Source organism: Hippoglossus stenolepis, chromosome 4 (genome assembly GCF_022539355.2).
Source record: "Hippoglossus stenolepis isolate QCI-W04-F060 chromosome 4, HSTE1.2, whole genome shotgun sequence".
NCBI classification, from domain to species: Eukaryota; Metazoa; Chordata; class Actinopteri; order Pleuronectiformes; family Pleuronectidae; genus Hippoglossus; species Hippoglossus stenolepis.
This window is the reverse complement of record NC_061486.1, coordinates 10,725,745-10,845,125: the sequence shown is the minus strand read 5'-3', so window position 1 is coordinate 10,845,125 and position 119,381 is coordinate 10,725,745. Positions and strand designations below refer to the sequence as shown.

General features: G+C 42.7%; 7 protein-coding genes across 10 annotated transcripts in view; 6 read left to right on the top strand and 1 right to left on the bottom strand.

The window, feature by feature from the left end:
• znf296 (zinc finger protein 296) overlaps positions 1–7,115 on the top strand; it is a 10,103-nt gene extending 2,988 nt beyond the window's left edge. The window contains exons 2-3 of the mRNA XM_035153890.2: positions 1–128; positions 3,609–7,115. The exon at positions 1–128 is cut by the window's left edge and continues 238 nt beyond it. Of these exons, the coding sequence (XP_035009781.1) occupies positions 1–128; positions 3,609–5,347 (1,867 nt within the window). The 3' untranslated portion in view covers positions 5,348–7,115. The remainder of the gene's footprint in view (positions 129–3,608) is intronic.
• The window catches only part of LOC118105889 (CLK4-associating serine/arginine rich protein), a 26,726-nt gene extending 15,891 nt beyond the window's left edge, over positions 1–10,835 (top strand). The window contains exon 23 of the transcript XR_007032611.1: positions 10,791–10,835. The gene's annotated coding sequence lies outside the window, so the exon portion shown is untranslated. The remainder of the gene's footprint in view (positions 1–10,790) is intronic.
• Positions 10,836–14,800: 3,965 nt separating this feature from the next.
• Positions 14,801–27,584, top strand: capn12 (calpain 12). The gene is made up of 22 exons (XM_035154676.1): positions 14,801–15,103; positions 16,149–16,218; positions 17,123–17,241; positions 20,320–20,453; positions 20,666–20,837; positions 20,923–21,006; positions 22,136–22,221; positions 22,333–22,410; positions 22,503–22,693; positions 22,790–23,037; positions 23,126–23,137; positions 24,183–24,262; positions 24,517–24,639; positions 24,905–24,941; positions 25,037–25,108; positions 25,216–25,261; positions 25,515–25,576; positions 25,861–25,929; positions 26,298–26,376; positions 26,539–26,655; positions 26,767–26,819; positions 26,929–27,584. Exons 1-22 carry the CDS (start codon positions 14,900–14,902, stop codon positions 26,953–26,955), a joined length of 2,163 nt encoding a protein of 720 aa, XP_035010567.1. The 5' UTR covers positions 14,801–14,899; the 3' UTR covers positions 26,956–27,584.
• An 11,840-nt stretch (positions 27,585–39,424) lies between these two features.
• fosb (FBJ murine osteosarcoma viral oncogene homolog B) lies at positions 39,425–47,850 on the top strand. 2 transcript variants are annotated; one of them, XM_035155416.2, is made up of 6 exons: positions 39,425–39,673; positions 40,000–40,157; positions 41,591–41,974; positions 42,387–42,494; positions 42,853–43,221; positions 43,376–47,850. In XM_035155416.2, the coding sequence occupies exons 1-6, from the start codon at positions 39,613–39,615 to the stop codon at positions 43,439–43,441; spliced, it is 1,146 nt and encodes a 381-aa protein (XP_035011307.1). In that variant the 5' UTR covers positions 39,425–39,612; the 3' UTR covers positions 43,442–47,850. The 2 variants fall into 2 exon arrangements, with proteins under 2 accessions (XP_035011307.1, XP_035011305.1); XM_035155414.2 differs by having other exon boundaries at positions 42,853–47,850.
• A 631-nt stretch (positions 47,851–48,481) lies between these two features.
• c4h19orf47 (chromosome 4 C19orf47 homolog) lies at positions 48,482–55,764 on the top strand. 2 transcript variants are annotated; one of them, XM_035155069.2, is made up of 8 exons: positions 48,482–48,544; positions 50,000–50,087; positions 50,615–50,729; positions 51,083–51,164; positions 51,800–51,925; positions 52,040–52,114; positions 53,726–53,799; positions 53,882–55,764. In XM_035155069.2, exons 1-8 carry the CDS (start codon positions 48,526–48,528, stop codon positions 54,425–54,427), a joined length of 1,125 nt encoding a protein of 374 aa, XP_035010960.2. In that variant the 5' UTR covers positions 48,482–48,525; the 3' UTR covers positions 54,428–55,764. The 2 variants fall into 2 exon arrangements, with proteins under 2 accessions (XP_035010960.2, XP_035010959.2); XM_035155068.2 differs by having other exon boundaries at positions 52,040–52,189.
• A 2,096-nt stretch (positions 55,765–57,860) lies between these two features.
• On the top strand, positions 57,861–82,536 carry ttc9b (tetratricopeptide repeat domain 9B). Its single transcript, XM_035153531.2, has 3 exons — positions 57,861–58,684; positions 76,829–77,011; positions 77,780–82,536. The coding sequence occupies exons 1-3, from the start codon at positions 58,210–58,212 to the stop codon at positions 77,872–77,874; spliced, it is 753 nt and encodes a 250-aa protein (XP_035009422.1). The 5' UTR covers positions 57,861–58,209; the 3' UTR covers positions 77,875–82,536.
• A 2,664-nt stretch (positions 82,537–85,200) lies between these two features.
• map3k10 (mitogen-activated protein kinase kinase kinase 10) lies at positions 85,201–118,491 on the bottom strand. 2 transcript variants are annotated; one of them, XM_035155265.2, is made up of 12 exons: positions 117,661–118,491; positions 115,651–117,039; positions 95,540–95,720; positions 95,250–95,398; positions 93,489–93,664; positions 93,017–93,263; positions 91,993–92,115; positions 91,711–91,849; positions 90,835–90,947; positions 90,432–90,736; positions 87,841–88,375; positions 85,201–87,374 (listed from the first exon to the last, which is right to left on the bottom strand). In XM_035155265.2, exons 2-12 carry the CDS (start codon positions 116,651–116,653, stop codon positions 86,980–86,982), a joined length of 3,366 nt encoding a protein of 1,121 aa, XP_035011156.2. In that variant the 5' UTR covers positions 116,654–117,039; positions 117,661–118,491; the 3' UTR covers positions 85,201–86,979. The 2 variants fall into 2 exon arrangements, with proteins under 2 accessions (XP_035011156.2, XP_035011155.2); XM_035155264.2 differs by having other exon boundaries at positions 115,651–118,491.
• Positions 118,492–119,381: the final 890 nt, after the last annotated feature.

Below are 119,381 nucleotides of genomic sequence, written 5' to 3'. Positions count from 1 at the left end.
CAACCGAACACAGCAGCGCGTCGCCAACGCCAAGCTGGGGCCGGGCTTCATAGAGCTGAGGAGAGGGGCGGCCGGGGACCAAGTCTGGGGGGAGGAGCCTGGTGTGAAGGCGGAACCCAGCAAAGCAGGTGAGCACTCGGAGAGAGAACCAGTAAAAGAGGGCAGGTTGCTAATTGGTGACTCTGTATTTCTGTTTTGTTTTGTTGTTTTTTTTCCTTTCAACCGTCCCCCTCTTCATTTAACAACTGCTACCTCCCCGAGTCCAGCTCATTAGCTAGCCGTTGCCATTAGCAGACCTACGTGAGTTAGTGACGCACAGGCTAATTGTGTGGAGAGGATCGGAGTCAGGAGCGTTCGGAGTGCACTGGGGTCCCCTGAGGGCCCCACACTGAGCACCTGAGCTCCAGAGCTGCTTCCCATCTCCCTGACTGTCAGTCTCTGAGGTGAAGGGGCCACGTAAACATGTTTCTCTGTCGCCCTGCCGCGCGCTGGACAACAGAGGCCTGACGCCACGTTTCTCTCAGAACCAGCACAGCAGCATGTTCCAGTCTTTATGAAACCATCTGCGGTCTTTTGAAGTCGTGGCTGCTGTGTGAAACGGTCATGTGTTCGTGCAGCGCTGCTCGCCATCATGACACTGTAATGGAGGACATTGCATCATGTGCGGCTCCTCTGCCAGCTCCCACTGCCCCGGGCCGAGCCACCTGAGCTCCTGGGAATCTTCTCTTTCCTCCTGCGTTTTCTTCATCGCATGCATCATCTTCTCTTGTCTTCCCCCCGTCTTGTTTTCATAATTTCTGTCTCTTCAGGCATCCCTCTCGTCTTGTTTTGCATAAAATATTATTATACGTTAGCACTGGTTTCCCCAAAGGTCTTGTTTCACTTCTTGTCTATTGATTTTTAAGAAAAGAAAAGTGAAAAAAAATGCCTGTGAGGGTTTTGTAGAATATAGCTTCTCACTCTGGGGGTCAAGTCCATCAAATCCCAAGCAATTCATGAATCGTCAGAGAAATTATTTTTGAAATGTTCCCGTTCATTGTATGTTAGCTGTGTTGTGTTTTCCCTGCAAAGGTCAGTATGTGGAGGTGACTGTGCATCTGTGAGTATGAGAGGATGTTGCAAATGGTCAGAGCATCTTGAGAAACACAAGGTGCCAATGGCCCTTTGCACATTTTGAAACACTCTCTGTCATGAACACACACGTTTGCAGTTCCTTCCTTTGTGTAACGCTCGGGGGACGAGTGCACGCACAGTTTCCATTTGTCCACAACCTCTCATGTTTTTCTGTTCCGGCCTGTTTCTCATCTCTTGCTCTGCCTCTCACTCGCAGTCCGAGAGACTTCTGTAATTTGGCAGTTTATACAACGAACCCCACACGTGCACGAGGCCGCAGGGAAAGAGCACGGCGGTGCTGTGAATAATGCAGAAGTGGATAAGTTTTTGATTAAAGTTTTATTCGAAAAATTTCGTGTTTTTTATTCTTAAACGTAAATTTAACCCAGATTCATCTCCTCCGTTGCCGGGTGGTTAATATGGCACAGAGCAGGTTTCGAACCTTCGGCCTCGCGAGTGGTCGGAAGTCTTGTTTTGCTCGAGCTGTTTTTTTGTGATGGAGGGCAACTGAACGTCAGTGAAGGAGCAGTTATCCCACGATGCATCGCTCCCCCATCCATTTTTTTTGTATTCAAGCGGAGAGGTAGGGGGATGGATTACTGAAGAGCCGCGTGCATCTGTCTCGTTCCTTTTTATTTATTCTCCTTGTTTGTTTTCACTCCCCCTCACCCCCCACCCATCCTCATTTCTTCTCCCATCTTCAACACACTTTCACTTTGCCCTCTTTCAATCCCCCACCACCACCACCACCACCACCACCACCTCTCTCTCTCTCTCTCTCTCTCTCTCTTTTCTCCTCCCCCTGCCTCCCAAGGGAGAAGAGATTCTGCCTGCTGCTCGTTAGTGCTCCCAGCCAATCTGCATTTTTAATTAGTAGTTATTGCTTCTGCTTAATATTCAAGTGCTACCCCGGGCCAAATGGGAATCCTTGCGAAAGGAAAAAAAAAAAGACAAGGAGTGAGAGAGGGAGCGGGTAGGAGAGAGAAACTGGCTGGGTATTGTGTTTCACTCCAGGACCCCGAGACAAAAGCCCCCCCCCCATCACCCCTTCAGGGAAAGATTTGGAGGGTTTTGGGAGGAGGGTGAGGAGAGCCGAGGTTGGAGGATGGGTCTCAAGTACAATCCAAAGGGGTGACATATTTTCATGGTGTCTCTCGGCCCCCCGTACCACATTATAATCTTTTTTATCTAATTTTCTTTTCATCTCCCGAGCCCTGACCTACCTATCTGTCTATCGGTTTTTTTCCCTCCTTCCTCCTCCTCCGCTCTCACTCTTCACCCTATTTTTAAAAGAAGTATCTGAACTTCTCCTGGGTTCCTCCTCGGGCTAGGTTAAAGGACATGAACAACCGCGGCTCCTCTCGTCTCCAGACAGAGGGAGGGCGGGCGAGGGGAAAGAGGGAGAAAGAGAAACAGTTGCTGTCTTTTTCATCTTCACTCTCCTCCCCCCCTCCAGTAAAATACAGAAGGATTTGACTTGAGGAAACATGAAAGAGGCTTATACCAGAGTCGGCTTTGAACCTCTCCAAAAAGAACTGTTTTCCTCCTCAATTTGGGGATCTTCTCTCCAATTTTGATTTATGCAGAACGGCCTCATTTGTCAAGCAGGCTGAGTCAGAGCCTGATTTGCATAAAGCCTTCGTTTGCTACGTTCTGCTAATTAGCAATTTGCAGCTTAATTGGAGAGTGGCTCTCGGTGAGGAGACAAAGCTATCCACATATAAAAATATCTCCAGATGTACTTTGCGACATAGCGTGCCTCTTTGTCGGCCTTTCAGCTCCCGCTCTGCTGTGGCTCCGACTATCCGGCTCTCTCTAACTCTTGCTTTTTAACCTTGTGCCTCACCTGGCTCTGACCTGATCCCAGAGACTCCTTGTCATGTTTTCAACTTTCAAGCTGTAATAATCGGTATAAAAAAGGTGAAACCACAGATAGTTATCACGAAATCCTTCAGTTCCCCTCATTTCCAAAAAAACCTCTGAAAACACAGTGTATTTGCTGTATTAGTGATGAACTGGTAGTGCACAAAGTTGGTTTCACGAGACTACATTGAATGGAGAGTGAACGTCGACCTTTCAGCTTCTACCCCGCTGTGGGTCCAACCATCGTATCTCTTTCTCCTCTCACTTTTACTTTTTCTCTTGTGCCTCACCTGGCTCAGACCTGATCCCTGATTCTCATTGTCATGTTCAGATTTTATAACTTAAACCGAGCTTACTGGAGAGTTAATGTTGGACTCATTCATCAGGTGGACACAAACAGCCTTGGATCTGCTGGATGTGTAACAAGGAAACTGTTTTGCCAACAAAGCTTCTTGCTCGCTTCTGGCAAAAAATGTCAATTTTGTGTTCACAGTTCCTCATTCACCAAAGTGGCCAAACAAATCAGTTTCATTCCAAGATATTTCAAAAGAATGATATGTTCTCTCTCTATATCTATTTTTTCCACCAGCCATGAATCAAAATTGCTAAATCTATCCATCTTTGTTTTCCAGTGCCTGAGGAGCCGTCCTACTTCACCTGCCAGCAGTGTGATGGTGTGTTTCCGTCTGCATGGGTGCTCCTACAGCACGCTCAGCACACACACTTCTTCAGCATCTACCAGGAGGACATGGACGGTGCCATGGATATGAGAGGTGGAGAAGGTCTCAAAGAGCACAAACCTGCTGCAGCCACTCTGGACCCACGCCACCTGAGCCAAGCTCTTGCGTCAGCCTTTCAACCTACCGCCCTGCGCCACGGTCGCTCCCGTCAGACACACACCTCCTCCTCCTCCAGTAACCTGCAGGCTCTGAACTTTTCAGTGCGGCTCAGGGAGCTCGCCGAAGGGAATAACAGCACCACTGGCAGCTCACCCGAAGGGCTGATGCTGTCTCCATCCTCCTCTCCACCAGCAGCGTCTCCCTTTCCTCGGACTGGCACCCTCCAGACAGACTTCCAATGTGAGCTGTGTAACCAGAACTTCCAGTCGCTGCGCGCCCTGTCCACCCACCGCCGGACCCACGCCTGCGAAAGGCCCTATCACTGTGGAGTGTGCGGACAGGCCTTCGCCCAGAGTGGCCAGCTGGCCCGTCATATAAGGAGCAATCACAGAGATGCTGGAGGAAGTGGATATGAGTCGGTGGACACGATCATATTAGAGGAGGAGATAGGAAGACAGGGGATGAGAGGGAGGTTTCAAATGCAACCAGCTGGAAACATGGGAAAGGATGTGAGGGCCCAGGGCCCCTCTGAGCTGGACCTGACCCTGCCCAAACACCCCTCCATAGCTTCAGGCGTGATGCTGCTGACCTCGCAGGTTAGACCGCCAGACAGGGAGTTGCTGCGGCTGTACCAGCGCCAGAGAGAGGCAGGAGAGGGAGGGGAGGAGGAGGCAGAAGGGCAGGGGGAGCCCCAGCACACCTCGCCATGCGCCAGCCCCTCCGAAGGCTCACTGGAGAGCGGAGAGACTGGGGGCAGTGGTGAGAGCGGCATCGCCAGTGGCAACTGCACGCCCAAACGTCCAGAGATGGGCGACAGAGTGCGAGGAGTTGGAGAGTGGGAGAATGAAAGAGGAGAGATCATTGAGCAGGAGACGGAATGGAGCTCAGCCAAAGTCAGCGAGGCGGTGCAGGAGTGGCAAAGGGAGAATGACCGCAGGACTGTAGTGGGAGGTGTTGGCGTCGCTGTAAACAGTAGCAACACAACGGCTGGTTCAGCCGGTAAGAAAAAGAAAGATGAGGCCTGCGAGTACTGCGGAAAACATTTCAGGAACAGCAGCAACCTGACCGTGCACCGCCGCAGCCACACAGGTGAGCGGCCGTACCGCTGCGGCCTCTGCAACTATGCCTGCGCCCAGAGCTCAAAGTTAACGCGCCACATGAAGACCCACGGTGCCCAGGGGGCTAAAGCTTCCTTTCTGTGCCAGCTGTGCAGCGTGCCCTTCACCGTCTACGCCACTCTGGAGAAACACTTGAAGAAAGTGCACGGCCTGAGTCACGGCAGTGTCGGAGCGTACGCGCAGGCCAGCGCTGCCGAAACTTTGGCTGCGATAAAAGCAGAAGAAGAAGCAGTGGGGGTGAAAATGGAGGAGGATGAAGCCAGTTTGGATCAGATAGAAATGGAGAGCAAAACGGAGGTTAACATGGAGCTGGAGGAGGGCCAGATCCAAGCAGAATATACGGAGAGCGGGAGTCCGGCCATAGTGAGCACACTCCCACCTGAGTGCAGTGCGGAAGTGAGCTCGGCTGTGTGAGCTGTTCACACTGGTGACATTAACATAACACTGCACTGGATTGAACTCAGCATGCAAATAGAAAGAAATCATCCCATCCCCTGACAGCAATATCACAGCAGGCGGCAGTCTGGTCCTCTCCGTCTGCACCAACGCACACAGCGGCCATGTTTTCCCCCATCGTATGCTGAAACTAGGTGCCTTCAGCTCTGTCAGACCACAGAGAAAAAACAAGGCTGTGACATTCAACAGGGAGATTACCAGAGCTGCTGAACAGGAAGTGAACCGCCACAGTCCACACCGACACAGGAAACTGATCACCATGTTGCAGCGCAGGATGCAAAAGACGAGTGATTTATCTCTCTGGTGACCCACTGGACAGGTGGTGTCGGATATTAACTGTCAGATAACACAGAGAACGAATAATATGGAATATTAACAAATACAAAAACCTTAGCAATAGAGCGATGTTAATATATTTTCAGTATCAACAGATTGGGGAGGGGGGATATTATGCTACCTGTAGCTGTTTTCCTTTGAGAAGACCTTTTAAAGACTAAAGACGTCCTGAACAGACACAGGGGTAATTCGAATCCAAACACTGTCCGCCTGCAGTTTCTCACACTCCTCTTTTTAAAAGCGCTGGCTTGTCACAACACTTGTCACTTAACATAATGTTTACAGGGCTCACGGGGCCACGCGAGGCTGTGCTCTGACTTTGTGACAGTATGTATGGACCATCTTCTGTTTTGTTTTTCTATTTTTATAAATGTGAACGAGGGGACTTTAAAGTCTCACCTACTGATGCTTTCCCATAATTAGTTTCTATGCATAAGAAAACACCTTGCCATTTTATCTCCATGTGAAACGGGTGTGTATCATTATTTTCCTCTCTGTGTACCTAGTATCGTGACGGTAATTCCTCTCTTTCATTGTTTACATTTGTAAAGTGCCGGACTGCTTGAAGCTTGTGCATGTTTTGCAGCCATTTAAAACTGTCCTTTTGTTTGTTTCTTTCTTTTGTTGTTGCCTGTGTTTGCGTTATTATTCCTAATTTATGAATGCTGCATGTTGGTGATTGTTTAGCTGATAAAGTCTGTTTCACTGCTGAACTACAGGGTTGAGAGGTGCGGTCATAGAGAGCACTTGAGTGAGTGAGTAAGTTGTTCGAATGTTGTATGTCTACAGAAGACAAAAAAAAAAACTCCTCTACTTGAATCCTCTGTCCTGTGACCTTGCGTCCTGAGCGCAGCGGGTCAGAATCCCCGTGTCGTGCTTCAGATGTATCCTCATGTGTCAGCGATGAGGATTCAAACACACGTCCAGAGTGAGACTTCAAGTAGAGCCCCACCACCATTTTCATAACTACTGTGAGGACTTTAATACCACGATTTCTATACTTTGTGTCAGGGAAAACCAGTTCATATGTGATGAATGATTGCGAATGCATGCAGTGTAACTGTTCAGGGACAATATTTTTGTACATAGATTCACATACTTGCTGTTGCTATACTTATTATTATTATTGTTATTAATAATATTATCTGCCTGTCACTGTTACATCCCCTCCACTTTTTCCCCAGCACTGAACGCTGGCTGTTGTGAAGCTGTACCACTCTACTGTCTTTGTAAACTCCACAGCATTTTGTACCATGTCATGAGGATCCTCAATAAAAGAATTGAGGTGAAATGTGTTGTATCGTGGAATTTTTTTCTGCTTTTGGTTGTTTTTTTCCATGCATGTTTAATTAATAATAAAAAAAATTCTCATTCTGGGACCCACTACAAAGCTTTTGAAACTATTTTTAAGTGTCTGTTCTCACCAGGATGTTGTCTCCGTCAGTGTGGGTCCTTCCTCTGAGGACCACAGTCAGCGCTGAGTTATTAATTTTTAATTTGAGGGTTTGGTTTGGGGACCCTCACTCCTTATTTACATTTTTGGGATGTTGGCGGCTTTGTCTGGAAACACTGTAATGTAATTCCAGTGAATGTGTGGGTATACGAGTGTGTGCATCCTTACTGGTATGTGTGGTTGTATAGATTTATTCGAGACGGTGTCAGTCATCCAGCAGGTTGTGGGATGGGTGCAGCGAGCTGTGATGGGACACAAGCGACGGGGAATTCTCAGGATACAAAATTGATGAGGCGTGGGGGCAGCAGTTTGGTTATTGTTTGTGGGCACGTTAGGAAGCAGAGCAAGGTGGGTGGGGAGTGTCAAGGGGTTGGGATAATTGCTGACTCCATTTTAAGGGCATAAAAACCTCTGCACCAGCATCTCTGGCCTTAACTCCACCCCCAAAAAAATGAAGATGAAGTTCTATGATCCCTCTAGCTCATTAACAGCAGGTCTTTTAATGAGCTTTCAACAGGGTGGGGGCTGTGTAGATGAAGAGGAGGAGTGGGGTTGGATTGGGGGGGGTTATTGCACCAGATGCACACACACCCACTCCTACCAATTACCATTGTGTTATAGAGAATAAGGAGGAAGTGAAGACAGAAGCCCCTCAGACCCAGATGAGTCAGTTTGTCCGTTCATCTCCACAGAGACAGAAAAAACAGTGTTGGCGACAGGTAACATCCTACGTCTCTCCCTCTGGTAAACTCTGCCCGGCTCGTCTGTTTGGGCGCCACAGCCAGCGCCATTTGGTGCTCATATGGACCCAATTATGTTAGGTAAGGTGATACACTGCAGAACACAGTGCAGAAGCCCCTACAGCAAGTGGATATCTTTCTCTTGTCCCCTAGTGCCCTTTGTCTTCCTGCAGTCCACACCTCTCTGAGCGGCTCACAAACCCTGCACAGGCCAGTGTCAGCACCCAGACAAGCCAATCACAACATGAGGACATAATCGTGTCCACCAATGGAAGGGTGAGGCCAACATTGTGTGCGTGTGTTTTCTGACCAGCGCGTGCCCCAGGGCAGTAGTAATGTGGACTTTGAGATTTAATAGCTGTGTCTCAGCTTTTGTTGGTGTGAAAGTTGGGAGAAGTCGCTGCAGGACAGAAACACACAATCAGGACATGTCACGGTGGATTCAATATGCCGCACACACTTTAACACAACTTTTGTTAAATACTGTTCACCTCTATAATGAAAAAATATGTTGATGTAAAGAGAAAGCATCTGTCATTTTGGTTATTTGTTATCTAATGATAGTATTAACTTTCAGGCGATGCCATTCCTGTTTCTTATTGGACCGTTTGTGAGTTGATAGATAGATAAATGCATCTATCACTTTATCCACATTATCCATAATATCGGAAATACAAACAAGATAAATAGATAAATACCAATTTAATTTATCAAAACATTTGTGTAAGTGGTTCTAAAATACCTTCAATGTTTATTTATACAAAGGCAGCCCTTTATAGTCTTATTGGAAAAAAGCCAAAAACTAATTATCATTAAACAACTAAACAATAATTAAACTTACAAGGCTGCATATGAAAAATGGTGAAACCAAAAGCATCAAAAGAACAACAGAGGAAATATTGCATATAGGTATAATACATTAGTGGTTGATGTAATTAATTCTTTGAATTCAACAACAACAAAAAACACCTATTCCAACTCCAACTTCAATTCAAAAGACGTATAAATGAGTATCATCCACATTAGAGTGTAAGCAGATACCATCACAATGACTTTTTATGTGCCAAAGGGAAAGTATATGCAAGGCCAACTGAATAGGACCCACAACATGACCTTGGGGAACCCCACAGTAGTTAGTTTGCATTGAGGATGCATAATTACCAACAGCAATTGAGAATCTCTTATTTTAGTGTCAAAAAAGGAAACCACTCCAGGGCTGACATAGATCCCCACCCACTGCATAAGCCATAATAGAGTATCAAAAACTGCTGGCTGAGCCATCGGACAGCTAGGCCTCATGGGTAGTCATGGATTTTATAGACAAGAGGTATAGTTTTCTGGCAGTAGCATCGCAATCACAAATCCAGATTAAATTTATGATGATTAGCTCTGAAAATGCTCACAATAAATGGAGTTTATCAGCTGTATGTTTGCTTTCCTATAGGGAAGGCCTGTGGCAATGAGAGGCCCTCACTAATACATGAAAAGATTTTGTTTTGTCATGTAGAAAGCCAATTAACTGGGAGTATTTAATTACATTTTTATGTTTTGCTGTGTGAAGACTCCAATCATCTCTGCAGTCCCTGTCCTGTTGTCCTCATCCGAATAGTTGAGGTGGAGGATTAAATCATCAGTGGGGCCGACTGAGACAGGGATAACAAGAAAAGGAAAGATGCATTCGGGAGCAATCAGACAAACCGCAGGGCTCCCTCCCTGCTCTTTATCCTCGCACAGTTCCCACAATCCCCACCTTCTCTCCCTCGTCCCTCCTCCCGCAACGACCGCAGAGTGAAACCTGAACTGTGGAATTACACCCATTGCACCTCACTCCCACCTCCTCCTCCTCCCTCCACTCGCCCTCCCAACCTCGAACAGTGAGAGTGTGGGAGGACGGGGTGAGAGGCTACACCATCCAAGGCATCCACCCGTCAATCAAGTGCCCCTCTTTTTGCCATTCAACACCTTCAGATAATGCGATGACAGAAAGACAAGGATGGTTCATTCTTATATGGAGGGTTACATAATGTCACTGATCACTGAGGACAAGCTCTGAGTGAGGAGAGTCAGTTCGGTTTGGTCTCAGAATGAGGTAGTGCTGGTGAGAATGGAGGCAGGTTGATGTAAAAACAAAGGAGGAGGAAGTTCACTGATTTCTCTTTTTTCACAGCAGGAGACAGAGTGTTCCATCAAACAGGCAGAAATTGTTACCGGATAATGATGCTGAAAATACATTTCAAAACTAACCTAAATAAGGATCTTCCCGGAATCAAGGTCCTGGGCTCAGTTTCATCCCAGAGATCAGCTGAGGTCGTCCATTGAAAGATTGCAAAGACGAGGTGTGGCTGACACAGAAAACCATCCATTCTGTATATACCCAAAGAATACAACCTTTCTTTTGTGCAGCAGTTTTACAACACCTCTTCTGTTACTGTTTACAGTATGGCTGTCATATTACTGTCGGAAATCTACAACGTCTTCATGATTTTAACCAAATGTAGAACTTGTTTGTGAAATTTAAATCCCACACCTGAAAACAAGGGATAAAGAACATATCTAGAGAAAACTCAGTTAGGGGAAAGTGGCAAAAGATGCATCCAACTGATCTCTTCAGCTTAAATGATGTCAAATAGACATGGAAAAGTGTGTCAATCCGATATCAACTGTATTATTGTATTTATATGATATATATAGCTTCACTGTCTAAAAGGCTGCATTTCTGTTATCTAATCTAATACATGTCTTCACACTGACACTGTACTGTTCACGTATAGAGCTTCAAGCTGAAAATATGATGGAAGACATGAGGCAATCAAACACCTGCCTAAACACAAACTGTTCCTCAAACGTCTGTTTCTCTCTTTGTCTTTCATAAACACACACACACACACACACACACACACACACACACACACACACACACACACACACACACACACATCACTGTTCCTGCACCTGGTGACCCTCCTTGAGAACCTGACACAAACACACCCACAGTTATTCAGTTGCTCAGCTAATTACGTGCACACACACACACACACACGGTGCTGAGGTCAGAGGGGCTGCCTGCATAGTATGCATAGTAAGGTCAGAAGGTGGAGTTCGGTCCTGTGACAGGTGAAAATGCTTTCATGTGTTGGTTCCTTGCAGGCCTGAGGGAAGGTGACCTGTGGTCTCCAACTACCTCAACCGGAGCCTCCACAATGAACATATATCCACTGTCGACCTGGTTCTATAACTCTTAATTTGTCGACTTCATCTGTCTCTTGATTTGTTTATCTGCTACAGTGCAATCATTAATTTGTCCTAGAATATTTACCTATAGATGGAATGTTGTCTCAGTGGACTTTAACGTACATACTTACTGGCTTGACAAGGGCAGAAGTATCATCAGCATGTGCTTCAAGAGGAAAAGTTAAGAGGGCCTCCGTCAGTACATACTACTGTTTACTACATGATTTGAGTACTGATGCAATTACAAGTATAAGCAGCATTTTAATGTTGTATAGAAGTTGGTTGGCGAGGAGCTGATCCTGCTTACTTTATATACAGTTGAGGGGTTTTATCTATTACAACTTTTCATATTTGTTAGCTGATAAATTAGTTTGAGTGAAAAATCCTAATCTGCTAAGTAGCTGGAGTAAAAAGTACAATACTTGCCTCTGACTTATAAGTATAAAGTATCATACAATCAAAAAAATGCACATGTCAAGTATACGTGGGAATGGTTCTAACCAAGGACCGGAGCAATGTTATTGGGGACTGGTTAATTTGACTGTCTCCAGCCTTTCACTTTGCTGATGTGTGTGAGCGGTGCAGCAGAAAACGGGCCGGGACAAAGCCGGTTAACCAGCAGGGAGAGTGAGAGGGGCCGGGGGGGGGGGGGGCTGCTAGTGCCAGGGTCGTGGGATCAGAGCAGGTCATGGAGGTGTGGGAGTGTCTGCTCGGCCCTCTGACCTTTGTCACTGAGGCTTCCTATAATCCCATCCTCAAAGACCATACGGACATAATGGAGAGCCCATGAATGGAGTTAAATGGTGACCATTAGGTGGATCTGTGTCGCTATTCTTCTTGTTTGTTTAGTCCCGGTCAGTCTCACGTTTTCAGTGTAATCAGGCGTGTGATGGAGGGACGCCTGAAGAGGCCTCCAGAGGCCTGGAGTGAGCACGGCAGGACAACAGTTTATAGGCGATGGATATCCACCTAAACTTAATGAAGGACACAACACAAGAAGGCAGGGAGGCATGGGGGTCTGACAGTAATTGGACGTCCACTTCAGACTATCAGAGTCCAGGCCAGAGTTCACAAGTGGTTTACACAGGAGGAGGCCTGAGCACCGCTTCTGAAAACTGTTGAGACCGCTCAGTGTCGGTAAAACCACACGTCCTTATGGAAATGAAACATCCACTTTGAGACATATTGAATTAAATTTCTGGAAACAACATTCTGTCAATTAGGTGAGAATATTTTGTTGTGATGAAACTTTAGTACTAAGTGTTGTAAAATGAAAACTTTATGAAGTTTAATTTGTCTTGTCTCAAGAAAATAATAGATTCTTCCTCCACTTTCTTATTTAGGTGATGAAAAACTCAGAGGAGGCCTTTAAGGGTTAATGAGCTATGATCCATTATATGATAAGTTCATAATTTTAGAAATTATTTATACATTTTCAGTTTCAGCAATGCCTTATAGAAATATACAAAATGAAATAAGGACATAAGAACATTTAAGGGGGTTGCCAGGTGGTAACATTTCTGTGGCTGGTGAGTATAGACAAACAAAACACTTTCAATTCTGCAGTTATAAATGTTAATGAGTAATTATTAAAGGCTGTTTCAGATCAATTAATACCAACCCATTCATTCCGAAAACTGTTAACAAGATATTGGTATTGGCGATTCTACAACAACAAAAAAAGGCATTTTTGTTGCCAGGTTGTAAAACAGAAAAAACTAAAATGCCTATTTAATCTGTAATCAATTCTCCAGATGTAAATATTAACACATCATTGATCTCAATAATTTATTAAAATCTTTGTTGTAGGTCAGTGCTGCGGTTTGATGAACTAAAGTGGTACAAAACAAAGTCAGTGTATCCTGCTGGAGGAAGTGAAGTGCTAACCAGATAGAGTTTTCATCTTAAAACCAAAATCTCCTTTTGTTAATGTTGTATAGCTGGTTTATATAACATTAGTAAATGATTGATTAACATTAATTGTAAAAGGTGCCTTATTCAAAAGAGGTACTAAAACAAGAATAGTAATTAATAAAACATATTGCCTGATTTGAGAAAATGAATTCTCCTTGGAACTTAAGACACAGACCAGGACCAGCGCCGATGTGCTGTATTTATATTCATACCAGATAAACATCAAACTGGACGGTTGGAGCTGACAGAAAGGCTAAGGTTACTCAGATAACCACTCTTTACAACTGTGATGAGCAGCTGTAACACGCTGAACCTTGACGTGAGACCACTTCAGGTTCCGCTGATGAAGACTGAAAATCAAAGTCTGGTCTGAAGGATCTGGATTTCTACCGAGGCTGCAGATGTTACGGTCAGAATTTGGTGTCCACAGCATGAATCCATGGATCCAACATGCAACAGTCCAGACTGGTGATGTTGATGGTGTAATGCTGTGGTCAATGGTCTGTCTGAGTGTTGCTGCTGACAGTGTTCATCCCTTCATGGCCACAATTGATCATTTTCTTATATTTCCAGCCCGATAATGAATCTTGACACAAAGGAAAAGTTGTCTCAAGGTGGATTCATGAACATGACAATGAGTTCCGTTTACTTCAGAGGCCTCCACAGTCACCAGACCCGACTGCAACACAACACCAGATGTGGAAGAACAGGAGATGGCAGCATAAATGTGCAGATGGCAAATGTGCAGAAATGATCCAATGCAACATGGACGTCCTGCATCAATTCTGAAATAATTGAGCCAGTTTGAAAGCAGAAGGAAGCCCTGCTCATTATTAAGAGTATGTTCCTAATGAAGGGCTCAGCGACAGTCTTCTTTCAATAACTGAGAAATGAGCACATGAATGATTTTTCAGGTCCTCTTTTCTCTCTGTCTGTTTCGAGAGATTCTCATAGTAGGGTAAATCAAAACTGAAGCTGTCATAGTTGCATACATCTGTCCTTTCACATTTTCTATAACGAAGACAACTAATAAAAACAGACTATATATACTTTATTGCAGAAAACTTTGATATTTCCTTTTGTAACATTTAATCTTAAAGTACTTTTTAGCCTCTGCAACAGCTGACAAAGTGAGAACCACAATGAAGCTTTTGGACAAAGTTAATAAAGAATTTTCTTATGCAGATGTTAGAGTGCCATTTATTTCACTTTAAGTTAATGCCACCACAATTTACAGTAAATACCGCTGCATGGAAAATATGTGGTGATTAGTGGGGCAGTGCACTTAGCTGGAGAAGACTGCCACCTAGCGCCAGGTCCAGGGAACATCTGGTGTAGTTTCAGTGAAAAATATTAAATAACTGTTTTTTTATTGCTCAATACTCTGCTAATCTAAGTTTCTTCATTTAATGAAAGTGTTGTTTATTAGTGATTTTCTGTGACACACAAACACATCCACAGATTTCCCACATGTTAAAACAGGCTACATATTTTATTTTTGATTGAACTCTCTGCAGAGTTGTCCAGTTAAATAACCATTATTATGTTGTTTTTCTTTTCTACCAGCGGCTTCTCTCTGTTTCTCTCCCGCGGCCTGATGATGGATGTTTGCTGGATCACAGAGGCCGCTGGCACCGTGTCATTACCCCGACTCTGGCTCTCCTCGGCCCCCGGCGATCTGCATACCTTTCGGGTTTGGGCATAGCCGGGGAGGCGCTGCGAGTCACGGGCGCAGCATGGATGTGGTGGGTGTGTGCGCCTTTCTACTGTATTTAAGGCCCGGACCGCTCCGCAAAGCCTACTCTGCGTCTGTGTTTGACCGAACCTCCACCCAGCATGGCGACTGATAACGTACCTGCACCTCTGGGCTCCATCGAGAACCCGATCAAGTTTAAGGATCAGGACTTCAGGCGCCTCCTGGAGGAGTGTCTGAAGTCCGGGGAGCTGTTCTCTGATCCAGTCTTCCCTGCCGAGCAGGAGTCCATCGGTTTACCCGAAGACCCGGATCCAGTGAAGGCGATCAAGTGGCAGAGACCCAAGGTTTGTCCTCTTAGACCACTGACATGTTGTCACCTATAGTGCCAGATGTTTAACAGATGTTGTAGACTGACCTGTTATACCCGTTATCAATGGTGTGGGTCTTTATTCAGATCGTTGCCATAATAATTAAGTTGTAAAATAATTTTTAAAACGCGAACACATATTTGAGTGTCCCCAACACAAAGTCTTATTTAAAGTAAGGTATCTGCAGGTAAACGTTTTGCCTGTTCTAGCCACTTCCAAGATTTCAAAAATAGAGATTCCTTTACATTGAAGGAATGTAGCTCCCATTATTTTCTTGGCAGGGCTGTAGAGATTGCCTCCAGGTGTGGCTCAGATCTGAGGAGCTCAGTTTGTTCAAAACAGGAACAAAAACACTAAAGAAATATAGAAAATATCCCTCTTGACCACAGGGTTGACATAGTTGTGAGAAAAAGTCACATAAATCACACACCAGGGCAATAAATCTATTTTCATAATTCATTATATGTACATAGTAAAAGTTATGATACTAATAATTGACATACCAATGATGAATCATATGGTCTGTACACTGAAAAAAAGAGTTAACCAGCTTAAAAAAAGAAAAAAAGAGGCTGATATCAATTGTGTTAATATAACCTTTTCATTTTAATTTGAACAAATTAATTTATTTGTGTTACCAATCATTGTATTTTCTTAAGTTGGTGCAACAATTTTCTTTTTTCAGTGTCAAACAGTCCATGGTTACATCTTCAAATGTCTCGTTTTGTCTGATCAATTCAATTTACACCTACGAAGCAGAAAATCAACAAAGTTTTGCTTTCGTGAAGCTGGAATCAGTGGATTTGTCATATTTTTGCTCATAAAACCTCTTTTTATTGCAGAATAACCATTTGTTTCAGTTCTGAGGCACAACTTGCAGATCTCCATGTATTCTCCCATAGAAAACCACAGTACTAAGAGTCACCCACCCTGACCCTTCTCCAAAGCTTTCTTAGCTCATAAAGCCAGTCTGTGTTGTTGCAGAATCTTGTGTTCACGTTGTCTCGCTCCCTTTCTGTAGGAAATCAGTGGGAGCGCTGTGTTTGTGGAGGGCACGATTGGGACCACAGATATCTGCCAGGGCCAACTGGGTGAGGACATCATCAGACAAAACTTCCATCCACAGTACAAAAATCTGCTTCTCCTGTGCCCCGCCCATCTTTTCTCCCCAAAAGCAGGAGAATTGTCTTAAACTTGTATTTCACAACACCCTGGACGAGTTAAGCCCAGAAAGTTGAAACATTCCACACTTACTTAGCTCAGATGTTCCTATTATTTGATCCTAAGAATTTGCAGAACTTCATGTCTGCAAAACACAGCCTCAGGGACCCAATTTCAAATGCACAGCGAGGGGGAGAGAGGAGTGACGCTGTTGTTCCCAAACTTAAAAAATCTACTGGGGGTCTTTATATCCCATCCAGCCCTGTATTTAACAGCCCACTTATAATGTTCGAATCTCTGTTGTGAGTCTGTTTCCTATTTGTGGTGAACTAAAATACTGTTTTCTGCCCAACATGAAACTCCTTCACTCTCTGCATAGATTCCTGGATTATGTCATTAGTCGTATGTTAACATGATGGTGGTGCTGATCTATGGTGATGACCAACACCAACACAGCCACCGCCTCCTCCTCCTCCTCCTCCTTCTCCTCCTCTTCTCGCTTACATCTTCCTCTTATTCTTGTTTTTCTTCTACTTCGTCTCTCAAGGGTGAATTTTATGACTCTTCCAAACTGCAGAACGTGTTTTTCATGATTTACGCAGTTACAGCAGACAGTTACAGCAACAAAATAAACACCACGAACAGATGTTCTCTGCCAGAGAGGACCGTGCCTCATTACGTGTGTGTGAACATGCACGTGTGTGCGTGTGGAGCTTAACCCACGAGAACATCAATCACGTCACATGAAGACAAACTCTTTGATGATTTTTTTTTTTTTACACGAAACACGGAACATTTCTTCTGTGCCAGTTAATGTTTTCTTTTGTTTGCCAGGCAACTGTTGGCTGCTGGCGGCGCTGTCCTGCCTCACCATGCACCCCAAGCTCTTTGTGAAGGTGGTGCCACCAAACCAAAGCCTGTCTAAACCGTATGCAGGGATCTTCCACTTTACGGTAAGTGCAGGGCCGTTACAACAGGTTGTTGTAAAAGTCACATATCTCACACACCAGGGCAATAAATCTATTTTCATAATTCATTATATGCACATAATAAAAGTTATGATACTAATAATTGACATACCAATGATGAATCATATGGTCTGTACACTGAAAAAAAGAGTTAACCAGCTTTAAAAAAGGTTGTTGTAACGGGGGCAAGGACTTATTAATGTTATCAGGCCTTCCCGGGGGAATTAATAACATTGATCTACAGCAATGAAAATGTTGTGAGAACCGGCTTATAAAAAAAAGTTATAAAAAGAAACAAAGAATCAACTTTACCTTTAAATTCCATGACTGGCTGTGTGGAAGAGACTGCAACAACACCATGGAGGGGAACCCCCTAACGAGACCCCATCATGCCACAAACCTTCTGACAAAAGTGTCACAATTTTAGCGGTTTGGTTGAAGACTAGAATTTCAAAATGCTTGTGTATGCACTTTGTTTATTATGTTGATAATGAGAGAATCAAGGGAGCACAGGGTTTTAGGGTTTAGTTCGATGCAGGTCCCTTTGTGCCTGGGGCCCCCAAAGCGCCTTGAAATGCTCCCGAGGAAGTGTAGATGAAGATTAGATATACGACACAGAACATCTGCTCATCAAACCGTTCTCCGCTGAGACTGACAGCTTTATGGCTGCTGACCAATAAAACCACGACATGCAAGAACTTCCTCATGTTTAGTTTCACTCTCATCTCTTATCCAAACTTTGTCTGGACACAATACTCCTTATAAAAGAAAACACTGCTGACATTGAGGTTTTTAATCATTTCCTGCAGCAGTCATTTGGATTTGCTGTGTTGTAGGACTGTTGGGCCTCGGTGCAGGTGTGCACTCTATTCAAGTGTCAGCTGTCATTGAAGTTACATGTTCAGCGTTCATGCATTAATTCATATTTAATCAAGCAACCACACACATTCCACATAGGATTCTTTAGTTTATTTGATATTTATTTGCAGAGATGTATTTTCTGGGGTACAAAACATTTTTATGAGCATGTACATCTGCCAAGGACAAACAATTCTACATATCTGTTTAAGTCTTATAAAAGAAAAAGGGGAAGTAGGGCAAAGGAAGAATTCTACTGCTGCTAATAGAATCAGCTGCAGATGTTTATGCGGATGTTTGAAATACGTTGCGGTCACATTTGAGTGGGCCTTTTTTAGAACATGATATAATAGATCACTTCTGTTCCTGCCTGAACTACACTGAGACATTAACAATTTGATTTATACACCTAATTCATACTTACTCCTTTAATGTAAAGGATTTATTAAACAATACAATTCATATCTGATTTGGCTTCATTCTTTTAGCTGTCATGCCACTGCTCTGGCATTAAATGAAGGCAGTCGGATCAAACAGGCATAAACTCACCCTGGAGTCATCGCTGTCTGGTGGTCTCGCACGTAACTGAGACAGACCTCATCTTTATCACCTCATTACAGTTACTGATTATGATCTACTGAGATTTCATCATCCACCGACTCTGAGCTGCTCAGGTCAATAAAATATCATATTATTGGATTTATCAATCCTGTGAAAACGAGCCGACTCGTCAGACGCCTCTCACGGTTTCTCCTCGGTGGTTATTCAGCCTCAGAGGTGTCGACCTCCAGAGGCTGTTAGAGAGAATGTGACATGACCTAACAAGCTGGTCGGAAGGACTGGAAAACTCATTTTGCTCTGTCAGGGTGATGGGAGATCAGTCCAGACATGCAGGTACTGACTCCCCCTGGGACACACACACACACACACACACACACACACACACACACACACACACACACACACACACACACACACACACACACACACACAGCTATGACAGGCCAGTGCAGGCCTGCTCTTGGTCCTTGTTTTTTACGCATGATTACACCCATAGTCATGACCAGTAAAGAGCCGTGGGGGTGGTTTCATACATTTACCAAGGCTAGACAGCTGACAACATCCTTTATTTCCATTCTATGAACATTTAAATTGGTTTTTAATGTTTTTATTTTATTCTTATTTATGTGCCATGTTACAATATCATACAAATACATACTACAAGGCAAGTTTGCTGGATCTGTGTAACACTTTTCAACAAGAATGGCACTCAGTATAGAGCTCATACCACTGGTAAGGCCCAACAGTCGCCTTAAATCAAGCTGCACCAAAATTCACACACTCATACAAATCAGTTCCCTTAATAAAGTAGACCCCCCCCCCCATCAAGATCAATTAATTATTTGCTGGAAAAAAGGTGAAATGTTGAAAACCCCAATCTTAAAAAAAATTCTATGGTAAATTTACAGTCTCAAATTAAGCTAAACCCCAATCGATATGTCTTTGGGCTGTGGGAGGAAGCTGGAGTAAACAGAGAAAACCCCACGCAGACACAGGGAGAACATTCAAATTCCACACAGAAAGAGTCCTGACCAATCCCAGGGTTCAAATCCTCTTGCTGTGTGGCAACAGTGCTAACCACTGTACCACAGTGCCGCTCGTTAATGGCATTAAGACAAGATACACAAGGAACTACATTAAGATGTGTAAATGAACCACAAACCTCATAAACCACAACATTCCCATCACTGTGTTACACTAAATAAGTCAATGCAACATGCTGTGTTTTGAGAATTTAATCTTGCATTCAGATAATCCTGTGGTGTTCAAAACAACTCACATCCCTGCACCTCCACTGCTGAGACACATTTGTATGACTCTGCTCAGAACAGATGAACAGAGCCTCAAGGTGAAGCCCTGGCATTACACAATCTGCCTTTTCTTTGAGAGACAATCCCCCTGATACTATGTTCACATGTTGTGTTGTCTTGAATCTCTGTCTTGATGGATGGCTGGATGGATGGATGGCTGGATGGATGGATGGCTGGATGGATGGATGGATGGATGGATGGATGGATGGATGGATGGATGGATGGATGGATGGATGGATGGATGGATGGATGGATAGATAGATGGATAGATAGATAGAAGTAGTGGATTCAATTGTAGGTGGATTCATTCCCCTCTCTCTCTCTCTCTCTGTAGTTCTGGCAGTATGGTGAGTGGGTGGAGGTGGTTGTGGATGACAGGCTGCCAGTGCGTGAAGGCCGTCTGCTCTTCAGCTACTCTCACACCCGCAACGAGTTCTGGAGCGCCCTGGTGGAGAAGGCCTACGCCAAGTCAGTTGCCACTACCAGCATATGTTCCTGGGCTGTAATGTCTGAGACCACCCACTGTGTTTCTCTCTGTGTGTGTGTGTGTGTGTGTGTGTGTGTGTGTGTGTGTGTGTGTGTGTGTGTGTGTGTGTGTGTGTGTGTGTGTGTTGTGTGTGTGTGTTGCTACAGTGACAAACGCAACCACCCGAGATAACGTTCTCACCTCTCCTATGTAGGTTAATGGGATCCTATGGGAGCCTGAAGGGAGGCAACATCTCTGAGGGGATGGAGGATTTCACAGGAGGCATCGCGTACACGGTGGACATCTCGTCTCGTACCCCCCCTGTCCTCTGGAGGTCTCTGACAGCGGCCCTGTCCAGACGCAGCCTGCTCAGCTGTTTCATTCAGGTACAAACACATCACAAAGTGTTCACACTGAGCGGGTGGACCGTCTTTAGATGATCTACTGGAGCTTCTGTCTCTGTCTTCACAGGCCCACAGCTACCAGGACATAGGTAAGGTGACAGACGACGGGCTGATAAAGGGCCACGCTTACGCCATCACTGACACTGACAAGGTCAGTATCACTCAACTCTTTGTCCATATAAAACAAACAATACAACACAGAACAAATATGTTCTGCATGACATACAGAACATATTTGTGCCTTATTCTGTCATTAGTTTTTATCCGCTAGCTTAATATCTGATACCAAACCAGTACGAGATCATATCAGTCCAATCATTATCTTTACCCCTCCAATAACTGTATTATTAAGCAAAGAAAAACATGTTTTATTTAACCTTTAAATTGGAAAACGAGGTCGACAGCACAGTAGTGAGAACAAAATCATAACCAACAGTGGGACTAGATATCTGTGTTGTCAGTGTTTATAGTGAGACAGACTCAGGTCTTCAACAAAGTGAATATTCTCTCAATATTTGTCTCAAAAATGTAAGTTTAGGGTCAGAATGATCAGTGGATATGAGGCAAATTTTCTTTACTTATTATAATCCAATCCCATTTTATGTCATTTCATCTCATTCGATTTTAATCTAATCCAATCTAACAGAAATCAATTTGAACTCAGTCACTTCATGTTTTTTCTCGTCTCATTTCACTCCTTCCATGTTTAATCTAATTTAATTTAATCACGTTTTGTGTCATTTAATGTCATTTAATATGATCTAATATAACGTTACAGAAATGTATTTGAACTTCATCTCACTTTATGTTGGCTCATCTCATCCCTGTCTAATGTAATTTAATATGTAATTTAAATAATGTTTTATATCATCTAATGTGATTTATTTTAATTCCATTGCATCTTCACATTCTCACCTAATTCCATCCAATAAAATCTGACTGACAACAAATCCTTTTTCCTTACAGCATTTTATCTCATATCTTTGAAATTCATGAGAATAAAAAAACCTACATACTGAAGAAGTTATGTAATTTAAACTAATTTCACCTCAATGTCATCTAATTTAATCCAATTTAATGTAATGGAAATGTGATCTGTTCTCGCTTCATCTGATTTCCTCTGATAGAATCTCATCTCATCTAATCTTGTTTTGTCTCGTCTTGTCTAATCTCATCTTGTTTAATCTCGTTTTGTCTCATTTCATCTCGTCTAATCTTGTGTCACTCACTCAGATTCTTACTCACACGTTACTTTACTTGAATGCCTCCTGGCCTTTCAGGTGAAAAATGCCTCGAATGAGATTTTGTTGCTGAGGCTGAGGAACCCCTGGGGATTTGTGGAGTATCGTGGACCCTGGAGCGACAAGTGAGGAAGCTTCCTGTTTGTGCACGTTGTAAAGCAGAGCACACTCACTCACTCACACACTCACAGATAACGGAGGCTCCACAGATGCTGAGTTTCTCTCTGTGACCTCAGGGCTAAAGAGTGGGACGCTGTGGACAAAGCAGAGAAGGAGCGTATCGACCTGAAAAAGAGAGAAGATGGAGAGTTCTGGTAAGTGGCAGAAAGTAAAACACCCCAGTTTACAGCACCATACAAACTCTCACAAACAGAAACCCTCATTATTACTGTCACACCGTCATCAGGATCAGTGCTGAGGACTTCTGCCGCCTCTTCAACATCGTGGAGCTCTGCAGCTTGAATCCTGACTCTCTTGACATGGCAAACGCACCTGCCTCTCCATCCACGCCTGCATCCCAGGCTGCCTGGACCATCAGTGAACATGAAGGACTCTGGGTACCGGGGAGCTCTGCTGGTGGCAGCCGCAGATACCACAGTATGTTTAAAGCTTCACATATGAACAAATATGCATTCAAGCTGCACCTGGATCATCCCTGTGATCACACTCCTGCTGTGTTTTTTTCCCTCTCAGAGACATTTTGGAAGAATCCTCAGTTCCAGTTGATTCTCAGAGAGCAGGACCAGACCGAGGAGGAAGAAGATGAAGAGGACGAGGATGATGAAGACGACGAGGTGGAGGTGACCCCGGAGGAGAAGAAAAGAGTGGAGAAGCAGAAGCAGAAAGCCAAACAGTGCACGGTGCTGGTGGAGCTGCTGCAGAAGAATCGCAGGCAGAAGGATAAACTCAACTTCCTCTACGTAGCTTTCCACATCTACAAGGTCAGATACTATCCATTCATTCAGCATGATGGAGCTCAGCCATTTTATTCTAGTGATACTTATATGTTTCTCTGTATTTCTTTTGCAGGTTCCTGATGAGGTGAGTAAACATGTTCAAAGCATCCAAATACAGATTATGAGTCTGAGACATATCCCCACCACACATTGCGAGTGCTGCCAGCCGCACCACAGAGCTTCCTGTTGCTACCCCCAAAGCAGGGACCTTCTGGTGGGGGGGGAATGATTTTCTGCAAAGGTTCCTAGTTCCTTGGGAAAGTTCCTGAGGTGAAAATGCAGATTGTTGTTGTATCCCAAAAATACATGATGCCTTTATATTCTTAAAAACTTTATAGAGGAGGAACATCATATGAGACTTTATAATACAAACCCTGACTTGCAGTGTAATTCTGTTGTGTTAATAAAGTAATATTGAAATACAGACTGGTTATGGTACACGGGAAGAAAACATTGAACAAATAGAATAAAAATATTTTTTTTTGTGAAAAAATGTTCGTCTACAAGATACAGATCAGAAACAAGACCAAACTAACATCTGGTAAATATTGTGTTAACATTCTTACTTTATATTTAATTACACTGTAACTCTGACTCGTTAATGTATAAAGAAAGAGAGAACAGACACGGTATATCACAGCCCACGTACATTATCATTACTGTGTTATTTAAATTTCATGTTGCAGTTTCACTCATTGAAAAACATTATTACTTTGTGTAGGAGAAAATACAATATATATAAAAGAGAGGCAGTTAATCACAGCCATACGAGAAGGACTAATTATCACTGTGTGTGTCATAATAAAGAAATGGGTCTATAGTATTGAATATTTGTTCGTACCTGACACATTCATAAAACAACAAAAACCTATTTGTGTTGATTTCACAGTGAGCGTAAGGTGTGTGTGCTGTCACATGATGTGGGACTTTTTCCTCTCTACTTACAAAATAAATACATTGCTGATAAAATACTTTTTTGGGAGATGCCCAGTGGTTTTTCCTTTGTTCCTCAAAGTCCTTTCTTCCGCTGCACCTACATTTAGGTACCAGTTGAAACCAGTGAGTATTTCATTTGTATCTGATTCATACAATCAAACTTGTGTTACTGAACTTTCCATTGATCCGTACAGCTCCAGGATGTGTGTCTGGGCCACGACTTCTTCGTGAACAATCGCCCTGTGGGTCGTTCTGGGAAATATCAGTCTCAGAGGTAAAGATTACTGATTATTAGTTTATATTTCGAACTTTGTCATATTTTTATGATTATTTTTTTATGTAAACGTGCTGTAGAATTTAAATACAATCAAATAAAACTGTATTATCTAAAACCCCACAAAAATATGACAATATGCAAACAGATATCACAACAGAGACAGATCATAACCACACTGAACAGTAGACATTATTGCACATGGTTCTGATGTTGGCAGCTGTTCAATATATCTGATTAACTTTGTCCCACAGGGGTGTGTGGAGGAAGCTGCATCTGGACCCGGGTAACTACATCATCGTGGGATCCACCTATCGACCCAACAAGCCCGGAGATTTCTTTGTCCGCATTTTCTCCAAGACTGGAAACACTCTGGGGTGAGTTCCAGGAAATTTATCATTGAGATCCTAAAACACTCGAACTTGTGGCAAGTTATAATATGCATGAACTCAAGTATGGGACTTAGGTGTAGTATTTCCAATTTACGGGAATTGTAATTAACTTCACCAATTAATCCTAATGTATCAATATCAAATGTTATTTATAGATTTTTATTTATTTGTCATTCAAACTGTTCAAACTGTACAAAGGTTAAATTTAAAAGATCCTCGCTAGCGATTTGATGTGGTGTTTTTACTGCAGGACTCAGGAATTCACCTGCTCCTCTGGCTTCCTCCCGGTGAGTTCAGCTTTGGTCTGTACATAAAAAAAACCTGAAAACAATAGACGACCAAAACACATGTAGTTTGTTTATGCTTTGTTTGTGCTGATCAGGTTATGGCGACTCCAGTCACCCCGGAGGATCACAGCAGAGTTAAGAAGACTTTTGATGAGGAGGCCGGACCTGTAAGAAATCCTCATCCTCCGCGTCATCTCCTTATCAAATAAAAGTTGGAGTTTGATGCGTTTGCTTAAACAATCAAATGTGATTTGTTTTCTATCTTTCCCTGCAGGATGACAGACTGAACGCGAAGATGTTCATGAAAATGTTGAACTCAGGTGAGATTAACTTTTTTTTTGCTGCGATACTTGTAGTGGCCACTAGATGGGATCAAAGTACTGATGTGTTAGTGTGGAAGTGGTCTAGCATCTCAGAGGTCAGCAGTCTAGACAGAGGCTCACAGCTGCAGCCTGAAGTGAGCGGAGTTTGGTTAAGTAATGAAAGTGACTACACTTGTCCTCACCTTCAACTTTCTTCAGATGAATCTAATTTAGCCCAATGTTCTCTCTCTCCTCATCAATCTCCTCACAGCTCTCGACAGAGATTACCATCTGCCCCTGGAGACGTGCAGACAGCTCATCTTTGGAGAGGACGTATCCTTCTGTCTCACACTCCAGCCTCCCTGTACTTCCTTACAACCCAGGCTCAACTTTGACTGCACAATATATATATATTGAGTTTGGAGATTTAACGAGTTTTTGATACGTTAACGTTACAGCTGTTGCTGGTAAAAATGTGATTGACCTTGATCAGCCAGATTCACACCTTTGACCTAGTTCGGTCCCAGGGTTGAGTCATCATTTCGCCCAACTGTTTACTGTTAAAATTATTCTGTCTGTCCTCTGTCCTGTTGAGACGTCCCTAACTCTGTGTGCAGACTAAAGGAAGCTCCCGTCTCAGCCGGGAACAAGCCGAGACCCTGCTGTCCAGTGTGCACAAACTGCAGGTACAGCACAGTGTGTGTTATGTGTGGTGTGTGTGTGTGTGTGTGTGTGTGTGTGTGTGTGTGTGTGTGTGTGCGTGCGTGCATGTGCATGTGCACATGTCTATCTTTAGTTATAAGGGCCAATTTTGGTTCAATACCTTCACTGTGAGGACATCGTGACGTTGTGAGGACATTTTGGCTGGTCCTCACAAATTCAAAGGGCTGTTTGAGGGTTAGGGTTAGAATTAGGTTTGGGGTTAGGGTTAGTTAGGCATTTAGTTGTGATGGTTAAGGTTAGGGTAAGGGGCTAGGAAATGCATTATGTCAATGAGTCTCCCTGGGTGTGTGTGTGTCATTACTACTTATTCTAATCCTGCTCTCTCTTTCAGTCCATCTTTTTCCAGTTTGATATTGACTCTTCTGGGACAATGAGCCCCTTTGAGCTCACCTCAGCACTGGAAGCTGTCGGTATGGACACATGCGCACACACACACACACACACACACACACACACACACACACTCACACACTCACACACACACACACACACACACACACACACACACACACACACTCACACTCACAAACACTCACACACTTCACACCTTTGTTCACTTCTGTTTTTTCCAGGAATGCAGTGTGATGGAAAGGTAATTCAGCTGCTGTCTGAGCGCTTTGCGTCCGGAGAGCTTCACATGCCCTTCCACAGTTTTGTGTCATGTTTCACCAGACTGCGCAAGCTCTTTGGTAACACACACACACACACACAAATCTTTTTATATATCTCATGATACAATTATGATTACTGAGTCTTTGTGAATACACTGGATGCAGTCATTTCCTTCCTCTTCCCCTCAGCTCTGTATGATTCACAGACCAGTGAGGAGGTGAAAAGCAAAGGGATCAATGCTGTGAGTATCTGGTGACATATGATCTATCATGTTCACAGTGACTTTGACCTGAACCAGTTTTTGACTTCACGCTCTCTTTGCTCCCCGTCCATCTGCCGTCCCTCTATAGTGGCTCCTGCAGTTTGTGATGCTGTGAAGATGCTTCATGAAGACGTCTCCACACAGTCACTGAAGGCTGTTGATTCCAAAACAGAAACAAATTTCACAAGACTGCAAAACTGTTCTTTGATATGTTCCTTATTACAACTATGGCTATGACAGTTTATGCTTTGCTTTGCCTTTTAAATTTTTTTTTTTATCTAGCTTCATCTTTCAACCATTCTCATACATTTCGCTATAGTCTTGATTTAAAATGTAGAGTTCTTGCTGGATGACGGCCAACAGGAGCCAGGCTCAGGGGCCCATGGGCCAGAGCTTCTGTTTGAAGTGTAGACCGTATATAAAGATGGACGACATGACGGCTACACCACTTAACAGTCCAGCAACCCACTGTCTCATAATCCATCTATGCAGAGTTTGTAGCCCCATCATTTAAATGTATGTATTCTATTGTAATACTATTATATAAGTACTCATTACATATACTATCATATTTTAATAAACTGTCAAAATATTAAGTAAAATAATAGCGTTACATTATTACATATAAGTTTAAAGCTGTCTTAACTCTCTTTGCCATCTTTCAAAAGCATTGATGATCAAATAAAAGAAAGTGCTTTGACATTGCTTTGAACACCTGAATATAATCCACATTATTAAACCATCTCCTAAAGCAATCATCATATTCTCAAGTTGCTCTTTTTTGTAAAAGAAATTGTTTATTGCTTCAGCTGAGAATAGAAAATGTGTTTCTAAAACTTCTAATAAAATGACACATAACTGCAATTATACAACTGAAGAAAAATAACTGTTGCCCCAACAGTTTACTCATCGGTACACGCATGATCATACCCTGGGTAATAACTGAGCGAATGCTTGCACTCATTGAAACACACACACTCAGTGAGTAGCTACTGCCTGCCCCACTGAGGGTGTGAGGGTGATGTCTCAGCAGCGTTACACGCACCATCTCTATTCTTATCGCACTGACGCCACGTACAGCGTCAACACACAATCGCCCCCTCCTCCACTACGTTCCCTCACTCCCTCCATCCATCCCTCATTCTTTCTCCCCCCTCCTGTTCTCTCTAGTAACTGTCTGAGTCTCACAATCCTCAGCCTCATTCTCCTGTTACACACCGGCTGACATACACACACACACACACACACACACACACACACACACACACGCACACAACACAACACAAATGTCCTTTCTACACGTTTCTATTAATAGCACCTTTGCTCACACACTAATTCCTGTTCATCGTTAGGTGAGTACACACAGGTTGCCCTCGGCAACCGTCCATCTACATTGTGATGGAGAGAGGAGAGCGAGACAGGAAGGACCCACAGAGAGTGATTCTCATGGCTACTCAGTGTGGGGCCCTGTTGACTACCACTATACAGGGAGGTTTCATTCTTTTCACCAGTATCCCCAAAACCAACCAGTATTCTAAAGATACCTCTTTCAACTATAGCAAAGATTCCCAGGTGCAAACCTCTAAAAGGTGAATATTTTCTGTCTTTTTCACTTGAGTCCAGAATCCAATACAACTGAAGTCAATTGTGACCGAATCTTCAGACATAATAAAACAGCTGAAAAAACATAACATGCCTCCATAGTGCTTGTGTGGTGTCATCCAAGTGTCCGCAAGCCCCGACATTCACATTTGCCTCAAAACGGCGTCATTTACACCTAAAAGTCCACTGATAGCCTCCTCTGAGACGCGTTCACGTACGGACGGGGACCTCGGAACACCACACATACTCTCGCCCAAGGGCACACGCCACCTCTGGTTGTGGACTTTTAGGCTTAAAACACAGTGTAAATGACGCCGTTTCGAGTTGAATATGAATATCTGGGCTTGCCGTCTTGTTTTCATTTGTGGTTCCTGATGGTGGAGGGAAATGGTTTCAGAGTAGCAGCATTACTCTAGATACAAGAACCTCTTGAAGACTCATCTCTCCTGAGGGCCCCTCCTCTCCCGCACCTGTGAGAGCCTTACAGGCCTCTTACTGTGTACTTATTCACTTGATCTCCTACACTTTGTTTTATTAAACACATTTACCACCTAGTTCTTACCTGAAGGTCTCATACTATAGTGAAGCTTTGGTTTAGTCCCTCAGTTGTTAAGTGCTTATTGTTGGTAAGCGTTGCAGTTCTACAATGATAGAGAAGTGGGGAAGGGGTTAGCCTTTATTGTATGGTGACAGAGAAACAGGAAACATGGGGCTAGAGGAGAGGAATGACATGCAGTAAATGGTCCACCAGCCTGGATTTGAACCAGGAACCTGCTTCTTGAGAGCACATATAAATGAAAATGCCACAAAGAGAATAATAAGCTCAGTATTAACAGCCCTATCTTTAGCAGGATTTACTGTAACTGGGTCCTCTTCCTCATTCGGACTCTTTATTTCCTCTTTTCTCTCTCTCACTGTTGATTATTTTCTTCAACAGCAGCTGTGCTCATCCTTCCACCTGCTCCTCTCCCTCCCCTCCCGCCCCTCCAGTCGTCCTGTGGGATGCGAGGATGCTCTGACAGGCTTGGCGTCTGTTCTTGGAGATGCTGGTATTTTTGTGCCACAGCGGTGGGGGCTGGTCCAGGAATAGTGCCGAGTTGTAGTGTATACTGTGGAGGTGGGATCTGGGGAGGGCTGCGATGATTTGAAGAACTGCGAGATTTTGAGCCATTGTATAGACAGGAGGGAAACATGGGAGGATTGCGTAAGTTGGCTCCCTGGCTGTAAATTTAGCCCCCTCACGCATTCATTTCATGAGCAGCACTATCTCTGTCGTCAGAGCTGGGATATTTAAAGAGTGTGTTGGCATGGGATGCAGGGTGTATTTATCGTGCGTGTTTATTTACAAGTCGTGAGGAAGGATGGCTGATCATTTGAGATGCCATGGGCGGCGTTCATTCGCAGACCAGCACCTCTTCCCTCTGCTCTCTGCTCCTCATAATGTTGCTGCTATTTACTTTCTGGGTGGCAGATTGTTACAGACGCCGGTGATCAGGTGTTTCAACGTCACTGACTGTGCCACAGAAATAATGCGGTGATGCAACGTCTCACTGAAACTTCAACTTTCACTTCTTGTCCAACTTTATGGCACGAATACACTTGAGGTGATTAAACAGCAACTAAAGACATTTCAGGTTTCTGTTTTACCCTTTGTGAAAAAACTATACACCGTCTTGTTCAGGTCAGGAGCTTCAGTTAAAGTTCACAGTGTGAAAACAATGGAACAGTATGTGGGGGGGGACGGTTTTCTTCATAACCCTATAAAGAAACATCCCCTGAATTTGCTTTACAAAGCTTTATATTTAGTTCCAAATCCGAACCTCAATGTTTTGATTGTCTCTCTCCTCGCTGGACATCGTGGAGCATTCAGTTACAAAAGGGACAAATATTTCCCTCAGTTGGCAGAGACCAAAAACTAAAATAGACCACTCATAGATATTAGTTCTTTTTTCAGCAATGTTAAAGAAGGTGAAATCATGTTGTTGATGCCAAACTTTTAAATCTGTTCTTTTCTCTCACTATCAGCGGCCATTTCAGTGATTTGCTACAACCCTCCTCCTTCCCAGTCACCTCCGGTCTCCATATTCAGAGTCCACTCATCTCATTCAGATCCTCAAGATTCTCAAGATCCCATCAACGACCACCAGTGTCTAGACCCAAGGGGCTTTCCTATACTACACACAGCCCAACACCATTAAAACCATTAAAAGGGGTCTAGGCGTTTTCTTGTGCATGGCAATACATTTGGTTCATTTTTCAATTGAAGTCACCCCTGATTGAAGTAAATGTACATTACACTTGTAGTAAACTGTCTGTGAGAGTTTGAAGTTGAAGTTTTACAAGTGAAACATATCTCAGCAGCAGTGGGAACCGTTTTTAAATCATTTATTCCTGTCAGAGTTATAATATTAGATGAGATGCATAACTGCAATTAAAGAAAAAGGGATGTAAAGCCTTGATCTTGAGGTGGTGGATAGACACCGAAGGAGGGACAGAAATCAGCGTGAGAGAGAAGGGGAGAGACATGTGGGAGTCAAACCAGGGACCAGTTGCTGAAAGTGTATGCGCCCATGATTTCTCTCTGGCATGTATGAATGACATGTAGCACGCGCGGTAGAGGAGGATGGAGGCAGCGGGGGTTAATCAATCTGTCGGAGGGAAGGTGATTTCAGAGCTTGCCAACAACTGATTCAGATGATGAGAAGCGGATGCACACAAGTGTCAGAGAGAGGGAGGATGCAGAGAGAGGGAATGAGGTGAGTGGCACAAAAGCTAAAAGAAAAGGGTGAGGAGTGAAGGAGTGAAGGAGCAGCGTGTGGGCAGAGATGACCAGAGAGGTGACGGGGAGTCTTGGACACATGCAGGCTTGTGTCCTCCTGATATGTGCAACAAACACACACAAACACGCACACACACACAGTCCTCTCTTCTAACCCCCATACTTTTTCTCTCTCTCTCTCTTCATTGGATCTCACCCTCTCCCCGTCCCTCGTCCTCACCCACTCACTCCCTTTATTCCTATCCCTCTTACTGGTCCCTGAAAAACTAGAGCATTCCTTATGTAAGGACGAGAGAAGAAGTGGGGAGGGGGGGCGTGAGCAGAGGAAAAAAGGTTGAAACAAAGCCTTCTGGGTAGAGAAGAGCAAACAGAGAGAGTGAGTAGGGGGAATAATGAAATTGGCACCCGCACTTCTTATCTTCTTCATCCTCATCCAGGTGGAAGGAGCATTTTTAAATCTACTTAGATGACGGTTGAAATACAACACAAGCCAGCCTTGAAGTGCAGCTTATTTGTACAGTACAGGCTGTTTGTATTAGTATCATATTTCATACCTGTTGTGGTCCAGAGAGTAAGGATGCAAGTGAAACAGCCACTGTGATGTTTAAATATAGACTTTTCAGCTCTGATGGTTCTTTCAGGTTTTTACCGGTTGAACATGGCCTGTAGCTGTCTCACTCATGAGACTATGCAAAAACATAAAGTGGAAAGTCACTTTAATCTTTAAGTTACTGTTTCAGGAGTTAAGCCTTGAAACAAAACTGTCCCATGTACACAGACTCTAGTGTTTGACAGTTTCTCTAGTAGACTGTACATTTGTGGTTTTCTCTCATTACTTGAGTATTTTCATGCTAAGAAACTTTATACTTCGGTTTATACACCACATTTCCAGGGGAAATATTGCATTTTTTACTTGGCTACATTAGGGAGACAAAGTTACTTTACTGATTCAAATTGAGCATATTCGTATATATCATGCATCATTGTTGATTATACAAAAATAGTTTAAACAAATTCGTTGTTTTATTTCGGTATTGAAACATTTGCTTAAGGCAACGTTGAAATACTCACAATTCCACTTGTGTTAGGCGAATAATGTAGGAGCTGGTGTTATATGTAACAGGACCACTATTTCTCAATGCGTCATCGAATAAAGCTGTCCGATTAAAATTTGCATGTAAGACCACAATCTGCTTCTGTCCATAATAAGTGTGTGTGTGTGTGTGTGTGTGTGTGTGTGTGTGTGTGTGTGTGTGTGTGTGTGTGTGTGTGTGTGTGTGTGTGTGTGTGTGAATTGGTGTATGAGACATACATTGTTAAGAGCTTTGAGAGGCCCACAGAGCAGAAAAGTGCTACAGTATATAAAAAGCAGTCCATTTACCGTGTGACATTTCACATAGTACAATTCAGAAAAGCTCAAGTGCGGGTGATAAAAATGAACAATGGATATATTCCATTTGGCTGCTTCAGTTTCAGGGTCTTAGAGTTGGCTCACTGTCATGATACTTGAATGTACTGTTGTAGCAGTAATAGGTTTAGACCTATAAAGTGTTCTAACGCAGTCTAATAGAACCACTCTGTAATAAATCCCCCCCTCATGAAGGTTATGATTGATGGATTTAATTCAATTGCCTTCTGTCATTGATATAAATGTGGTGGACAAAATAATAGAAACACCATAAGAGTCAATGAAGAACTCATATGTCAAAGCCTCAACACTGCGTTTAGCTGCGGTGTCATACTAAATATACGGAGTTACTTTCAACCTCTGATCTCATCCTCATTCTCTCTGCCTCTCACTCATGTCCTCTTTCTGGCACTTTCCCTCCCTGACTGGCAGCGAGCCTATTGAAAGTAGGCTAGGATTGACGCGCCGCTTGTGTCTGAGTCACAGAGAGCTGTGCAACACTAAAGCCCACTGACTGCATTTAACTTTAGGCATCCGACTCCCATGCAGTGCAAGATACAGCGGGGCCATCTACTCGGCTTTTTGCAGCACAGTGCTGACGTTCATAGTTGCACTTACGGCACGGAAAAGAGTGCCAATTGTTCTGACGCTGTGGATAATTGGAAAGATGATATAGTGATGATCTCACAAATGCTAAAATGAGAATATCCTACTTTTGGTTGCACACATGTGGGTTTAGGATGAGACCAAACAAACAGAATAATGCCTAAACTAGAATTACCATCCTGCGGTTGTATGCCTCTGCCAACCAGTGCAGTGTCCGTCTACATACTTTTTTTCCAGTCATATGAGGTAACTCTTACCATTTGCCTAAATTTGAAGAAATTCCCTACAGGCAATCTTGAGATGTTACGTTCAAGATGACAGAGACATTCTTTGGGTTTCCACCATGACCTTGACCTTTGACCACCTAAATCTAAAATCCTCGCGTCTAACCGAACGTTTGAGCCAAATTTTAGGAAATTCTCTCAGGGAGTTTTTTAAGTATTTTCACAAGAATGGGACGACCAGATGGACATACTAACAACATAATGCCTCCGGCCACAAGCTGTTGCCGGCGTGGAGGGTAGAAAGCATAAGAGGCCTGATTCCACTCTGCCAGAGACAATGTGAGAACGCTTTGTCTCAGAAGAGCCAACAATCGAGGCTTTGACGCATGCACAACTGAATGCTTTCTACACAGATCACAGTAAATGATTGCTGTGCGTGTGTGCCTGGTAGGTTCCTGTAAACACACAAGCTCGTTATTTGACGAGAGAGCCAGAAGGATTACGCCACATAAATACGAGTACATTAACATCAACAGGGCAGAAGCAGAGGTGCAGTGAAGCTGTGTACTGAGGCAGGGAACGAGAAAAACTGGAAAGTCACAAGAGTAAACAGTGTAACCGGCTCCTAGTCACAGTCACTAAAAGGGTCATGGAGTTTTGTTTGACTATTCTACTGAGGGATCCTGTGGAGTCTGGGGAAGATCTGTCCACCTGGACCATCATGGTTGAAGAAGAATCAGAAGTTAAGAGTGAAATCTCAATTTATTTATTAATTTATCCAAGTTACAAACCAAACGTCCGATTACAAGGTCTGGAGAGTGACTAAAAGGATAAGCTAACATATAAAGCTCTTGTTGAACCTTCCACTGTCTTATTTGTTTCTTTAAAAAACATATCCAATTACTGCTTTGCCTGAGCTATTACAACTTCAGGCATTATTCACTGTTCATATGTTATATGGATTTTAAAATGTGTTAAAGGTAAGGTTACTAAGTTATAGCCTAAGAAATCCTCTTCACATCTGGACAGCCATCAATAAATAAAGATGAAATTGGATAAGAAATCAGTGGCCCACCAGGACTTTTAATAAACACGACCAATCATTTCATTGGGTACGAATTAAATGATTGGTCGGCTTCTTTTATTTCCCTCAGAAACATCCCTCAGTTTTATGCTCTGATGTCTTTTATGGCTCTCGCAACTGTTAGTAACTTGTAGCTTGATTGATGCTGATTGTGTGGTTGTCTCACTATGACTCTTGGTACTTCATGATTAAATCAACTTGAATATGATTCGCTGAGGTTGTCTGGGCTCATCCTTTAGGACGAGATGACGCTCTGTATATTCGCAACAGAAGGAGGCAGCTAATATGTGGGTATCTGGTCTGGATGTCCCTCAAGAACCTGAGGTATTCAGGTTTGCATAACTTGCTTAGTGAACTGCTCTGTGGTTAAATGTGGGCACATAGGCACCAGAAGATGAACGGATGGATCAAGCACAACACAACAATCTTGTGTTAAACATAATGTCAAATTTAGCTGAAAACCAAACTAATTCAACCTTCTAAAGTAAGAAACACAAATCAGATACTCAGATTGTGTGTCTAAATTAGACGAGGAGCACTACAGGGAATCAGGGGGAGTTGAAGGTTGAAGCTCTTTTATTTTATTTTATTTCTTAACTCGTCTCCTGGACTGTGGTTCAACTACAAAACACAGAGTCGACTGAAAGACAAAAAGCTGAAGAAAGTGCTCTCTGACCTGAATAAAGAAAACTGAACGCTTGTTTAACAACTCTGCACTCCTATTTTTCAACTGCATGAACTGAGGCAAAAACAGGGGAGGTACAGAATAATGTGAAAAAAGGACATTATTACTGTGGTTGACACAGTTCCTACAAACTGAACATTATCAACCTGAAGGGCTACTGTAAAAAAAAGCAGGGGATGTCCTAAGTTCAAAAGTTTATGGCTCAATCTCGTCTGAAACATTAATAAAAGTAGAACTCCTCCTGTTTTAATTTCAACTGAACTACTTCAGTTAATACTCGGTACACAAGCCATGTTTACATAGGGTTGCAGGAAGGCCTTCAACTTTGCAAAGAAAGATTTAGGGGATTTAGAAAAGAATAGATGTGTTATTAAATGTTTACAGGGGGAGACCTAAACCCCCCCCCACATGACAGATCATGGAGCAATAAATCCTCAGGGATTTCTAGCCAAAGGCTGGCCTGAAAGTCAAGTCAAGCATAGCGTTGTTATAAACAATCTTAGACTCAGTTTCAGTTTTGGCTGTTGGAATAAGAGCAGCTCAGACCGAAAACTGCAGACAAAGGCAAAAGGAAACTGTTGAGTGGCTGAGGGAAAAACTATGGTATGAGGGTAACAGACATTTTGGTTGGCTGGGGAGAGCAGACCGATCAAATTTCTCTCAGCGAGGTGGGGAAAGCCTGGGAGTTATGCAATGTTGTTGGGCTAGGGAGCCAGAAGGGGTGTAAACAAAACGACTGTGAGGTGGGACCGACTGAACCGTTGCTTGGTAACAAATATTTTGGGCAGGCCAACCAGGCAAACACACCCCGCCTTCCAAAAGGAAACAGGGGCTGGCCTTATGAGCACAGTGCAAGTTAGTGGCTTCCCGAAAATATGCTAAGAGACAGGGGGAAGCAAAACAAAGCACATCAGCGGCATTAGAAAACACTGCATCTGTTGTTTTTTTACGGGGCTGGAGTCTAGACCACCACGAGTTGTAAACAAATAAACTCTCGAGGAACGTTACGGTTTAGAGACAGGATTGCAGTCTAATGTAAAGTTTCATACTGCAGTTCATCCACTTTCTAAATGTAGCCGTGGCTGTATGAAAGATTTAGATACAGATATATTACTTACAACAAGCTTTAACAAGCAGCATTACGCACAACTTTAAATTCAGGCCTATTTTACAACTTTCAAATTAAAACTACAATGATAAGTTGAGTCACAGAAAGTTTACCAGCATCAACTTTGATTATTGAATAGTCGTGTTAGTAATTTTTAGGCAACAATCACCAACATTTTCTGATTTCAGCGTTAAAATTAAGGATTTTCTGCCTTTTCTTTTGAACACCAAATAATTGGGGATATTGCATTAGACATGTTATAGAAGTTACTTAGAACTGTGGGAATTGTGTGACAGCTACTTTTCACTATTTGCTATTATTGTGTGATATATTTACAAAAAAGAATCAGCACATTAAGTGATAATGCAAATAACCGATAGTTATTAGCCCTATCTCAAATATAAAAAGAAACCAGGATACAACTACACTTAATAAAAAGTGTTGTTTCTCTTTGATACTCTTTAAGTGCATTATTGTTTTATGTATTTGCCTGACAAGGATTCCCTGAAAAATATATTATCCTTATGAAGTAAAGAACATTTAAATTAAATAAATCCAATGCAAGACAACCTGCAGAATTAAAACTGATTACCTTTCTATAAAGTATCAGCTGCTGTTGCCACTTGTCCGTGGAAAGAAAGGCTCATTTAATCGTGTTGTCTGACGATGAATCTGTTTATTACATTAATAAAAAAAGGTTTTCCGTGGTTCCATTAGATTCCTACACGTTTACAACGCAACGACAAACAACAAAACGTAATCATTTATGTACCGTGCGTCGCGAAGCGTGTGCATATTTGCATTTTACAGGCAATGACCAGGAAGGAACAAAACGCAAGTTTAGCGAAAGTCAACAACGTCAAATTAACTTTCCCACAAACTGCCTGACGTTACAACCCGCGGGACAATGGCCGCTGACGGTCTGAACTGCGCTGGAAACGACAACAATCGCCGCTGTCACACAATCGGAGTTTCTCCTGTTCTCTGCACAGAAAGAATCCGGAAGCCATATTGTGTGGCCGCTGCTGTCTCACACTCAGAGCCGGTTACCACAGAAACCGGTTGCTAGGCGCCATAACAAAAAAGAACCAAATTTATACGTGCTTGCGTCAGAGGCAACGGCGTATCCATGGCGACGAAACGCTACACACACGCATCAGACCCGTGGTTATAGCACATGGTCCCAGCCGCTTGTTTGAACCGAAATAACTCGTCTAACCTGGCGATACTTGCACTTTTTTATATTGTATACCTTTAGACTGTTAAAACGTGAAACATATATTATGTTGTCAACAACTTTCATTACATTTATAGCTTTAAAAGGTCATTATTAGTTTGTAGTTACTATACTATTTGCACTATTTTTAACAGAAAATAACTTTTTGCACATTTGTGTTTATGTAGAAACATTTCATTTCATACGAACCACTCCAGTGAAAAGGTGAATATAATGTACATACTCAGCATTTTTTTTATATTAATTTTTTTTTTAATTCTATTGCATTTTTATATCTGTTTATTCTCTTGTCTACCTCATTCTGACTTACCTGCTGCTGTAACAACTGAATGTCCCTGGTGTGTGGATCAATAAAGTTGTATCTTATCTTATCTTATCTTGTCTTATCTTATCTTATCTTATCTTATCTTATCTTATCTTATCTTATCTTATCTTATCTTATCTTATCTTATCGTATCTTATCTTAGTTATCTTCGGGTTTACTTGCCCACACACCGTCAAGTCATGCTATTATCGATGAGTCGTCCGCCGTTCACCTCAACAATCCCCCCCCCATCCTGGGCAACTTGCATCGGCCGGAGCTATTCGTCATCCCGGTGGTTCAGCGCGGCACCGCGCCGGTAACGGGAGCCCGGATGGGACACCGCGTCCTCCGTGGATCCTCGACTGTGACGTCGCCGCAGCGCTGACTAATACCCTGTTATCTGCAGCCCTTTCCCTTTTCGCCCGGGCCATTTCACACGTGTAGCTGTAAAGTCCTTACACAGCAGCATGCCCGCCCCGTGACACATTGTTTGACATCACAACCCCGCAAAAGAGAAGAAAGCGTAGGCTCCGTAATATCGCTTTTCTCCCCAAAAAGCGAACCTCCCACCTGCCACATTCCCACTGGTGTCCGCATGTAGGCATGCATAATAGTGAATCACTTTCTGCTCGGTGATGTTTGCGGTGACAGGCGCTGATTGCCGTCACTGCTGCCCACTGTGTCCATGTCACAATCACACTTCTGTTGACCAATCTATGTTTTTATTTATTTATAATGTTTCTGCTGAATTGGGCTGTTGTTGTTGTTGTTGCTGAGTCCTGCCTACACGCACATCCATATGTGTGCAGTCAACCTGCTGTAGATCTCGCCACTGAGCCTGACGTCAGGTTCAGTTCACACATGGATGATACGGATTCTTTCCTCCCAGTAGAGGATTCCCCAGGGCGTGTCCTGAGAAGCTTCTCAGAAGGATTTCCCTCGCATGCCTGAAGGGATTCCTAAACAGTCCATTGAGGCCACAGACGTATAGACCTGTCGGTGTTGTATTTATTCTGACGTTTTCCACACGATATAGGCTGGATGGTATTTACCCACGAGAGCCCAAAGGATATTATCTTTTCTGTTTATTTAGCCTAAAACATAGAAAACGACACAACGCAACAACATTCCCCAAATATTTGCTTACATAAACTGTGGACATTATAGGAATATCACAATGTAATGACGTGGCAATCACCCCCAACAATGTTCCTAACTATAGACGCATAAAGACAGTCATAAGTAGACACTTTCCATATTTATCAGTCTGTAGCTTCATAAAATTTCCTCTCAGAAATTGTCAGACAGTGAGAAACATCTCGTGCCTGTGATAGTATAAAAAAAACTTCTATTATTATCCGTCGGCGAGGTGAGCTGCTGCTCCGTTTCACTGTGAGAGGGAATCCCTCAACGTCACCAAGGATACCAAACACAACAGCAACGTACAAATATGGGCTTATGTACGTCATCAGCGGAACTCCGAGGCGGGGCGAAGACTCTAGAAATGCCTTGTTTGTACTCAGGAGGATGGTTCATTCATAAGACAAGGTCTGCTACCGTGCGCCGTAATACTACTTCACGTCCTCCGGACTTTATGGATTTATAATCGGATGTCTGAGGAGCGGATCAAGGGGAGCGCAGCGAGGATTTTAACGCTGAACGAGCGGACTTCTTATCGGGCTTGACCGGGACACTTTCCCCACGAAACGCGGGGAAAACTGGATTAAGCTTCTTCATGCAACTTTTTTGGAGAGAAACCAAGAGCACCTCAGCGGGAAATAACAAGACCAGTAACGGTGAGTCTGTGATGACTTTATGTTGATAAGCTAAGAAAAGTACCGCTCTGTTAAAGTAGGTCAGACACATGTGTCCACCGCTGCCCGGCAGTCTGGTAATATGAGGTGCTTACAGACATCTCATCCTATACATGTTACATCGACGCGCTTTTACGCATGAAACATGTGTTATTGCAGAGTTTTCTCCGTGATCTACATTTCTATGCAGTCGCTGATGGAAGCATTGTCCAACTTTTAAAATAACTTAGTTAACAGCGCGGCCGATGATATCAGCCACTGGCACCTTTAGTATGTGTCTGACATGGAGGTCTCCTCTGTGACTGCAGGTCCCGCATTCTCTCTGAGTCCCTGCGGGGCGATGTACCAAGGGTTCCCCGGCGACCCCGACAGCGGATCCCGCGGAAGCTCGTCTCCGTCTATAGAGTCCCAGTGCCTTTCCTCCGTGGACTCCTTCGGGAGCCCGCCGACCTCCAGTGCTCCGCAGGTAAGTTAAGAGACTTTTAAGGAAACATAATGCATGGAGCCTATGCCAGAAACACCCTGTCTACGCATAAAGTAGGCTAATACCATCAAATAGGCTAAATAGGGCACGTGCTTTCTCCAACATGTTTCCAGATAACCTAAAAAAATTATCTGCATGCCATTGTCATATATGCTATGTGTGTTATTTTTAAAACGTGAAGTTTGTTTTGCTATTATTAGGCACGGTTTTATATGTAGTAGTTTAATTTTGTAATGTCATATAGAGATCTGAGATTCGCAGGATGAAAATAAGCTGTCATGTACAAAACGCTGACATCGAACAATATATGACTCAGACCCGAATAGGACTCGATCTTTATTCCTGGTGGAGGCTGGTGGTGTTAGGAAGCCATTAAACTTGTATAACCGTGTTGCTGTAGTCAGATATAAAGTTTCATGGGTCCACCACTGGCTCGGTGTGTGTTCTCCTGTGTGTGCTGCCTGCGGTAGCCCCCGGTAGCCCCCGGTAGCCCCCGGTGTCCGCGTTGACAACGTGCTCGGTCCGCAGAACGGATGACAGCGCTCTGGAACCCTCCTACGTAAGCGCCGGAGCCCCGCCCCCTCCTTCCACGCGCTCCACTCTCCTCGAGCAGGCCTCGCCGTGACGTAAATGCTCGTTCTATTTTGGACTGCTACGTTGCGTTGCCAAGGGGAACACCGGGGGTGTGACGGCGGAGGAGGAAGGAGGAGGGGAAAGTCTCCGGCCGAGAGAACCGATTGGTCGTGGCGTCCCCTTTCAGAGCTGCCTGTCATGTTCTCTCCACTCTTTTGTATGAATATTAATGACAGTGTTCTCCTCAGGTCTAAAATTAAACGAAAAGGATAAAAAAAGCCGATTTGGCCTTTAATTAATCCTAGAGTGACGTATCAAAAACTTACACAGTTATAAAACTACTGCCACTTCCCCCTCGTCATTGCCCTTGTAATTATAAAGTCTCCTATAGGCCTTTTCCTCTTATCACATAGTTGAAAACCTTTTCTACATTTTCTGAAACCACATTTTGTATTATTTCAGTTATATAAAGTTGCATCACACTTACATTGAGTTAAAGGCAACATTTTATTTTAAGTCCCCATATTTAGCTGTATCTATAAATAGCCTGCTAAGGTTACTAAAACTACGATGTAGTGATATGCAAATATAAGTTAATATTTCATAACGACTGTCACTAGTAATAATTACTACTACTTTTTTGAAATATATAAATGTTTTATGTTATGCCACGTATCTTTCCTAAAAATTAAACTAGCCCTTTTCCCAAAGTAAATCAGATCTTGATTGTAATTAAATGTCAACAAGGCCTCCATTTATTCCTGCATCTGTTTCCTTAAGCAGTAGTTTAAAGTTTTATGTGCTGTATTGAACTTACAGATTTTCTATATTTTTTTCATCAGGAGTGTGTGTCAGTGGGAGCTGGCTTGAGCATTGCGGGCAGCGGGCTAGGAACCAGTGTCGGAGGGGAGATGCCTGGCTCATTTGTGCCAACCGTCACCGCCATCACCACCAGTCAGGACCTGCAGTGGATGGTGCAGCCAACCCTCGTCTCTTCCCAGGCCTCTGGACAAAGTGGGTCCACTGGCACCACAACCATGACCCAGCCAGTGTCACTAGTTGACCCATATGATATGCCAGGCCCCAGTTACTCCTTGAGGTCTGGATTCACTCCTCCGAGTTCAGAAACTGCGGGCCCAGCCCCGGGCCCTATGCGCCAGTCTCGAGCCCGCAGCCGCCGCACTCGTGACGAGTCTGTGAGTGACGATGGAGATGTTGGTGTGTTTGTAAGTGTATGTGTTGCATGTTTGTTTGTTGACCCTCACATGTTACACATGCAGCATATAGGTTTAGCCTTTACATGAGCACTTAAGAAATATGAGCTGACTACTATTGACTGTGCTGTTGAGCAGTGGTGTGCACAAAACTTTCAGGGGCATGGATAATACACAAAAAATGCACCTCCTACATAATTATATGTAATGTACGAAATTTTTTACTTAGGCTGATAAAATATATTGCTAATATGCAAGGGGAAAAGTTTACATTTTTTCTTTATATGGCCACAGCTGTTATGGTCACACTGACCTGCCCCCCATCAAGAGTCTCCACCATTGCTGCTTGGACAATTTTAAAATATTTCCGAGAACAAAGGTAAAACTTTAAATCTAATCAAGTGTATTTTTCTCTTCATCCTAGCTAACACCTGAGGAGGAGGAGAAGAGGCGTGTTCGTCGAGAGAGAAACAAGTTGGCTGCTGCCAAATGCAGAAACCGCCGACGAGAACTCACAGACAGACTGCAGTCGGTGAGCTTGTTTTAGCTGCCAGCATTAGTAATGATCATAATTACATAATTGACGTTACCTCATATAGCATTGTGTGCTAATATGTATGTATAAGAGAGTGAATTGTGCTAATGCGGTGTTTAGCTAAAGTCAGACTATTGTACCTACAATATTTATGGCCTGATTAATAAGCTCTTATATAAGCCACCCTACATAATTGCAGGTGAGGAAGTTAAACATAGAAGTTGTGTAGCTAACAATGCTATCTTCTCTCGTTGTCCTGCACCTCCTCTTCCCCCCTCTACCCATTTCACCCATCTGTGTCTTGCTCCCTTGACACCTTGCCCTTGTTTCTATCATTCTCTGTACCTGCCCACAGGAGACGGACATTCTGGAGGAGGAGAAGGCTGAGCTGGAGGCCGAGATTTCTGAGTTGCAGAAGGAGAAGGAGCGCTTAGAGTTTGTCCTGGTGGCCCACCAGCCGACCTGTAAGATCCAATACCAGGACCAGCCTCCACAGGGCCCAGCGCAACTCCATCCGGTCCAGGCCCAGCTCCCTCCCCAGACCTTGCAACCTTCTGTCTCCATTGTGGGCTTGGCTGTGAAGGAAGACTCTTTCTTCCTGCCTCCTGCCTACACACCCCATCCGGCCTCCACACAGTCCCAGCCTCCGGTTCAGCAGCATCAACTTCAGCAGCAACTTCAGCAGCAACTTCAGCAGCAACCTCAGCAAGGGATAATGCAGGAGGTAGAGTTTTCTAGTTCTTTCTATGGCTCAAGTGAGCCAGTACCTGGTGGGCCGTGCCTTATGGCCAGCGACGGTGGTGGTGGTAACCATGACGATGCCGCCATTGGCCGCTACAACACCTCATACACATCTTCATTTGTGTTCACCTACCCAGAGGGAGCCTGCGGGGTCAGTGCCAACCAGAGGAACAGCAGTAGCGAGCAGTCATCTGATTCCCTGAACTCGCCTTCGCTGTTGGCGCTCTGACTGACCGACAGACACATGCGCACACATATCAACACGTAGATACATTGTACTCCCTGGAAGTAGAGGCTGAGGCTAGTATATGCACAGTGCCAATCAGTCTCACAGATTAAGAAAAAAGAAACAGTCATTTGTATCTGATTGGGTTAAAGTTTACCAATCTGAAATACATTCCAAAAAAGAGCCATACAAACCCTTAATATTGAGTTTGAACATTGAATAAATTCTGGTTTTGTATTATCAGAATTCCTGCAACTGGACGAGAGAAGTGAATAAAAAACCACGTCCAAGTTGCCACTTTTAAGTGCTCTGAATTAACATAATAACACACAACCAATACTCTGAATCTTCACCATATACAGTAAAATACCATAATTTCACTTTACAGTGCAACAAACACCAGAGCCTCCACCTTGTTCCCTCTGTCGGTTGCCCCCTTTCCAGTGCTCTTGCTCTCATCCTTTTCCATAACTTTCTCCCTTCTGCTCTTGCTGAATGTATTTGTGCAAATCTGAGAGCGGGACGAAGGACACTTGGTTACGGGTCTTTTTTGTGGGAGACTGCTGAACGCTGGCTTACCTCTAACCCTTCATCTGCTCGACCTCCCTCAGCTTCTTCATATGCTGCTTGGACTTGGCACGTTGGGGATCTGAGTATCACAGGCTCTGCTAAATCTTGTGTTTTCTTCCTTTGTTTTGAAAAAATACTTCTGCCGTCTGCCTACCTGCCATGCGAACCATCTCGACCCATCTCTGTTTTTCCTATTCTTTCTCTGTGTTTCTCCCTCTCCCTGAAGTCTTCATCCCCCGAGAGCCCGAAGACCCCTTCCAGCCCCTGGGACCTTGAGTGAATGCCGGCCTAACTAACACGCCCCTTTGCACCCTCTCATACAAGGACAAGGACACATACACAGACAGAAGAACCATTATCTTCTATCTCTGATCCTCACAGCGCAGCAGCTAAATTTTTAACACACGCACACAGACAAATAATTGATGAACCCAAAATGCGAGATGGATGCCGCTGTCCTCTGCTGAGCCATTTTTACAAGATGAAGATAAGACTCATCTAATGTTCTGAGGCAGGTTAAAAGTGGGTGGAGAGAGATTTTAACAGGAGTGGAGGAAGGAAGTCCAAGCAACCTGGACAGACTCAAATGGATAGGTGATGGATTACTATCGATTTTTGGAACCAAATGTTGAAAACAAAGAATGAGCCAAATTCTTTAAAAAAAAAAGCTAAAATAGGAAAGAAAACATATCGTGCTCTTGCCAACCGTGTGGGAGGGTGACCTCAGTAAAACACACCTCCATACCACAGGGCTTCATCACCCTGGGCCTACGTGTGCATATTCACACCATCGTTTTCAAGTCTCTGAACTGAAGATACAGACATTTTGTTGCATCGCACCAGCTCAGAGTTTTGCTGAGAATCAATCAGATGTGAACCGATGCTTTTTATCCAAAGGAGGGACCGTTTTTTTTGGAGTGATTCAGACAACCTCTAAGCATTGGGCTCGGTGGTCTCTGTACCGCCCCTGTTCTCTCAGTGGAGACGAGCTGGGGGTGCGTTTATTGTGAGTGCAACCACTCGGAGGCACCTGGCCCGTTTATTTCTTTCTTTATTGAGGTTGATGTGGTGAGAGAGCACAAAGCAAGACCCAGGAACAAAAGAGGATTTAAAAAAAAAACATGGGCCGATTGTTGTGGAGTGAGCGTCCTTTCTTTGCCTGTGAATTTGTAAAATTTGTTTTTCCTGTATGTTCAAGTGAGAACTGTTATATATTTTAATGTTAACGTATGTTTGTGTGTTTAATTGTTTTCCAATGACCTCTGCTTTCTCTCGTACTGTTGCCGTTCCATGTTTTTTTTTTACTTTTATATTTTTTTAACCAAGAGGTTTCCTTGTTACTGTTACTATTATTATTACATTATAACTATTGTTTCATTATTTTATTGTATTTTCATTTGGCAACTTCAGAGGCATGTTGTGCACTACAAAAAAAATTATAAGTCTATATGCATATACATATATACAGGTAACATGTATATATAAGTGTATGTACCATGATTGTAAAGTATGAATGTCTGCAGAGCTAAATGGGATATTTTTGTCATTAAAGAAGAGAAAGAAAAAATATTGCGGAGGTTTAGTTTTAAAAAGAATATTTTTCTAAAGGAACAAACAAAACTATATTAGATTTAAAGAACCGCCCTGTCCTTTAACATGAAGCACGATGTCACTGCCTCTATCAGTGTGTATTTATGTTTTATAAACAATATAAAGCACTATCCAGTTAGATTAAATGTACGTTTATGATTCTGATGTTAGAAGGTTGTGGTAACATCTGTTGTTTGTTTGTTTTTCTCTGTGAGGTCTGTCCTAAACCTACTGACACCTTGATGCCACTTGATCCTTAGCAGATACAAAACGAGGGGAAAAAAATCTGTGTGATTGTCAATACACATTAAAAGTGTTCAGACTACAGCGTTGTGACTAACCTGTTTCATTTACAGACAAAGTATTTCATACCCAGTATGCATTTCTGTCCAGTATAAACATATCACTCAATAACACTGTTGTTTCATGTCTGAAAAGTGTGTTTTGAAGGATTACTGCAGCTTTAGCCTTGATATGAACATTATCATGTTAAAGTTTTTCCATTCTTGTACTCAAGCAAATGTGTTGCCTAATCAAGTAAAAAAAAAACAACGAATTGTGATTGTATTTGCTGGATAACAAACCTTATTTTTAATAAATAAACAGTTTATTTAAGGCAATGATCAGATCAATCGTATGAATTTTGGCTCTTGGTGCAGAAAACGGGCAGACCTCATTATTTCAAATGTTGAATAACGACTGTGTCTATACAGATGTTGGAAATGCCTTTTGATTTTTCTCAAAATGCAAATGTGATGAGAATATGTCCTGGTGTGAGGATAACCATTAGACATATTTAATAGTTCTCATGTATATAGGTTTTTGTGGTGCTAACTATAGTATACTATAATGACAAGGCAGTTTCAAGTTGTACGATCGAAGGTCACACATTGCTGTTGCAGAGGCTTTAATGCTGCTCGTCTCATTGGGACGTTTTATTCTGAAAGGAAGCCAGTGGCACAGTGGATTCCTTGCAGCTGAAGCTCTGAGAGCCCAGAAATGATTGTTATAGTTTCATATCAATTGACTGCTACGTCTTTAAGTGTGATAAGGCAGATCTCGGAGGGCATTTATGCTGTACCTGCTCTCCACACTTAACTCCCCCTGATAACCAGACAACATGTGAGACTCTTTCATTTAATTCCTTTGCCTTAGATTTAATTGAAGTTGTCTGAAATTGCTATATATTTTTTTTTTATAATGTTTCAATTACTTCTGAATTGGCTTAGGAATTAGACAGGATGACAAAGAAGAAAAGGAGAAATATTTATGTACCAGATATAAGACATAGAAACTGCCTGCACTTACCTGTACTGTACAATGTCTACGTGTCAACTGAACCAGAGCTTTCTTATTTTTCTATGATGAGGTGAATGTTGCTTTATATTTCAAAGTCCCATATATGGTCTAATTTCATACTCTCCTTGGTATGACATGCAATACTTATTGTCCTCTTGGATAAACATAATGTAGCAAATCATGCAGTGCTCAAACTGACTGCTACTATATGTCAAGTGTGATGATGTATTGCTTTAATTAACAGTTTATGTTACAATATTAATACTGATTGTAATATTTAATTTTGAGACAATATCCTTTAAGAAATTGTGTTACAATTGATCCCTTATTGATGACCAGCAAGGTTTTCTCCAATTCAAAAAGTTATTGTTTTTGTATTATGAACCATAACTTTAATTAGTGTTTTATATTTTTTTTGCAAACATTTACATTATCTTTATTTTTCTGGGATCAAAGGTTGCAATTGTGTCACATTTGGAAACAACTGATATGATATATTTTGAGATTAGAGGAGTGACAAGTATGAGGAAACTTGTCTTTGATTGCAGATGTCATTTATAATTAATAATTATGATGAAGGTGCTCTGATATACAAACCCCCTATTTTTTCAGTGCATAAGATTTCACCCTAAAGTACTGTTCACTTATTTTTATAATTTCATTGTCAGTTGTTTACACTCCTGAAGAGGACCAAAGTCTATATGATATCTTTGCCATGTCACTCTTGTCATCTCTGCCCTCTGATCTGTCCATATTCCAGCTTTTGGGCGTATTTGAAGTCCTGTAAAAGTTTACATAAAAAGTTTTCTCTCACAGTTTCTAGAATGGAAATGCTGGGTGAGCTGTGCCCTTTAATGATGTTTGACCAAATGCTATTCCTTTTCCAATTTGTGAACAAATTACATAAATAAAGTATTACAAGGTAAATGTCTCGCTTTTTAAATGCTTGACCTTCACTGAGCTCTTTGACCTATGCATTGTTTTTTGCATGTGTATTTAAAATATATAGTTACCACATAACTGGAGCTTTGCATGGGCCAGAAAAGTGATCATGTGTGTGTGTGAACATTTGTTGTTGTTGTTGTTTTTTGTATCATTTAATCTGCTGATTATTTTCACGAGATGTGGTTACGTCCATAAAATGTTAGAAAATAATCACAAAATGCTTCTCACAGAAATCCAGGTGATGTCTCAAATACCTTGTTTTGTCAAAGTAACAATTTGATTTACAAATGTACAAAACAGAAAAAAACAAATGTGTCGTCGAATTGATGACGCTGTTTTGTTAGTTTGCAGTTGAGCTCCCCTGGGTTAGTGGCTAATAGTGATACATATACACAACACAAACTTAAATACTGACAAACTTAATGCAACCAAGCAATAATGAATAAACCCCTCACGTTTGAGGGATGGAGGTCAGTACTGGGTAATGTTACTGGTTTTGAGTTCCAGTAAAACCAGTGGAAATGAAGTGATTCACCCACTTCCACTCAGTGGTCGGTCTGTGTCGCTCTCTAGCGTCGCCACATAAAAACACCACCGCTGCTGATGGCTCCGCTGGAAGTTGCGTCACTGAGGGAGCGGATACAGTTTGTCTGCAACATGGCGTCCGTGACAACAGGTGAGAGCATAAAGGTCCCAGATAACCGAGCTGTCCTCAAGACAACAATGTCACCAGGTCGATGTTTCACACTCGCATGTTGTCTTGGAGTGAATTTAGAAAACCGCCCAGAGTCTTTTGGGAGGATTCAGCTTCGCAGTGGCCGCCGTTCGCGTCTTTTTCATTCATGGCTGAAGCTAATGCTAAGACGAAGCTAATGCTGAATGCTAACACAAGCGGTGCTAACACATCGCCGCCGGTAACTTTTATCAGTTGAGTTTAGTTTAAAGAGAGAAGTGTTAAATCTGTTGTTGCCCAGTTTAATGTTCGAATGGGTTTAACCTGCTAACCCGATGCTGTGCTAACATGAGCTAACTAGCACTGCCTTTATCACATCGAAAACCCGGTTCATAATCACAGTCATCACTCTGGTGTTAGCATTTTATAGATAGAGCTACAACTATTTTTTTCAGTTTTCGAAACCCTCCCATTTTAGAGTTTGTGGAAACCGGAAATAAAATGAATGTCTGTCGCTGGACTGGTGGATGAATCACTGCCGTTTATAAAACCTTTCAATAGAAAGTCCATGGCCTTCGTTTGAATAGCTGAAGCCATTAATAGTTCACTATATAAGATGATTGATTAGTCGTCAGACAAACAACAAGCAGCCTTTTTGATCATCAAGCTATTGTTCAGGTGGTTTCCCAAGCAACAATACCCCAAATTGACTATTTTCTGCCCCAGAAATAATGATTTTCTGCTCTTATCTGTTTAAGATCTTGGACATAGTGACACTAAATATCAGAGACGAGACATCGCATCACCAAACGGGGGTTTAGTCACTGTGTGAATTGTCTCGGTGTAACTGTGGGCTCGTGAGTCTTTGTTGTGGCAGCTGTTCACTGTGCTCTCTGTCTTCTCCCACTGAACTTCCATCATTAGTGTTATAAATAACCTGCAGCCGGCTGTGGTCAGCATGTGTTAGACCTCAACGAGCTGCCGTCTCCTCAGGTTTACATCTCCCTCTGGCCTCTCTACCACTGGACAGCAGTCTACAGTGACACTGAGATCCGCCTTTGACACTATCACTTTTATTTTGTGATAGTGTCAACAGCTAACTGTTGGCATGGTCACAATTGATCAGTAATGTTTTGACAATTTTGTTCAATTATGTAAAAGAAAAAGAGAGGATGTTTCATATTTGTTTCAGCCTCTCGAATGTGTATATTCTGCTTTTCGTTGTTTTCCATCATTCTGAACACTCTTAAGTTTTGGACACAAACTAAACAATCATGTTGAAGATGCATTTATGGAATTGGGGATTATGCTGGCCATTTTCCAACACAGTAGACTAAGCATTATGAATATGAAAAATATAAATAAGTCATTTGTTACAGGATTTCCCCAGTGTTTGAGTGTTGTGCTTCAGATCCTTCTTGTGTAATTGTTAAAACCCTCTCTTTTTTCTCTTTGTAGCCACCTCGGAGTGGATTCAGTTTTTTAAGGATGCAGGGATCCCAGCCGGTCTCGCTGTCACCTATGCAGTCTCCTTTGTGGACAACAGGTAACCTAAACCCTCTGTTTCACAGGCCTGATGGAGAACACGGACGGTGCCTGCAGATTGTTTTAAAGCTTACAAATCTTAAACATCTTGTCTTGTCTGCTGTAAATAATGGTGGTGGAAAAATATTGGCGAATGGTTTTCTGCTAAAAAGGTTATACACCTAAAAAATATAAGTGGGATTGTGGCATTAGTAAAAAATGAGCTAGAGGCTGTTCAGCCCCTTTCTGTGGAGTTTTAGTCTAATCATTAGATGTGGAGTAAACTCAAGACTATTGTCTCATGAGTCTTATTGAATTAACTTATTCACATCATTAAAAATAGGTTTTATGTAAGTTAGAAATTAGTCAGTTAGTAGAAATTGTCTGTACCTTCCATTGTACTTAGACCTAATGTTTAGTTTACATCAAATGGTATCAAAGAGTCTTAAAAAGGTAAACATTTAACTTGAACCTTACACCCAAACCCGCTGCTGTGTACATTAACACTTTATCATCTCATTTGCTCTCCAATTGTTTGTGTCACTGCAGAATCCAGAAGAACATGCTTATGGACCTCAATAAAGATATTATGATGGACCTCGGTATCACGGTCATTGGTGATATCATTGCCATTCTTAAACATGCCAAGCAGGTGTACCGGCAGGTGAGATCAGACATAATGTTGTCATGCACTTAAATGTTGAAAATGTGGAAGTTATAACCAGAAGCTGCTCAAAAACTGTCCACAGCTGTAAACACAAATGTCCTGTTGAATGGTGACGTTTATACAGTTTATTACTAATGTGATACTGTAGCAGAGTGTTTAAACGTTTTTCAAAGTTATCTTTCAAGAATTATATATATATGCAAACGTAAAAATGAGGAGAAAAGAATTGTGGTTTGTGTTCCGATAAGAATTATGAGGAATTTTAACAGGACGGGATGGATCAATTTATTGTCTTCTCGTAAATGACATTTGCAAGTTTAACACAAGTCTCCTGTCCCCTCGGTCTTCAGGACATGTGCAAAATGGCCACAGAAGCCATCTCCTCAGGACAGACAAGTGTTAAAGCTGAGCTCAGAAGAACAGCCAATAGTCGTAAGTAACATAAAGTAATGTGTAACTTTTTCTAGATGTATTCTGTGGTTTGTGATTAATATCTGCTCTAACTTTAATTTATTCAACATCAGCATCTCTCACATGCTCGTATAAATAATCTATAATAAAAGTGGATTTATTGTTAGCTGCCTATCTTAGTCTAACTTTTAAATCTAAAGCAAGACCAGAATAGTCAGAGGCAAAATACCTTGAGTATTACTACTACAAAGCTTTACTGGATTGACACAGCAGTGTGACCCATAAATCAGCCCAGCCAGAAGCAAAATGAATCATCTGTTGTATCATAGTGTCGTATGTCTGCAGTAATTAAGCAGGTAATCACTTCTGCCACGACTCAGAACTGGAGCATGTAGGTGAGATTGAGCATAGAAATTAGTTTACATGGTACACTTTCCTGTAAAATAGATTTTCAAGATTTTTTCTCCAACCTTAGTTTACTCAATCAATTTGTTTCTCTTAAGTGTGTTTATGCATCTTACTCCCTATAAAGACACAAACTACAGTATTTCATATGCATAATGTTCCTGTTCACTGATGTCAGCCATTTGAACTTAACAAACACATGCCAGTATGTCACACAGCGTCCTCTTAAGAATTTTTCTACCTTTTCTCAGCTGCCACTCGTATGATTGCTAACGCTTTGAGCAGCGACTCCCCGCCACCCACCCCGGCCCGTCGACCTGACAACCGCCTCTCTGTCACAGTGTCCAACATGCAAGCAAACAAGAGCAACAAAGCAGGTAGACATCGACCCTCAAACCCCATCATACCTATATCTCCTGTCCCTCTGGTGCCACAAGTCCTTTTTGTTTACCTCTGTTCAATCCCTGTGTACTTTCCACTTTGTTTGTCAGTTATAAGTCAGCCTGCCGACGAGGGGAACAGTTTAGCAGCAGTGAAGCGCCGGCGAGTGACAGCTGAGATGGAAGGCAAGTACATCATCAACATGCCCAAAGGCACCACGCCTCGTACACGCCGCATCCTGGCCCAGCACGGCAAGAAAGGTAGGCCAGACCCAGTGGCCTTGCCGACAACTCGCTCAAATGGGGCTGATTCTCACTGCAGCTAATAAATACTAAAAGTTTTCATGGAGCTCTGTCATACTCAACCTGAATAAGGTGATTCTGGGTTGACAAACTGAACCTGTTTAACCTTCATTGACTTCTCTCATAAATTAATCCCCTGTCCTACTAATACCACCCACTGCACCAATTCATTCTCTTTGTCTAAAGCCATTTGCAGACATGGCCTCTGGGTAAAATCCGGAGAATTGGCTACGGAGTTTACCCAGAGTTTGCCTTTCACACGTGCACAACACAGCAGGAGGTTCTCTGCACAGACCCATTCACAACAGCATCAAATCCTCCACATTATTAAGCAGCAGGCAGAGGCAGGAAGTGACGTATTAACTCCTTTGCGGAGATCACGTGATTTTTGTTTGCAGCACCCCGACACTGTCGTCAGCTCTTATCCACACAAACTCTCCTGCCATCTTCGCGTGGCACCGCATTTTCGCTGTGGAGTTTTTTATGCGTCTGTCGTGTCTTAGAACCGTCATCAACCCCCCCCTCCCTCGCAGTGAATCCAGCGGGGGATCCCCTGCTGTGTTTACACGTTGACTTCTCCTGAATTTCTACAGACTTTATACTTGGAGGCCAGGCGGATGAAGTTCGTAGAGCGTTTCACTTGGACATTTGCGTTCACACATGCACCTCCAGAGAAAATACAAAGGAGCTGCAGAGTCAACTGCATGTCTGAAAGCAGCTAAACTGTGCTTGTGTTTCCATTGTCTCACATCATGTTGATTTTACCCTAAACTCTCCAGTTATGGTCTTTTTTCCCATTGCATGAATTCCCCTAACACTTAAAGCTGTTCATGTTTATGACAGAGTTGGCTTCTGTCACTCAGGTTTTTAAAAATATTTTCTTTTTATCATTGGAAACCAACAGCAGCAGAAACTTGAACCTCTGGTTATAATAATTTATATGTTATAAAATAAAAGCCAGTTTTCTTTGCACAATGTTTGCATTGACACGATTCAGTGTCAGCGACAGATGTTAGGAATAATATAACAATATTAGCATTAATATAATGCAGATCTTTCATATGATACATACTTGTTTTTCATGACTTTACCATTTTGTCAGGTCAGAATTTGAAAACTTACTCAATTAAAGCTGTGACATAGGATTGTGGAAATATATCAGTATTGTGAAAAAGTGTGTAACTGTCATATTTGATAAATTTACAGTAGGTTTTAATAACACCTTTATTAAACATGTTAAATGTTGAAGAAAAAGACTGCACACTGCAGCACTCAGAAGTTTGGTCTTCAAATACTGCTGCTGAGGCACAGAAGTAGCATTGATATGTTTTACTTGTATATTCTGGTATAATAAAGATTATGTGGATTTTATTTTATATTTTTAGCTAGTTATTTGTCCTTCACTAATAATGTCATAACACAAACCAAACCATTGCTGTCATATTCGATTTTCTATCAATAATTCTCATTGCCTTTTGCTTTTTTCGTTAAAAGGTTTGAAACGCACGTCTGTATTTGCAAGACTTGGGGCTGAATCCAAAGCAGACGCACCGACAAGCAATAACAAGGTGAGACCTGTCAGTGATCCTCATTATTTCATTGTGTGTTTTAAAGATAAGTTCTGTGCTCTTAATGCTCATGTTTTTGCAGCCCACTGGTGTGTTCAGTCGTCTGGACCAAGCGGCCAAAGTGGAAGTCGTGCCGAGGGCAGGGAAGATGGATGTAGACGAGCAGGATGACAGTGATGGAGAGGGCTCTGTTCTTCAGTACGCTGGCGTCCTCAAGAGACCACCTCCCTCCCAGAAGAAGGAGCCAACCGCAAAACCTGCCCCGACCACCCTGCGGCGACTGGGAGGAAAATTCAAACTACCTCCCACTGGCCCTCCCGCTCCCTCCTCTTCTTCCCCTAACGGCCTACCTCCTGCCAAAATCAGTGTGCTTAAGAGACTGGGCAAGCTCCCTGCCACAACCATGGCTGTGTCGCCCACGCCGGCCGACACGCAGGACAACAGAGTGACCAGCACCAAGCCCAGAACCCTGGAGAGGCTGACCATAGCAAGCCCCAAAGTCAGCAGCAGCACCGGGACCACAGCAGCAGGAGGAGTAGTGGGAGGAGGAGGAGCAGAGTCCTTGGGGGCCCGCATGGACATTCAGGCTGTGAGTGTTTTTAAGAGACTGGGCAATAAGAATACCTAAGAAATACATATACAGACTCTTTCTATCCTTCCTTTATAGAATTTGTATCACCACGTTTTTGCATTTATCCTGGGAACATGCAGGACTGCAGATTTCTATTAAGTGGAGTGTTTTTGTTCAAAGTGTGTGGACAAGTTAAATGACTTTAAGGTATCTCTTTGATAAAAAATATAGTTTTTGTTTTTTTTACATTTTAGTCATGCTGCCATTGGAAAATCACCTTTGTCTACTGTCCAAGCTTTTAATTTAAGAACTCAATGTTTGTGTTACATTGCTCATTTATGAATATCTAACTATATTTGTGAGCTAAAGGCATGAGCATGATGTCAGCCAAGCTGCCATAACGGTGTTTTTTATTTTACCCTTTAACTCCATATTATAAGGATGCTGCTGCCTCACTTCCCTGTTCTGAGATTTTATCTTAAATGAAAACTATTGAGTAGCTGAAAAAAAAATTGCTTGTCCCTCAAGATGAATCCTGTGATCACTGCGTTAACCTTGTATTCACCTGAAAGTGAAATGTTTTTAGAAAACAATTAAGTTTAAGGTACAGATTTGTTTTTTCACAAGTTAAAAACACAGGATGGCAACCAGAAATAATATCAGCCATGGGGTGATGATGAAATTCATCTTTTCTTGCTACCTTCACGTCAGAATTGCCTCCTGCATTATGTTTTAAAAGTAGAAAATATGTAGATGAAATGCCGCAGAGCTTTGGTCCTGGACTTGTGAGCAGAAAAGAAAATCCAAATGGCTACACAGAACGACCTCTTCGAACACACCACACCTCGTTCTCTTCTTCCTCTTCAAGTGGAGTAGAAGTTCTCACCTTGGAGCTGAAGATGCCCAAGTCAACTTTTCTACCACTGTAAGGAACTCTTTCTAATACCACCGACTTGATAGCTGGATCACTAGAATATTGTTTATTTTTAAATGCAATCTATGGACTTGTTAGATCATGTTGATTTCACACAGTACAGAACCTGTTCTGCGGCTTATTTTTCTATGTACATGTTCTTGTATCCATGTAAAGAAACTCAGAGATGCCATCAGGCCTGATGTCGAGGACGGGGCCGTTGCACTGCAGTTCCAGTTGGTAGTTCACCCCACCCGCTATGCCTCATTAACACGTGTGTACTGTTTGGTCCTTGAGACTTGCACCAGAACTTTGTGACACTTGTTAATATTTTAAAATCACTTTTAAGAATTTGTATTGTTTTAAGGAACAATGTAAAACACCACGAGTTATTCGTTTTTAAACGATATTGAAGGGGACAAAAGTTCTATTTGGAAAAAATGTGCTTGGAAAATAAAGGAGAAAAAGAGTCCAAACCTGATGGCTGTTCTCTTCATGATCCCTATGAGTATGATCTTATCAGTACAAAATGTTAACGTCTTAACATTTAGAGAAACTGTAGATATAACACAAAGCAGGACATGGTGTTTGACTCCAGGACTTGAAGGGAAGGTGAGCTATGGCTTTCATGTAATTTATGATCAAAACGTAACTCGAGTCAGCTCTAATGTGTTATCACCAGCCCGGACATGTGAGAAGAGAATGGGTGTAGATGTGTATTTACCTGTTTGGCAGTTCTCCAACAACACCTGCGTGTATCGTGAAGATTAATTTGTTTGCCAGTTAGACGTGACAATGAAGGGTCACCCAGGACTACTTCTCTTCAAACAAGCTCATGTGAGGCACCAGTCTGTGCATGTGTGTGCTGCTTTTAAATCTAAGGGATATGAAGTGATGATCTCAGTGTTATAATTCATAATCTCTGAAGAAATAGTGATAGTCCTGGGTGGTCAGTGGTGGAAGGTGCAGTATATTTAGTCAAGTACTGTACTTAAATACAAATATTATATACTTGTACAGGTCTTTTCATGTGACCTACTTTTTCTAGGGAATTGTACTTTTTACTCCACCACAATTATTCAACATCTTCATTTAGCCCGCTTTACTTTAATAATCATTATGTAGACTAATTAGCCAGCTCATGAAGTACTTGATACTGCCTCATGAAGTACTTATACTTTGTTACTATCTTATAGTAAATGCAAGTGTAGGGCTGAAACAATCAGTTCAGTGATTGGTCAATTGACAGTTATTTTGACAAGTTGTCCAAAATGTCACAGTTCTTGCTTCTCAGGTGAGAGGAATGAGAAAATTTGTCATGTTCAAAAGCAAAGAGATTGTTAATAATTTAGATTTCAAGTTTTTGCTCTATTTTTAGGGGTGAAACCAACATTGTGCTCCGGTTATGTCAGGAGAATTGTGACTGTCATTTATCACTATTTTCATTTATTTACAACCCGTGTTAAACATGATATTAAAGGGATAGTTCACCCAAAAATGAAAATGCACTCATTACCCACTCCCCACTAGTTTCACGAGTTTCAGGGGTAAACAGTGTTGCAGGAGAATCCAATACAATTTTAAATGGTGACTACTTCTTCAGATGTAGTCACCATTTAAAACAACAGAAAAAAAACATACAATGCCTCCATACTGCTCCTGTGGTGTCATCCAAGTGTCTGTAAACCCCAAATTCGACTCCAAACGAGGTCATTTACTCCATGTTTTTAGCCCGGAAGCGGTTCCGGAGGAGGATAACAACAGACATCTAGGCTAGTGTAAATGACACTTGGATGACACCACAGGAGCAGTATGGAGCTATTTTATGTTTTTTTCTATTGTTTTTTTTTACATTTGAAGAATCTGTCACCATTTACCTCAATTGTATTGGATTTGGCTGCAACGCTGTTTGCCCCTGAAACTCCAGAAGGGTTTTGTGGACTCAAACACTTCACCCGTCCCCGCCATAGTGGTGAGTAGATTGAGTGCATTTTCACTTTTGGGTGAACTATCCCTTTAAACTGGGTGTAATTGACACTCTGTCCTCTTGAGGACGCTCTCTCCTCCTCCTGCTCTTGTCCCTGCAGCCTCCTGTCTCTCTCCATCACCAGCTGAAGACCTCCTCAGCTCAACTCATCTGATCGGATGTTTATAATGTGAACATCAGCTGAAGTCAGAGCTGAATCAAAGTCTGATTCTCTTTTTACTGTTGCGATGAGGACTCACTTACAAACGGTTGGAGTGACGTCATCTTTTACAGGCCTGAGGTTATTCAGTTAAGCTGCAGCTGTTTTTGTTTTTTTAAATGTAGTGAATATAAGGGGAATATATCACTGTGGATGAATCTGTTTCATAGTCTAATAAATGTGTAAATATTTGTATTTATGTGAACACAAGTATAACTTTATAATCCACCTGCGTGTTTACGTTTAATGGATTAGAGAATGACGTGTTTTTTCAGTCGTTAATTCCTGCCTGTGTGTTTTATTGTCGTGTTTTCGCGATGTAAAATCTGGACTGCAGCAACGCCTCACGACTTCTCTTTTTTTCCCCCACAATGCTTTGCAGTCGGGGGGAGGAGGGGTTGTGTGTGTGTGTGTGTGTGGTGCTGATGCTGCGCGTGCCTCGGAGGCGGCCGCTGCCATAGAAATCCACCGAGCATCCCTCCGCGAGACGACCAGCGCGAGCACTCTCGGTTTTTTCCTTCTTCCTCCTTCACGGTTAAAAACCTGATGATGAGGAGACTCGGGGTGTTTCTGTCCGCTCTGCAGACCTTGTTCACCTGTTTATAACCACAAATATCCCTCACTTTTAATTTGATCATCCTTCGTAAAGCACACGCTTCGGACCGGATCTCTGATTCCGAGGCTGGACTTCTCCCCGGTGCCTGCCCCGCCGTGCTCGCCGCTCCGTCCCTCCATACTTTATGCACAGCACGCTGCTCCCGTCGTCCCCGAAGAAACACACCTTCGTGCCCGAGCACCATGGTCCGCTCCAGGCGCTTTCACTAAGAGACATGGAGGCGAAGCAGCACCAGATCAAGAGCCTGAAGAGCTACCCGGAGACCGGCGGCCGGAGCCTGGCAGCAGCCGCCGCCGCGGGGGGAGACGGAGCAGGCGGCGCTGGGAACCGAGCCGGCTCGGCTGAGATGGACATGGAGGCGAAGATCCAGAAAGCCATCGACTTCAAGGCGGAGGGTCACCGCTGCTACAAGGAGAAGAAATTCCGGGAGGCGATAGGCAAGTACCACCGGGCGCTTCTGCAGCTGAAGGGGGTGCACGTCGCGGATGGGACGACGGGCTCCGAGGTCAACCTGCTGAGCCAAGCCACCTCCAAGATGACCGAGGAGCAGCGGAGATCCGTGGAGATCACCGAGATCGAGTGCTACGACAGCCTGACAGGTGAGCCGCATACCCGGTGTGTACCCCCCCCACCACCATAAACACCCCCACCTCTGGAGCCCTGGTGCTGCTGACACGGTCGTTCGTTCCGGTTCACCGGGTTCACGGAATAGCCCGTTCCTGCAGGTGCCGGAGCTCAGAGGCAGGTGGAACAACCCTGGTGTTAATCTGTGAGAGACGCAGAGATGGATCACAGTGTGTCTTTGTGCTGCAGGTTTCCTGTGGGGGGATGTCGCCTCATCTGACCACATTAGAGCATCATGTGGCCTATAGTGAGGCCATTTGCGTGACATTAGAGAAATGTCACAAATTAAATTAGCACATCTTATCTTTTCCATGCCTCTTCCAGGCTCCCCCACAGCCTCTCAATGGGTTTCCTCCACTCACACCGCTGCCTTTTCCAGTCATTTAAGTGAACGCTTTGCCCACCGCTGTGCAAGTTTGAGACAAAGAAAATACACAACAACAAAAATAAATACTCCCAGGGACAAAAGTGTCATGCAATGTGAAATCTATACATTTCCATTATGTCTGGGCCAAGACTGTTGTGTTGTAGCGTCAGCAGCCAAAAAAGGGTGATGTCAGGTTGTGTCTGATGGCCCCACTCTGCAGATACTCTGTTAGAAAACACTGACTCTACTCTTCTAGCACTGTTGATCTTGTCAGTGCCCAAGTTCAAACCTTTAATAATGAGGGGGCTCCGAAAACAAGTTTATTAAACTAGAGCTGCAATAACCTTTTATTTTAAATTTTTTCAAGTATTCAATCTTTAATTGTGAGTTGATTCTGAATAGAACGGTGGCCCTGAAGTGCAAATCACAACGATGAATCACAAAACATAATGACTTACAAAACATGTTTTATTTGAACAACTACAGATATTCATTTAAAAAAAATTAAATAAACATTTAACAAAGCTATAAAACCTCACGCTGTATTGTTTGCTTAAAACATTGTGTAAAGGGTTGAATGACTAATCGATTAATCAACTAATACTTTAGTTTGGACCACCAAAATCTAACATCAAGTGTCGTATTATTGCTTGAAAATCCTTCTGTTTTTCAGTAAACTGTAACGCTGCAGCTAACAAACACAGTATTTATTATTATCAGTAGGTTGGACAATTATTTTTTCAATCGATTTAGTGCTCCGTGTCGATTAAGTGGAACAAATCTTTATTTCCCAAAGCCCAAGTTAACAACAGCCTGTTGTATCTATCAGAAACACAAAGATGTTGTGTTCACTGTCTCAGAAAATTGGGCGAAATAGCAAATAAGCACATTTTCATATTTAAAATAAAAATGCTGTTGGATTTCTTCCAACAGCATTTTACCATTCAAGAATGAACATTTATGTTTATGATATCATGACACAGGGTGAAGGTAGTAAGACCTGCTGTTTATCTTAGATATGCTTCACCACGTTTCTCTTCATTGCTTGTAGCGTACAATGTCAGAGCTGGAGAAAAATAATCAAATTATTTACATACTGTTCATCATAATGGGTACTTGAGCTTAATTTTCACTTAACATCACAGATTAATCAGAGAGAAATTTGTAATTACGTTTGTCATGTTGATGATTTAAACCACAAGAAAGTGTATTTACTGTAGTAATAAATATAGATGTTATTGTTATAGTTATTATAAAACTGATCTACTCAGCTGTAAAATTGTAATCATGGCCTTAGTGTGAGCTCAGATCGTGATGTATGTTTGCATCCAGAGGGAGATGATGATGATGATGATGATGATGATGATGATGAAGAATGGCGCACGCAGGCACTACAGTAGTTATATGTCAGACCAGTACCGATGTGAACTCTGAGATTTTTGGTTCACGAGTGTGGCACGGCGGGGGCAGTAGTGATGTTGTGTCTCGGGCTGATGTGCCAGGCGCTGCCCGGTCGGCCTGCCATGATGCATTGAAGGTCGCCTCGTTCTGTGCAGCAGTTTTGGGCCTGTCTGAAGCCTGCAGGGAGGCCACTGTCGCGTGAAGGAAGGATGGGGGAGGGAAGACGAAAAAAATGGGGGGAAGGGGGACTGAAATAAGGGAGAAAAAGGAAGGGAATTAGGGAAGGAAGGAGGGAGCAGATATGGTATAAAAAAAAAAGACCAGAGCAGAGAAATAAGTCAGAGTGGTATTAGAGGAAAAACCAGCATGGAGGAGAACAGTGGAGAGCAGCGGAGGGGGAGTAAGGGACCGCTAGCACGCGACAGGGGGCCATATTTACCATGGCAACCATGACTGGGCCATTTCCCTGCTGTTGTATTAATACTGCTCATACCCGTCGCTCGCTGCTGCTTCCAGCAAGAGGGTGTGCACATGCGCACTCACACACGTGTACACACACACAAAGAAACCTCACCTAAACCTGACCTTACAATGACTGGGCTCACACGGACGACAGTGTTACGTGAGCCTTTACTCCTGTTGCTGGCGTCATTCAAAATAACGTCACCAATTTCAATGAAGAGACCGGAGCAAACAATATGTCCGTGTGTCTCTGACCCTGAAGATGTGAATCAGACAGTGAACTGCACATTTGTTGGGGACCATTTTAGGCTATGGATGATGAATGTACATTTGGTTCTCTGAGTATTTACGGTATAAATGGGAGTTACTCCACAAATACTGGCACAGTAAACATTCTAAATATTATTTGTACAGGCAGCATTGGAGCTCTATGGCATTAAGGAATTATATATCAGGCTTTGATTACACAGGTAATAGTCGTTAGAGTACGAGAATACATTTGATTGTTGGTTTGGGTCTTTTCATTATGTCAGTAAGAAATATATGGAAAGCCTTTTCTAACTTGGAAGACTCAACTTTTTAAATAGTCTTCAGGTTGTTGTTCAGGTCAACATGTTGCGACAAAACTAATTCAAAGATATTTTAGGTCACAGCTTTTGAGCCCAAATTAATAATACAAATAAAACTTTACATAAATCTCAAATATTTGAAAAAATACAGCACAAAGTACAATAAACTAAAAAAACTAAACAAAATTCAATCAGTATCAGATTGATTGTGATCTTATATTTTTTGATGGACAAGAATCTAAACATGTAAATTCCAAATTCCTTTTCACAGCATTGAATTTCTTTTGAGAATTCTAGCAATTAGTTCAACCAAAGCACAAAAAAACATCTAACTCACTGTGATAGATAAACTCTTGTGTTTTACCTTTATAATTGAGTATATACACTATATATAACCTGTTATTTAACTAGGTAGTCTTATTAAGATCGAGGTCTCTTCAACAAAACACAGATAAAAGTATCATAATATTATGTATTTACAGTAAATGATGCTGTGATAATCTCCCATTCCATCTCTCCATATCTTAATTAGTTTTTCTTAATCCACTTCCCTCCCAATAGACATGTTATATCATATTCAAAGGCCGTTAATATTTAAAGGAGTATTAAAGAGACTGTTTAGACATTTAAGATGATCATGTTAATAAATGATCACACAGTGTTCAGTCACTGTCGGGCTGGTGTGTTGTGATCCAGCTGCAGGTCTTTGTTGTGCGGCTCCACCTGGTTACCCAGAGTTTGCAGAGTGCTTATGAGTGAGGAGCTGCCGTTTGATTGGTCGGTTGTCTGTGGCTCTGACGTATGTTGGGAGAGCAACAAGCAGCATCACACACACACACATGAGCGTAAGTGTGTGGGAATGGGAGTTGCCTTCAGTGCTGTTCTTTAAGTACCCCTTGCTGATTGTGCATTGTGTGTTCGCACTTGTGTATTTTCTTTTTCTTTTCGTCTCGACTGCGTTGTGATGATGAAGATTTTTCTTTTGTTTGCTTTGTAGTGGGCGACATAATACGTACATTTACAATTACTTTACTTAAATACAACTTTGAGGTATTTGCACTTGAATATTTCCAAACCAAACATATGATAATAATATGTAATATTATTAATGCCTTCGGATTTAACTACAGCTGCAACTATTCCAAATTAAATATACATAAATTTCAAGCTAAAATGTGAACCATTCCCTATAGTTCCAAAATCTGAAACGTGAGAATGTAATGTTTTTCTTTGTCATGCATGATATCAAACTGAATATTTGTTGCATTTTTTCACAGTTGGTGCTGTAACCTTGGGCTGTGAAGAATTATAACCGACATTGTTCAGTATTTCCTTTATTGACAAAATTGATAAACAATCATTTAGGAAAGTCGTTAGTTGCGGTCCCAGATTAAACTATAGGCATCAACTTCCTCAATAGTAAATCAAACTTACACTTAATAATGATCCATTAGTGTTTTGTACCATTTGTCTTCATTATGTGCGAATTAAGTACATTTTGCTGAGAGTATGTTTATATTAACATTGATTATGCAGGATTTACTCTAGATTCACTTCTCTCATTGGTGTCCTATGTCAGTTACAGCAACTTTTTTAAACGTGGATGAGACTTTTTGATGTAAGCTGAGAAGAAATATGAAAGAAGGATAAAAGCAGAACAGAGAGAAGAAATGAAAGAGAGGATGGAAACAGAGAAAATATAAGTTTTTAATATAAAGTAGGGAAGTTGATGTGAGTAATCGAGAAATAAGTACTGGCACAAACAGTAACATCACCTGATTGTGTCAAACAGAGAGATGATGAATGTCCTATTTTGTGGCCTTGTTATAGAGACACCCCGAGTCTGTGTCCCTGCAAGGCTGTATCTAAATGGGTTACACCACCACCACCACCGACTGTGTCTGTTGCAGCTCACTGTGTTGCAACATGTTGGCCAGAGGCAGACTCCCTGCCTGTCCGCCTCACCCATCCACCCACCATCACCAACACACACACACAAAAATAACAGACGATACTGTGGTTTGCTTTGCTCTTTTTCTTGGTATCGATCGTGAGGCAGCAATCTGGACACCAGCAACAGCACTTTCCTAAAACTGCACATTCAGACAGACTCGCACTAAGCAGTTTAGAAGCTGTACAGTGTACAGGGAATAAAAAAGGCAGCGGGATGTTGTGATTCGGCTCATTTTGATCTCTGCCTGAAATCTCACTTTGTTCCTCCTGACTCGCTCAGTGAATGAGTCATAAGTCGTGGCCTTGGGACAGACACAGCAGGAGGGGATGAGTGCCACTGTTCGTTTTGTAACACCATCCACCTTTTTATTCAGCTGCTGCTGCTCCACTCGCCTTGAAGATGATGATGATCCAGCCATTTCCACCCACTCATGGCTGTAGAATTTAGTGACATCTATTGGTGAAGTTGCATGTTGCAGCTGAGTACCCCTCACCTCACCCTCCCCTTTCCAAACACGAAAGAGTACCTGTGGTAGCCTTCAGTTGTCATAAAAACTCAAAAGGTGTTAAGTTTGTCCAGTTTGGGCTACTGTAAAAAAAATGGCGGCCTCCGTAGAGAGGACCCGCTCCAGATCTAAATATAAAGTATTTAAGTATAAAGGGCCCATTCTAGGGTAAAGAAAACTACGATTTGTACAATTTAGATGAAACACAGTAGTGAAAACATTAGTTTTGAGCTTCTTCTTGTTTTACTATGTTCGCCAGTTAGTCGCTAACTGTGTCTGTGCCATGAAAGCAGTCAGAGAGCTTTCCATACAAAGACCTGAAAAACATTAAACTGCACATTAGAGCTGATCAGAACTGTAGAGTCAGGCGGGGGTTACCCTAACCCCAACCCTGACCCCTAACCCTAACCCTGCCTGTAACCCTAACCCTGTCTTCACTTACCTTGTATCCTGCCAGGAGGTGAAAGGATCCTGCCATTCCACCTAGGAGATACTTGTAAATGGTCTGCATGTATATAGCGCTTGTCTTGATGACCACTCAAAGCACTTTACAGTACAGACATTCACACACACAATCATACTGTGCATCTACGAGCAGCACTTTTTCTAAGAGAACGGCACAGTCGGCAGGGTCAAGACAATCCTAACCCTTACCTAACCCCAACCCATTCAATTTGCAAATGAACCCATCATGACATATTGATAATACTGTGCTTTGTCTCATATGTTGTGTTGTTACTTATTGGTACATGCATTGTACCTGTCTCAATATTAGTCTGTATAAATTGCTTGTATGCGTTGCCTATAACAAGTCATTTTATTTGAATTTTAGGTTTCCATTTTAAAAACTTACCAGGGACAACAGATGAAAAATAGCCTGTTGAGCTAACTCTGGCTCATTTATGTCATTTTTCTGTTGATTAATGAGCATTGTCTCTGTCAAATAATCAAATAAATGAAAATGAAATTTGTTACCTAACCCCTGGAGTCTCTACGTATCAAATGGTCAAATATAGGTCTGTGCCTGCACCAGCGGCTGTTTCAAACTAACCCTCACCCTGGTAGCATTCATGAAGGATAACAAGATGTAATTGTTTCCTAACCTGTTTAGTGACTTTTATTTTGCCCTGAACGCAGCAACAATATCATTATTATCCGTCTCTGCCCAGAGTTATTGCAAAATCACATCATTTTGAGTTGCCTCATATTGTAAGTCCTTATCTGAACGTGTTTATGTCCTGACACATGTCCTGCATTGAGTCACAGCGACATCTGACTGAGGCCATCAATGAATTTATGAACCGTGACATACAATTATAGGCTCTAAATGGACATTTAATGAGCCTGTGGGTGACATCAACATCTGCTATCGATGGCCCTTCCTTTGTCGTAGAACCATCATAACTGACGCTCCACTTCCTCGAACATTTACCACATCACAACCTTGAAGCCCGGTCGTGCTTCAGATAGAAGCTGCTGAGCCGGCATCAGAAAAACATTGTCGACGTGTAACACCACAGGCGGAGCGATTTCACCAGTCCACACTAACCCAATCCTGGTGAACAGTCACTCACAATAGCACAACAGAAAAACTCCCTTTCATCTCCTGCCAGCTCCTTCACCAGGGGAGGTGGTGGAGCGCATGAGAGGAGATAAAGGAAGAAGGGGAGCGTGGGGAGGAAAGGAGATGGGCAGAAGGATGTAAAATAGAGGGGTGGTGACGAGGAGAAGGCAGGGTTTAATAAGCAGTTGGGAAAGGAAGTTGGTTTGTGGGGAAGAAACGCACTGAGCAGTGTCGGAGAAAGAGATGCCATGTGAGGGTGAGACGGAGGATGGGGGGAGGTTTGGTTTTTTCCTCCCCCTCTGTGCATGCACGGCTGCCATTGGTGGCGTGGAAACGTTGTGTGCCAGAGCTGCAGATGGCGTGGCGTTGCTGTTGGGGGTACGACTGGCACTCCCTCTACTGTACCACTCACACTGTACTGTCCCCACAATACCAGCCCTCTGCATTACCTCACAGCCGAGAGAGAGGGAGAGCTCTGGAGGATGGGGGAAGGGGTGAGTCAGTAGAAAAGATGCATAGGCTGAAATGGGGGGAGGGAGTAAAACCAAGGGAGCGAGAAAGACCGGACAGAACTCTTAAATATGAGGGGATTATACGACAGAGGAGGGAGGGTACGGCTGTAAAGGAGAGTGACAAGGAGGGAACGAGAGGAGGGAACTGCTCGTCGCTATGACCTCTAAGTGTTTAAGGGAGGGCTCTCAGAGCTGCATTCGTGGTTTTACTCCAATTGTGGAGGAGACAATGCTTAGGAATCCAATCCAGACCAAACAGTTTTATATCCCAGCCCTGACAGGCCCAGACGACTCCCGTCAAAACAGTAAATAAGATTCAGTCATCAGTCAGGAAGAAAGGGAGGAGAGGCGACAGACAGGGAGCCAGGGAGAGGTGGAGAGGGAGACAGTACAAGAAAAGCAAAAGCCACTTTTTTTTTTACTGTAACACATAATAGCATTTGTGGTAAAGCGCTATATTGTTCCCAAATGTGCTCCGTTACATGTTTCAATCCTTAAAATTAGGCCAGTAGAGCAGAACAATAAGAAAAACACAGAGCTAACACAAGAGTCAACAGAGACAACAACACTGTAAATAAACAACACTAGAGCTTTAAGTTAAATGCTGATGTCAGGTTGCTATAACATCATGACAACACTAACATGTTTTAGCAGGTTCAGTATTTGATGTGTTCACTGAATTAGTTTTCTGTGTCAACATGCTAACAAACTACAATTTTTCACCTAAATATAGTTCTGTTTATTTGTACAAGATTACAGATCTGGGCTTATTCATAACAGGAATAGTGATTGTGCTTGTGAGATAAAAAAACAACAAAAGCACCTGCAAAGAGATCTCATTAAAAAATATCAAATTAATGTTTATATAGGAAGAAAACCAGATGTACTAGCACAAAGTGCCAAAGAAAATACAAATTACAAGACTATCAAACACATCATGTTAATTGGTATCGAGGTCAGATGCTTTAATAACTATCATACTCTACAATTGCTTCATAAGATAGCAGGATAAACGAGGCAGCAAGATAGAATAACATCTCAGCATAAAGTTTGGGATTGCAGAGTTTTGACAAAGTTGTTCTAAGCCTTTGAGGATGTAAAGAGTTTCTGAAGTGAAAAAAATCTATTAAACTGCTAAGATACCAAACCAGGTTAATATACGTTGATATGCTGACTGCAAAATAATGAATAACTGAAAGTGGCCATCAAGGCTTTTTTTAGTCTGCAGTTGAAAGTCGAGAGAATACTGAGACAGATGCCCTTTCCTGAGAGAGAGAGAGAGCGAGAGCGAGCGAAAGTCTGATGGAGAAATGCAGAGTATTCGTCCTCTATAAGCCAGATCAGTAATGAGAATTTGCTGAAGCTATTTGGGCATATCTAACACCCCCGCGCTCCAGCGGACAGAGCCCACTAAACCAATTGGCTATTTATATTTATCCGTACAGCTCCGTGCTGATAAGAAGCCATGTTGGTCACTGCCCTGAGCTTCCCTCACTCGGTCTGACACGGAATGTCTCATCACATGTCCTGCCGGGGGTTGAAGGTGAAAACTCGTCCTTGTCCTTGACGAAAAGGTTAAGATGAGGGTGAACCTCAGCCGAGAAGATTTATTAGATTTGATCTTAGCTGGTGCTGTTTCACATTTTGAAAAGAAACTAAGTTATTTGAAATGTACAGTGATAATTGAAATGCTGAATTCTATTTTAACAATGGATTCAATTAATATTTGTAGATTAAAAAAAAGAGTCACTTGTTGTGATGAACCCACGGAAAATGATCTGTGCAGTTCCCCTCTGCTTTATGGCACCCTATAGAAAATGTGTTTCCATCTGCTACTATCATCTGGATATTAGAGTCAGGTGATGGGAAAATGACATTTATGTTATGTAAGGTATTAATTCAACAGATGTTCCAACGTACTTAGACAAAGAAATGGTGTCTTTGCCTGCCTTAATTATTCGTCTCTTCATTTAGAAGTCATGTTCATATGTTAAGATTTAATCGACAAATCTGTTTCAGTTGCACTTTGTTGAATTTCATTTTTTATCTCCACAGCTCTTCCAAAATTTAAATGTCAAATGCGTGGATAGCAACACACTTTATGTTTTGGTTCTACAGCCCACAGACTTATCGTTCACACCTACCACTGTGCTGTAGGGAGAATATTGATGCATTTAGCAGAATACATTTTTTAGACTTGGAAATGTATCAAGTAAGCAGGAACACAACTTTTAAAAACTTGTGCTTCTCCGTATAAGCTAAAAACTCTGTGATGATTTGTGTGCACACAGTTTGTTTGCACAAGCAAGTTATTCAAAGCGGTTGAGAGGAGGTAAAATGGATGGTTTCTTTTCATTATTAGTTCTTGTACAGGACAATATTGATATGTATTTATTGCTTAGTTGTTTGGAATAAGCTCTGGTCCATGTTCTCTGCTGCTGGATGCTCTCCATACTGTGTGTTGTTCAGCCTTCAGACATGGCTGTGGCAGTTTCAGAGATGATGAAATCTCATTCTTTAGCCATTCATTTGCTTCAGGTTAGTGGGAAGCTCTTCAAGCTCGCAGATTAAGCCTGACTCCATGAAATTCTCAGCCAAACCATTTGGCAGCACTTACTGTAGACCCGTCCAAACACCCCCATCTTTCTTATTGCTGCTATAATGCACAAAGCATGTTCATCAAATCAACTGTACATACAGTAGATTATCCACAGACAGAAGTGGATCAATATGAGCAAACACAGCCTTAATTGTACTTGACAATATTTGACCTTAGTGTGTGTGTGGTCAGGTTTTAGAAGCGATGTGTCTGACAGCAGCAGAGGACAGTAGCCAATGATCTGCTGAGCTAAAGGCACAAGTCTGCCTAGTGTCCACAGCTGACATCCCCAATCACATAATGGCCTAGCTAAGGGCCACAACAAAATTATATCCCTGTCAAGGAGTTCAAGTGCAGATATAACCTCGATAGAAGTCTCTCTTAAGATTTATTAAACCTCACTTATCTACTATTTGAATGTCTGTTTTTACTCAGGAGAATTAGGTAATAGTACTGGTTCCTCATTTGTCCCTGAGGCACCTAAGGATATAACATAAATACACCAGTAGTAATAATATAATCATAACTTTGTGAACTGCTCTTCATTTCCTTTTGAGTCCTAAAGAAAACCCCATAAGGCCCAACTACAGCATTACTGTATATTACTGAAGAGAGGAAATTGCTCAGCCCAAGTTCTTGAAACTGTGAAGTGCAAGGGAGAGCAATAAATGATTTCATCTCCGGCAAAGTCGTTGAGAAGATAGCTTCCTCACTTGTATAAATATTTAAGTAGATGAGCATTAATCCTGAATCAGCGACTATTTTAGGAGAGCAGAGCAGTGGAGGAGGGTATAAGATGGGCACAGTCAGGACCTTTGTGATGCACGAGTCTGGGTTTGAGGACAAGGGTGTGCGGTAAAAGGTGGAAACACTCAGCATGCTGTATGACTGAGGACCGTACAGTAAATAATAAACTATAAGAGGAGTTGGTTTTGGTGCTTCATCACTCACACTGCCAGTACAGGCAGGGGCAATACCAGGGATTGAACCATCAACCTTCTAGTAGACCCTGCTCTACCTCCTGAGAGACATCTGGACACGGGGTAATCCCAGAGATTGTAAATAGATTGTAAATATACAGTTTCCAGGCATGAGCAGCGGAGCCAGTTATATGAGGAACTCAACAAGTCGGGGGGGGGGGGGTTTACAGGGCTGACAAGACAAAAGCTGTGAGGTTAATTAAGCAACACATAAGGAGGAATAGAATCACTAGTTTCATTTAGAGAAATATGCTAATTCACTTTCTGCCTGAGAGGATAGGTAATACTTTAATTTAAGTGAAGCTACAGTCAGCAGCCAACAAGCTAACGGGGCTATCATTAGTCTCGCTCTGTCTGATGGAAATAAAAAATGGCTCCCAGCAATTCTAAAGTTTATCATTAACAAACATCCCCTGTGAAAAAAGAAAATGCAATTTTATTCTTATACTTTCTTTGGGTTTTGTGTCAATTGAAACAACAACATGTCGTCTGTTAATTATTTAGCATGAGATGTGTGAGGGGGATTTTAGAAATAGAAAGTTAGCTAGCTAGCAGTTTGTGTTTTTAATCCTTGTGCTAATGATGCATTCATGTATTTTTAGCTCAATCCCATATAGCAAAATAGTTTTGATCCATATTTAGCCCACAACCCACATCCGGGTACACATACCACAAGGAATGATGGCACTTGAGCGGTCCACTCCTGTTTGCCAGATCTGGGCCACAAGTAAGCCATAGCAATACCGCATATCAACCAAAGGTGGCCCAAATTCGATTTGTGCTATTTGGGCCATATAGTCACCATTTACTACATGGGCCACTTTAGGTTCACATAAAGATTACACCTTACCAAAAACCTTACCAACCTCTAATAAGAAGGTCAGAAGTGCTGCATCATTGCCTGAAGTGGCCCACATCCGTATGCTATCTGGGAATAACAGGAAACCCTTCTGTTAATCCTACTGGGAAGTGTTTATTATTCCAAAATCATTATTCGATGTAAGCTATATAGTAAATCATTTGATTAGCCTGAATTAGCAACATTTGCTGTGCAACATACATTGAAATGCTCCTTTAAAAAAAGTTAAATCTTAGTTGAGTTTGTAAAATCTCAAGTAATTGAGTTGGATTTTCAGTGGGGTCATAAGCCAAGCTAACTGGCCGAGGCTTCTAATGCAAGTGGGGCATTGGCCATCAAAATCTTGGCAAGAAAATGAAAAAGCACAGTACCCCAAAATGTTGAATCATAGCTTGAATGTAAGCTAAGCAATGGAGGTAAATCAATCACCTTTCCTCCAAAATCCACACAAATGTACAAATCTCACATCTCCGATCTGTCTTCATTCCCACTCATTGACTCATTTATAAAGCTGGTCCCGGTGCTTTGCTTTTCCCTCTGTCCCCAGAGGAGATGCACATCGTCAAACATGAGCAATGAAAGTGAGTAATTATTACTAACACCATATGGAGCAGCATTAGTCGTCTGCTACTGTGACACAATGAAACAGCTCATCTGCACAATTTATCTGAGGTGAAACAAAATGAGCTTCTTATCACCACTGTGTCCTAATAAATCACAGTCGTCATTGTTAGTATTTCCTGTAAGGAAGAAGAGCATATTTTCCTACATCACATATTGGTGATGTAAGATAACAAACTCATCGTCTCCTGCCTCCTGAAACAGATAAAACATGATCAAATCTTTATGACTAACTTTATTGATGCCAGAAGAGGAAATTTAAACCTAAATGCGGTCTCATCATTAAAGCCTCTGTGAAATTAAGACAAGACAAACGGTGCCAGGGTGAGAAGGTAAAAGTTGATTTGCAGTTGGAACAAAGGGGCCGAGAACGTGGCTGAAAATGCAGGTGGTGGCTGGTGAAGGTGGCGTGAATGCTGTGTCATGTCAGCCCCTGTGATTACAGCAAACTGCAAAAGCAAAGTACAAGGCATTCGCAAAAATCGCTCTGGGTGGCGCTATTCTTAGTGGGACCGGAGAGGCCTGCGAGCCGCGACGTCATCATGTTTGGATCAGATTTTGCTCCGAGATGTATGAGTGAGGCGATTTCACCACGGCTCATTTTGTGTCTGAATATAAGTCTGTTGCAGGAGAATGACATTTGTAAAGTAGAGACAGTAGATCTGGGAAAAGGTGAGAGGAGGGCAATGGCCTGTGCTCCGAAGATGGGACAAAGTCTGGGAAGAAATGGAGGACGAGTGTCAAAGATGGAGGCTGTTGAAGGGACGTGTGAGGACTGTGCGTCTCTGCGTGTGAGCGTGAGTGAGAGCGATGGGTCTCTCCATCTGCCATTATCCTCCCGCAGAACTAATTACAAGGTGATGGACAGCAGACTAATCACCAGCGTCACGAGTGGCTTTAAATTAGCCGGATCGTGGCGTCTCACCTGGTGTGAAGACAGGGGATGGTCATTGGTCCACAGGGGAGATAATGACGTCGGGAAAGAAATGGACTACAGCATGAAAAAAAGATGTGGCATGAAAGAATAGGGAAAGAGTATTTTCACACTTCCACTGCTCGCTCCGTCTGCTTCTTCCCCTTCGTTTTCGCTTCTCTTGTTGTCGTCACCTCACAAATTCAGTTTTCCTCGGTTGTTTCTGGATTTTTATTTTGTCAGTGTTGTCTCTGTCCTCACTTGCCCCCTGTCTCTCTTTCCTTCCTGCCTTTCATTCCTCACAGTCGCTCTGTCTGCTAAATGAAAGCGAGTCTCTATGCAGGCTCTGTTCTTTCAGACACGATGCTTCAGGCAAGCCAGTGGGGGTCCTGAGCATGTGTTAACCACTCCCACTCCCCGCACCTCTGATTCCACATTCAAGTCGAATGAGAGGCACACACACACACACATGAACACACACTTGTCCACATTCACACACGCTCACACTTGAAGGCTGCCTTTGCACCTGTTGGGCTTTCTTAGAAATTTTTCCCGGTTTCCTGGTATTTGTCTACATCTGCCCCTTCTTGAAATGTGCCAGTGTTTCCATGGAAAAAGAAATGAGAAAGAAACGCTTGACATTGACACTAAATGGGTGCGCACACAAAGCCAATGTCGCAGCATCAAAAAGGCCTCGGCGTATTCTTCTGTGCCCGTCCTCTAATGAAGGCCCCCGATCAGACACATCTATCACCACTTTGTTTCCTTTGTGCAGTTTTACATCTCATCAGTCCTGCTCTCTCATCGCACATGTTCATGGACAAGCTGTGGGAATACTGCATCTTTAATCAAAACAAAAATCTGTTTCAAAGTGGGATTACATTTCATAGAGAGATTCAGGGTTGGATCAGAAGCCCAGCAACTGGCAGGGTTTCAGGAAATTGATCATGGACACACAAAATGGATGTGACGGACTGTGTCCAAAAGTCATTTAAATAGGGTAAAAACATCCATTATAATTAACCAGTCTAAGTTTCTTCTAAATCAGCAGATCCTCACATTATGGAGCCAATTCATGTTTAGCATTTTTTCTTGAAGAATGACTGAAAATATTAATCAATTTCCAAGATTAATGTTCTGAGGATTAGCCGATTAACTTTAACCCTTTGCGCACAGTCAACGACAGCACTGATATTGGACTATTCTGCAAAACCAAAACCTAGGATTGCATTTAATGCGAAATGCTAATATATTAGTTCTGTCTTCATACGTGGAAACTAATGTTTGGTAACGTTTAGAAAATGATTGTAGTTAAAACAAATAACCTTTGATGAGATCACAGATGATTTACAGTTAAATAAAAACCAGAACATTAATGACTGATCTGTCCCCATCACAATCTGCTATACTACAATGCCCATCCACCACATTCTCAGTTGTACAGTCTGTCTCTTTACACATAAGACACATTATTACTTCCTGTGCTGGCACTGAACGTTGACACTGGGTGGAGCTCTACAGTTGCAGAATCGACCAATAACAACATGATTCCTGCTGATACAAGGCTGGTGTAGTCAAAGTTATTTGTTATAGAAATCTAAGAGCCCTTCAATGTTTGAGTCCTCGGCTGTTTCATATTCCAACATCCAGTTATGTTCACATTTTCTTTTACAGAATAACGTGTTATTTTACACTGTACTATTTGTAATTAAAGATTTTTTCTTATGTGAACAGTTGCAGTCAAGATTTGAAAGAGAAAATAGGGTAAACTAAAGATTTTCATAATATTTACGACGACCATGAGCTTATAACAGCCTCATAAGTCATAAATAACACAAACAAAAACACTTAGTGAACTTTGTATTTCCCTTGTTTCCCAATGTATATGGTTTATATGACAATGTGAGAAATCTACTGATCGATGAAGTAAAACTATCCTGTAATTTAAAAGACAAAAAGCAAAGATTTGAGGAAAGTCTAAAAACGGAATAACTTTACCGCAGAGATCTCTTTTCTCTGCTTTACACATGTTAATCTTTTCCCGAACCACTTCACTCTTTTAAGACACAAACAGAAACCCTGACTCGTCCCTCAGTGAATAGGACCCCACGGCTCCAGTGTTGTTTTTACTGTGCCTCTGTCTGTCTGTAGCCTGGCCTGCTCTGATGATCCTGCCATTATCACACCCTTAATGCATCTCACCACACTCTACATTCCCTCTGGCGTGCCATCCATCTGCCTAATGGTCCGGCAGGGTGCGGCCGGCCAGTCATCGCTCGTGCACGCTGCTTTTGTGTGTGTGTTTTGTGTATCTTTTAAACATCGTCCACCTCAAATAAAGTTTCAAGTCGTCTATTAGCGATTCTGTGTTTGTCTGTGGTGCATCTGTGCCTGGTTGAATCGTCGAACCCTGTTTACCCCCCGCTTGTGTGTTTGCCGTCCCCTGTGTAACTGTGTTGTGCCTCTGTCTGTGTCATTGGTGACTGTGTATGCTGTGTATCATGTGTATCGCATGTGTGAGTCTCAGTGAACTGCACCAGCCATTAGCCCATTATGGACTGTAACTGAATCCTCTGAAAGCTCGGCTCACGTCCACTGCTGGAGGGCGATAATGGATGTGTGCGTGTGTGTGTGTGTGCATGTGCGTGCGTGCATGTGCGTGCGTGTTTGTGCGTGTGGAGGGATGAGAGAAGCTGTGTTGTTGCTGCCTGGATGTAAAAACAAATAGAGGAGTGGAGTCTGTGGAGAGGTGTGTAGGAGAGGTAGAGGGCATCCGAGGTGATTCCCAGCGTTCGGGGCTAAGCAGACTTATAATCACTGAAAATGGGAAATTACTTCGACCTTCCTGCTCTGTGCTGAGTCACCAGCTTCACAGAAAACAGTCACAGGCTTATTTTTATTCTTACTATTACTATTATTCTAGATATTAATAGTTGATACAGTTTATCTTACTTTTATATAGAATCCCCTAATCACATTGTACATCTCAGATTTAACCCAAAATATACAAGTTCATTCAAAATCAAAAAAAGAGGGAGCTTTAAAAATGTAATTTAGCAATAATTTTTGTCTAATTTATTTACTGAGTCATGGGTGACATAACCATCAACATAATCCACATTTTCCTCACCAAATTAACCAAGAAGTTCATTTGGGCAACAGATTATATAGTCGGCAAAAGTCGGCAAAATATAAAGGACTTACTCAAATAGTCCATTCATAAACATTCACAATTTCAAGAGCCCCACTGCATTTATAATCGCATGCAAAGTTCATGTCTTGAGGCAGTGACTCCCACACACACACACACACACACACACACACACACACACACACACACACACACACACACACAAAGTACACCCAACACACACTTTTGCTACTTCGACCACTAAATACCAATATACACTGATTGTTATTGAATTGGTTCGTCCCCCGATGTCCATGATGAATTATTTAGCGCTTTGCACTTGTGTAGTTGACAGACAAGGTCTGGGTCTGAGAGAGAGAGAGAGAGAGAGAGAGAGGGAGCTCCATTAGTCCAGCTCATCTGATGAAATTCTTGATCCTTAACCACTTCTCACTGCATTCGCTTTTGTCGAAGCTGTCCATCTTCCTCAGCCTCACACACACACACCCCTACTAACTATTTCTGACACACTCCTCCTCCTCATCGCCTTTTAGTCTCACATATCTCTCCTCTCCTTCACCCCTCATCCTCCCATACACACTAATTCTGCTCCTCTCTCTCTCTCCCCTCGCTATCTCTCGATCCTGACTCACTCTGCCTCCAAGCAAACGGTCCCTGACTCATATTGTTCACAACGCTGTCTGAGTGTCAAGGGCAGACTCGGAGGAGAGAGAGAGAGCGGGAGGACTGTGGGAAGGAGGGAGTGGGATCAGAGAGAAAAAGGTTGGGGTGGGATTGGGTCGGCGTGCTGGAGGAGATACGACAGCAGAAGGGAAATTGTTTTTTGATTTCTCATTAGATAGATTAAGAAACTGGCAGGGAGTAAAGGAGTGACGAGGGGGGGGGAGAAATGAGGTGAAGTAAGGTGGAGACAAAACCTTGAGTGGCTGTGATTGTCAGAGGATCAGTGTTTGAGTGATCAGATATCTGAGACATTAGCAGACTTTTAAAAGCTGTGTGTGTGTGTGTGTGTGTGTGTGTCTCTCTCTCTCTCTCTCTCTCTCTCTCTCTCTCTCTCTCTCTCTCTCTCTCTCTCTCTCTCTCTCTCTCTCTCTCTCTCTTCCCCCCCCCCCTACCCTTCTTTTCCTCCATTGTCCTCGGCTGCCCTCAGTTCTTACCACACATCTGCTAAGTCAGGAGAGTTATTCACTCCGTCACTCTTGAGCTCATTTTCTCCCCATTCTCATATTTTACCAGCAGAGTTCAACAGCAGTGCAGAGACATTACTGCTGGCACAAAAGTTTTTTTCTTTGTCTTCTCTGTGGAACATTAGTGATGGCTATTTATAGTCTGCTCACTGCCATCCTGAGGAAGTACTGTGGAGGATAAATTTCACGGAGGCTCTATTAAAAGACACAGAGTGTGAAGTCAGCAAAAATATCCCCGTCTCTGTTTTTTCACTCACGGGATCTAGTTGTCATTTAAACTTCGCTTGAAGTTGCATAAGTGCATCATTATCTATCCTGCTTATCCTCTTTTAGTCTCCAATTAACCGAACCCCACTCTGCATGTCTTTGGACTGTGGGCGGAAGCTGTAAAATCGAAATAAACCATCATGAACAACATTTTATAAAGTTTCCTCCTACACACTACTGACTTGTTCCCTCTCCTCCTCTCCTGCAGCGTGTCTGTTGCAGTCCGAGCTGGTAAACTACGAGAGAGTGAAGGAGTACTGTCTGAAGGTGCTGAGCCACCAGAGAGACCACTTCAAGGCCATGTACCGAGCCGGCATCGCCTTCTATCACCTGGGTGACTACGAATGTGCCCTACGTTACCTGCGTGACGCCAAGAACCGCGAACCATCAGGTGAGGATATTTAAATACAGGCACATAAAAGAGAAAAAAAATCTGTATGCCTGTTTGTGCACATGGAATATACAAACTATTTAGATTTCAAACTATCCATGGAGGTGGTAACCATGTTTGTTATTTCCACAAGAATGAAAACAATAAATCACACCCTAGTGTCTTACAGCTATAGTGACCTTCTTGCAAGCTCTGTTTTTAATATCAGGAAAAGTTTCCCTGAATGTGGTGATAATTTAATATATACATCAAGTATCTTGTCTTAACCTTTGCTTTTTCACCTAAAATGTCTGTTTTGTTTTTTCTTTGGATACATTTTGTTGTGTTTCATAGGTGGTTCAAGATTTAAAACTCTTTATTTGGTATTTTCTGAAATGTTAATTGAGAAAACTTTTTTACTTCTGTAAACCTTTGTCACATTTCAGCTCTGTCATAACCATAGACTGTATATATATATATAAAGATGGATGACGCGTCTCTTTGTCTTTGCCTCATCCACTAACACCGAGGAGGTGGAGTATATGACCTCTACAGCAGCCAGCCAACAGGGGGCGATCAAGAAATTTTGGCTTCTCTTTTAGGGAGGCGTGATGTTGTCCATCTTTATACATTTATACATATTTATATACAGTCTATGGTCATAACCACATCATCTTTGTGCCTTTATTTTTTCTAACATGAAAGAAGGTTTAATTTAGCTGCATTAGTAAATGACATGACATGAATTCAAACAAAAATCTTTTACTTTCTGCCTCACATCCATCGCAGACACCAACGTGCTCCGGTACATCCAGCTGACGGAGATGAAGATGAGCAAGAGCGGACAGCGGGATCGAGAGATGGGCAAAGAGACCCAGGGCTGACCCTCGACCTTTTCACCCTCCTGACCCGCCCACCCCTGACCCTACGAACAGTCCCGGATGGCCCCTCCCTCTCTCCGCCTCCTCCATCGACTACTGACAGCAGCACAGCCCACAGACGGAAGGGACCGACCCAATCACCTGCCAGCGATGAACTGAAGCGGGAGACATATCAAGAGCTGTCTGCAGCACATCCCCTTCATCCCTCTCTTCCCTCCTCTTCTCCCTTTTTCTCCCTCAGGTGCTGTGGTTCATCTTCCCTTAGACGCAGACAGTCAAGCAAACGTAAAAAAGAAAACAACAACAACAAAAAAATACAAGAAAAATGCTGTATTATACTCATATGAAACATCATCGCGGCGGACTGAAAAGGGAGCTTCAACACATACAAATAATGGACATTTGCGTGATTTAGTAAAAGTTTTAAAAACATGAAAAGCATTTTGTCTCTGCTCTCTTGCTCTTTTTCTCTTGGCCTTCTCTCTCTCTCTCTCTCTCTCCTTCTTATCTGGAACTCTTGAGGAGAAAATCAGGGCTGGGAAACTCGACCACACCGGGAGGAGGGCAGGAGTGTGTGTGGAGGAAGTTCGGCCATGAGCGTGGGGATAGTGAGGTGGGGGGGGTGTGTGACACATATCAAGACCATAGCCCAGTTTGATTGTACATCCTATACCCCAACAGGGCACCCGAGGGCCCTTATATCCAGACTGTGGGACAGACTAGAAATCTTTCATCGAGTAGAGAAGAAGCCTTCCTCTGTGCTTAATCTATCGCTCTTCTGTCTCACTTGTCTCTCCTGGATGCCATGTATCTCTCTTTCTGGACTGTTGTTTCTATTCAAGGGCTAATTCAAGTGTTTGTAATCCGTCACTAGGGTTTTTTTTTTTTATTTGCTTTCGGTGTTCATCATACTCAGTAGTACCTAATTGATATGGTGTGCTATTGTGGAAAACTGGTGTGTCTTGAATCTGTTGTCCGAAACCCCTCCTGGGTCGCGTGTTGTTGTTGATGTTGTTGACACTCCCTCCCTCCTTCCTCCCCCTGTTCTCCCGTCAATGATGTCACAATGGAAAATAGCCAATGGGATCGGTGTTCCATCAACCTGCCATTGGCTTAGATGGAGATCCACTCTTTAAGCGGTTCACGGCGAGAAAACACTTTCTTCTTAACCGAGGTCCGACCTTTTATCGCTAATGCTGAAGCTTCCCAGACATCGACAATACGCCGAGGAGACTCTGGGCGGCGTTAGTGCAGGGAAACAATCACACGCTTCTGTCCCGACAGTCCGAACAACCACCACGGAGCACTCAGCTTATAGTGCACTTCAACAAGAGTGAGCCATTTGAGATTCTTCCTCTTTCAGTTTTCCGTATGTCGATAAATAAAATACCAATGTATGGAAACAGACGGACAGACACTGTAACACACAACATAAGCATTAGACACTATACCGATAATATGGTTTGTGGATGTCCATGACTAGCTAAATATTTGCCAGCGATTCTCTTGTAAATTTGTGAAGCTGAAACATTGCTAATACAGACATTGCTATTCTATTAGCTTTACCACAGGCTTAAACCCGCCCGCCCTGTTCTGCAGGAGGTGGGACTGATGATTTCTGAAAGCATGACCTGAATTCCCCTCGTCTACGATTCCATGAAACCCAATTTCCTCTTTCCCGTGTGCAAGCCCACCTCCTGCATGTAACGTTTGGCTCCAGGGAGTTACTTCAGATGTTAGGGAGGGGATTACATGTGCTCTATTGCTTTCTGACATGGCATGCTGCCACTCAATGATGTGCTCATACCTCTATTTTATCCATTCTGCCATCGACAGACCGATCAAAGCAGTACAATAAGATATCGCATATATCTGAAAAAAAGAAGGTTGAATTAAAGTCACTGCGAGATATTAAAGGTTATTCCTCTGCTGAAGAAATTCAAACAGAGCTGGAGGAGGAAATTTAGAGAGAGTTGCAGTAAAAGATTTCCCCTCCTTACTTTTTTGCCAGTGACCTGCTGGGAGGGAAACAGAGACCAAAGTGTGTCAATGGGACCCTGGAGAGACGGCACCATGTGTCGAAGAGACCTGCATGATACAGAGTCGCTCCAGTGGAGGGAGAAGTAGGCCACTGTCAGCCGCAGCGGAGCGGCTGCAGCTTCACTGTGGCCGTGGAGATACATAGAAAAGTTTAGAGCTTATTTATCATCATACACTATATGGCTAAAAGTATGTCAACATTAAGCCCTTTATTTATATAGAGCTATTCTATCGACCACTCAAAGGACTTTTCAGTACCAGCCACACTTACACACTGCCGGCAATTTGGGGTTCACTGTCTTTCAGCATGTGGACTTGAGGAGCCAGGGATCGAACCACCGACCTTCTGGTTAGTGGACGAGCTCCTCTATCTCCTGAGCAACAGCCGCCACAAAGTGATAGCTGAACATCTCATTACCCAAACTTCAATTCAGCCACTAGATCATTTGTATGTTGGGTCCTGGATCCCAGTCGGTATTCCAGTTCATCCCAAAGGTTTTGGATGTGGTTGAGGTCAGGGCAGGTGGTTCCACACTAAACTTCGACTAAACTATCTATGTACGAAAGCACGCCATTGTCTAAAACAGTGGTTCGCAAACTTTTGGATTCCTTCTTTAGTTACTGTTCCCACATTTATTGAGCTGTTACTGAAATCACGCCCTGGTTCCTCCCATTGTAATAGAATCTCGAGAATCTCTCTATATTGAGCAGTAAATTGTTATTGTGAATCATTGCTATTTTTCTTCCATTTTACAATAGATAAATAGTTTATGAATATCACATTCTGATTTCAGATGCAATTAAAATGATGAGAGGAAATGTAGTTCAGTATAAAGTATATTACAGTGATTTCAGACACAGCCGTGGATATTTTCCCAGCAGACAATTCGACTTGTCACTGCAGGAAAACAAAAGGTGTGACTCATAACAGCACAGACTTTGCAAACGGGGGCGTCCACATAGTTTTAGCCATAAAGTGTATCAACATAGTAAAATGTAACTTTTAATAATATAATAAATATATAAATTATATTTCCTGCTCTTAATGGCTGTGAAGGAACATGATGATATTTTCTTAAAGGACAAGTACAACATTTGGGAAATAAAATGATTTGTTTTCTTGCAAAGAGTTAGAATAAAAGGATTGATACCACTGTGATGTCTGTGGAGAGGATTGGCTTTGCACAGCATGAAGACTGTAAACAAGTTGAACGATTCCTTTGAGTTATCTTGCTGTTTTTGCTAAAATATATATTTGTTTGACATTTCCCATTACGATTAATAACATAAACACCAATTAAATAACGGACTCAAGTGGAATAACAGATTTTTATCACCCGGCTGTGGGTTGGATGAGGACTGAAACCCCAGATGCAGGAGCCGTCCTCTCTCCCGACGTGCCTCTGTTCTCTGTGTCTCTCTCTGGGCCTGCATGGTTTTCCCGGAGGAGATAAATCAACAAACAACAGGGAGGAGCGGCACCTGCAGGCTCCGTCTCCATGGCTGCCTGAGCTCAGTCTACTCACCCGCTGGCCCCTCGGGGATAGGTCTCCTCCCGTGGTGCTCTCTTCATGGCACCAGTCCGCCATCTTGTTTCTGTCTCGCTGTGCAAAGTCATTCTGGCTCGACGTGCGCCACGAGCGTCCAGAGATAACTATAGCTGAGCAGGTTCATCTCAGGCTGTTTGATTCATTTGATTCTGTTTGATTAATGGCAGAGGCGACTCAGCGGAAGGCTGTTATCATAGGAGTAATCTGACAACGCGCTGTCTGTGCACATAGAAATAGAGACGCCCAATGTCTGCGTCAGTGTAGCTTTGAAAAATAAACAAAAAGCACAACAAAAAAGAAAAGGAAAAAAGTAGAACTACTGGCTGTGTTATTTTCTGCTTCTTTTTACGTTGATGTCATTTGAGGTGAATGTTTGTCAAATGTCAAAGTAGTTTTTTCTGTGAATATATGATACAATTGTCCCAAAAAAAATACAACAAAAAAGGAAAGTTTTATGGTTGTGAAAAGCTTTACTTTTCTGACTTACTTTATCGGCAGAAAAGAAATTCAAGAGGTAGAAAAGAGAATTTTAACACAGCTCCTCCCACAGAGCTGCTTCGTGACTGTGTCTGTATTTGTTGGTATTTCTGTTGACGTCCCTTTTTGTCGAAGGGATCCAAAATCAGCTCAGAGTGCGTGCAATGCCCTTTGAACCTTCCCAACCCCCGACCCCTACCTTTACCCGTCTGAATGACCTTTGACCCCCCCCCCACTAGCGTCTGTTTCTGCACAGTAAAAGACGCAGTAAAACACAGGAGTGAACGAGAATTCTGAGGAACTGGTACCAGAGCGCAGAGCTGCTCCTCACAGCTGCCAACCTCCATCCTGTTTGTTTCTGTGTTGATGGAGACAAAATATATATATAAAAAATAAATAAAACCTGAAGCTGGGGACGTCATGGCTATGACCGCGCTTTTATCTCGCCTCGCTCCCTATGAGGCCTTTCTCTTTTTTTTCCATTCAACATCCAAACATCCACCAGGCGTAATGGCACTGGTTTTACTGAACTGCTAGCCCGGGAATGCACTATTGATTGGTAAATAAAGATTATGAATAAAGTTTCAAACAAACCAGAGTGTTGTTGATGTTGTTGTTGTGTGGTCACAATTTTCACTTTCACTTAACAGGAGAGAATCCTGTTAAGTGGAACTGTGGGTAATGTAGGCGCCAGGTTTTGTTAAGATAGTCGTACGTGAGGAATTCAAATAAAAGATGTTATCTCTAGTTCTACTATACCGATTTTAATATATGTTTAAACCCTCCGCAGTGAATCTGAGAAACTTTACTTTTAAGTAAAAGTGAAGCGCCAAACATGCATCTTTCCTCCTCCATTTCCACATACTCAGTTTGTAACTGGCTTTTTGTTATAAATTTATAGTCAACAAACCCTCACTGAGATAAGCATTAATAACTGACTTGACAAAGCTGCTAGAGCTTACTATGTTACTATGTACTACTATATCGAAAACCTTCAGGATCCGATTGATCGTAACAGCATTTAAAATATTTCACCCTTGAATACTTTATTCATCAACTGTGTCACTTAGCTCAGATTCATTATGATATATTTACTGCACAGATCATTTAGAAACCACGAAACAATGAAATGATCTGACGGGGATTCAGTCAAGGAGTAAAGGAAGTCAGTCTGTAGATCTGAGGACGCACCAACTGGCAGGCAATCTGGAGAGCTGTTCACTTCAAAAGTACACATAATACACAAACACACACACACACAACACACACACAGAGACTCTGTTTCCTTTCCTATTTGTCCTCCTTCCCTGTCTTCTTTCACCTCTCCGTATTCCTGTCGCTCCCTGAATCTTGAAGTCAACATTTTGAGATTCAGAAGGAGTCAGCACTGTCTGACATACATTTCCATATCATCAAACCGAAAAGGAAAAAGAGGAACGATCTGACTGATAGAAGAAAGGAAATGTGGTGGATAAACTGTAACAGAGAAAGGCGATTAGCATGTGAGAGAGTCCTCTCAGCTAAAATGGACAAAAGCGCAGAACAGAAATACTCCTGCGTGTGTGTGTGAGAATCCTGGCTGTTGGCTCTTTAACACCTCTCTCTCTTCCTCACTTTCATTTTGAGGCCCGTCATCCCATGTTTTTTTCCCCCCCACCGTTTTCTTTGCCGTTGCTTTTAATAGCATCGCCATGGAAGTGAGGAGAGGTTGCTAGGTAACTGGCTGGCGTCTTGACGGGTGTTTGATTGGCAGTCCAACTGACACGCACAGCAGTGGACTGTGCATTTGTGGGTATTTGTATTATCTGCACACACACAGCCAGTGTCAAGTGGAAACGTCTCTTCGTGAATCACAATTAGTTTTTTGCGGGAATTTAAAGGATTTCTTTCCTGATCGATGCCTGAAATTTAACCACACTCTGGCTGCGTTGGAGGCATGAGTGCACCTTCATCTGCGGTTTATGGCAGCTGCAGAGTCAGAGAGTGGCTATAGGAATGCATCACATGGAGAAAAACAGCAGACCTGGAAATGATATGACATCATAGGGCACAGTGGTGACACCTAGAGGATTTCATCTGTTGCTGCAGCTGCCTTTGTCCCAGCTGATACCAGGTATGTAAGCAATCAACGATGTTAAACTGTGGGCTGCAGTCACTCTGGTACGTGGAGTATTTTAATGGCACTTTACACTGGTGGAAGGAATACTGATCTGTGGACGGATTATGAGACCATGGCCCCCCCCACCCAGCTACATAGGAGCAAGACTCTCAGACTTACAGGGACATAAAACCACTAATCACACAGTAGGTGTAAATGTTATTGTCTCTGTGTGGCTGTTTATTGTCTGTTTGTGGTCATTTTGTGTGTCTTTATCATTGTATTGTGTGTCTTTGTAGTTGTTTTATCTCTGTGTGCTCATTTTGTTTTTCTTTTCAAACGGAGGCTCTGGCCCCTTAAAGCTCGTTGGGGCCCCTGGACCTGTGTCCGTTAGGTCCTTTTAGTAAACCTGCCATGTTCAGATTCTTTACTCACACAGAAGCACCACTACTGAACTGTAAATAGTAAACCGACTGTCTAACTCTTTTCCTGTCTTATTGACCACTCAGAGCTCTTTACAGTACAAGTTGCATTCACACAGCCATACAGGACTTCTATACGTATACTTGCTTTTTCTATCATACACCATTCATCAGCTGTGTGCACAGCTGTCCGGTACAATTCAGGGTTCTGTATAATGCCCGAGGTCACTTTGAAATCCAGAATAAATGAGACGGGAATCGAACAAATATAATTCTGGTTAGTGGGCAACCCGCTCTCCCTCCTGAGCCAAGGTAAAAAGGCTCAATCACAAGTGAAGGTCCTGCTATAGAAAAAAAACTATTACAGTAACAGTACAGATGTATTGGCAGTATTGTCAAGAGTATTACAAGTTAAAGTATTTGTTTCACAGAAAATCGTCGCCGGTGACGATGAAAGAAAATAACAGTAACACTGATTACTGAATAATAATAATTGGTCTTTATGAATAATAGCGAGTCACAGGAGCCATTTTAACGCAGGTTAACTTTTCATACTTTAAGTACAGTTTTATAATACTTCCATACTATTAATTACAGAAGTGTTGATTCTACTTAAATTGGAGTATTTTTATTTTGTTGTTATATTATTGCTACTTTTACCTAAGTGAAGGATCTGAGTTCTTCAACCACTGCACAACACATATATGATTTTGCCTAATGACATAAAATAGAGGAATCTTTCTTTCTTTCTTTCTTTTTTATTCATCTCTCATTCATCACATTTCTCGCATATTCCTCATCGAAGAAAATGAAATGTCACAGATGAGACTGGAGACAACATGGACGTTTCAGTGAGCAGTTTCCCAGGTTCTCCTTGGTTTTTCCTGTTATGTTAACAAATATATACAGACATCCCAGGAAGAGCATTGTAATAATAATAATAATAATTAATCCTTTACCGATAATAACAATAAATTTAATAATAAATACTCAGTGTTCTTAACCACACGAGAAGAATGAACTTTTGGGGCTCACCCTTCGAACAAACGGGATTGTCACGATCCCATATAAACAATAACACACACTCATGTTCACGCTCACACACTCACCGAGAGAAACTTGCACAGTCAAGTAAAATACCATCTGCCGCCCAAAAGACGCACTGTCCACTGTACGAAAACGACTGCGGAGAGAAAGGTTGATTTGTCGGCGGCGGAGAGAGCCACTGGTCCACAGCGACGAACTAGTTGCACAACATGGCTCCTGACGGGGCCACCGATGTCGAACAGAGCAGGTCAGAGGAGAGAAGGCGAAGCTTCCAAACGGTCCCACATAAAACATGAGGTTGGCGTGGAAATCAGGTAGTTTTTTTAGTTTCCCTCAGTGTTTTCTATTCTGGTTGTCCATTGTTAGTTGGCGTTCGTTAGGGTGCTACTGACTGTTAGTGAGGAACGGTTTCTTAATAAAAAAAGAAAAAAGGACGAACAGCCGAGAATGTGTGTGCGGTCTTATTGAAGAAGTGCTCCGACCATTCATACGTAAAACAACATGCACTAAAAAAGCACCAGTACACACATATGAACCCATTTTGTTCATCCACACACGTACAGTTAATATACACACATTCACACACAGAGACACACACCTGGTCTGCCAAACCAATAGAAAAACACTTCCGCTGACAGGTTTGCGGCAGGGATGGTGCAAGCACTGAGAAAATAAACTCTATGTCTTTAAATGTACAAGGCTTAGGAGATCTCCCGTCCAGTGCTTTGAGAAAAAAAAGGCTTTTTCCTGTTTTAGTCTTGGAAGGAAGTGGATGACGAGATGACACGTGGGGAATTGTGGGAGATGTTTGTGGTCCGGCAGAAAAACCAGCGTGCAAAATAAGAACAAGAACACTCTTCTGTGAGGAAGTTCAAAAAAAGTCTGGCTCTTGTTTTTCTCATGGAAAACTCCTGAAACGATGAAAATGTTTGGGTGGAAATCGTGAACGATGGGAGATTTCTGTGGAGTGGGAGAGAGAAAAGACGAGGCGAGCAGAAAGTGAAGCGGCTACACAGACGGGCGGCAGACGCACAAGCAGATGAATTGAAGTGAACATTTAGCAAAGTCAAAAAAGTGGCTTTTAGAAGGTCGTGAGTCTCACAGGAAATGTAACCTGGTCACGTAGATGCAGGTAGAGATGGCGTCCGAGGAGGGAGGGAAGTAGTGCAGGTGGGTGAGGAAACTGGAAGGCTTTTACGAGACCTCTGTGGTCCCTCAGTGTCTACAGGTTAGAGAGCGCTAGGGGAAGGCTTGCTGGGACCTTATTAGGACGCTAAATGTGCACATGAGAGGGATGGCTTCCAGTAAGTGCCTAAAAACAGGACAGGAAGTGGGTTTGTTTTTGCGAACTTCAGCGAGTGCACTTTGCTCGGCTCAGACATCAGAAGGCATCCGTTATTCAGCCCCAGCTCTAACGTCCTGGGACACGTTTAAATGCGAAAACATAAGAATTGGAAATGTGGTTTTTTTTCCACTATGAGTATTGCTGTCCACACAGAGTGGCAGGCTTCTGCTGTCCACACAGAGGGATGGTGGGGTCCATATTCTGGCCCTCCACGTCCATGTCCATCAGGCTGGGCCGCACCGGGCCGGCGTTGCTGTCCCCGGAGTCGAGCGGGCTGTCGCAGCTGCTGCCCGGCGACGAGCTCAGGGTCCGGGAGAGAGAGCCCAGCTTCCAGGGGTCGGCTCTCATCTTGGCCGGAGTGGGCCTCGGCCGGGGGGCAAACTCCAGCGTCTTGGGTCTCTCCAGGGGACTGATGAGAGGATCCGGGACGGGGATGGGTGGAGCGGGGGCTTTACGCCGCTGGGGGATTGGGAAGATGGTGGAGGGGTTGGGGAGGCGAGGGATGTCCAGGGACTCCTGTGTACCTGATTGATGAAAGAGAGAATGGGAGAAAAAAATCATCTTCTTTGTTCAATTAAGGAAAAACTACAAATGTTAAGATAAGATGTTGTTTTTGTCTGTCAGTCAAACAGTTCACTACAAACAAGAAAACTAGAATTACCGTCCTGTGGTTGTATTCCTCCGCCCACCAGTGCAGTTTTCAGTCTGCATACATTTTTTTCACAAGGTCACTGTGACCTTTGACCACTGGAATCTAATGAGTTCATTTTTAAGTCCAAGTGACGACTGGTCAAAATGTGAAGAGATGCCCTAAAGGCAGACTTGAGATGTTGTGTTCAATTGGCCAAAAACATGATTTGTGACCTTTGACCTTTAAACAACCAAATCTAATCAGTTCTTCCGTGAGTCTAAGTGAACATTTGTGACAGCTTTGAAAAGATTGCCTGAGAAAATAATCGATATAATATAATCTTAATTTTTTTCTTGTACCTTTCTTTCCTTTGATTTGCGGCGCCCCCGGTGGAGGAGGCATGGGCATGCTCCCGTCCGACGGTGTCCTGCGGTGTCCCAGGGTCTGGGCTCGGGGTCGTATCGCCCCGTCTGATGGGGTGCGTCTGTGCCCTCTGTTCATGGCCATGGTGGCAGACACGTGGGTGGGCGTGAGCGACTGGTTGGGCTCCTTCTTGAAGCTCTCCGCCCGCAGGTCCAAGAGCGGGTTGAGGGCAGGGGCCGGAGGAGCCGCCGGCGTTTTGACTCCTGTCACGGGGGTCAGGGAGTACTCCTCTGGGTCTGAGGGGAGGAGGGACTTTGTGGAGTTGCAGTCAGACAGGGAGGACAGAGAGAGGAGCGTCACAGAGGGAGAGGGGTCCATGCAGGGCAGCGCGGAGTCGTGATGTCTCGACAGGGACAGGGAGAGGTTTCTGCTGGGGGGAGACGTGCTGCGACGGAAACGTCCCGTCCGCTGAAAGAGACCGTCCTTCTTCTTCCGCTGCTCCTCTCTGAGGTCCTGCTCGTCCTGAAGCACCTGATGACGACATCATATCACATTAACAAACTGAACCACCACTGTCATCTGCTTCTAGAGGTTTCTGATATTAGGAGCATTGTGCATTTTTACTTTCAGAATAACCTGGCCTGTTCGAAAATATAAATGTAATTGATGTGACTAGTTGCCTTTGAGATTTATATTTCATTTTAAAAACAAGTACAAATTCAGGTTCACCTGGATAAAAATGCAGCAAAGTGCAATAAAACAGCCTCATGACTAATAAACTCAAATTAAACTATGGCACTATAGTTCAGAAGAGCATTGTTGTGAAAAATAGAATAAATTTCCTCCACCTAACAGGCTGACACGTGACTGTCTAGTTCTTATAGTGGTTTGAGAACCGACGTGATTTAATTGTCATTAAAAAAACAGTTAAAGAAAGTGTAAAATAATCCTGGATCTTCCCTTTAATCTGCATCATTTCATAAGTTTTATAGTTTTTTGTACAATCCTGCTCACTAACAAACAAACAAACCAATAAACAGACACATGTGAAAACAGAACCTCCTTGACAAGGTAATAAAACAGTCTGCACACAGACTGAAGAATAAGACCAAACCAAAACTGATGTAAATAAACGTTTCCTAAATCAATATAACAACACAAATAGATTTGTTAAAACCAAGTGTGATCATCTTGTTCATCAGCAGCAGAAGTGTAGTTATGTGTTTCTGCTTTACCCCGGTTTCCTCTCTCGTCTCCCCTGCAGCTCCACCCTGACTGGGGGGGGGGGGCTTCTAGTGTTTTGTTAATGATATTGCTAATGAATCAAATGGTTTGGGTTGTTTCAAAGCCTTTCTGCTGTTGATTGGGGTCAGTGCAGGTCACAGAGCAACTCAATCACAGGTATTGATCCACTGGTTAACAGTATATGTGATGCTGGCATTTTAGTTTGGACTGATGGTGTTAATACGAGTTTCCTCCTTTGAAAGAAATACATTTTATTATTTATTTCATAAAGACTTTTAAAAAGCAACTACAGCAAAAGATTAAATCCATATCATGACTTTCATCGACCCCGTCACTGTACACTCTGAATCTGCTCTTTTTTCCTCTGGCTGCTGACTCAACAGCATCACACGTCTCCTGCTGATAATTTGGCAGCTTGTTCGTGCTGCGAACATCCTGTTCTGTTTCATTCCAGCGGTGATGTGTTCCTTCGAGCTCTGGAGACGGGGGGTTACTGTGCGTCACTGGGAGGCGCCGCACGCTTTGAGACACAGTGCGTCGTCCTGTTAGAAGTATTGATCTGAGAGCGAGTCGACTGGGGCATGAAGCGATCAACCGGATCAGCAGCAAATCTGATTCTAATCTGATCCAAGAAAACACTATTAGACACTTCCTGCTCGACTGAAGGTCAATTTATGCTGTTTAAGCAACTGTCTGCAGGAGGAGGAAGCTGTTTGTGAAAAACTATAACAATGAATAATGAAGGTGTGAGAGAACATATTGTTTTTCACCCCAATTAAAATCTTTACCATCTTGGCAGAGACGTTTTTTGCAGAAAGGCTACAGAATAAATTAAAGAAAAACTAATATAAACGAGTTAAAACTATAAAATCTCACATAACTGGAAAAAACAATCGGATAGTGTGTGTGTGTGTGTGTGTGTGTGTGTGTGTGTGTGAGAGTAATGTGACTAACCAGACAAACATAACAAGAAGAAAAGCACCGTAATAAACTCGAAGGTGAAATCTACATTTGCAGGGTTGATGAATATCGATGTAAATATATTAGGTAATAAAATAAAATGTGTTTCCAACTCTCTTATTATAGTTTCATTTATTTATTTATTTTGTGACTTAGTAAAGGACTTGCGGTTTATTATCTCCAACAAGGAGGTTTGTTTTCACCCCTTTGATATTACGTTTTTTGCCATTTTCATGAATTTCCCAGAGAAAAATTCATGGGAATGATGAAGAAAATCCATAAATGGTGGTATGTGCTCTACTTGATGCCATTCTAGTTCTGTCGTACAAACAAATACAGGATATTTTATAGTTTTAAAATGTTTCTTAGCTTCTTATCTCACCTGCAGTTTTCCCAGCTGCAGCAGGTCCTGTCCGAAGGCGACGGACGCGAGCAGAGAGGCACAGCCCATCAGCAGCATATCACTCTTCTTCCTCTGGTTGCAGCGACGGAGCGAGTCCTGGTAGCTCACCCCCGATCCCGGGCCTCCAGGGCCGTGACCTGAGCTCGTAGTAGACACACCGACAGCAGGCATCGTGTTGGGGCCCATGCTGCCCCACAGAGACCCCGAGTCATCCGCAGCCCCGTTACTGCTGCTCTCTGACGGCTGCAGGGACCCTGGTGACTCCTCGAACTCACTGCACTCCTCTGTTAGAGAGGAAAGCCGAGGGAATAAAAGAGAGGAGTTAAGATGATGTGTCAGTCAGTGACGCATGTTTTATGATAAAAAAAAGCTCAACACTCACCCATTTCGTTCAGGCTGGAGAAGCCAGCAGTCATGGGGGCGTGTTTGGGGGACTTTCCCAGATTTGGGGCACTGGACGACCAAACTTTGCTTCCCTCACCCAGAGATTTCAGCCTGTAACCAGAGAAATTTGGCTTTAATACAGTATTCAGATAAGAAGCAGCAAGAATCAAAATGTTTCATGTCATTTAAGCAGTGGGCGATTTGTAGGGAGGTTGAGGGGGGGTACCATTCTCTTAAGAGCACAATTGCCAATTCTACCATTCCCTCATCCCCTATAAAAGAGACTAGTGTATGTGCAGATAGAGAATCTGTGTGGGCAGGAAGGCCTCCTATACTTAATGCAAAAAATTCAGTCTTGTCTGTGATAACAAACCTCATGATCCTCACGATTTACTTTTTGTCACTAGCTCCATCAGATACATTGTGTGTGTGAGATTAATTCTCTTTTAGAAAACACTGTCCTACAGTTTACAGAGATAATTAATTCAAATCTATGCACTTGTGCCTTCCTGATATTGTTTTGTCCTCTCTGCTAAATTCACGAGTCACCATCTGTGCGGATGTGTCGACCTGCAAACAGATCCAACTGTATCAAAATACTTTGAGTTTTTCAGTCTGGTAAAAAGGGAATTATGTCCTTTTACTGGTTAATGTTATTCCTGCATTTGTGTAACTTTCCTCCGATAGTCTAAACAACAGGCTGTCAATATAATTTCTGAAACATTTCACAAAACAAGCTTTCTTTTAGAACGAAAGTAAGTATTAATGGTTTACAGCATTGAGTCACACTATAACGCTTTATAAACAAAAAAACTCAAAACTTTAACTCTTTAAACACTTTCATAACTCATATGTAAGAATTGTTTCTGCGTACTTGTCCTCCCCTCCGACCCTCTCCTTCTGGTGGGTGGAGCTTGGTCCCCAGGTTCGTCCTTTCTTCTTGTTGGTCGCCAGGTCTTCCTTCTTGCACACGGCGCTGCGTCCCCACGTCTTGCTGCCATCGCTCGGTGTCACTGATACACAACACAACACAAACATCTTAAACTGTGACATGGTGTTTGTTGTAAGATATTTAGAATTCTGGGACATTGTGTTTCAAAACTGAATCGCACAAAAAAAAAAAGAAATGTCTGTGTTTCAGGGTGTTTGTGCTCACATCTGATGGCTCTCAGCCGGGGGATGACTCCTGGGCTGGCAGGTGGGGTGGTGCTCTCGCTGCCCTGGGTCTTCCTCCTGTCCACACTGGGAGACGCCTGCACTGTGATCTTGTGCTCAAAGCCTGCAGGACACAAAGAGAGAACATGTGCCGAATTATTTTTACATAACATTTCCATACGGGCTGGTTACGGGAACACACACACACAGCAAAGGGCAGAACACTGTGGGCTGCAACATTTATCACATCCAGAGGACGCGCTGTTTAAAAGGTGAATCAAACTGAACAGTGATTTAATTTATTGTTTCTGTTTACTATTACTAAGATGAAGTTAAGCAATAAATAAAACCTATTCACGGTATTTCTGAAAGCATCCTCACTTTATTTTTTGTTTTGAATTTGTGACATTTATTCAAAATTGCTAAATATAATGGTTATTTGGACAGAGTTCCATTAAGTAGCCTTGGTGATAAATTTCCAGTCCTGTGGCCGTATTTATCAAATTTATTTATATATATTTATATAATTTTGGCCATAAGTCACTTAAAAGGCTTTAAATTAAAAATCAATAGCTACAGAGGTACAATCACAAATAAAGTAGTTTGTCTTTTATTTAAATCTGAATGTTACAAAACTTTACAATAGAATAAATATCTTGTTGAATTGATTTGCTTAAATTTCTTTCATCCAATTTGGCAATACTTCATCCCTGTTTATCTATTTATACATTATAAATATATTAGACTGATGTTTATCCACAGTGTTAATTATTCCTGCAGATTAAAGATTTCACACAAAGAAATAATGTCTTGTTCATTGTAAATGCTCTTACAGAATGTTTTATAAAAAGATGTGGGATCGACCTCAATCTTTATTCAGCTTTTCCTTGTATGAGCCTAATTTGACCTTTACCCGTGAATGTAAATAGAAGTAAGTCACTTTATAAATGTGTCTTTTTTCTCAAACTAAACTGAGGACTTTGAAATTTTAACTTTAAAGTACTGCAGCTCCTTCTCCCACCCACCAGAGGGCAGGCTGATGCAGTTGCTGTCTCGGCCCAGCTTCAGGAGTCTGCTCTTCTTGAAGTGGCCCTTCCTCTTCTTCACGCTGGGTTTCTCCTGGTACATCTGGTGGATGATGATGTTCAGCTCTCGCTCCACGATGTCAATCTCCCTCTCAGCCAGCTCCTGCTCTCTCCTCCTCAGCTGCTCCTCCTGCTCCCTCTGCTCCTCGGCCGCTCGAGCCAACGCCTCCTCCCAGGACCTCAGCTCCTGCAAAGAGGAAAAGGAGGAGGAGAGGAGAGGAGAGGAGAGGAGAGGAGAGGAGAAACATAGTAAAATTTAATTAAATTCTTGCATGAATTCACAATATGCATGTACCAAGGTAGATGTACTTCATCCAAAGTCCACATATACAAGTATTTTCCAGAGGAACATGGCCGTGTGGGTCTGAGCTGGTCCTGGACCAGCCTGGATCTGTGTTTTCACATCTCTCACCTTCTCTTTGGCCCGAAGCTCGTCAAACATCTGCTGGATCTCCAGCCTCCAGTCTTCTTGTAAGGAGTGGAACGACTCCAGAGGCATCTGGAACATGGCCGACTGCTCGATGGCGAGCAGCCGACTCAGGATGTTGGTGAACGACGGCCTGCTGTGGGGGTTGGGGCTCCAGCATTCTGTCAGGAGAACAGGTGATTTCAGGGAATAGTGTCTTGTATGATGGTTTTTTTTCAGCTCTTATCGATGATGTGTGATGGTAAAAATAAACAAGTGAGGTCAAATGTCATCACTATAGTAAGGTGGAGGTCATTTATGATTATAACATAAGACAGCAACAAAATCTTCAATAATTTGCTGATTGGTTTGTAAACAAAATCTGAAAACAGTGAGAGTTACCCAGAGCTCCAGGTGACACCTTCACAGTCTTTGTTTCATTCAACCAGTAATTAAAACCTCAAACTATTAACAATAATATTATATTTAATAAAGAATTTAAAGGAAAAGCAGCAAATCCTCACATTTAAGAAGCTGGATCCATGAAAATGACTTCAAACAATCACAACAGTAATAGCTGCAGATCATCAATATATTACAAACCAGACTGAATCATGGTCTGGATACTTTGCTGGTTGGAGAGGAGGCAACAGAAGAAGTGGCGGGGAGCAAGATGGGAAAGCATATGGCCGCCATCATGAGCCAAACCCTGACTTGACAGTGTTACAGAAACACACCTACAATAATCTGCTGAGCTACAGACTGATCGGTGTCGTCCCTCCAACACTGAACCACAGAGGAAAGCAGAGGGACAGAATCATCACAGACCGAAAAACCTCTTTCCAAGCAGGTAACATTCCTTTACGAGGGCAGATAAATTAGCATAAAGAGCACGAGGATAAAGTTGGAGGGAGGGAGATGAAAGTGAGATGATGACAGGAGTAAACACAGAGTGTAGGGAGCAGCGAGGGATGACAAAGGAGAGATTAACGGATGAACACGGATCAGAGGAAGTGGAGTGAGTGAGTGAGGAGGAAAAGAGGACACAACTCCCTCGCTTTGATGTTTTAATTAGACGTAAAACCTAATGTGCAGATTAACCGTTCTCATAAAGAAGTAGTTAGGAATAAGCACAGTTGGGGAATGTGGATATAAGGCCGGTGTGTGTTTAAACAGAGATGACCCCAACTGTGAAAGAAGAGCCTCCACCACTGTTAACGCTGCCGGGATCATTTGCAAGGTGAAAAGGAAAAATCCAGCACAAGGATGTATAAAAAGCAACTTCATGAATCTTCATCCGTTTCAACTCTTAGCCACTGTGACCTTGAACTAGAATCACCACCCTGGGATTGTAGGCCTCCGCCAGCCGCAGTTTCACTAACATACATTTTTTACCAAATCTAATCGGTACATTTTTTAGTCCAAGTGACACCTGGTCAAAATGTCCTGAAGACAAGACTCGAGATATCATGTTCAAGAGGAAAAAAACATGATTTTTGAGGCCACTGTGACCTTGACCTTTGACCTTTGACCACCCAAATCTAATCTCTTCATCTGTGAGTGTAAGTGAACTGAATATCTTCAGTGTTTAAAGTCATTTTTGACGACTGAAGTGCAGTAACATCCAACAAGTTCAAATACAGATTCTGAAAGTTTATGGAAAAGACAAAATCACATCACAGTTTCCACAGTGACCAAAGTATGGACTACTTATGGAAAGTATGGATTAAATAATCTCTCATGGTGTTCGGGTGGGCGCCTGCTTACCTGCCAGCAGCTGAGCAAAAGGTTCAGGGCAGGTCGAGGGGACTGGAAGTGTTAGCTTGTTCATGGCGACACCGTAAGCTACGGCCAGTGCGTCTATCTCCCGGTACGGAACCTCGCCGGTCAGCAGCTCCCAGAGTAACACGCCAAAACTAAGAGAGGAGACAGAGTGGGGAAATGAATCTCAAACTCATTCACTCTCCATCACAGGATTCTCCTCAGACAATCTGGAAGGAAGTCTGTCACTGTGTAGATCGGGGGAACAAGGTGACACACGGACTCGAGCGCTGTACCTCCACACGTCGCTGCTCTTGGAGAAGAGGGAGAGCTTGATGACCTCAGGCGCCATCCAGGCGTACGTCCCTGCCGCACTCATCTTGGTAGTCTGGTGCCACTCTCTGGCCAGACCGAAGTCTGTGATCTTCAGGGTCTTCCCGTACAGGTCATCCCGCGCCACTGGCTCCAGAATGAGGACTGAGGAAGAGGAGGAGGAGGAAGAATAAAGAACAGTTAAAATATGACCTTGTTAACAGTTCCTTTCAGAAAGGAAAACACAGAAATACAAATACTCTTCTTTGTCTTTGAAATGTGTGGAAAGAGACGTCACACTCGAGAGACGAAATATATACACAGAACACAAAGAAAGATCCATAAAGTAAGAGACAATCAATCTTGTTGTGAACTAAATTACCAAACATTTACTGGCTCTGATTTCACAAATGTGATTATTTGCTCCCTCAAATGGTTTCTTTATGATAGTGAATTGAATATCATTGATTTTTGACATTTGTGTGAAAAAAAAAAATTCACTGTTTTGAGAAGATAATCGACATTATCCATGAACCTGTCCATAATGAAAACACTTGTTAACTGCAGCCCAAATACCAGTGTCTCCCCAAGAAGCTTTTTCAGGCCAAGTGGGACTCACCCACAAAAAAAAACATGATGTGCTTAGAAATACAAAAGCATCGAGCAAGCTGTGTAACCTTTGACCTTTTGAAAAATGGCGCATCATGAACGCAGTGAGTACGACTCTCCGTAGTAAAAAACATCAATAGAAAATATTGGCTGTGTGACCCACCAGGTCTGTACTATTATATGGGAACCTGTGTACAAGTATAATGAATAGGATGGTTTAGTATATGAGCAAAACTTTACTAAAACAATGTATTTTCTACTAATGTATCTTTTTTCCACACTAAAAACAACTCACATTGAATTCAATACTTAACTTCTAATCATCGTATGTTGTATGTTGACAATGTTTTACAAGCTTTCTTGGAGCAAAACCATGAAATCCAGTTTCAACAATTACAACTGTGTCAGAGAAGAAAATTCCCATTAAAAGAAACAACATGTAAACAGTGAAGATGTTGAATAACAGCGATGTTTACTGTACAGGTGTGGTCAGACCAGTGAGAGTCAGGTTTCTGCTGTGAGGTGAAACTACTGCGTCTCCTCTGGACAACAGTCTGAACAATGTGAGTCGAAAATAAAATCATTTACATACAGCGACAGTCACTTCAGTGTTTACTTTAATGTTACACTTTCACCTCCTTCATCCCTCCCTCCATCTCTCTCTCTCTCTCTCTTCCATGTACGACTTCCTCCTTCATTTCCGTGTGAGAGCTGGCTATGGAAATATTTATAGTGTACACAGCTCACACTGGGAGCCAGGTTGCTCTCTCTCTCTCTCTCTCTCTCTCTCTCTCTCTCTCTCTCTCTCTCTCTCTCTCTCTCTCTCTCTCTCTCTCTCTCTCTCTCTCTCTCTCTCTCTCTCTCTCTCTCTCTCTTATCTACAAGCGTATGCAAAGAGTGGTGGAGAGAGGCTGCACACACAGCAGTGTATGTTTACACACACACACACACACACACGTTCATGTGACGAAGGTGTGCCTCTCTGTGCTCTGCTCCATCCACAAACTCACCAGCAGCAGTTTCAGTGATGAAGAAGATAAAGTCAGGAAGAAGTTACACTACATAAGTAACTTTTCTTAAGTAAAAGTACCAATACCATACCATAAAAGTAATCTATTACAAGTAAAGGTAATACATTTAAAATGTCATTTAAAGAAAGTCCCCTTCAGAGTTGATAACATTTTGTTTACTTATGTGTCCAGTTTAACTAATTTAACTTTAACTACTTTGATTGATTAATAGAGAAAATAGTGGATTCATCAACAAGGAAATGATTCGCTGCTTACAGCCTGAACCTCTACTGCGGAGCCGTTCAGTCCGATGTGTCTAGTGAATGTACTAAGTGTATTCTACTGTGGAATATAATGAGGTAGAAGAATAAAGAGGCATGAAAAGGGAATGTTAAAGTGAAGGACTCTCTTAATGAATGGTACTTGAGGACAGTAACATACATTCCACCTCTATGTTTAGGTCGTGTGCTGCATGTCTCGTCTGCAGACAAGGAATAAGTGCGGGCTGCTGACAGTGATAATAAGCCGCCGCCATCGTCCAACCTACGTTTCTATTCTGATAGTGTGAGTGACATCTGTCTCCTCAGGGCTGTGTGCGTGTCTAAGAAGATGGAGGCAGGTAGACTTAGCGAGGGATGTGGATGTGTTTGCATGCTCAGACGGGCGTGTCGTCCTCCTCACAGTCAAACCTTCCCAGGTCTGTTTTTGTTTGAGAGGCTGATGACAGAGCAGCGAGGCAAAACGGAAACTGAATGGAGGATGGAGCTGCGTTTACACAAACTCCACCCGAGAGCGAAGCCGCGTTTCCACCTGCTCCCTCTCTTCCCGATGCAATTATAACATCACGGTTTTACTCTCACACCTTGAGGAACATCTCCGTGTTGCTTCTTAACACCACCTGCACGTGTTCCTCCTTCCTGCCACAGGTTGATCACAGCCGTCAGCCTTTCAGCCATATGTCAAACACGAAAATCAAGATGTTTGCGTTCAGCTGGCAGCACAGAAACTTGCACTGTGGCGAAACACAAACAACGCCCACGAGGGTGTGGGACGCATCACAGCATATTTCATCACAGTGAAGGGGGGGAACTGTCCTAAAGGATAAAGTGGCTTTTACACAGTGGCAGAGCTGTTTCAAATGTTATCTGAAAATAGAGTCTTTATGAAAGAGAAACACTCCCTGGTTACTACAGCAAGTCTCCCATAGCAACAGGCTTCATGGGAAACATTACTCACAGGACAGGAAGTGTGATTCATTAATCACACAGCTTCATTATCATAAACATACTGTGAGAGTTGGATTAGTGATCAAGTGAAATGTCTCCGTTCCAGTTTGAATTTGTGCCGGAACCATACGAGTGTGTGTCTGTCCTGCCACGAGCCCACAATGTCCACACACAACAACATATCAGAGACGTCACGTGATCAATAACCAGAGATGTTATTACCCAGAGAGCAGCAAAATGAATGTAAACTGATGGATTAACATGTTTACAGCCACAGAAGCAGCTCTGTGAGGCTGTGATGCTCAAAGCGGCGCAAGATGGATCAAATCTGTGGTCAAAAATCTATTTATTTGTAGCACTTATTCTTTGAGGATCGCAGAGGGCTGGAGCTCATCCCAGCAGACACTGGGCTGACACCAAGCAATTTAGAGTCTCCAATTAAACCAATCTGCATGTCTGTGGACTAAAACCCACACAGCCACAGGGAGAACGTTTAACTCCAGCCATTCAAACCCAGACTTCTCTGAGGAGACAGTGCTTACTGCTGCAACTTCTCTCTCTCTCTCGGTTATAATCCCAACATATTAATGTTAAACAGATATAATGTTTGACATGTTTAATATTTACTCATAAGCAATAAATACAAAGTACAGACGAGACCTTATTAAATGTTTCATTTGCTTTGCACGTTTTGGAAAAATTGAAATCTTAATCTCATGGGGGGCTGGATGAAAAACTTCGGGATCACCAAAGCTATCAAGTCTGGTGACCATAAATGCTTGCATAAAATAAAAATTGTATTCAAATTATACTATCAAATTTTACAACGAAACAACTATATCACCAGTTAGTTAATACGTAGTAAAAAAACACCCTTGCTGTTGATTAGACGCCTGTGACGGAGAGAAGCAGGAAGAGCCGTACAAATGTAAATACGAGCAGAGCAGAGCTTCACAGCACAAACTGAGGCAAAACTATTTATTTCTACATTTAAAGACATGTTTTTTTACCTAAAACTTTTAATACTAGGTGTCAAATAATAATACAAAATTTATTGTGGGATTTTCCTCCGGCCGACATTGTTGTTGTTGTACATCATAAACCTGCGACAATGATGTAATTACCGGCACGGATGAGAAGACTCTATATGGTAAAGTAGGGGTTAGTAAATGAGTGTGTGATTTCAGACACAGCTAAAGAAATCAGTCCAGCAGCAGTTCCTGTGCCTCATGTGAGCCAGTGTGGGTTTAACCTTTAACCTCCCGCTGTTCATTCCTCCATCCCTGGACCCTGACCCCAGAGTCACTGTTCAAACACTGATAAACAAGTGAACGGGCAAGAGAGGCTTCAACTTGACTAATCCTCCACAGTGCATTAAACCCTGGTGACACATTAACCTACAGTCGGCTCAGAGGAATTCAGTCAGAGGTCTTCAGAGTGAAGGAATTTGTGTCTGAGCCACACACATGATCGAATATGACACCAGAAACTAGCAGTGCCACGTGTTTGTCACAGAAACAGGGAGGCAAGAGAACATACCGTACAGAGCTGTGTCAGCACTTACATAAATGAATGACCAATTAGCAATAGTCCAACATGACAACAATAAAGTCTGAGGTGGAGCTGGGTGGTGACTGCAATGTAAGCACCACTTAAACAGAGCAGGATCTAAGAGGACACCGGAGAGTACATACCTCCGCCAGGGCTAACGCCCACTCTCTCCATGATCAATAAAGTGGATCCACTTAAACACTTAATGGGCTCTTCCTTGGGTCATGACCCAACCCTCCCCAACATTTCATGGCAATCAGTTTAGTATTTTTGAATAATCCTGTTGACAAGTAGAATGAAAGAGCGCTAAAATTCAGTCAAGCTGCACCAAATGTCACACTCACAGATATCAGTTTTTCATCTAGATCCATGATTTATTTCCTGGGAAATTGATGGAAATGATAAAGAAAGAAAACATAGAAACTGTCTGAAACCGTGGTATAATTTAATGGGTTCTTTCTTATCCTTCCACCGAGTTTCATTGAAATCTGTTTGGTATTTTGTTTTGCAATTGTGATAACAAACAAAGAACGAACCGGAATGATAGATAGATACTTGAGTTAAAAACAGGTTTGACTTTTGTTGCATCTCTGTGCTTCCCCTTCTCTAATAAATGCTTAAAAAACAGTAAGATACAATGAAAATAATACATATAATATGCAGTTTGCTAAATTACACTTTTCATGAAAATGTAGTCTAGCGGAAGATTTCCTGTTTCACTCTGATGCCATGAATTCTAATCTTTACCTATTTACCTTTACCTATCTATTTTTTAAGCAGTCTTTAAAATACACTGAGCCACAGTTTGTTGTTTTCATAAAACTAGTAGATGTAGACTGACCAAATAAAAGAAAAACTGTGTACAATTGTTTTCAGTGTCTCTCCTCGGAGCCACAGAGCTGTTATCTCTGTTCTGCCTTAAGTAAACAACGATACCTGCTGAAACAACATGTAACCAGCTGTGGGAGCTTCACCTGAGCAGTCAGCTGACAGATCTACCTGCTCCCATCAGCTGATCAGGAGCTGGTTCAACCTGTCAGCGATCTGAGCTGCAGACTGTTTTCTTTCCTTTGCTCTTCAACCTCTGACTTTACAGACAGGACAAATGAAGATTTCATTTGCTGATTTTAGTCTTTTTCAGCTTATAATGACCTAGACGTCATCAGTATTGTATGTTAAGTAAATTTTCTTACTATTTTACTTTCTTTTCATTTCAAAATGTGATATTTGACATATTATTGTCATATTCACAACACAATAATTGTGACTTTAAACAGACAATAGGTATTATATGATGAAAAAGAAAAGTATAGAAAAACATAAACAAACTACATCAATAAAAATAATTTAAAAAACTGATTAAAAGCAGTTGTCATAATTGCAAAGCACATTTATTCATTAAAATATAGTTTAATTGATAATAATAAATACTAGTTAACTGTGGTGACCCTGCTGAAGTTCCTGCAGTGTTACTGTAACAGCTGATACTAACATTTGACTTTCATTCTTATCAATATGAGAAACTGAAATCTAGTTTATATGAGGAAACATTTACACTGTGGTTAAATCAGACTCAGCCCTTAAATCAAAAGTCAACTGCACTGTTCACTTGATCTACTGCATGTTTGTGAACACAGTGTAAACCACAACAGAAGAACCTGATTCTGGGTCAGAAGCTGGTGATGACTTTCTGGTGCTTGTGCTGAGAGATACAGACCTTCACAAATACAGAGCATCTGTACGTGACCTAATTCCCCCCAGCTATTCTTACTTACCATGAGCACAGAGGACAACACAAAGCTTCACCGGGTAACTTTCACTGTTTCTGTTATTATGGTTACAGACCAGTTCAATCTGCTGTGTCATTATAACTTGTTGTTATGACAACAAAGGCAGAGGCCGTAGATGCAGGGAAAGTGGAGGCGACTCAGAGCAGAGAAACCTCTATGCCCCCACGAGGATCCTTTTTAAGCTCTCTTAGTTTAGCATGTTAGAATCAGTCACGGTGAGTTGTGCTGCTCCCACTGTGGAACCACGTGTGTGATGTCTTCATTAACATGGGAGGGTCTGCTGGGGTCAGACTAAGGTCTGTCAGGACTAGTTTGTGAGATGTGTTCACCAACTTTATACCTGATTCAAGTGAAAAGATCAAGTCCATCACTGAAGCTGCTTTCAAACATGCATTTTCCAGGGGCTGTATGTGAGAAGGCAAATGTCTGAGTCATTTGCTTTAGAAATTTTCCAGAACTCGTTCTGCCAGTCCCCTGGCAAAATGTCCAAAAAATGTCAGAATGAGCCCATGACAGAATACAGAAGGAGAATATTTGGAAAATTCACAGCGAGCAGGTCGATGACATTTCCAACGTGCGACAGACGTGAAACTGGAAAAATTAAAATATCTCAGGATGAAAGAAGGAGCCATAGACACAGAAGAACCTGACAAAGATGTCAATTTGGAAATACCTTTGGTGGTAAAGGCAGACGCCGAAATTCTTAAACAAGTTGCAGGGACTGTATTTTCCACAGTGGAATTTAAACGTCATGTCCTGCCTCCTTCATGCACTATGGGTGCCACCCATCACCTGAATGTTCCAGAAAGTTTCCTGAACGCATCTGACCCAGATAATCTCCTGCGTTATTCATATGTGAAAGGCAAACTCTGGAACATGTCCAGACCCAGTTCTCCACAGTTATTCTGTTCATGTCTGTCAGACAGAGGATCTGACACTGTATTCAGAATACCTGCATCATGGTTAGTGTAGTTTCTATCATTATCAAAAGAAACACTTGCATATCTTAAAACCTTGTATTAGAGACATAATATCTGTTTCCTTAAAAGAAGAGTCTGTGATACAATGCATGCTGGGAAATGTGTTTGTTTAAAATCTAAATTAAATGAATTGATTAATTCAAGTCATGTATTCATTCAAGATCTGAAGTCCACTGAAAATTTTAAACTAGAAACTAAAACTTGGAATAACAAAACTTGTACATTTACATTGAGTTAAAAAGAAAATATTAGTTGATTCCACCACATTCCTGCATGTTTCACAGTGCAGGATTTGTCTGTGTGTATGTTAACAATGTTTCATCTCTACAACTACAGAAAGGTTCATTTTTGTTTTCCATCTTTTTAGCAGTAGCCCGTTCTTCTCCTTCTCTTTCCCCCATCGTCTCTTTTTGCTCCGCCTCCTGCCCTTCATCCAGGAACAGGTGTAGCCTGCAGGGTGGAACAGCTGTTACCACGGCGCCTAGTCAGCGAATCAGGCCCAACGTTCCAACAAACCACAGACAGACTCTCCCCTGACGCCACCCCCCCAACATCTCCCTGCTCCTCCACAGCGTCTCCCTGCTCCTGGAGAGCTGCTGGTTGCTCAGGTGCAACACCAGCACCTCAGTGCCGGTTCCAGCCGTGTGTCTCCGAGCCCGTCAGTGTGACAGATAAATACAGCAGCGTGACTGACACGCCAGCCAGACGATGGTGCATCAACACAGATGAGATTCAGGCCCATGGGATGCTGAGCAGCCAGTCCCCGCCTCCCTCCTTCACCCCGCAGGCCTCGACATACTCGTCTCTGTTTCTTCAAAGATTAAAACCTCTGCCAACAAAAAGTAACATCCCCCCCTCCAACCCTACTGCTTCATGACGGCCTCATCATCCCTGCATCCCCTCTTTCTCCCCCCTCATTGTCATCCCCTCTTACCCTCCCGCCAGCGCCCACTGCCTGACTGTCTGCTGTTGCAGCTGTCGCCAGCCTGGCTACCATCACAGCACACCGGGGAGAAGAAATGGAAGAAGAAACCATGAGGGTGGATGGGAGTCAAAAAAACAAAAAAAACAGGGAGTAACTGAGAGGTGAGGAGATTGTGTGTATGTAATGTGGGATGAGGAGGGGGTGGTGGTGGTGGAGGGGGGAGTCTGAGGATGAGAGGTGGGGGAGGGGAGACAGAAGATGAAGAGGAAGAAAGAGAGGGAGAGAGATGACAAGAGAGACGAGAGCGGCAGAAACGAGGGCAGAGGAGGAAAATGAAATATTGGGAAGACGCAGCCAAAAAAAGGGAGGGAGCGTGAGAGGGTAAGAAAAAACAAGAAACACAGAGAAGAGGAGGCACGAGAACGATGAGAGAGAGGGAAATAATGAATGAGAGGATGAAAAGATTCAGGTTGATAGAGGTGAAGAGAAATGACTGGAGGGAGAGCTTTTGTTAATTTTCCTGGCAGCAAATACCAGATGTCTTCAATAGGTCTCTCCATCTTTCTTTCTTTCTTTCTTTGTCTCACACTCTCATACTTCCTTCCGATCTTTCACTCTCTTCTTTCTTTCTTTCTTTCTTTCTTCATCCTTTCTCTCTTTCTTTCGTTCTTTCACTCCCTCCCTTCATTCATTCATTCCTTCTTTCCTTCCTTCTCTCCTTTCGTTCTTTGTCTCTCTTCCTTCCATCCATCCTTTCTATCTTTCACTCTTTTTCTTTCTTTTTTTTACTCACTTCCTTCCTTCCTTATTTCTTTCTTTCTTTCTTTCCTTCTTTCCTTCCTTCCTTCCTTCCTTCCTTCTTTCCTTCATTCACACTAAAGTTACTTTAAATACAGTATAAAAATGTCAAATATATCATATTTACAGCGTAAAAAGACAGAACTGATGTTCCTCTATTAAAACATCCAGTTTCATTCTGTTTTATGATCTAAACCATAAAAACGTATGAGTAGAGAATCTGCTCCACAGATAAAACTTAAAGTGAACACATCAGCTGCATTCAGAGCATCTCAGCACATAAACAACTCTCAATTAAACTCGCATTTAATCACCAGGGCTCTTGCCGCTCCTCCGTACTTTGATACCGAGGTTGTAGTGTGTGTATGCCCCCATGTCATGGATACCCCGGCTTGGCTTGACTTGTACAACCACAGGCCATCACGGCTCTAATCCTGAGCCACACAGTGGCACAGTTTCACCCTGCAGCCATTCACTTTGTCTCCACACAAACGCAGCTGCCAGATTCGTGTGACCAGGCAGAAGAGACGCTGGTATTAAATGAAGCGGCTTTCTCTGCACTCTTTTTGGCATGGAGTGCGTATCTATAAGTGTGTGTGTGTGTGTGTGTGTGTGTGTGTGTGTGTGGGATGAAAAATGTACAGTACTTCCACTGTGGGAATGTCACGACTCCTTTAGTTTGACAAATTGCAAACAGCCAAAATTGTTTTGATGTGAACCACAACTCTGAATCGTACAATTTCAGATATTCAGCACTTTTCTGGATTAAAGGTCTTTGCACACAAGACTTGTTTGTTCCATGTAATGAATCTGCACGTATTTATTATTCAGACCTGCATCCAGTCAATGCAAGCTTTGAAAATTTCACAGGGCATTTTTTCGCTTCCGACATGTACACATCTAACCAATCAGAATGTGTGTTGTTGACAAATTACATTTTGGTGTAGTAGTAGAAGAAGAACAACTCCTTCTTCCAGTCTTTTATTTGTATCTATTTAATATATTAGTCTTTAGGCATTGCTCCCAGTTATTTTTGCCTTCAAAATGATATGATGTAGCCGACTTAAAGCTACGATCAAGCACCAGGTAACACCAAAACATTAATGAACAAAACACACATGGGACCTTGGACATTACTCATCCTTATATTAATATAAGGATATAATATAAAACTAAATATATTTTATTTGTTAAATCGTGTCATGTCTTAATGCGTCAGAATTTGCTTTATTATTTGCCATTTCATGACATTTATTGATTTGTTGATGTGCAAAGGTCATTAATTTAAAACTAAGAGGAGAAAAGTGTAGTTTTGTCATAAAGCATTCATCAAATTTATGATGCTGAGTATCATGCTCTGGTGAAGGCTCAATAAATAACATCTATCCATCCATCCATCCATCCATCCATCCATCCGTCTGTATGTAAAAAGAAAATGCTGTGTTTTGAGAAAACAAACATATTTGTGTGTTTTGGTTCTTTGGTCAAAATAATCATCATCATCATTTAACTTACCATTGTAAATTCAGTCATTGCAACAATTTCTGTTTTCTGATTTGTATAAAGAGACATTTAAAATAGGGAGCACAAAATTGTTTTAAAATCATTAAACGTTTAAACCTGGTCACTCTCTGAACTAGTGGAAAATGTGTCCGTATCAGGACTGATTGCTTGGCCCGAAGTTTCCTTACTAATATTTTCTAAATAAATAAAAAAGTATGACCATTTTCTTGAATTCTGAGTAAAACAACTGTCAAGTTTGAAGTCGATCAGAAGAGCTATTGTCTACATTATTGAAGAAGAGAACGACGGGTGGACAGACAGACATATTCCTCAGTCTATAGTTAGAGTGAAAATCTGACATCATAAACCTGAGCAGTCTTTGTCAGTCCCATGTGTTTTTATCTCATCTAATATTCATACCCTCGGCTGGTGTCGGCTCTGAACCAACTCATGTGCACTAAACGACAAACATGTTTATATGTCAAATATCTCCAGTGGTGAATGTCCACATTGAATAAAACATCACGTTCTGGGATTGATTCTCGTATTCACACACTCCAAACATGCTCCAAACATGCAGTGTACTGTCTGTTGTCTGGCTCAAGTGTCCTCTGCTCGACTCCACCATGAAAGTGGGTGAAGGACCTTTGGCTCGGGGGACACCCAGCGCCTTCTCTGCTTGGCCTGGCTGCCCACTCTCCGTGCCAGGCTGCTGGCAAACAACAATGACCCTCTGACAGCCACTGCACATACAGCAGCCCAGGAGGTTCCAATGGAAGCGTGTTTATGACTGTGTTTAGCACTTTGTCTGCTGAAATGTATAGCGTTGCCCCCCCATGTGCTTTTTCTTACTGTCAGAAACAAATAGAGACACTGTGTTCGCCCTTCTGCAGAACGTTTATTAGTGAAAAAAGAAGTCCTATAGATCTGTTCCTGTTGATCTCCACAAGTTTTTTCCCCCTCCAGTTATGTAGACTTTAATTTCAGACGACCTCTCTTCTAACTTAAGAGCTGAGGTGAGTTTGAGGCGATGCTGAGGAAAGACACAGCCTGACTGGAGGCTGTAAGATGTTCCAGCTGTCTGTCTTTTTATGCAAATACGGCACATTTATATAATCCACTGGTGTGCAGCATGTTTGCATGCAATCGTGTAAAGTGGTGAAAGAAGTATTTATAATTTATAAATAGAGCACATGAGGTTATGTTTTCATTACTGTCTGTCTGCAGGATTACTCAAAAACAACTGAACAAATTTCTATGAAATTTTATGGAGGGGGGGGTCATGACCCAGGCACGACCCTGTTACATTCTGTGTGATTCAGTTAACTGGGTGGACCCGGGAGCTTTTATTCATTTTACTTAACATTGTGAGATAGAGCCTCTGAGCACATACTCTCTTACCCCACCTCCCTTTGACTATTATAATTACAAAATAAAAGTAATGACTTTATTTACTGATGAGTGGTTTGTCAAATACTCCCCTGGGGATCAGAAAGTCTCATCTGAACCCATAAGAATCATCACAATCATATCACTATCACTGATTGTATTACAAATTATTAATCTGAATATGCAAATTAACTCAACTCAAATGTTGTGGGGTAAAAGTAACAAGAATCATAAAATGGAAATACTTAAGTAAAGTATAAGTACCTCAAAGTTGTGAGTACAGTACTTATAAATCCAATCAGTCACTATCCACCACTGATAAATGTGATTAAACATAAATGAACATCTGAACAGTGATCTGAAGAAGACTATGTTTACATGGACAGACATATCCCAACTATTGACCTTATTCTGACTGAGACATTATTTTGATTATAATCTTCACGTCCTACAACTTGTTTACACTTGGATCCAGCGCATGTGTCGTCAAGCAGCTGGTAGCGGTCGTATGTTAATGTCGCAAAATGGTGTGAAAACTGCAATAGGACATTATAATGCAATTAAGACGTATACATGTCTACATTATATGACTAAGGTCGGAATACCCATCATGTCTTAATGAGATGACCCGTTTCACGTTAATCACAAAATGCTGTTCTCATGGCTTCATCTGGTTGACATCAGAATACTGGTGTCCATGTATATATATCTGGTGTGTATGTTGCAAATCTACATCAATGTGTTGTGTTTATAACTCGAACTGTTGCTAAGCTGTATGAGATTCATTAAATACAACAACATGCTGCACAGCAGTAAACAGAGGGGGAAGTCATTACTGTTGACTGGCCTCAAATCAACTTTTTATTGACTACTGGAGAAAATTGTCATTGTGTGTGTGTGTGTGTGTGTGTGTGTGTGTGTGTGTGTGTGTGTGTGTGTGTGTGTGTGTGTAGGCACGTGCAAGTGTATTCATTATCATGCAGCCAAGCCATTGACGGGTGTCACTGCAGCTGTCGCTCACTGAGACAGACGGAACATCAGCAGCGTTTCTGTTTTTGTCAGCGAGGTGATTCAGACATCTGTTAGCGGTGTGGCTGAGTTCACACGCCGCCCGAGCAGCGGGCACAGTCCAAAGGCCGTCGGACAATCCTCCCTCTGATAAACTGGAGTTCTGATCAAGTACTGCAATGTCCCTTCCACCTGCACCGACATGGCTGAGTTAACTGCAGTAACTGGTTTTCGCTATTTCCCCGAATATCTTTTGATAACCTTCCAGAAAGCCGGCTACACTTTATCAGGGGTGCAGCTTGTAAGTAAATGGAGATAACAAGTCAAGAAACAGTCAGATCACCCCTTACTCAATGTAATGTACTGTACTGTATATTATGTCTAGAGGCAGCATATGATTCTGGTCTATTGAGGCAGCTGGTAGAATAAAACTGTGAGTCTTAAATGAAGTACTGGAGAATTGTCGATGGGGGAGTGACACCAAAACCTGAATTTTGATATTTGAAGCTATCGGAGCAGCAGGAGAGAGTCTGAATCTCAAAATGACATGAGAAGTCTTTTTTGAATAAATACAAAATACAACAAATCACTCCCAGAAAAACATTAAATATTACTGCTCTATGGTTTTTGCTTTTCTAATCGCTGCATTCTGGGAAAGATTTGTGCAGCCACATGAGCAGCTCTGTGACGATGGACTTTGAGCCAAATCCTACTGTCAGCATGATAACAATCTCACAGGGACTCCGGCAACACACTAATCTTCAGCAGGTATAATGTTTATCATGTTTGTTATCTTACTTTAGCATGCTAACATTTCATCATGTCTTGCTTTATTGCTCATCATATGATGATTTAGTCCGTAATTTCTAAAGAGTTCCTCAGGATGTGTGATAATACTAAACCTGAGCTGAATTTCAAGATGGGCACAAGACCATGCAGGAATATTATATACATTACACTAAATAATAACTGAGGTTGACATCAGCAAAATAGTGTATAGTGATCAGATTATTACTTATTACACGTGCTGGTCTTCATATGGTTATAACTGTTATATATGTGTACTTGACACTATCGGTGTAATGAGGCCTTCAGCACAGACAGACACAGATAGTGAAAGTGCAGCCGACACTCCATCATGGATGTTAACCTTAATCTGTAGCTGAGAAAGAAGAATGGTTTGACCTCCAATCAAACTTGCCTTACACTTCTCCCTATCCCTTCCTCCCTCCCTCCCCCATCCATCTCTCCATTCTCTCTCCTAGCCGAGCCTCCAGGGGTTTCTCTGCAGCCAGCGCATTCCCTCCTCCTCTATACCCATCCTGCCTTGCTTCCATCCGTCGCTCTGTCATTCACAGCCTACAGTCGCCCCTCACTGCCTCTATATCTCCCATCCCTCAGCCCCCCCGATCCCCCCTGCAGTGACTCCTGCCATTGTGCGCCCTGCTCTCGCTCTGTCTTGGGCTGCTGTGTGAGAATGGGGTCATTGTTGCTCTGTTGCAGCGTTAGCATGACTGTGTGTCTCTGTGTGTGTATATGCGTGTGTTAGTAGGAGTGTGAGTTCTCTGCCCTAGCGCCGGCATGTCCTGCTGTCCAACCTCCATACGCACTCAGGCCTACAGTACGCACTCACTGCACATGCACCGGGCTTGAAAAGGCCTCCAATAAAACACAGAAATCATGTTTTCCTTTAATCCAATCCTCTTTTCTTAAAGCTTCACATAGAATAACTGTAACCATTTCCTGTAACCATTTCCTCCTAAAAATGACTCAGTGATGTGAAAAAATAAATTGCTAATGGCGTCGTAAAGCCTGAGTGTCCAAGGCACCTATTCATCTGTCATTCAGGTCGTACAACCGATGGTTGGCATTTGTAAAAGCGGATATTGCTTAGTGTGTTAATCTGTATACAATAAAATAATGAATAGAATATGTTGATGGTCTAATCATCACATTCAAGAAGGATTTAGTTAATTTTGTTGACATGGGGTGACTGCCTCGCTCTGATGAACAGAACAGGAGGGGAGAGGAGATGCCAACAGAGAGAGATCTACTGGAGAGGTGAAGAAGAGGAGGGTATCACATAGACGGAACAGAAACAGAGTTAATACTGTCTGTCATCGTTCAAATTTGTCACAGTTGAAGAGGAGCCTTCACCACAGGAGAGAGGCAGAAAGTATGAGACCAGAGTTGCTGAATTGTCAGAACTGAACGAAGCATCATGAACATACAGTCCAGCTGCTTTATCAATGTTTCTTAAAGGCAGAGTTCACCGAAGAATGAAACCTACTAATTAACCTTAATCAATAGAAAATGACGCCTGCAAAAGTCATGTCCATAAATATCATTCCTCAAATACACGATACTGGTCTCTTCTCCTCTATTCGTGCCCCATTGCTCCCATTGCTAGCTCGCACTAGTCCAGTTAGTCACAGTCTCGGCCTCCACCGCTCCGTCTCTCTGGGGGATTAGCAGCCAGCACTGGCCACCGCTCTAATCCTTTCCTCAACAGACTCACTCTTAGATTCTCACATGAACGGCCAGACGCAGGCTTTTCAGCGACAGCCACTATATGACCATATCTCGCCTTGCTAATCTGTTAAGTAGCTATTACGCCACTCGCAACGCTGTCGCTGATGTCATGGTCGCAACTTTCACACGTCGACGAACAGAAACTACAAAGAAGGCCTAATAAATGATAGTTTCACTAAATTAATTTGTCTTTTCTTGCTTTGTCATTTCAACCCTGGGAGTTTACGGCACACTTGGCGAGCCTGCCTCGAGATACATGGCTCCCACTATTCCGATGAGTGTTGACTGTGTAAACATGGCTTCCATTTGAAGCAGCAGATAATGTCAACCTCACTCAGTCTTTATTGTGTGGGTCTATTAGCCTCTGCATTCACCATTAACCTCACAGAAACCTTCATCTTGGACAATAACACTACCTCAAACATCGACATTGCTTTGTTTTAATAACTAATAACTGAATAACACGACAAACATTGGTTATATGTTGTATGTACATGGATGTCCAAAGTGAGTCAGTGTCAGGCTACAGGTTCAGATATGGGCGGTTTGGTTGTTGTTGGCAACAGGTGATCGGCTCACCTGGATTGTCTTACCTGCAGCCGACACTCCGCCTCTGCAGAGCTCCACATGAAGCGTCAATGACTCTCAGAGAATTTAAAGGAAACATGACTCGGTTTTAAAGTCCTGGCCGAGGATATTAAATAGATGTGTCCACTCAAGGTCCACTTACTCGCTTCTTCTCCTGCTTTTAATCTTACTTTGTTTTTCTGAGCTGCCATGAAGCTGTAGACGTCTCCTTTGTGTTGATTTAAAGGTAAATCATTAGACCACAATGAGGAATGTGCGACAGGGTTGAAAGATCCAGAAAAACATCAACAACCTTGACTTAAGGCTGTTTGGACGACTGCGGTTTTCAAGCTCAGGAAAGACCTGTTCAGCTCAAAGTGATGTCTGTGTTTGATTTGTTGCTACTACACAACTTATTCAGGATTAAAGTTGGAATTTTAATTGATCATTAACTGTGTGATCTGTAAGATTAAACTAAATCCACTGATTCATAAATAACCAGTCACAGGGACCCGCCGGCTAAGACTTTTGTCACAGGTCATTCGCTTTTCACAGATCCCCGTCATCCATGTCACTGTGCAGTTAAAGTTAAAATGCTCAAACAAATAAGTAACCAGTCATAAACTTTCCCAAGTGGCGCTGAGTCATGGATGACTACAGGCAGAAATATTTCAGGTTGAGAAATACAAACAAAGCCACTTATCACGATGACTCTTGGTGCTTTCAAAGGAAATGTTTGAGTTTGCAAATTGAGTGTTAATTATTTGGAGAATGGCTGCAAATAAGTTGATTACATTCATTTATTCAACTATATAATTCACTTGAGGATAATTTAATTGTCGTAAATAATTGTTAAGCATTCTTAAAGTTATGAAAAGATATCATTTAGGCTATCGGGCTATTATGGTATGTTCTCCCTATGTCTGTTTAGGTTTTCTCTGGGTACTCTGTATTCCTCCCACAGTCCAAATACATGCAGATTGAGGTATCTAGGTGTGAATGCGAGTGTGAATGATTGTTTGTCTCTGTATCTTGTGATACGCTGGCGACCTGTCCCCCGCCCCCCGACCCTTAAAGAAGGATAAGTGGTATAGATCATAGATGGATGGGTTATTACGTTACCCCAAATCTGTCAACCTCTAAAAATATGTTGATTAGCTGAAAAGCAAAATAAATCTATTGGTTTCATCTTCTCAAATGTCTTCATAGTATTTCATGACAATAAACGGAAAATCTTTCGTTTCGCTGATCAAACAAACACTAATGTCAACTCTGACCTTATTCACCAGCTCAGTGATTGATCAATCAGATTAATCAATGATGACAATGGCAGGCCTTGTCTCGCCCTCATATCACTACACCGTATCTGTTATGTCTACAGTGATCCGCTCTGGTAGCTTTAATCCCATGTGTCAAATGAGCCATCGAGGACAACCAGTGCCCTATGCTTTGAGAAACTGGAGGCTGATCCAGGATCAGAGTGACAGGTGAGGCATGTCCACGGGGGCAGTGACCTGCCAATCCACAAACATGCTGTGACATCACTCTAAGGAGGTCATCGTAATCAGATTATTCCCCCGTGAACAAACTGCCTCAGTCACTCGCCGCTGTGAGTAACACTCAGCAGGTTAAAACACAGAGTCACACGTGCTCACCGCAGACACACCTTGAAAAACGTCAACCGGGGATGGGATAAATTTAGAAGAAAGCGTCTGAGCCAAGTTAAAAATAAAACTACTGAGTTGTAGAAATGTTTGTAAAAGCTTCAAACACATGCTCACTGTGAGAGCAGCAGTGTCACTTTTGCCGCGATGAATTTCTTAGTGGGACATTGCAGGCTGTTTACTGAGCGAAGGAGCCGGCTGATGGAAGACAGAGGAGGAGCTTGGGGGCCTGCTCTGTAACTGCACTGATGCCAAGTGGTCGGCAGTTTGAAGAGGACACCTGAGACCAGCGCACCTGGACAATGAGCTGAGGTGTAATCCTAAACTGAGATGAACCGCTGTTTATCCCCCACGCTCTGCTTCTCTTGTTCTTTCCCATCAGTCTCCTCTCTGGCTTCATACATCTCCACTCTCTCTGCTCCCCGAGCCTATTTTCTCCCCACAACCTGATCTATTCTTCACCCTGTTATTCTCACAATCCTTTCACTCGCTACTTCTCTCCTCTGTCTCACTTTCCTCTGATGCTTCCTCCTCCTGGGCATCGCCAGGCTAATGCAAACATCCCTCAGTGTGAGTGTGAGTCATATGATCGCGTACTTAACGATTAGCACCCACACATTTTCAGTAAGATTTATGGTTCAGGGGGAACACAGGGTCCGAACCCCTTCCTGAAGCCTTCCTGCATTTCCTCAGCTGCTATTTTCACACAGACAATACTCTAAATTGGGGGACTGACATTTTGCGCAGCAGCTGACAGCGGCTAGCAGCTGTATGACTCAGTGACACAGAAGCAGTGCCCATGTCACCATGGTAAGGCAGCATTGTGGTGTTGTTGCCAAGGCTCTGCCATCCAATACGCATCTGATCGCTCATCGTTACAGTGAGAGCCGCACAGGGAGGCGATGGGAGCTGGGTGTGCACGTTTGAAAAGTGGGAGACTCAAGAAGACAGAGAGAGGCTGAAGATTAGGAGACATTTCAGCAGATCAGCTGCAAGTGTGTTTAAGCTCCACTCACTTCGGCTGTCTCCCTCTTTAAAAAGGCCTTTAGGCAGCATCCTGCACACTCCACCCATATTTGAACACTCCCTCCCCCCATCACTCATGTCAGTGGGAATAAACACACATAGTCTGACCTGCACACACAAGCATACACAAATGCACTTAAGATGCTCACTGTGTATTACTTCTTTGATGCACCAACAACTGCAACTGCGTCTTTAAACAGCAAGTAGCACAAAGGACCAAAAATAGCACAGTGAGTTGCAGAGCAGAACTGCTCTCCTTGAGGACGAAGAGGAGGAGGAAGACAAGGAGGAGGAGGAGGAGGAGGAGGAGAGGCAGGAGGAGGTGCAGAGAAAGGGATGACTGGGTAAAAGATGGCAGAGATGGACCAGCTCTCCAGGACTGAAGCCATACCCGCTGTGTTCAATTTAAGTAGCAGCTGGAGTCCTAAACCTTCACTTTGTGCCCTGGAATTCAATGACAATATGTTTTATAAAGTCATTAGTTAACGTTTTTACATTTATACCCACTTATCTGTCATACTGTATCTGGCAGTCACTGAATTAACAAAGTAATAACTGTCACCACACATCAAGCCTCTAGACCGCAAACAGCTCCATATCTTAAGTAGGACAATTATTCAATACAGCAACATATTGCACTTTTTACAACTGTTTATAAACACATTTATTACTTGTAGAAGGTACATTTCTTATCTGAATTTTCTCTCATAATCTTAAATACCATAAATTATTCATCTGTGCTAAGAATTTTCCATTTTAAATGATAGGTTGTGAGATAACGAATCTCTTTCTTGCCAATTGTTGTATATAAACATCGATACCACGTCAACATCTGTGTGGTGAATATGTAGTTACAGCCAGATAGTAAGTTCATCTTTGGTAACAGCTTGTCTGACTGTCCAGAAGGTAAAGAAAAATCGTAAGACTCCACAATAATCCGTCCCATACTAGGTTTTAGCTTCATCTTTACCATGCTTATAGGAGCTGAGAGTGCCATCAATATTCTCAGTTATTATATCTTAAGAAAATACCACAACTTGGACACTACATCTGTATTTAGTGTTTTGCTGAATAGTTTTAGTCATATTTCGGTCAATATTACATATCCACAGAGTATATGTATTATTTATAGGCTATAGTTGTAGTATCCAGTCCTAGTTTGCATCTTCCACCACAACAGCTTTGTACCCTAACCCTAATTTTAGTACTCCTTCTGGTACATTGGGGTCAGGTGAAAAACAGAGTTTCAATCTCCCACCCAAATGCTACCACCTGCAGTCATGTGATAACAACTTAAGCATCTTATGACAACTGATGAAAACCGTGAGATATGGCTGAGAACTCCTGAAAATGTCCCATCCAAGGTCCGTCTGCTAAGAATTGAAGGTGGGTACAATTGAAAATATTTCTGACCCTTGACCTTATAAATAAACATTATACAACTTTAACAATGGCACATTATAACGTATATTACTTCTTTACAGAGAAGGTAAATGACACTTGTTTGCAGTACTTACTATTGCTGGACTTCAGGTCTCTGTGGATGATAGGTACGAATGCCTGGTTGTGCAGGTAGTCCATCCCTGTGGCAATCTGGACCGCCCAGTTCACCAGAACCCTCGGAGGAACCTTCTTTCCAGCCAGGGCCCGGTTCAGAGCCCCTCCTCTGGCATACTCCATCACTAGGCACAGGTTGGGCTCCCCCAGGCAGACACCACGCAATGAAATAATGTTGGGGTGCCGGAGCATCCAGAACAGCCGGGCCTCCTGGCGCACGCTCTCGGCTGTGACACTGATATCCTCATCAGGGTCTTGCCTAGCAGCCTTTACAGCCACTTCCTCTCCTCGCCACACTCCTTTGTATACTTTCCCAAATCCACCAGCTCCTATCACCTCCTCCAGGTGCAGTTCTGAGAAGTCTACTTCCAAGGGGCATTCCCCCACCCCACCTGCCACCAGCCCACCTGCGGTCAGCTGCTGGTAGCTGGCAGCGTCCCCTTTCGTGACGTAGTTGCTTGGAAAGATACCCACCTTGTCCTGGATCTTACCTGTCCACCAACCCTCGTCCCCAGACACTTTGGAGTCTTTAGAGAGAACCTCAAGGAGGTCCCCACGTCGCAGGGTTAACTCCTCATCTGCTGTGGCCTCATAGTCGAACACTGCCGTCCAGTAGGCGTTGGGGTTGTTGGCTCCACAACGGTGACCAGGGTGGGAGTCTGGGGAGCCAGACGAAGAGATGGTGGAGGAGTTCCAGCTGCTGCCGTTCTCCACCTGGACAACTGGAGCCGGACACATTGGCGGTGGAGGGGTCATATTCAGGGTCATGAAGGATGGGGAGGAGGTAGTAGAGGGGGGCCCAGGCGGGATTAGGCTGGGGGGAGGTGGGGAGCAGGAGCCCCCACAGCTGGTGCAGGACAGGGGGGCTGCTGTGCTGCTCGCTCTGCCGTATGGGTTCATGGCGGCCTGGCTGCTCTTTGACGCTGTCGGCCTGTCCACTGTCAACTTAGGCACAAAATCCATACAGAGCCCATTGACTGAGACGAGGTGTCCTGGACCACCAGCGGGGGGGAGAGGGGATCAGAGGATCAGAGAGCTGAAACTGCTCCCCCCCATCACCACATCTCTCTGCTGAAACTGTGCCAAATCCTGTCACTGGTTGCTTCTGTGCTGTTGCTATGCAGTGTGTAAGTAACATGTATCCCCAAAGGCAAGTTCATTTAGGGACAATGTACATCAGGTCAAACAATGACTGAGCAGAGCAGATCTATGAGTGTAACCTCATTGATTGTTTCCACGATGGAGTCCTTTAAAAAGCTGCTCTCACAGTAGATGTGAATATGTGTTTATCTAAGAAGTAGCAGGTCCGGTGAAATCCTTTGGAAAGAAACCGTCAGTGTGAAGAGGTCCTGATCACAGAGACAAATCCAGAGTTACAAAAACAGTTGCATACTTATTATGGATTCCCTTCATTGCTAGGAATTTAACAAAAGCTAAATCTTTGAACCTCTTAGTCTAAATGACACACAACCTCATCCCATTGAAAACTAGTGTGTCTTGACTCTGAGAGCCCTAGAGACACTCAGACAGCTGATCGTAGGATTAATCTTAGTATGGAATATAGACTATTTATGGGGCCAATAAAAACAGCAGTCTGTGTGTGAGCTGGGTGAAATCCTCTGAGCAAGGGTCCTCATTATTTCTCATCCAGCCCGGAGTAGACGCACCTCCCCCGCCTGCCATCTCGGTGAATATGAGCTGTTTTTCCTCCTCTATATACTTCGTTTGGAAACATCCGCGGATGCTCGCCCTACATCCCGACGAGCCCGAGCCGGTCCGGGCTAAATTCTGCATGCACGGAGCCGGTTCAGCGTCCCCGAATAGTCTCTACCAAAAGGCCCCGTCCATTTTAAGACAGCTGGGGGTTGAATTAGAGAAAGCAGGCGCAGGCAGGGCGGCAGGTATCCGGCGCTACAGAGCTGCAAAGGGGCACCTCGTCCAGCATCCAGCCGGGTCTGAGCACAGCTTACCCGCCTGCGTGTGTGTGTGCAGCGGCCTGCTTCAGTCGCCTCTGCCGGGCTACATCTGAGATGGAGACGGGTCCTGGACCGGAGGAGAAACTGTTGTGCAGTGGTGAAGGGATGCTGCCAGTTCTGCTTATTATCCTGTTGCTCTCCCTGCACGCACTGTAGTTTCAGATCACCAATCAGTCAATCAGTCAATCAATCAATCAATCAATCAATCAATCAATCAATCAATCAATCAATCAATCAATCGTCTCGTGCAGGAGAAGGTGTGAATGTCCACTACAGAAACAGTCGCACGGTGTAAATAAGGCGGAGAATATAGTCAGTGAAGGTTTGCATGGAGGCATCGCAGCAGCAGCATTACAGTGTAATAATGCGATGAAGAAGAGATCCACTCCATTTCCATGTCGTCTTTATCAATGGGTCGACACCCCATAATAATAACAATAACGTTATTTATAGGCTATAGTTGTAGTATCCAGTCCCAGTTTGCGTCTTCCACCACAACAGCTTTGTTTATTCTAACACTTTGCATTTACTATAATAACCGAACCTGGACTCTGACAGCAGAGACATCCGCCGATATCATCGCACGGGCGTGTGGTTGCATCCGAGTAACAAGGACCAGAACGGGCCGAAACCAAGCGACAGTATCCCGATCCGGCGTCACATGAACCTCTCCGGGTTGTCCCTGCGCTGCGGCCGCTGTTCAGCCAGCTGTCCGCGGCTCCATCGCATCCAAACAGGCTCTTCCTCCTCCCGTGAGGCGTGACATTACCGAGCTGTCAGTGTGTGTGGGGCTGACTCCGCATCCAAACACGCCGGTGCTCGGTTCACATGACGCGTGCGAGCAAGGGCTGCAGCTTTCGTCGATGTACGAATAATGTGGATGGTGGAGGTGAACGGGCTCGTCTCCCCACTTCCGCCCAGTGAGTGTGTGCAGATCAGTGCGAAGGGCGGAGACAGGACGAAACGCTGAGACCGCGCTGGTGCATTGTGGGAAATGTAGTGTCGAGGGTATCGCCTGCTGACCTACATCATCCTGGGAGCTGATGTAACTAGCATTATAAAAATAATAAAAGTAATACGAAGGAAAATGGTAAGCAGTGATGGGAGGTAATCAAGTACATTTACTCGAATACAGTACTCGAATATAAATTTGAAGTACTTTAATTTTAAGCTTCACAATTTGAAATACAATTGTGTTTAATTTAAGCTATATATAAATTTGAACTTTACCCTTACATTACAATATCATTTCAGATGCATATTTTACACAATTGCTTTAATTATTTGCCAATGCAGATTAATAATGTAAAACATAATATACAAATGAATTATGATTTGTTAATATGATTTATTGATCACATCAAATAAGATATAGTCAACTTATTCTACAATATAGTACATTGCACTTGTCCATGAGGAATATTATTTATTTTGGAAATATATAAGATTTCTTGATTTCAAGAGCATTATCTTATTTTAGACCATTATTTCTTCATTTCATGTTTCATACCTTAAGGCTACATCTTTGCAGCATGCAGGCAAGGATACACTAAAATGTAAATGTTATAATAGAGCCATATTTTATATAACCATTGGAACATGCTTCTTTTTTCCTCCACATGTGGTCAGTTGCTAAAGGTCAAGAATAGTGAATCTAATGTTCTTTATTTAGATTTATTTGCATTGAATTATTACTCCTAAAGGAGCTGGAGCTT

What these genes read in the sequence shown, in the direction of transcription:
- capn12 (XM_035154676.1), top strand. Translation starts at nt 14,900, where the DNA reads ATGGCGACTGATAACGTACCTGCACCTCTGGGCTCCATCGAGAACCCG. An exon ending in TCAAGTGGCAGAGACCCAAG is followed by an intron (nt 15,104 to 16,148) that starts GTTTGTCCTCTT and finishes CCCTTTCTGTAG; the next exon opens with GAAATCAGTGGGAGCGCTGT. An exon ending in GTGGAGAAGGCCTACGCCAA is followed by an intron (nt 20,454 to 20,665) that starts GTCAGTTGCCAC and finishes TCTCCTATGTAG; the next exon opens with GTTAATGGGATCCTATGGGA.
- fosb (XM_035155414.2), top strand. Translation starts at nt 39,613, where the DNA reads ATGCAACTTTTTTGGAGAGAAACCAAGAGCACCTCAGCGGGAAATAAC. An exon ending in AAATAACAAGACCAGTAACG is followed by an intron (nt 39,674 to 39,999) that starts GTGAGTCTGTGA and finishes CTGTGACTGCAG; the next exon opens with GTCCCGCATTCTCTCTGAGT. An exon ending in ATGGAGATGTTGGTGTGTTT is followed by an intron (nt 41,975 to 42,386) that starts GTAAGTGTATGT and finishes TCTTCATCCTAG; the next exon opens with CTAACACCTGAGGAGGAGGA.
- c4h19orf47 (XM_035155068.2), top strand. An exon ending in AAACAAGAGCAACAAAGCAG is followed by an intron (nt 51,926 to 52,039) that starts GTAGACATCGAC and finishes TTTGTTTGTCAG; the next exon opens with TTATAAGTCAGCCTGCCGAC. An exon ending in CACCGACAAGCAATAACAAG is followed by an intron (nt 53,800 to 53,881) that starts GTGAGACCTGTC and finishes ATGTTTTTGCAG; the next exon opens with CCCACTGGTGTGTTCAGTCG.
- ttc9b (XM_035153531.2), top strand. Translation starts at nt 58,210, where the DNA reads ATGCACAGCACGCTGCTCCCGTCGTCCCCGAAGAAACACACCTTCGTG. An exon ending in GTGCTACGACAGCCTGACAG is followed by an intron (nt 58,685 to 76,828) that starts GTGAGCCGCATA and finishes CCTCTCCTGCAG; the next exon opens with CGTGTCTGTTGCAGTCCGAG. An exon ending in CAAGAACCGCGAACCATCAG is followed by an intron (nt 77,012 to 77,779) that starts GTGAGGATATTT and finishes CATCCATCGCAG; the next exon opens with ACACCAACGTGCTCCGGTAC.
- map3k10 (XM_035155264.2), bottom strand. Translation starts at nt 116,653, where the DNA reads ATGGATTTTGTGCCTAAGTTGACAGTGGACAGGCCGACAGCGTCAAAG. An exon ending in AGCTTCGGGCCAAAGAGAAG is followed by an intron (nt 93,264 to 93,488) that starts GTGAGAGATGTG and finishes TCCTCTTTGCAG; the next exon opens with GAGCTGAGGTCCTGGGAGGA. An exon ending in CCGGCTGAGAGCCATCAGAT is followed by an intron (nt 91,850 to 91,992) that starts GTGAGCACAAAC and finishes GTTGTGTATCAG; the next exon opens with TGACACCGAGCGATGGCAGC.